This window comes from Gopherus evgoodei, chromosome 17, assembly GCF_007399415.2.
Source record: "Gopherus evgoodei ecotype Sinaloan lineage chromosome 17, rGopEvg1_v1.p, whole genome shotgun sequence".
NCBI classification, from domain to species: Eukaryota; Metazoa; Chordata; order Testudines; family Testudinidae; genus Gopherus; species Gopherus evgoodei.
In genome coordinates this window covers 23,960,065-24,099,537 of record NC_044338.1, presented here as the reverse complement: position 1 = coordinate 24,099,537, position 139,473 = coordinate 23,960,065, and the positions used below count along the sequence as shown (strand labels likewise).

At 52.4% G+C, this 139,473-nt stretch overlaps 2 protein-coding genes across 6 annotated transcripts; both read right to left on the bottom strand.

The window, feature by feature from the left end:
- Positions 1-4,147: 4,147 nt before the first annotated feature.
- On the bottom strand, positions 4,148-24,129 carry LOC115636688 (fibrinogen-like protein 1-like protein). Of its 2 annotated transcripts, none has more exons than XM_030537085.1 (4): positions 23,937-24,129; positions 9,762-9,905; positions 9,367-9,675; positions 4,148-5,347 (listed from the first exon to the last, which is right to left on the bottom strand). In XM_030537085.1, exons 1-4 carry the CDS (start codon positions 23,938-23,940, stop codon positions 4,719-4,721), a joined length of 1,086 nt encoding a protein of 361 aa, XP_030392945.1. In that variant the 5' UTR covers positions 23,941-24,129; the 3' UTR covers positions 4,148-4,718. The 2 variants fall into 2 exon arrangements, with proteins under 2 accessions (XP_030392945.1, XP_030392946.1); XM_030537086.1 differs by having other exon boundaries at positions 9,762-9,902.
- A 15,193-nt stretch (positions 24,130-39,322) lies between these two features.
- Positions 39,323-101,440, bottom strand: SEPTIN4 (septin 4). Of its 4 annotated transcripts, XM_030536950.1 has the most exons (12): positions 101,384-101,440; positions 85,329-85,646; positions 84,399-84,492; positions 83,774-83,860; positions 80,613-80,736; positions 71,140-71,274; positions 69,449-69,566; positions 67,623-67,724; positions 65,304-65,400; positions 64,706-64,868; positions 40,869-40,968; positions 39,323-40,073 (listed from the first exon to the last, which is right to left on the bottom strand). In XM_030536950.1, the coding sequence occupies exons 1-12, from the start codon at positions 101,384-101,386 to the stop codon at positions 40,014-40,016; spliced, it is 1,401 nt and encodes a 466-aa protein (XP_030392810.1). In that variant the 5' UTR covers positions 101,387-101,440; the 3' UTR covers positions 39,323-40,013. The 4 variants fall into 4 exon arrangements, with proteins under 4 accessions (XP_030392810.1, XP_030392813.1, XP_030392812.1 ...); XM_030536953.1 differs by lacking the exon at positions 85,329-85,646; XM_030536951.1 differs by lacking the exons at positions 39,323-40,073; positions 40,869-40,968 and adding an exon at positions 62,313-62,396.
- Positions 101,441-139,473: the final 38,033 nt, after the last annotated feature.

Here is a 139,473-nt window from a genome sequence, read left to right as displayed (position 1 = left end):
GGGGAGGTCCCAGATGATTGGAAAAAGGCAAATATAGTGCCCATATTTAAAAAAGAGAAGAAAGAAAACCTGGGGAACTACAGCAAAATCATGGAGCAGGTCCATGAGGAATCCATTTTGAAGCACTTGGAGGAGAGGAAGGTGATCAGGAACAGACCGCATGGATTCACCAAGGGCAAGGCATGCCTGACCAACCTGATTGCCTTCTCTGATGAGATAACTGGCTCTGTGGATATGGGGAAAGAGGTGGATGTGATGTATCTTGACTTTAGCAAAGCTTTTGATATGGTCTCCCACAATATTCTTGCCAGCAAGTTAAAAAAGTATGGGCTGGATGAATGGGCTATAAGGTGGATAGAAAGCTGGCTATATAGTCGGCCTTAATGGGTAGTGATCAATGGCTCGATGTCTAGTTGGCAGCCGATATCAAGCGGAGTGTCCCAGGGGTTGGTCCTGGGGCTGGTTTTGTTCAACATCTTTATTAATGATCTGGATGATGGGATGAATTGCAGCCTCAGCAAGTTTGCAGATGACTCTAAACTGGGGGGAGAGATAAATACGCTGGAGGGTAGGGATAGGGTCCAGAGTGACCTAGACAAATTGGAGGATTGGGCCAAAAGAAATCTGATGAGGTTCAACAAGGACAAGTGCAGAGTCCTGCACTTAGGAAGGAAGAATCCCATGCACTGCTACAAGCAGGGAACCAACTGGTTAAGCAGCAGTTCTGCAGAGAGGGACCTGGGGAATACAGTGGACAAGAAGCTGGATATGAGTCAGCAGTGTGCCCTCGTTGTCAAGAAGGCCAACGGCATATTGGGCTGCATTAATAGGAGCATTGCCAGCAGATCGAGGGAAGTGATTATTCCCCTCTATTTGGCACTGGTGAGGCCACACCTGGAGTATTGCATCCAGTTCTGGTCCCCCCACTGCAGAAGGGATGTGAACAAATTGGAAAGAGTCCAGTGGAGGGCAATGAAAAGATTAGGGGGTTGGGGTACATGACTTATGAGGAGAAACTGAGGTTATTTAGTCTGCAAAAGAGAAGAGTAAAGGGGAATTTGATAGCAACTTCAACAACCTGAAGGGAAGTTCCAAAGAGGATGGTGCTTGGCTGTACTCAGTGGTGGCAGATGACCAAACAAGGAGCAATGGTCTCAAGTTGCAGTGGGGAAGGTCTAGGTTGGATATTAGGAAACACTATTTCACTGAAAGAGTGGTGAAGCACTAGAATGGGTTCCCTAGGGAGGTGGTGGAATCTCCTTCCTTAGAGTTGTTTTAGGTCAGGCTTGACAAAGCCCTGGCTGGGATGATTTAGTTGGGGTCGGTCCTGCTTTGAGCAGGAGGTTGGACTAGATGACCTCCTGAGGTCTCTTCCAACTCTGATATTCTGTGATTCTATGATTCTATGGTCAGCTCTAATGGCACTCCATATCGTATTCCTTTCAGTTCAGTCAAATACTTTGGTAGCTGGCAACTTATTTTAACTTTCCCCAGCATTTCAGTTTTTAGCAGTTCATCAGTTTGCTCATTGTCTTCACATTCAGCTGAAAGATCCCCACGTCACAGCCTCCTATGCTTTTTTAACCCAGTCAGCTACTTCCACAGGGGTAACATCACTGAATCTTGTTTCTTTGGCAAGGGATCACAAGATAACATTTGGATGTATTTCCTTCAGCATGGTTTGTTTGGCTGGTATCATCATCATCATCGGAGTCTGCTTTGACTCTTTTGTTTTCCCTCTACCTTGTATCCATTCTCCTCTCTAACAGACTCTTCTTCAATTTTCAGAGTGACTTCATTTGGGGTTAGAAAATCCTCCATCAGCCCAGCTGGGCACCCAGCCTCAGCCCCTTTCTGCAGCCAGTTTCCTGGCTTTATAATCCACCCTGCTCCTGCCCAGCTGGGCTTCTTATTCAGTTAGGCCTTACTCTCCATCTCGGTGCCGCCAACTACCCTGACTGGCTTTTCAAAGCCTGTGGGGGGGGGGAGGGAGTGGGTTTACACACACCATCAAAATGGGGTGCAAAAGACTGTGGGGAGCAGAGGACAGACTGATGGGGTGCAGGGGAATGTGGAGGGCAAGAGACTGAGGGGGTGCAGGGGGATATGGGGGTAGGAGGAGACTGACGAGGTGTAGGAGGTTTGGGGAGTGGCAGGAGGCAGCCTGAGGGATATGTGGGAAGGGCAAGAGGGGACTGAGGGGATGAAGGGGGATGTGGGGGCAGATGGAGACTGAGGAGGCACAGGGGGTGTGGGGATGGGCAGGAGGAGACGGAGGGGATGGAGGGATATGTGGAGGGCAGGAGGAGATTGAGGGGTGCAGGGGATGTTGGGGAGAAGGTGGCTGGGACAGGAAGGGAGGCAGGATGGTGCTGGGGGGAGATGGGGCAGTACGGGAGCTCCCACGGGGAGATGTTTGTGCCATACCATGCAGGTTGAGATGCTCATGGCTCATATCCCCACGGGGTGGGCGGCTGCCCCTCCTCAGGCTCAGACACCACCAGGCACACGACAAACCTCAGGGTTTGTTATTCTCCATCATCACCGAGTTTTTAGTCAATCTCTGGATATTTTGGGTTGATTTGTGTGTTTTGAATGTTTGGGGCTGAGTTATGGCAGTCGGAGATCCTGGGCACACCTCACCCATAGCCCTGCCCAGGACCTGTCCCTGTTCCTATCCCTGTCCCAGACTGGGTTGTAGTGGCCCAGGGCACTGGTGTGTGACAGGCTGTCCCAGAGGAGGCCTCAGCTCCACAGCCCAACCAGGGATTGGGGTCGGGAGGCCCTCCATCCCAGCTAGCAGAGGGCCTGTGTGAGGAGTCTTCTGCGCCCCTCACAGAGGGTTCTTTGTGAGGGACCCACCACTGGGCGGGTGGTACCCATCCCCATACATAGGACCCCTGTGCCCCAGAGGGGCCCTTTGCTCCCGAGGAAGCTGTCCCAGTGGTCTTGAGGAAGGAGGGAGCCCCCTGCATCTGCCTGAGGAGAAGTGGCAGTGATGACTGGTTGCCAGAGGGTCACAGTGGTGGAAGAAGGTCCCCAACTCTGGGGGATGTGAAATAACAGGGTGCCCCACACAGGGTCCTACTGCCAGAAGGTCAGAGGCAGGGCCTGCTGGGGCCTCCTCCCTAGCTGCTGGGAGAGGGGAGGCCCTGGTGGCTAGGGGCAGATGGACTTAGTGTGGCCATTCCTGATTCTGAACCGCACTCTTGTCCCTTTGTGTCACTGCACTCTCACCCAAAGCAGCCCTACCTCAGCCAGGGGAGGGTCACTCCAGCCTTGGGGGGGGTCACTAGAGCTGCCGCTGTGGCTGCCACTATAGGGAATGTGGCTAGGAAAGGGGACGTATAGAAGGGCCATTGCTGGCTGGCCTAATTTAGAGTAGCAATTGAGCCCTCATCTGTGCTGAGTTCTCCTTGGCCATAGCTGAGGATCTGTCTGTAATGTAGATGGAGCTACAGGAGCTCTGCTGGCACGCAGTGTGGGCTGCAGCCCGAACAGCTGGCACTCCCTTTGCCCAAGGGAAAATGAGAATACAAGGGAGGAGCAGGCACTGTGTGTGTGCATGACACTCGGCTCTACATCTCCTCACTGAACTGTGGGCCTGGGAGAAAGCCCATGGACAGACTCTCCTCTGCCTAAATATGGTTACTCAGGAGCAGGGAGGGGCAGTGTTTGAACTAGCTTTGGGAGCACAGGCACATCAGGAATTGGAACTGAAGCAGTGAGAGATCCCCTGCCTGGCTGGTCGTACAGACATTTACACCTGTGCAAGAGGGGGATCAAATGGAAACATCATTTCACACCCAATAGAACTCACTTTGCATGGGGATAAGGGACTCCACAAGGCACAGGGCAGCGTGCAGTCAGGCCCTGCTGTAACACCAGTGAAGCCAAGAGGCCTCATTCTCCTTTTCCTTACACCAGTGTAAACGAGGAGTAACTCCACTGAAGCCAGTGGCACTATACCCATGCAAACCTGGAGTAATAATGCAGTGCTGAATAAGGAATGAGTTTCCCCGGTATGAAACTCCAGAGTTCAGCCACATCTCCTGTGCTGTGTCACAACTCAGCCAGACATGGAGCAATGACAATTAAATGCCCTGATTAGAACATTTCACCATTTCCTTTTCAATGGTGAGGAGAATGGGATGAGAACCTGAAGAGCGCAGAATGCCTGTTCCATTGTCACCTATGTTAGACTGTATGAGCACATCCGAGATGCTGCACGGGGGTATGACGCAGACGTCATTGCTAGAAATGCAATTTTATTCTAAAGCTTTAATGCCCACAAGGAAGGAGAAAAAGAAGTTTGTGGAAACCTGTCTGGGTTTGTGTCCTTCTCACCTGTGTGCGGCCACCCACTGAAGCCAAGAACTAAGTGTATGAAGAAAAGTCACTACAAGGCCATGCACATTCTCTCCCCGGAGCTGCTACATTTGGAAGCTAAAATTTTTTAAAATCATTGTTCTGATTTTTAATATAATTAAAATGACTCAACCCAGAAGGGAAAGGCCCAGCAGAGAAGAGCTCGGAAAGTCTGCAGGGAAGGAGAGGAGAAGGAAAGTGGCCCCGTTTCCTGGGTAACCTGATACTTCCTCCAGCAGGGCCTGTGAGGGCGGGCAGGAGGTTTGGCTATGACATACTCTGACCCTTTTCCATCCCTTTGTGGAGCAGAGGTTGGCCTCACTGCAGACAGAAGGGTGGGGAAGGGGTGACTAACAGTAAGAGGCTGGTTTGATGAGGATGGCAGAGGCTTGGCAGTTCCCACTACAGAAACTACCCCAAGTGATGCTCGCTTTGACGTTCAATCGAACAGAATAACAAGCCGAGTACCACCAGCCCCCACCATAGCTAGACGCACAGTTCCTGCTGTAAGTGTCCTGATCCATGTCTTTAGTGGAGAACTTCATGTTGTCATGCATGGAGTTAGGATTGTTTGCAGTCATGGCGTCCCCTGCAGTCCCCGTGTAAGAGCCCAGCCTCAGCCTGTAGCCATTGGACTCGTCTTCCAGACTGAAGAGGTTGTAGTCTGCATATTTCATGGTGCCGGATGAATCGTGGATGACAAACCTGACCTGGTAAACCTTCTGCTTGGCGATCCGATAGATGTACTCCGTCCCCAGCCAGTAGTCATCTTGCACGTTTCCAAAGCCATACTTGTAGGTGCTCCAGGACTCGGCCCAGGTGATTGGTGTGTTGTGCCGGTTCCGCTGGAGGACCGTCCAGCCCCCGGCTGTTTCGTTCATGTCACAGTACACCACGAGCTGGTGCAGTCCTGTGGGCTGGATGAGGTAGATGCCGCTGGGGCTGCCTGAGGGGATCTCACTGCAGTCCTTGGGCTTGGCTGAAGGCAGAAGAGAGAGGCTGATTTAACCAGAACCCATGAAACTAGGCACTAAAGCTTCCGATCCTCCTGCTGTGGCTACATTCAGGGCAATGCTGAGATGCTGCATGCTTGCACAGGCAAACAAAGGCCTGGAAAGGGTTAAAATGATGTTTGGGTCTCGTGTCATCTCAGGACAGAATCCAGATTGAGGGAGCCATATGTAGTCAAAGTGTGTGGAGTGGGCCAGGCCAGGCTGTTCCAGACCATTCCCAGCCGAACTGGCACAGTTGGCAGCTTTTGCCCCAGACGGGATTCATCAGGGATTCATGCCCCCTAGGGCCTGTAACATCAAAGTTCCCTCCTCTTAATACCCATGATACAAGGCCATTCTCTACCCACCCTGCTGTCCCATGCCCAATCCCCAAGCTCCATGTTCAGGTCATCTAGGATCAGTGTGAGTGGGGAGGGGTGGGGTGGTCAGTTTCATTTCCATCATGAGGAGTCTGCCTAGGAGTTATCGCTGCAGAGAAAAATGCTGGAGCAGCTTTCTATTGACATCCTTGCTGGTACGTAGTGTCAAGTCTGCAGAGCAATGGGAACAGGCTCACTGCATGTTGGGTCAGGGGCAGAGATTGATGCCCGGTTTTGTGTTTCTTACTGGGAAAATGCAGAATCTATGGGTGTGTGTCTGCCTGAATATTCCCTGGAGATGAAATGCTGCTGGATCCCTCTCTAGTCCCTCCCAGGGTATCACTTGCCAGAAGCCTGAGTAAGGTAACCAGATCCACCATAGCCCTTTGGTATCAGCAAGTCACTTGGTCTGTTCCCTCCATGTTTCCCTGATTATCAGTGCTTAATTTGTGCCAGAGCTTGCCAACGCTGAGTCCCAGCACCGCTGGACTTGGCAGTTCAGAGCCCTGGCACCTATGGGCTTGCTGCATCAGTGGCACCCCGTCACCTCTTTCATAACAAATTAAGCACTACTGATTATTGTCTGATCTGACCTGGTCATGGATGAGATCCTGATCTGGGATGCATCAGCCATGTCTGAGCAGATGATGTAGGAAACCCAATGCCAGTCCTAGTTACCAGTAGTTCCTAGTTTGCTTCCTCAGTCCCAGCAGGATAGGGAAGGTGGCAGGGCCCTATTATCCTCATCTGACATGTAACATAAACTAGGCCTCATATGAATGTGCCCACCTGATCCATGAGTCCAGGGATTGAATAAACATAGAAATGCCAGTAGAAACAGGACACCAGGTTGGGCAATCCCCAAAGGACCAGGCAGAGCTTCTGCCAGACTTGGGGAGGGACCCCCAAAGATTCACTGTCCTGGAAAACTTCACCCCCAGTGAAGACTATACACTTGGCCTGCCAGCTCAGGCCTCAGCCCTCATGGTAGCCATGGACTTCCCCCAGCTTGTCACTGGCCACATTTACAGGTCTGCACAATCACTAGGCCTCATTTTCATCCTGGCTTTAGACCTCAGCAGTGTCGGAATCACATAGTTCTCCTGGACAGGCCAACGCCTTCCTGCCACAAAGATCAAAGGGATCCAACCAGGGGTACACCAACCAATTTAGTCAAACTAATGGAGGCCAAAGGGTAAGCTCCTGATGCCAGAGAACTTCCAGGAGGCCCTGGATGGCAAACAGCCTATCTGTAGTACTGCAGGGTGAACAAGCCTTGGAAAGACTGAGGAATGCCAGTCCACCCCTTGCAAACAGACCTCTTGCACTTCATAGTTGGGGAAGGCTGGTACAGGCCACATGATGGCCAGGGTAACTTCAATCATCTCCCTCTCCTTCAAAGAGAATGAGGTACGAGCCACCCTACGAATACCAGATCGGGCCTACACCAGAAGCCTGCCCCAGTTCTGGCCAATTTTCAGTCAAGCTTCAAGTACTCTTCTGATCTCCCTGATCCCTCTGAAGGTGGGCTAGTAGATGAACAGACAGATAGAGAGAGTGCTCTCCACGGGGTAAGACTCAACATGAAGACATTCCCTGCCCCAAAGAACTTTCAATAAAAATGACAGAACTGGAGGAGACAGGATGCCCTGGGAAGCCCACAGGAAGGTGTAACTTTGAGTGATACTTTTTTTTGTGTGTGTGTAATAGTGTCTGCGTGACTGTGAGGTCACTTCTTGTGGGTGCCATGGAAGAAGCGAGGCCTAGGCCAGGTCTACAATGCAGACTTCTGCCAGCACTGCCAACTCAGTCCAGGGTTAGAGGGGATATGGTCTTGGACTGACAAAGCTGTGCTGGCAAAGCCCCTAGTGAAGACACTGCTTTACCAGCAGAACTGCACTTTGACCGCGCTGGCTTGTTTCACTCCGGATGTGTAGGGAAAGCAAAGGCCAGCTTGACTGATAGAAGCTGTGACCAGACTAGCAGGGCTTTGTCAGTACAGTACAGATACAGCTACACCAGTACCACACTCCTAATGTAAACCTGGCCTGGGATTTTCAGAGCTCCTTAAGGGAGTGAGGCACATGAATGGGATTTGGGTAACCAACTCCCTTTTGAGACGCCCAGCCTGAGTCTAACAGACACTTGACTGTTGGGAGGCTGGGGGCATGGCGTGCCAGATGGAGAAGGCGCCTCATTCACAATGCTCAGTGTGGGGAAGGGCTTTGAGCTGGGAAGGGGTGAGTGGGGGTGTGTGTGAGGAGCTGACATTGTAGGCAAAGGGGACAGGTGGCAACCAGGGAGTGAGCGATGAGATCAGAGCCATGGGCCAAGAGGGAATAAGGAGTGAAACCATGATGGGGATCTGGAGGGGGTGATGCAGTCTGATCGAGAGGAAGGGGAGATCATCTGAGCTGTTGCATGGCTGGAGGACCTGCTAATACCATGGGCCCAGAAAGCTGGAGGTTTTATGCAAATGATGCAATGCCCTAATTTGGATATGAAGTGAATACAGAAATTTCCCCACTGTCTCCTTCGTGCCTCCTCCCCAAATTCATAAACTCATCCTGTCAAACCCATTGTTTCCCTCTGGAGTTACCTGCATAGCCCCATCTCTGCTTCTCAGTGTGTCTCCCTCTGCCCCCTTCCTTTCTCAGGCTCCCCTGCATGAATTTCCCCCTTCCCTTGGTCTGGCTCCCTCCTGGCTCCCCTCTATCCATGGTGCCCCACATCCACGCCTTTGAGTTCCTCCTGCCCCCAGAGCACCCAATGTAGATCCACAACTCATCAGTCTAGCCATATTTCTATCGGGGGGTGGGGGAGTGGAGGTCCTAGAGAGCTGTAACCATGGCGACCCTACCTACAGACATGGCCTGGTCCCAGTGAGGACTAGGCCTTGGCCTCCTTCAGCTCTGCCGCTCACCCCGTCGGGAGTCTAGTAGGAGGTGCCCAAGCCGGTGGGATCCCAGGCCAGTAGTACTGGAACAATGTTTATAGTGGGGGTACTGAGAGCCATTGAACCAAACTGTAAACCCTGTATATGATGGAAACCACTTCAAGCCATAGGGGTGGGGCAGCACCTCCAGCACCCCTTGTTCCAGCACCCCTGATCCCAGGCAGACTGGCAGCCTGGGCTATGCTGGTAGCAGGACAGCAGAGCCATTCTGATGTGGGCCGGTCCACTCCCCCAATACCCAAGTAAACAGGGTAGCACCCCTGAGTCAGTGGGGTTACCCCAGTGTGACAAAGGAGAGGGTCTGTTCCCTGGTGCACCCCAGAGCTCCTCCTGAAGACCACAGGATATGGGACTAGACCACAGGCTGCACCTGTCGCTGCAGCTCACTGGCATTGGGGAAGGACTCTCCAAGCGAGGGTGAGGGGTTGGGTACAGGGGTTCGGTACCCCTGGGCGAGTGTAGGGTACAGAACTAGCCTCCTGCCCCCTCTACTCCCCTGGCAAGGGTAGGGTACAGCAAATTTGGCAATAGCCTCCCACTCCCACCCCCCGGGAGAGGGTCAGGAACAGCAAAAGTCTCCTGCCCCCAGGCGAGGGTAGGGTAAGGAAATAGCATCCCACCACCCTCTGCCCCTCTGGCAAGGGTAGGTTACGGCAGTTATCAGCATTACCTGAACACACCACACTGGCATCTTCTCCATGGTTACAGTTGTGGACTCCCCAAGGCTTTAAGGTGCACTCTGTGAGGGCAGATTCTCCTCCTCTGCAATTAACATCGTCCAGTAGGATGGGACCAGATCCTTGTCCAAAGTGAGCTGTGCCTGGTGCCGATATCCCGGCCCCACAGCCCAGCTGCCGACACACCACTGATGCATCATTTAAGTCCCAGCTGTCATCGCACACAGTGCCCCAGACATTGTTGTACAGAATTTCCACCCGCCCAGCACAGTGGCTGGGGCCATTCACCAGCCGGATTTGACCTGGGAAAATGCAAACCAATGGTTAAAGAGAAAGCAACTGGGGAATTGTGCAGGGAAACAGGAGCTACCTCTTGGGAGCTACCTACCAGCTTCAAATGCCTTTGGAGCTGTCTTTGTGATATTAGTGATGGATCTCTTGAAGACGTGCAGGTTGTGTGTGTCCAGGCTGAGAACGGAGACTGACAGGGTCACCAAACAGGTGAGGAGCAGGAGACAAAGGCGTGGGACTGCTGAGAATGTGAAGAGACAGAGTGAAGCTCCCTTCAGGAAATGGAGAATCACAATTCACCCAGCAACACAGCTGGTAATAGAGACACACAATGCTACTAGGTAGCAATAAACAGCCTCTTAGGCGAACATGAGGACTCTCCAGCTCTGGGCAGTGTCAGAAGCTAGCCGTATCCCTGGTGGCCCACATTTCTGTGCTAACTTCTTTTCATGGTTAAAACTGCAGCAAGAGTCTGTTTCCAGTTCTTTTCCCAACCCCTCTACAACTTCGATCAGCAAAATTCATTTTAACGGACCAGCACTGGAACTGTCATGTATTCACTGCACAAGCTTTTTGTTTCTTTGTTCGTTTGTTTTGTTACCAATCCTAATAAAAATGCACCCGGTTTTGAAATTGGGACTTGTGTCTGATGCTTCTGTCTGTTCGGCTCAGTAAGAACTCATAAGGAACCGCTTCTCAGACTTTCCACTTCATTAACTCTTGAGCATTCATGTAAAGAATAGAGGTTGTAATTAATCCAATTGACTAATGATTATTGTATCTAATTGTAACAGTCTTTCACCAGATAAAATGCTTGGGTACAGCTGGTGTTAAGGTTGGGCCATTGGGATTTAAGTTTTGAATACGAAAACACAAGACTAAGGCCCACATTTCAGATGCTCACATTGAGATGAATCCCCATCTCTGCAGGTACTTTTGAAACATCTGGCCTACAAGCTTAGCATTGGTGTGGGCTTGAACTTAACGCAATCCTCCCAGGACCACCTGGCTTGCCCAGCCTTTTCAATGCTGCACATATGGAAATCAAGTGGTGTTTACACACGTGCCGAGCGCAAATGCTTCCTCTAATGGGAGTGAATGATTGGGAATTTGGTTTGCCCCCACTTTGCATAAGTGTAAATGAGGACCCATGCAGCAAGGCAGGGAGAATTGGGCCTGTCACAGTTTCAAGGTAACTGCACCTGTATCCCACTCTCTGTGGTTCACTTCTGGAGTCCCCTACATATCCCTTTGGTGGAGGGACATCCTGCTGTGGTGGGTACATGGCTCTAAGGTGGGTGGACAGCCAAGAGAGAAAGAAATGAGGGATACGGTAAGCCACCTGGGTTGGTGGCCTTCCTGGAAAGGGGATGTTAAAGCTTGGCTAGCGGCATGTCTGGAGTGTGCCCGACACCAGCCAGCCACAGCTGGTCACGAGGGAAAGCTCATGGAGTGACCCTTGACTGGTCCCTGGGAAAGAATACAAATGGACCATGTGGGCCCCCATCCCATACTAAAGCTGGGTGTCGGTTCATGCTGGTAATTGTGGAGACATTCAGTAAGTGAGCAGAAGCCTTCCCTACTCCAAACCGCCAAAATCATGGCCTCACTGCTTGTTACCCAGGTCTTTGTTCGCTGGGGGGTTCCCTGAATCATGGATTCAGATCGAGGGCCAGCATTTCACAGTTCTCTATTGCAGCATCTCAGTGAACTGCTGCGGGTGGAGTGGCAACTCCATATCCCCTACCACCCTCAAGCCGCTGGGCAAGTGGAGTGCATGAATCACACCACTAGGAGGAGCTTTGGAAGGGTGCCAATCTGGGAGGCACCAATTGGGCCAAGCTCTTGCCTTTCATTTTAATGTGTATCTGAGCCCAGCCTGCCAAAGGCTTCAGTCACGAACTGCTAACAGGCAGACCAGTGCCTCAGTGGGAAATCCTGCTCTCACCCTCACCAATGGAACAGGTTGTGCAGACAAACATGGAGGACTGGATCCTCCAACTTCAGGAGCGAATCCGAATACTACACAGGGAGGCTGCCCAATCAGAGGGCAAGGCTAGGGCCAAAACCAAAGCCTGGTACCATTTCCACCCCACCCCCCGCAATCCCCTGGATCAGATACAAACAGGGATGCTGGTAATGTATAGTGCTCATAGTCCCACCCCTTTCCAGTGCCCTGGTGGGAGGATCCTTATCTGGTAGCTGACATGATTCATCCATCTCTGGTGCGCTTATCCCATGAGGATCAGCACTGTTGAGCTCATGTATCTCAGGTGAAGCGCTGTAATGCCTTCACCAAATGCCAAAAGGAATGAAGTGATTCTGTTTTTTCAGGACTACGGCCGCTCCTGTGGATACTTCTCATGGCTGCATGGGTCAGATTTAATCTGCCTCTTTATCCAGCCCTAATCTGGAGGAGATTGGAATACAGCGGTAATCGAAGGACTACACTCCAGAACAAGTCCAACAGTGGCCCTGGTATCAAAGGTGAACAATTCCCTGTTGGCAGGGAGGAAATTGTGGTTTAACAAATTGTGGTACTGCATACTATTGGGGATTTATTCCCTATACTCGTCAATGTAAATTTGGAGAGGTGGGATCAGGGTGTACAGCCTTCCCTGAAGCACCTGAAATGGTCAGCAATTTTAAACCTACAACCGTTGTGCTACCACACACCAGGGCATATAAGACAAAAACCCCATGTCAATCCACTCTCTCTTCTCCTTCTGCTAGCCCACCATCTACTGACCCTGATACCCTCAGTGACTGATGCCAAGTATACTTGCAAAATGAATATGGTCCAACCAATCATTTTGTTCAATGGTTTAATAACGGCTCCTTATAAGCCCCCAAGTATACCCACAATAGTTCAGCAAAGTGGATTTTTAAAATGGAGGGAGTAAATGGTCACTTAAATCACTTCGTACAAATTACACAGCAATTGTTTATGCAGGAGTGTGTAGCTTTTCCACCTTGTTATCCCTCTGGAGAAATGGTTCGGCTCTCTGGGGAATGTGGACATTGGATGGAAATCTCACTCTCGTCTGGATTTCCCTAAATTCTTCAGGCATGACATCCCCTTTTAATTGGACATGTTTTGCTGCCCCTTTTTGGACCAAGGGAAAATGTATCCTAATTAAATCTCTTCCACCACCCCTACTCCTCCACATCCCTCCAAATAGTCTGTGACACACCCATCTCCATGGTGGTTTACCCCAATCCAAAGACCTGTGGTTCTTAATGCATCTGGTTTACAAATCATAGACTCATACAATATCAGGGTTGGAAGGAACCTCAGGAGGTCATCTAGTCCAACCCCATTCTCAAAGCAGGAACCAATCCCCAACTATGTCCATCACTCTGTTCCCCACTGATTAGTATCTCAGTACACCTCTATCTTGATATAACGCTGTCCTCAGGAGCCAAAAAATCTTACCGCTTTATAGATGAAACCACGTTATATTGAACTTGCTTTGATCCACCGGCGTGTGCAGCTCCGCCACCCCCACCCCCTGCTTTACTGAGTTATATCTGAAGTTGTGTTATCTTGGGTCGTGTTATATCGAGGTAGAGGTGTACTACATTTGCTAACTGTTCTCAGTTTACCAAAGTAAGTGAAAGAATGCTGCTATGGACAATTTAAAACTCATTAGAAATGGTTGGATGGGAATTAAAAAAGAACATCCAAAAATGGCTAGCCTTCAGAAACTACCTCTGGGAAGGTTGGAACTCGCTGCAGGAGGCTGACTCAGAGGCTCTAATCCAACTCTTGGAACATGCCCTAGGGCTACGGGACATGTGGGAGATTATTACAGGGATCTGTGCTTGGCTCAAAGACCGTTTGTTGGGAAATGTTATTCTAACCCTTGAGAATATTACGGAATCCCTTACGAGTGAACTGGTGAACAGTGTAAAGACTATTTTGTGGGAAGAAGCATGTGGCCAGGCTCAACAAAACCTCACCAATCATCTTGTAAACCTCTTGCAGGATGCTCGCCGGGGTTTATGGCCATCTGGTTTGGAGGTGACTAATGTAGCAAATCAATTAAAGGTGTACTGGCCCTTTAGAGCCACCTGGCGACAATTTTGGGGGACTGTACACTGAGCCTATGTACACTTACTGTCAGGGGAGTGGCTAAAGGAAAATGGACCTCAGCTATCTTTTTACAGCCAGGGTTCGGGCATGGGTGCAAATGAAAAAGGTCCCAAGAAACCGTATGGCAAGTAGTTATAACAAATAACAACACACGGTTTCTAATGGGATCCGAGGTATACTACCCACACATGGGTCTCGCGTGGCTGGGACAGGGAAATACCTGGAAGGGATGGCCGCAGGAATCGTCACCCCTGCAGTATTCAGAACCTGTACCCCCTCAGCATTCGGTAGAACAGGGAAATAAAATTTGCTGGGAGGGATTGGCTGTGCTTAATGCCCAGGTTTTGGATGGTGGAAGGTGTGTAGCGTGGGTGGGATTTGGACCAGGAAACTTTTCCTTGCAACTGGGAAACTCCACTTATCAGATTCATATACCAGCTATGCATTGGCTTAATGTAACAGGACACCCAACAATACCTACTAGTTGGACTATGGTGGTACCGGAACCCACTGGGACCATATGATAGAATTACTCTGGCAGCTCCAGGTCAAGCATCGCCAAATGCAGATTTTGGAAGCCAAGGCTCTTGCAGGAATAAATGCATTCCAACTGTCTGCTGATTGTACTTGGACTGATGTTGCCTGTGCCCTTTGGACAGGCCTAATGGACACTCATTCACTTCTTGGTCGTATTACTCATGTTGTACGAACGTTATTCCTATTAAATGTAGTATTGATCATATTCATGGGGTGTTTGAAATTATGTGCTGCCTTAGCCTCTCCTTGAAAACCATATTTGTAAATTCAGTGGCTTACCCTTTTTTATGACCTGCCTTTTCTCTTTCCTTGTAGCATGATCAGTGGACCAAACATATCAGGATAGCTGGAGCCAGGGCCTCCAGCCTGAATGCCCCCATCGTTCAGTGTGCGAGAAGGAGGGACGCCTGGACCCTTCTTTGAAGAGAGTGAGGGAGTGTTGGGATATGTTAGGGTTAGGTAAAGACCTGGGAAGTTGCTGGTGTGCTTACATGGCATTAGGGGATAAAGGCATAAGCAGGCAGTACGTCTTTGTTTGTTAAATAAGATGCCATATTTCCCCTTCCCTGTTGCTTGTAAGAATTGATAAGGCCTGCAGCTGCATGAAAAATGTACTAGTCGAATGAGCACCCTTTGTGTGAAAGAAGGTAAAAGTAATGTAATCATAGAATCTCAGGGTTGGAAGGGACCTCAGGAGGTATCTAGTCCAACCCGCTGCTCAAAGCAGGACCAATCCCCAACTAAATCATCCCAGCCAGGGCTTATCTCCCCTTCCCTTCCTTTCCCAGCTACATAAACAAGCCCTGGCTCATGGCCCCTTCCTCTCTCCCCTGAGAACCTCTCGTGGCCCCTTCCTCCCTCCCCTGAGAACTGCTGATCAGGAGAATTTGTAGCAATACATTATTGCAAAGAAATGTATTTTCGAGGTGAAAATGCCTGTATAACATGTTTAATGCTGTGAACAATAAATAGGGGTCGGTATACAAATTGTATGGGTGTTTCTATTACTTAATAAGGGTTTTGGGGGTGCTGTAACAAACGAAGGCCTTTACATACTAACTACATAATAGATAAAAAGAGTGTGCTGTAACTAATCCAGGGCTTACTCAACAATTGGGTCGAGGGGAACAAGTATCACAATAAACAAGCCTGTACTCAAATCTGCCTCTGGGTCAACCTGCTCCTTTTTCCTTCTAACAGGTCCAAGCAGCTTACATGCCAGAGGCTGTGGGTGAACAGCCCAGGAGTGGGGTTCTCACAGCAGATCAGGGTAAGGCTGGCTCTCAGACCCAAGGATTGGAGTGATCTAGCAGATCACCGGTCCAGACAACACCAGGGGAATGTCACAGTGGCCAGGATCGGCTCCAATGTTTTTGCCGCCCCAAGCGGCAAAAAAAAACAAATAAAAAAAGCCGCGATTGGCAGCAGCTCTACCACCACTACTTCATTCTTTGGCGGCAATTCGGCAGCAGGTTCTATCCTCTGAGAGGGACTGAGGGGCCCGCTGCTGAATTGCCGCCAAAGAGCTGGATGTGCTGCCCCTCTCCATTGGCCGCCCCAGGCACCTGCTTGCTGCACTCGTGCCTGGAGCCGGCCCTGGCAGCGGTGCACCAAGCAGGGTGTATGTGTGGCTTGTTACTCCAAACAGAGTTCACACTTAGCACTGATATTTGTGATTTTAAGTGAGTCTTAAGTGCAGTGGCTAAGAACAGTCAGGAGGCGGTCACAGCTTTGTTATTTTCTGTTTGTTCATTTCGGGTGAGGGAACTAAGCACAAGAAAGCAGAAAAATGACCACCAGGGAGGCAGCTACAAAACTAGAGCTGGCCAGACAGGAAGTGGCAGGGAAGGAAAAGGACCGCGAGTTTCAAATGTGGCAGGCACAAATGAGGCTCAAAGAAGAGGAGGCTGCACATAGAAGGGCTATGGAAGAAAAAGAGAGAGAGAGAGAGAGAGAGAGAGAGATCAAACACCAGCTGGACCTGCTAGAGAAGTAGAACCAGAGGCCCCCAACCCCAACGACTCCCATCACTACAGAAATCCACAAGTGGAAACATTTATGTCCTGCATACAGTGAGGAGGACAATATTGCTGAATATCTGACTACCTTTGAAAGGCTGTGTGTAATACATGAGAGTTCCTACCCTGACTGCAAAATGAACTGGTAAAACTCGAAATGTATTCAGTGGAATGCCTATTGAAGATGCTTTAGACTATTATAAATTTAATGATACTCCTTTGCGAAGTCTTCAGATTACCCCTGAAACATATATAATTAAATTTAGGAATATTATGAGCGATATTGGGATGAGTAATGGGGAATATGTAAACAAATGAAAGATTTGTTGGGAAAATGGGTGAGGGGTAAAGAGGTGGCAAGTTTTGAAGGAATGTTGGATCTTCTCACTCAAGAGCATTTCCTAGGTGTATGTAAGGCTGATGTAAAGCAGTGTCTATGGGACAAAGATGTAAAGTCTATGGATGAGGTGGCTCTTTTAGCTGATGTCTTCGATCAGACTCAGGCGTCGATTGAGGGCAGGCCACAGAAAGAGGGGTTTAAAACTGGTGGGAAGGGAGGGTCCCATTTTGCCCCTGGGAAGAGAGAAAGGGCCTGGGAGCCTGAACATTCTCTTACCCCAAAACATTCGTCTGCTGGTAACTCCTATCCCAAATCTCCTGTAAAAGCAGAAGACCCCAAAAAGTGCTATCAGTGTAACTCCAGGGTGTGATCACCTGAGGAATAAACGCCTTGTGCTAGGAGGAAGCAGGCAACCAATAGCTCATCTCAGTTCTGCTGTCCTCAACACGGAAACCCCCCAGGGAATCGAAGCCTGTCATATTGGCATTGTGAGATTAGCCTCTGCAGAACCAGCCATGGAGTATGTTAAGGTTGTCAAAATTAATGGCAGGGAATACGAGGGCCCAGATCTCCCTAGTTAAGCAGCGTGTGGTCCCAAAGGCCAGCATGCTACCTGGCCAAATGGCAGATTGTGGGGGTGGGTGAAAGCTGATTCCTTGTAGCACTAGCTAGAATTCATGCGGTGAGGGAAGGTTTGGAAAGTGTTTTGACTGTGGGGGTAATGGAACACCTCCTAGTCCACCTGCTCCTTGGTAATGATTTTTCCATGTAGCCCAGGTTAAAGTATTTGCCTGCAGCAGGAGGGAGTTTTATGCTGGGACCCTGAGGGAAAGGGTAAGGTCTCAGGAACTCCTGAGAGAATGGGAGAGAGTCTCCTTGATTCTTCTGCAGCAGGGGGGATGCCACATGCTTCCAGATGGGAGGGTGGTTGAGACCAACTCCTGCACTGCAGCTGGAGGCAACACCACATCAGGAAGGGACGGGGGTGTGATGCCTGCCAGGGAGAGAACTGTCCAGCTTGTTAGCTGCTAGCAGGTCACAGATGAACCTGAGACAACTTAGCTCTAGGGAGCAGAGAGAAATGTGTCCCAGGGGATCTCACAAACCACTGAGGTGGGTGAGAATTCCTGTGACTCTGTTACACAGGGAAGCAGGGTGCTTCCAAGTATGGGAGGGGCTGAGCATAGCTCCTTTCCAGCAGAAGCAAACATGCCCTCAGGTCCAGGGGCAAGAGAGGTGTTGTCAGTGATTAAGGAAACTGCCCTAGTTGGTAGCTGGCAGAGACACTAGAATATCAGGATTATAAGGAACCTCAGGAGATCATCTAGACCAACCCGCTGCTCAAAGCAGGACTAATCCCCAAATAGATTTTTACCACAGTTCCCTAAATGGCCCCTTCAAGGACTGAACTCACAACACTGGGTTTAGTAGGCCAATGTGCAAATCACTGAACTGTCCCTCCCTCTTAGAAGATAGGTGGGTTAGCATCTGTGCACCCAGACACCCAGCCTGTGACCCAGGCTTTGAGAAGGAACTGGAACTGTGTACCTGACCTCCTGGAGGGGAGCGACAGCTGACTTCTCAGGGACAGAGAAAGGGGTGGTGGAGGGTCTCCCAATCCAGGTCCCAGTTTGTCAAGCTGCTATTTCTGATACATTTTTGGAAAGTAATTGTGTCTCTTTAAAACAAGATGCCCCTCCAAGGCCTGTGATGACAGAGGAGTTGGGACCAGGAAATTGCCAGGTGGTAGTTTGCCAGAATACAGATGACCCAATTGATGGGCTGTGCGTGCGTGTGTGCATTCCCCCAGGCTGGTGAAAGACAGGGAGCAGTTATGGGAGAGCTGCTGGGAAAAGGTGCATCTGACCAAAGGGTAAACACACCTAGCCCAGAGAGCACAGATCACAGCCCTCTAGGGGGTAGGGAAGGACTCAGTGCTGGAGGGGGAAACACAGGGTAACCCCAAAAGGGGAGCTGGGTTTCTGCATATATACAGTCCTGGGGTTAGGAGACTGCTCCCCAAAGCGCCAGCCAATGTGCAGGATCCCCCTGAGCACCTACCTTGCCAGACCCCGAGGCACCAAAATTCCAGAAACATGATTAAATTAAGAGCCCACACAGAGGGCAACACTGGAGGGAAAGAAAAGCCAGTGACTGATTACATGGGAGAGAGTCAAAGGGAACCAAGGGTAATGAACAAACTAACCTCAAATTACACTATCTGAACAGAAGATGTGGTATAAGATACTTGTAAATGTGCATCTGTGATAAACATTTTGGTATTAATGTTTAGTTTTGGGGATAAGAATTTTAACACAGACGTTAAACCTTATGATAATGCTACTTTTCAGTTAATGCTTGTAAACAGACTTAAAGCTGACCAGAGCGGAGAAACCCTAACCAACCTGGTTTGCTTTGTGAGGGGGAAACTGAGGCACGCTGCCTCATGGCCTTAATGGTTGGATGCCAAGAGAACTACAACACAAACTGCCTTCGAGATCATAGACTCATGGAATATCAGGGTTGGAAGAGAGACCTCAGGAGGTATGTAGTCCAACCCCCTGCTCAAAGCAGAACCAACCCCAACTAAATCATCCCAGCCAGGGCTTTGTCAAGCCTGATCTTAAAAACCTCTAAGGATGGAGATTCCACCACCTCCTTAGGGAACCCATTCCAGTGCTTCACCACCCTTCTAGTGAAATAGTGTTTCCTAATATCCAACCTAGACCTCCCCCACTGCAACTTGAGACCATTGCTCCTTGTTTGGTCATCTGCCACCACTGAGAACAGCCGAGCTCCATCCTCTTTGGAACCCCCCTTCTGGTAGTTGAAGGCTGCTATCAAATCCCCCCTCACTCTTCTCTTCTGCAGACTAAATAAGCCCAGTTCCCTCAGCCTCTCCTTATATGTTGTGCCCCAGCCCCCTGATCATTATCGTTGCCCTCCACAGGACTCTCTCCAATTTGTCCACTTCCTTTCTGTAGTGGGGGGCCCAAAACTGGATGCAATACTCCAGATGTGGCCTCAGTCACCAGTGCTGAATACAGGGGAATAATCACTTCCCTTGATCTGCTGGCAATGCTCCTACTAATGGAGCCCAATATGCTGTTAGCCTTCTTGGCAACAAGGGCACACTGCTGACTCATATCCAGCTTCTCATCCATTGTAATCCCCGAGTCCATTTCTGCAGAGCTGCTGCTTAGCCAGTCGGTTCCCAGCCTGTAGCATGGGATTCTTCCATCCTAAGTGCAGGATTCTACACTTGTCCTTGTTGAACCTCATCAGATTTCCTTTGGCCCAATCCTCTAATTTGTCTACGTCACCCTGGAGCCTCTACTTATGCTTCAGTGTATCTACCTCTCCCTCAGGTTAGTGTCATCCACGAACTTGCTGAGGGTGCAATCCATCCCATCATCCAGATCATTAATAAAGATGCTGAACAAAACTGGCCCCAGGCCGTCCTGGGGGCCCTAAGCAGTATCATTGAACTGATGCCCCTGTGCTCCAGTGAAGGCAGTCCCCAGCCGGCTCCACTGACCCCAGTGTGTTGAGGGGGCACAGCCACCACCCCTGCACAGGGACTCCCAGAAACCCCCCCCCCATTGCTGACACCCAACGCCGCAGACGCTGCAGCAGTGACTCAAACTGTCACATGGAGGCTGCATCTTGCCAGAGCCCATGGCCTTTCTGCAGCCCCAGCCACTCCTGGCTCACCATCAGCATTTTGACAGGAAGTACCAAGCAGTAATAACAACAACAATAATACAAATGTGTGTGTGTGCGTGACTGTGTGTGTGTGACAGAGTGTATGTGTGTGTATATGTGTGTGTGAGAGAGAGCCAGTGCGCTGAGCAAGACAGAGAGAGAGACTCTGTGTGCGTGTGTCTGTGTGTGCGTGTGTGTGTGAGACTGTGACTGAGTGTGTGTTGGGGAGTGTGAGACTGTGTCTGTGTGTGTGAGACAATCTGTTTTGGGGGACTGTGACTCATGAGAGGCAGAGTGTACGTGGGTGTGAAAGCCAGTCTGTGTGCGAGAGAGACTGTGTGTTCGGGAAGTGTGAGAGACAGTGAGTGCACTGTCACTTTAAATCCCCCCTTGAGAGTTTCACACCTCCTGTCCTGGCCCCGCCTGCCCCCCCAGGCAGGCAGGGTGTAGGGGGGAACTCCGCTCCGGGTGGCGCTGGGCTGCACCACTCTGGGCTCCCGAGGCTGGGTCGGACTCGGCAGAGCTGGAGGCTGGAGCCCTCACCGGCCAGTTGAGGAGTGAGGGAGGGTTAGGGTCGGGGAGAAGCCTGCCAGCCCAGCGCAGGGGAGGGTCCAGAGATGAGAGGTTTCCAGCGAGGGTGCTGCCCCAAATTGTCAGGTGCCCCACGCAGCCGCGTATGCTTTGTATGCCTAGGGACGGCCCTGCGGGGGATACTGGGGTTGAGGGGCAGAAGGGAGGTGCAGGGGGTAGAAGTGAAGGGAATGCAGGGACTGGGGACAGGAGTTGGGGTGCAGGAGGGAGGTGCAGGGATTGTGGTGATGGTGGCACAGTGTAGGTGTTAGGGTGCAGGAAAGGGAGCAGAGGTTGGGAGTGAAGGGGGTGTAGGGATTAGGGGCATAGGAGGGAGAGCAGGCATTGGGACAAAGGGGGCACAGGACAGAGGTTAGGGGCTCAGGAGGGAGGTGCAGGGGGTAGGAGTGAAGGGGGTGCAGGGGTTGGGGTGCAGAAGGGAGGTGCAGGGGGTAGGAGTGAAGGGAATGCAGGGATTGGGGACAGGGGTTGGGGTGCAGAAGGGAGGTGCAGGGGGTAGGTGTGAAGCGAGTGCAGGGATTGGGGACAGGGGTTGGGGTGCAGAAGGGAGGTGCTGGGATTGGAGTGAAGGGGGCACAGTGCAGACGTTAAGGGCTCAGAAGGAAGGTGCAGGGGGTAGGAGGGAAGGGGGTGCAGGGATTGGGGACAGGAGTTGGGATGCAGAAGGGAGGTGCAGGGATTGGGGTGATGGTGGCACAGTGTAGGTGTTAGGGCACAGGAAAGGGAGCAGAGGTTGGGAGTGAAGGGGGTGTAGGGATTAGGGGCATAGGAGGGGGAGCAGGCATTGGGGCGAAGGGGGCACATTGCAGAGGTTAGGGGCTCAGGAGGGAGGTGCAGGGGGTAGGAGTGAAGGGGGCACAGTGCAGACGTTAAGGGCTCAGAAGGAAGGTGCAGGGGGTAGGAGGGAAGGGGGTGCAGGGATTGGGGACAGGAGTTGGGGTGCAGAAGGGAGGTGCAGGGATTGGGGTGATGGTGGCACAGTGTAGGTGTTAGGGTGCAGGAAGGGGAGCAGAGGTTGGGAGTGAAGGGGGTGTAGGGATTAGGGGCATAGGAGGGGGAGCAGGCATTGGGACGAAGGGGGCACATTGCAGAAGTTAGGGGCTCAGGAGGGAGGTGCAGGGGGTAGGTGAAGGGGGTGCAGGGATTGGGGGCAGGGTTTGGCATGAAGGGGGCATGTACAGTGCAGGGGTTGGGGCACAAGAGGGGAATGCAGGGGTTGGGTGAAGGAGGTGCAGGGATTGGGGTGACAGTGGCACAGTGTAGGTGTTAGGGGGCAGAGGTTGGGGGTGTAGGGATTTGGGGCATAGGAGGGGGAGCATGCATTGGGGCAAAGGGGGCACAGTGCAGAGGTTGGGGGCTCAGGGAGTAGAAGTGAAGGGGGTGCAGGGATTGTGGGCACAGGAAGGTAATGCAGGGGTTGGGGTGAAAGGGGCATGCACAGTGCATGGGTTGGGGGGCAGGAGGGAGGTGCAGGTGGTAGGAGTGAAGAGGGTGCAGTGATTGGGGTGTAGGTGTTAGGGCGCAAGAAGGGGGGCAGAGGTTGGGAGTGTAGGGATTAGGGGCATGGGGGGAGGGATGGGGGCACAGTGCAGAGGTTGGGGGGAAAGGAGGGTGGGGAGCTTGGGAAGCCTGTAGGGAGCCAGGGGCAATAGGGGCAGGGGTGAAAGTAACTTACAGGACTTACTTGTACTGCTGGAGTCCTGAGGGGGCGTGGCCTCATCCAGAAGGGGCATGGCTCAACTGGAAGGGGCGGGGCCACTCAAGGTTTAAAGGTCCTGGGGCACTGGCTGTGTCTGGGAGCCCCAGGACCCCCAGGACCTTTAAATCAACCTGGGGCTCTCAGCTGCAGAGGTGGCTGGGAGCCCCCGGGGTTCAGGGGCAAATTAAAAGGCCCAGGGTTCTGTCCACTGCGGAGCTCCGGGCCCTTTAAATCCCCACCACAGCTCGGGCAGAGCGGGATTTAAAGGACCCGGAACTCCTGCCACTGTGGGGAACCAGAGCCTTGCCAGGTTGGGGTTGGGGTTTAAAGTGCCCAGAGCGCCTGCCACAGCAGGGAGCCCCAAGCCCTTTAAATCCAGCCCCAGCCCAGCCACTGGAGCCGTGGGCAGTGTTCAGAGGGCTCTCGGCTGCCCCCAGCCGCGGAAGCGCTGAGCTCTTTAAATCCCCACCTCAGAAGCCAGTGTGGTCCGGCATGGCATACTGGTACCGGATGGTACCGGCTTACTTTCACCCCTGAATGAGGGGCAGCATGCCCATGGGGGCCAGGGGCACCAAAATGCAAGTTCTCCCAGGGTACCATTTTCCCGAAGGCCAGCCCTGCCCAGCTTAGATGCAATTTTTAAACATGAATGGCTTCACCTCAGTTGTTAGATTTCCCCAACAAATAGGCTTTTTTCACCAGCTCAAAACACCTTCCATTCTGCCCCTAAAACCTCCTTGCAACATTGAATCTGGGGCAAGCTGGGGAAATTTGCTCTGGGGTTGGGTGAACGGATTGGGGGTGGATGAAGGGTTTGCTCTGGGGTTGGGTGAAGGGAAGAGAAGGAAGGTGAAGTTACTTAGGCCTCAGCCTGCCAGCCCTCTGTGGTGTGAGGGGGGAGACTCTGCTGTCACACTCCCGTGCGAGTGGGATGGGGCCACGCTAGATGTTGGTAAGTAGCGTGTCAGGACAATGCCTCAGTCCTCCATGGTGCAGGGTCATAGAGCGGGCAGGTCTTGGGTGGAGAACAGGCATGTGTGGGAAGGCCTGGGCCTGATCCTCCTGATGCTAACGAGGTGCTTAGCTATGTGTTCTTCTCTCTGGCCTCCCTTCTGCTGCTAGGTCAGATGGCTGCCCAGCAGCCCCTCATTGACACAGGATCGGGGCCCCTTGCATTCCCTCCCCCTCCGTCACTCTTTGCCTTGTCCTACCCACAGCACTCTGCCTGCATGAGGCGCTCCAGCCTCTGGCACGGAATGAAAAGTTTGAGTAGGAAAATAACTCACCCATTCTGACGGTGCTGCTGAGCAGATGGGCAAGAAAACTGAATGGTCCGTCTGCCTGCTCCTGAGCACTGAGCTGCGATTTGTCCCTTATAGCAGAGCCGGCACCTCCGTCCTCACCCAGTTTACCTCAGAATCTCAACTCCCAGCAAGGAAGATTTGCATGTGCAGAAGGAAATAGTCACTGCTTGTGAGTCTTGGGCGGTTTTATTACCCACGATAGTAGAAAATAGCCGGACAGTCCTCCCTCCTTCCTGAGAACACCAGATACGCCCACGATCACAGAGCAGTGAGCCAGGGATTTCTGTTATTGACACTGTCCCAACTCGAAGCATTTCTGAAGAACTGTCCAGGCACCTGAGCAAATAAGGAAACATATGAAAAGATCAATCCAGACAGGACGGGGGGAATCCGGGCTCTGTAGGACCTGCCAAGCAATGTCAATAACCCGAGGGGCAAGGGCAGGTCGAGAGTCGCTGCTTGTTACCACCTGTCGGCCGGTCAAGGGGAAGGGGGAATGAGTGGTTGGGCTCAGTGTGGTTGCCAGGTGCGAGCAGCACAGAACCCATCCCCTGCGCTGGCACTAGCTGAGCCCGTGGGCTGCAGTCTCTGTGCAGAGCCCACCTAGAGGTCGTCCCTCCAGCACTGATGCAGTGTGGCTGGCAGATGGGGGAGAAGGGGACTTGGTGGGTCTTTGTGTTGTTTTTCCTTTTCTACACAGGAACATGGCGCTCTGGGTTCAAACTACAGCATAGCAATTTAGCAGATTGACCTCAGGAAAAACTGCCGAGCTGTAAGAGCAGTGGGACAATGGCACAGAAGAGAGGCCTAGGGAGCTTGTGGAAACTCCTTCACTGGAGGCTTCAAAAGGAGGCTGGAGCCCTCTGTCTTGGATGGTTTAGACACAACAAATCCTGCATCTCGGCAGGGGTTAGAGTAGATGACCCTTGCAGTCCCTTCTAACCCTCTGGTTCTATGATTTTAGGACTGAAGGGACTTCTAGGTCATGGAGTCCAGCCCCCACTGTTGCAGCAGCCCCCTCGTAAATTTATCATGCTCTGGCTTGAAATTAATTAGATTGTTTGCTCCCACTGCTCCTATTGGGAGGTTGTTCCAAACCTCATTCCCAGAGCCAGGTGGGTCACACCCACGTCCTTCCACGATGTCCTCGGTGCAGGAGCATGGAGTCACGCCAACATCCTTCCACAGTGTCCCCAGTGCCAGGTTGTCCACGCTCACATCCTTTCATGGTGTCTTAAGTGCCAGACGGGTCACGTTCACGTTTTTTCACATTGTCCCCAGTGCCAGGTGGGTCATTCTCATGGGACCTGTGTCCCTCTTTGCCTTCCAAAGGGAGAAATATCCTGGAAACCTCCCATGGCTGATAAGAATGCTACAGGCTCTTTGTGCTTGGAGACATGCTGTTAGAACTGATACAGTTACATAGGCTCCCTGATGCTGCGCAGAGGGAGAGCAGGGCAGCTCACTGCCATCCTGCTCCCCTCCCTGGGATCATTGCCTGGCAGAGGTTAGCACCAGGGAGGGTGCATGGGACAGCAAAGAGTTGACAAGGGCTCTGTGATAGAAGCTATCACTGGTGAGCTGACAGGCACTACTGATAATAGGAGGATTGGTGCTCAGGTTCTCCCATGAACACTTCAGCCAACTCTTAACTACGTGTCATTCAGACACTGAATCCACAGTGCTGAGCTACTTGACTTCACAAGGTACCTTTGCTATCTTGAGCTCTGGGGTTTACATGCAGTGTGTGGGGGTGTGTGTGATGGGTTCAGACACAGAGACCCCCTTGGGACTGTCACCTGATGTGCTGAGATTACCTCTGAGCCTGTTTCCTCTGCCATTTGGGACTTCAGAATCCTGTCTTGTTGAGCCAGACACTCCAGTCTGTTGCAACACAGACCCAGGGTCTGAACCATGCCCCCAAAGCTGCAGACTTAACCAAAAACTGTTCAGCAGGTCACCTATCTCCACCACCCAGACACTCAGTTCCCAATGGGATCCAAACCCCAAATAAATCCGTTTTACTTTGTATAAAGCTTGTACAGGGTAAACTCATAAATTGTCCACCCACTGTAACACTGACAGAGAAATATGCATAGCCGTTTGCCCCCCCACAAGTATTAATCACTTATTAAGTATAAAAAGTAGGATTTAAGTGGTTCCAAGTAATAACAGACAGAACAAAATAAGTTACCAAGCAAAATAAAGCAAAACCTGCACATCTAAGCCTAATACATTAAGAAACTGAACACGGGTAAATCTCACCCTTAGAGATGTTCCAATAAGCTTCTTTCAGGGACTAGACTTCTTCCTAGTCTGGGCCCAATCGTTTCCCTGGTACAGTTCTTGTTAGCTCCAGCTCAGGTGGTAACTCCATGGATTTCTCATGACTGGCAGCCCCCTTTGTTCTGTTCCATCCCTTTATATATCTTTGGCACAAGGCGGGAATCCCTTGTCTCTCTCTGGGTTCCCACCCCTCCTTCCAAATGGAAAAGCACCAGGTTAAAGATGGATTCCAGTTCAGGTGACAGGGTCACATGTCATTGTAAGACTTCATTTCCCCCTTGCCAGCACACTATACAGGAAGGCTTACAAGTAAACAGAGTCATTTACAACCAATTGCCCTGGTTGATGGGAGCCATCAACATTCCAAGCCATCATAAATGGCCCACACTTTGCATAATTACAATAGGCCCTCAGCGTTATAGTTCACAGTTCTAGTTTCAGATACAAGAATGATACATTTATACAAATAGGATGACCAGACTCAGTAGATAACAAGCTTTGTAGTGATACCTCACAAGAGACCTTTAGCACAAAGCATATTTCAGTTACATTATATTTACACTCATTAGCATAGTTCCATGAAACATACGGAGTGCAGCATCACAGGGGGTTTCTCTGGAAAGGAAGTGAATAGCCTTTATTTACTGCATAGTATTTATTTACTGGGCTGAGGTTTCCAAAGCTATTAAGGATATGAATTCTCTGGGAAAGCCCCACCTCAGCGCTGGCTGCCACAAACCATTGCTTCACTTCTGATCCGGTATCTTTCCCCAGAACCACAGCAGCCTGTGCCTCAGGTCACCTGTCACAGTGACACAAAGCACATAAACCATGAAACCAGCAGCACAGACACCAACAGGACAAGCAGGGCTCGCTGGGAGCGGTCACAGCAATGCCCCGCCCACGGGGCAGGAGGGAGCTATAAATACTGGACCGAGCATCCCTTCACCCAGCCTGCACCTACAGCAGCTTCCAGCTCCATGTGTGTCCCTGCAGAGATGGTATGGGTGAGTCTGGGCTCTGGCAGCAGGACAGCAAATGTGCCACTCCCCTCTCTGCACTGCTGTATGCACCCGCATGTCCGAGAAAGCTGCTGTTTAACTGCCCACACTGTGCCCCTTGCCATGCATGTACACTCTGCTCCGCCCCGGGGGTGGCCCAATTTTTCAGGTGCCCCACACAGCCATGTATGCTTTGTATGCCTAGGGACGGCCCTGCTACACTTGATACCAGCTGCGAACTAGACATTGAGCTGTTGATCACTACCCATTGAGTCCCACAATCTAGCTAGATAGTCAGTGACTAACCCTCTTGCAGTAAATTAAGAGGGCAGGTGTGACACGCTATCTCGGGGGAACACCTTGTACCCCCATATTCATCCTTATAATATGCTGGTGTGTATCCAATGTAAAGTTTGTCATGTCGGGTGTCTTCGCAAGGCTCATGATGCACTACGCATTGTTCTTATAGTGATGTTATAGTAAAGTTATAGGTTGTAATTTCATGTATATAGTTATGAGGCTGAAAATGTGTCCTCATGGCTTAAAACAGGCCCAGGCTAAAACTCTCTAAGAGCAGAGGGGCAGTTCACACCTCCTCAGGGCATGTATGGGACAAACCCAGCCCAGCCTCACAGGAACAAAGGACACTGGCCTAGGCAGCAACAAAGGATTGGTTGTGAGTCACCTCCCTTCCCTTGAACAGCTTGGGAGTGCGAAGAGGTAATGCTCACATGACTCTGAAATGTGTGTGGGGGGTAGGGGCAAAGCCAAGAGGGAAGAAAGAACATGATAAAAGGGAGAGATGTTTGCCGTGCTCTTCCTCTCTCTTCCACCTCCATCTACAGACATCATCACCAAGCGACTGAAGTGCTGATCAAAGGGGAGAGCCTGACTGAAGGGCAACCAGCCAGTTTGTGGTGAGAAGCATCTAAGTTTGTAAGGGCACTGGAAGTGTTCAGATCATCTTCAAATGCATTTTGCTTTCATTTCATTTGACCAACTCCAACTTGTTGTGCTTTGACTTGTAACCACTTAAAATCTATCATTTGTAGTTAATAAATCTGTTTGTTTGTTCTACCTGAAGCAGTGCATTTGGTTTGAAGCATGTCAGAGACTCCCCTTGGGATAACAAGCCTGGTACATATCAATTTTTTTGTTAAACTGATGAACTCATATAAGCTTGCAGAGTCCAGCGGGCATAACTGGACACTGCAAGAGGGAGATTCCTAGGGTTGTGTCTGAGACCAGAGATATTGGCTAGTGTCATTCATTTGCAAGTAACTGGGAGCAGCTTACATGCCAGAGGCTGTGGGTGAACAGCCCAGGACTGGGGGTTCTCACAGCAGGGTCAGGCTGGCTCCCAGAGTCAAGGACTGGAGTGACCTAGCAGATCATCGGTCCAGATAACACAAGGGGAACATCACAGTCCAGAGAAGAACAACAAAAATGAGGAATGGTCTAGAAAACATGACCTGTGAGGGAAGATTGAAAAAATTGGGTTTGTTTAGTCTGGAGAAGAGTGTGGGGTGGGGGGACATGATACCAGTTTTCAAGCACATATGGAGGAGGGAGTAAATTTGTTTTTGTTAACCTCTCAGGATAGGACAAGAAGCAATGGGCTTAAATTGCAGAAAGGGAGGTTTAGGTTGGATATTAGGAAAAACTTCCTAATGGTCAAGGTGGATAAGCACTGGAATAAACTGCCTAGGGAGGTTGTGGAATCTCCATCACTGGAGGTTTTTAAGAGTAGGTTGGACAAACACCTGTCAGGGATGGTCTAGATAATACTTAGTCCTGCCATGAGTGCAGGGAACTGGACTAGACGACCTTTCAAGGTCCCTTCCAGCCCTACGATTCTATAGGTCATAGCAGAGGCATCTTTGTGGCAGCCTAGGGGACAGGATCCTGGTGTCCTGATTGAACCAGTACCGTTGTCATGGGTATCCACGTGTTAGTGTATCTGTATGTCCTATGGGGTGCTAGTACCAGACCTTCACAGCCATAAACCTGGCCAAGTGCTTTTGCTACTGAACTGAGCCCATAGCCTGTCTTCATGAAGAACATTGAGGTTTGCTGAATCAGCATTGCAGCGTCTCTGCAATGCTACCAGGGCCAGCTCCAGGCACCAGCTTAGCAAGCAGGTGCTTGGGGTGGCCACTCTGGAGAGCAGCGGCAGGTCCAGCTATTCGGCAGCAATTCAGTGGAGGGTCCCTCACTCCCGGTCGGAGTGAAGGACCTCCCACTGAATTGCCGCAGATTATGATCGTGGCTTTTTTTTTTCTCCAGCTACTTGGGGCAGCAAAACCCCTGGAGCTGGCCCTGAATGCACCTCCCATCCACACACCAGCCTCATCACAAGCTAAGGTAAGGGAGCCCTGGGTTAAAGTATTAGCAGTTCTTCACTGCAGAACGGTCTCCTCTCCTTAGCCTGGCATGCTCTGAAATATCTGTCAGCTGGTAAGTCCTAACAGCACCTGGTAAAATGTAGCCACCATGTGCTAATGACCAGGGTGCATGTGGATGGAGGACAGGACACTGGAGAACAATACGTGTGGCATATTCTGGGTGTGATTCACCATCTTGTTAGACCCGAGCTGAGAGAAATGGAATCGCACCCCATCCACCTGGAGTGGTCCAGTGAATAGTGCTTAACATGGGACACTGCTTAATAACACAGTATTGGCTAGGCCCCCAGCTGGTGCCCTGAAGTCAAGACTGTTATGGGGAACCCACCATGCCTTTCCTGATGGCTGTACAACCCTACACATACACCTGCCCCACCCCACACCTAATGTCTGCCTGGTTTGTGACCATGCCGGTGGTAAATGCGGAGAGGGGACATAGGTCTGGGGAGAAGTACAGTGTGGTTGACATTAGGGCTGTCAAACAATTTAAAACAGTAATCGTGTTTAATTGCATTGTGAAACAAGAACAGAATACACACAGCAAACTTTATTATATCCATTTTGGGATGTTTTTCTACATTTTCAAATATATTAATTTTAATTACAAGGCAGAATACAAAGTGTACAGTGCTCACTTTATTTTATTATTTTTGATTACAAATATTTGCCCTGTAAAAAAAGATAAATAAAATAATGTTTAGCATATCTGGCACCTAAATACCTTGCAACACCAGCTACAACAGTGAAATGTGAACTCTTGTTCTCATTTTCAGGTGACATTGTAAATAAGAAGGCGGCAGCATTATCTCCCGTAAATGTAAACAAACTTGTTGTCTTAGCAATTGGCTGAACAAGAAGTAGGACTGAGTGGACTTGTGGGCTCTAAAGTTTTACATTGTTTTGTTTTTTGAGTGCAGTTATGTACAAAAAATGTTTCTACATTCATAAGTTGCATTTTCATGGTAGATTGCACTTCAGTACTTGTAAGAGAGAAACTGAAAAATACGATTTCTTTTTTCTTTTTTATAGTGCAAATATTTGTAATAAAAAGTAATAGAAAGTGAGCACTGTACACTTTGTATTCTGTGTTGTAACTGAAATCAGTATATTTGAAAATGTAGCAAAAACATACAAAATATTTATAATAATTGTAAATTGGTATTCTGTGTAACAGCGAGATTAAAACAGCGATTAATTGCAATCAATTTTTAATCGAGTCAATTTGTTTTGAGTGAATTGCTTGACTTAACTGTGATTAATTGGTGGCCCTAACTGAAATACAAAATGTTGCTGTGCTGTATGTGGGAAGGGTTCAGGCCTGGACCCACAAAGGATCACACCGCTTCCCTGTTAGGTGCCTAGCAAATCACTGGCACTTTCTGCAATCCACGAGCCCACGGTAGGTGCCCAGGTTCCCTGTAGCCTGCCCGGGGTGAGATGGGCTCCTGAGAAAGGGAGCATGCTAGGTGGGAAGCTGTCTACGCTAGCCAATGGGAGAAGCTGCCCTGAGAAACAGCTTCAGAAGGTGGGTGCCTCTAGCAACAAGCTGGCAGGAGGGCAGAGCATGACACCCTCCCTTGTAAGACTTGGCCCAGTGCTTAGTGAACTCACCCAGCCTGCGAGTGGGCCCTGGGTCCAGTCCCTCCTGCCTGATGAGAAGGGGACTGCTCCAAGTTGGCTAAATAACGAACGCCGGGGTGGGAAGGAGCACAGGAGCACGACGCTGCAGCCTGGGGGGAGAGTGAGGACCCTGCTCCAATGACTCTCAGCATGACCACCAGATGAGGCCCAGCAGGCAAGCACCTCTCCTCCCCCCAGTGTGCTTCACTCTGGGGCTTAGCTGGGTGACAAGTGTCCAGACCCCTAGAGGGAGGAAGCAGAGCACAAGTCCAGAGGCAGAAATGGAGACACTCGGGAACTTTTACTGCAAGAACTTGGCTCCTGGGGAGCGAAGGTGCCTGCAGGGATTAGTGGGGGTGTGAAGTGCATCAGCACCTGCCTTAGGCAGCTATGTGCCAGCCCAGCGCAGCTCCATGGGCACAGGACCTGGGCGCTCACTGAGTAAAACACAGTAGCCAGGCTGTGTCGTGAGCCAGCCCTGCCCAGTGGGCACCGGGAAGACCTCTGGCCCAGAGGCCTTTGTAGCCGGGCCCATGCATGAGCCCAGCCCCAGCTGTTATTCTGAAAGCAGCGAGGCAGCTGGAACTGCCCTAGGGCTGCAGCGGTGCCGGCAGGGTCCCAGCGCCGTGTCTCTAGCAAGGCCCATTTCTGGTGGCTCGATGGGACACTATGTAGTGTAAGTTCCCCCTCCTCGCGGGTCCTAGCTCCATGCACAGCTCACACCCTTGCTGAGGGCCTGTCAGGGATTCTCACTCACCGCAGGTGGTGCCTCCTCCTGGCTGCTCTGGAGAACAGCTCGCTTCCAGATCCGACACATCCCCTTGTGGTCTCCCCTCACTGTGGCCCCTCTCCCGCGCCAGGAGCTGCAGCTTTTTCTTGATGACTCAGCCCTCTGGCCAGGTCACTACGGGGTGTCCCCTCTGGGGTACAGAGTCTCACTGGACCCGCTGTCCAGGCAGTGCCACTCTGCCAGTGGCTGATAGGGGACCTGGGCTCACCCACTACTCTGGGCCCAGGGACCCTACAAGATGCAGCCAAGGTCTGCTTGGTCCCCAATTGTGCTGCTTTCTCCCTGGGCTGCTTCCTACCTGCCTCCCACAGGCTTCCCAAGTCCACCCTTCCCCCAGGGCCAGGCCCCCAGGGGTCCTGCTCTTTTCCTGGCTTCCCTCCTTCCCTCTCTAATGCACAAGAGGATGGCTGCAGCCTTCCTCCCTGCAGCCAGTTCTGGAACCAGCTTCCAGTCTTTACCTAGCCCAGCCTGCACCAGCTCCATCACCCAGTCAGGGGTTGCATCTCCAGCCTGAGCCCCTCATGTGGGGCCATTCTCCCTAATTGGCCATTTCTCCTCCCAAAAGGCCTGATCGGAGGGGACTGGTCACACAATGGGGTTAACAACAAGGGAAGATCCATGATGGCCACAGAACTGCCTGACTCCCATTCGTTTTAATGGGATTTGGGTGTCTAAATCCCTGCGGCTATATAGAAAGTCTCAGCCATGGTTCCCAAATGCCCCAGAGGCTGGAATTCATTTGGATAAAGTATTCATCAAACAATTAAAATAAAAAAAATTAGGAAAAATCAATGTTTGTGAACAGTTTGGGCCAGTCTGAGCCCCAGGCCTGGCCCCGCTGGTGTCACTGGGGCTAGTCAAGGCGTCAGGCACTAGTCACCATGATCCAAGGATCAGAACCCAGTCTTCTGGAACCAAAGTATGGGCCAAATCCACCCACTGAGCTGTTTGTTATAAACTGGCTGCCCAGCCCAAGGCTTGCATTCTGTCATGCCAAAACCTAGAGCCAGGTAGTAACGTTTAACATGGGATCCTTCTCATTGGCACACACCTTAGCACAAACACATCTTGTGCACTCCCCCCCCCCATGATTACAAACATACACACACTCATGCCAGGTTCCTGTTACAAGAGGTAATTCACATCAGCCATATTTATTGAGAACTTTGTGGAAGGATACAAATATTTCCACTGAAGCGATACGATTTTATAAACCGATATTCTTTATATACTTTATATACTTTAATAAATGCCTCTCTGACAGTCATGCAAAGATAGGTATTTCTGTAAGAAAATAGCTAGATAAAAAAGGAAATGGAAAGCACTAATCCATCTAGTGGGGCTCTCCTGCCCTGGACAGCTGCATGGTCCCTCCCGCTTTTTGGCCTTCTCAGGAATGCAAATCACTCATGATGTGGTACAGTTTTCCCACAATGCCCTGCTTCTATCAGACTCGCCAGACCTGTCCCCTCAGAGTGTGGACTGACCTACAGACCTCTAGCCACGCACAGGAGACGTCCTAGAAAAAGCTGCTTTGACCTATACTGACTACAGCTGAGCTTACAAGGGAAAGAAACAGCTTCCTTTCCTCCTACTGCAACTCTGTCCAGCACACCTGGAGAGACAGAGTGTCATTCGCGTCTCAGAAATGCTGTGGCCAGGAGGCTGACTGGCAAGTGCCCACGGCTTTGATGTAGCCTGTAATGGGGGAGTGGAAAATGGTGTTGAACCTGAATGTGCAAAAGCAAAAGCAGCCAGAATTTGAAGACAAATACACGTCACTGAGTGAAAAGCAAATTCGCAAAAAGCAGAAGAGAAGGGAGTAGCCCAGCAGTCAGACCTGAGCTCGGATTCTGACCACCCAGCATGGGAAGGATGGGATCTGGGTGGGTGGTGAGCTTATCTGCACAAATACACACACCAGTGGCAGGAAGCTTCTCTGTTGCATCCTGCCCTGCACAGGAGGAGGAAGTCTAGCACACAGGCTGCGAGTGTCAGTGGCACCGAGACCGGGAGCAGGGACATGGCTGTTTGTGGAAAGCAGGCCACCTACTCGAACTTCCCAGCAGAACTCAGCCATTTCCTAATGGTGGCACGAAGGGGAATGAAGCCCAGTCAGGCCTAGGAAACTGTCCTGACCTCCCATGAATGATGCCTTGAAAGAACCTCAACTTGGTGTGGCAACCTGCTAAGAAGCAGACATGTAGCCATCATATTGGGGAGAAGGTTCTTGCCCTTGTTTATTAGGACCTTTATATACAAACAGGACCACTGGGGCTTAGACATCTATGGGTTGCTTCTTGTTCCCCAGATTCTTCTGTGTGTGACATCACAGTGGTTGCTATGGAGACGATCATGATGTCACACAGAGGGTTCTCACTACGTCTGGGGAATAAACACCAATGAGCCTGCTTTCATACAAACGCCCCTTGTAGGAGACAGCATAGAGGTGATTTCTAAAGCTGCCGGACTCGCAGCATGTTATTCAGAGCTCTCAGCTGGTCTGTACGGGGAAGGAATGGGCTTGCACTGCACAGCATCTGGTTGGTGCATCCGCATTTTCTATGTTCCTCACTGGCTCCTCTGCTGAGAGGGAGGAGCTAAGTGAGGTCAGCTGTGCTGGGGCAGATGCAATGACCTCAGTGGGCTCAACCTGTGAGCTACAAAACCAGAAAAGGACTCTTTTGCCACCTGGAGTCTGATTGTTCAAACCCAGGACTGCCTCTAGCTGGGGTTGCTCTGGCAGAACTCTCTCACTGGGGTAATGATACTGTGGGTAGCGTGGGAATTGCTATCGTCAGTTGTATAGGATAGCTCTTAGGACTGATGCTCACGTGGGTGGAACTTTGTTGCTGAAAATGCCGGTCTGAGCCAAGCTGCTCAGAAATCACACAGTGCTTGAGAAGAAGTTCAGGAAAGCCTTCCCCATTCGTCACTGAACGTTTGTTTCAATGGACATTTTTGATGGAGCTTTAAATCTCAGACAGCTAAAGATATCTCCATGAAGTGAGAGCTAATTAATACACCGGCATTTCAAATGAGCTGATTGCCATAGTACCTGAGCACCAGACATAAGAATCGGAAGAATTCCCCAGGTGAGGCCACATCTGGAGAATTGCATCCAGTTTTGGGCCACCCACTACAGAAGGGATGTGGCAAATTGGAGAGAGTCCAGCAGAGGGCAACGAAAATGATGAGGGGGCTGGGGCACATGACTTACAAGGAGAGGCTGAAGGAACTAGGCTCATTTAGTCTGCAGAAGAGTGAGGAGGGATTTGACAGCAGCCTTCAGCTACCCGGAGGGGATTTCCAAAGAGGATGGATCTAGACTGTTCTCAGTGGTGGCAGATGACAGAACAAAGAACAATGGTTTCAAGTTGCAGTGGGGGAGGTCTAGGTTGGATATTAGGAAAAATGATTTCACTAGGAAGTTGGTGAAGCACTCGGATGGGTTACCTAGGGAAGTGGTGGAATCTCCATTCTTAGAGGTTTTTAAGGCCTAGCTTGACAAAGCCTTGGCTGGGATGATTTAGAAGGTTTGGTTCTGCTCTGAGCAAGGGATTGGACTAGATGACCTCCTGAGGTCTCTTCCAAGGGAGGACCCTGAACTCTTTGCTAAAGGGATGCTGAACCAGAGACAGCAGCTGGTGCAGGGCCTTCACATGGAGATTGACTTGACACAGGGACACCCACAAGAATCACCCATCTTTCTCCAGATGGCACTGGTCACCATCTGACAGAGGTAGGATGCAGAGAAAGTGATGGGAACACCTCAAGGACCTGGACTGTGCCCTGAAGTGACACACCCCAAAGGGCAGAAGCTTCTCAGAATTTATCCAAACTATCTTGAACCTAGTGAGTCTGCAAAGTTGGGCTGGATGACTCACAAGAACCAGCTTCCTCAGGAGATTTCTAGTTTTCTTAGCTTTGCTGGGCTGGAGCTGCTGTCAGGACAACACTCCTCTCCATTCTTCAACACCTGTGTTTCGCGGCAGAATGCAGGCAGACAGGCAAGCATGGAAATCCCTCGAAAGGTTTGGTTCACGTTTTGGGCAAAGGTTCAAGTCAGTCTATTTTATTCAAACTGGTTTCTCCATCCGTGGTGTCCCAGAATGATAGAAATACCAACTGTCTGAATGAGGAATGCTCTCCAGGCACATCCCAAAAAATTAGTTGTATGGGGTAGAAGCTCTATGAGGACCATTGAGGCAGGTCTTTAATCTGGTTTTCCATTGTGTTTGTGAGTGATATTTAGTAGGAGACTTCATGAGACAATGCAGAAGACACTGAGAGTGGAGGTGTGGGTACGGATAGATGAAAGCTGCTTCTGTCTTTGAAATGGTTTGGCCAGTCTCCAGGCCCCACCTTGTTGCCAGAGCTGGCTGGGAGGGTGAGCTCATCCAGGTCTTCTTGGTTCCTGTTCTTTGCAGTGATGCTGAGAAATCCACTATGGACATTGTGAGTCTGTGGCCTCACCCACCAGTTTGCTACAGTCACGCTCCTTGCAAGGCAGAGTCTGGGATCAGCAAGGAGGGTTACAGGGGGCTGTCAGCTGCTGTGTCCCTGGACTGGTGTGCAGCTTCCTGAGGGATGGGAGACTGGAAATGGGGTCTTAGCCTCCAGTGTGGCCAATGGAGGCTCTTCGAACCTCTCCCAACAAGGCAAGCACACTGGCTGAAACAGGGCACAGAACGGCAACTTGCATGGCCAGGGGATTTCTGGGAGGGCCTAGCATCAGGGATCTCCTTGTGCACTGCCATGTACAACTCACATTGAAATGCTGCCTTCCTACCCCCATCACCCAGCTCACAGGAGAGAGATGGGGCCCTGCAGTGTCTGTGTGCACGTGTCAGGAGGGGGGACCTGGTGCCTGCTGTATGTGTGCATAGGCACCTGTGCCAGGCCAGGGCCCTGCAGCGTATGTGTGAGCAGTGCAGCACCAGCCCTGTGCTCGCTCGCACACACAGCGCTGCTCCCATTGCTAGGCCAGGTGTGTCTCTCACTGCCCTGCTGGGGGAGTGGCTGGTGTGGGAGATGCTGCCTGGCCACACCTGGATTAGCAGAATAGATAGGGGGGCACTGGAGGATCCTGACATCCAGTCCCTTGAGGAAGGTGAGTTCCTGAGCATATTTACCACTGGGACTGTTTCTATCATCTCTGCTCCTCTCCCACAGGTGCCACTGGGCCACACTCTTCTCTGAGTGCCACGCGTGGAGCCCACTGGCCTCACTAGCATAGCACATGTAGGAGAGAACAGAACGTGGCCCACCCACCCAGAGACCTGGGTGGGTCACTGAGAGTGGCTCTCAGCTGGTGGCTGGGGGAGGGGGCTCACAGAGGGTACAGGCACCCAGCAAGCTGTGACTGTGGTTTGGGGACCCAGACCCACACTAGTTTTACTCTAGCGAGAGTGGGTAATGAGAAGTGAAGCTAAGTGGAGTATGGACCCAGCGTCCCAGGAGGGCTTTACTTGGGTGGCAAGCCCATGTCAAAGTCTGTGCTGCCATCATTACTCACGCTAGCTAGACTGATGCTAACAGGGGCATGAAACCTCTGCTACAACCCCCTCTTTGCTTGCTGTATTGACATCCTGTACACCAGGGTCGGCAACCTTTCAGAAGGGGTGTGCTGAGTCTTCATTTATTCACTCTAATTTAAGGTTTCTGCATGCGGGTGATACATGTTAATGTTTTTTAGAAGGTCTCTATAAGTCTTTATATTATATAACTAAACTAGTGTTGTAATGTAAAATAAACAAGGTTTTCAAAATATTTAAGAAGCTTCATTTAAAATTAAATTAAAATGTTGATCTTACACCACCGGCCCGCTCAGCCCACTGCTGGTCTGGGGTTCTGGTCACCTAGGCCGGCAGTGGGCTGTGCGGGGCCGGCGGCTGGGGACCCCAGAGTGGCAGTGGGTTGAGCAGCTCAGTCCCCTGCTGCTCAGGGGTTCCATCCACCAGCTTCTGCCAGCCGGGACCCCGGCTGCCAGACCCGCTCAGCCCACTGCCAGTCTGGGGTCCCGGCACTGCCCACATACAGTGGGTATCTACCTTCTCCCTGGTTCTGGCCCATTCTCTTCCTCTCTGTACTGAGCTGAGGGTGGGAGTGAACTGAGCACAGGGCTGGGGGTGAAGGGTTTGGCCAGGAGCTAGAATGAGGGAGGGGGCTTAGGGTTGGGGAAAGAGGTTTGGGTGTGGGGCACTTACCTGGGTAGCTCCCATTTGGTGCAAGGGGTGCAGGTGGGAATGTGTGTGTTGGGGTGCAGGAGCTCCCATTTGGTGCTCAGGGTGGGGATGGGGATGTGGGGGGTGCAAGAGTCAGGATGTGGGGGGTGCATGGAGTTTGGGGGGCTGGGTATGTGGGGGGGTGCAAGAGTCAGGACAGAGGGCTGGGGGCATGTGAGGGGGGTGCAGGTGTCAGGGTAGGGGCTAGGGGGGCTGGATATATGTGGGGGTGCCAAAGGCAGGGCTGGGGTCATGGGGGGGTGAAGGAGTCAAGCAGATGGCTGGGTGTGTATGAGGGGGGTACAGGGCTCAGGGCACGGGCCTGGGGTGTGTGCAGGGCTGTGGGGCTCAGGGCAAAGGGCTGGGTGTGTGCGGGGGTGGGGTCAGGGCTCAGGGTAGAGTGTGTATGAGGGGAGGTCAGGGCAGGGGCTGGAGGGGATATGCCCCTATTCCACCCCCCCTTCCCAAGACCCTCCCCCACTTCTTCTCTGCCTCCGCCGGGAGCAGCGAGCACACTGACTCTGCTCCTTCCTGACCCCCTCCCTCGCAAAGGCCATCGGCTGATCGGCCAGCAGGGAGGGAGGGAGGGACGGAGAGCAGGAGAGGGGCAGGAACCCAGCACACCACTGGAAGAGGCAGGGGAGCTGGCAGGACCAAGCTTCTGCCCCCTGCCCCCACGGGGGAGGGCGGGGGGGGCAGAGGGCAGAGAAGAGCGGACCGGGCCGGGCTGGGCAGGGCAGGATTTTGAATGGCACTCTGCTGCCTGCCGGGACTCTGGCAGGCAGCAGCGTGCCATTAAAAATTGGCTCAGGTGCCATCTTTGGCATGCGTGCCATAGGTTGCCAACCCCTGCTGTATAACCGCTCTGCCTGGGCAGGGCGCTGGGGCAGCAGCTCATGCTTTGTCGGGAGCAGTGCGGAGCACCCTGCAGAGGGATAGCTCAGTGGTTTGAGCAGTGGCCTGCTAAAGCCAGGGTTGGGAGCTCAACCCTTGAGGGGCCAGTTAGGGATGTGGGGCAAAAATCTGTCCAGGGATTAGTCCCCCTTTGAGCAGGGGGTTGGACTAGATACCTCCCAAGGCCCCTTCCAACCCTGAGATTCTATGAGCTGCCTTGGGGACCGAGAGTTTTGCTCCAGAAACGCTGACTTCACTGGCTCCTGACACTGCTGGTGAGCACACTGGGCACACGGCCATGGCCACTGCGCTGCACCAATGAGCCACGTCCCAGGCCTGCGCCTGCAGCACGAGGTCTGCTCTGGGGCCCAGCTGTGCAGGAGCCTTGAGGGGAAAATGCGTGAAACCCGGCACGGTGCAGAGAGCGGGGGCTCTGCAGACAGACACACGGCTCTGCAGACAGACAGGCAGCTCTGGATGAGAGAGGCTGCACACATTCAACGCGAGGGAAGCAGCCCAGTGGCTGGGCCTGACTCAGTCAGACCATGGGGAAGCGCTGCAGGAGAGCCAGGCTGGGTTTGCAGGAGCCTTGCCAAGGAAGCAGGCTGAGTCCAAGCCAGGGGAGGGAGGCTGCAGAAGCTCTGGTGCAGGTCAGCCTTTATTTCCTGTAGGTCACTGAGGAAAGCTCAGCGAGGGTCCATAATAAGGCGTATCGCATCAGCTTAAGGTGCTAGGTGCATCGTTGGTACCGAGTAGCAGAGCTGGCTTTGATGGCTGGGGTTTGATGTAAACATTTCTGGTCTGAGTGGGGCGGAAGCTGGAGGGGAATGTGGTGGCTAGTGGGAGTCGTTCATCTGTCTCTGGATCTTCTGCAGCATCTCCTGCATCCTCCGCAACTGAAATGGGAGAAACACATGTGAGGGCCAGCTCCCCGCAGCTCTTTGCATTCTGCTTCAGAGACTGGGACTGCAGTGCTGTGAGCTTCCTCACGGCAGTGCCAGCTGGGACACACCGCTGAGCTTCCTTGTGCCAGCCAGTGGGAGTTCCAGCACAAAAGACCAGTCCTCTAGGCAAAGCCATGGGAATACAGAGAAAGCGGTTTCTCCTGGGAACTCCAGCAGCAGGAGTTAATGAGAGCACTGCAGCGAGGAAGGAGGGGCTAGTGAGGCGGAAGGGGTCCAGGCCAGGTCTGGCTTTAGCTCATATCTTCAGTCCTGAACTGGTCCCGGGAGTGTGGAGACGACATCAGCCTCGGGGTGTGTCAGGGCCAGCAAGGGCAGGGAAATGGGCCAGTTAGCACCATGGACAGAGCAAACTCGACCTTCAAAGGGTGCAGCTAATTCCTGTGGAGGAAAAGAACCCGAAGCCCAGTTCTGCGAGAGGGAGACCCAGGGAGGCGTAGTGGCTGCAGGGGGCCAAAGGGCACTGGACAGCTTTGCACTGTGGATGGAGCTGGACTCTGTTAGTTCTTCCAGTGGGATGGACGTGGAAATACGCCAAGCGGGGAATGTGTCAGGCCCTGCTGCAGGCTGCCTGTGCTGCCATGGAGAGCGAGGGGACCAGAGCCCAGCACAACTGCATGCAGGGGTGGGAGAGAGTGCAGCTCTCAGTTCTAGCCAGGCCTCCCACATGCGGGAGTGGCTCTGGTGCAGCCCCTGGCAGGAGACCCAGGCCCCAGCCCTGGCACTCACCTCTTTGTCCTTCTCCCGAATGAGTTTCTCCGTCTCAGAATCTGGCACTGCTGGGATAGCTGGGATGGGGAAATCTGTCCCGCTTTCCCGCGTCAGTTTGCTAGGAGGCAAAAGAGGAAGAAACATGAGTAGTTAGTACGGCCCTCAGTGTGCTGGAGAGGCCAGGCCAGCCGGGCAGGAGGCATTCAGAGTGATGGCACAAGGGCGGTGGAACCACCGGAGACTGTGCCCCACGTGCCACACCATCCAGTCCCTGTGAGACAGTGCACCAGTGGTACCAGCACCAGGGGAACTGGACTGGGCCTGAGGCTCCCGTGCCCTGTGCCTCGTGTCCGTGTTTGCACCGGCGGAAGGGGACGCGAAGGCAGAGCAGCACCATGCTGACAGGTCGGTGTGTCACCCCCAACCTGCACTAGGGAACGCGACCCCACAGACAGCGGACAAGACAGACTCAGGCTGCGGCTGGGAAGGCTCCTCAGAGTTGCTCTGGTGTCTGTGCTGCCCATGGTCATGCACTGCAGGGCAGCCCATGTGCTCACTCGCTCTCCAGCCTGAAGGGGAAATGAGCAGGGTCTGCTCCCCTCCGCAGAACCCCTGCCCCCCGCAATGGTCATGGTGCACAGGTGACTTCCCATCACAAGGGGCAGGCCCACAGCAGGATCTTGCTGGAGAAATGGCAGATCAGAGAAAATCAAAATGCACAGAGGGATGGATTTACCACAGAGCCCAGAGCCAGGGGAGGGGAGTGACAGAACAGGCCAAAGTTCCTAATTCCCCCCGGGTGGGGCCCGCACTCAACATCTCTTTGCCACTCAAAGCGTCAGGTCTTGGAGATGGGGGAGCCCATTGGTAGGGCCCCAGCACCTCCTCCCTCTCCTGTCACCTGTGGTGACCTGCAAATATGCACACTGAGTCTGTGCGCGCTGGGGCTTCTTTCTGAGAAGTCAAGCCCCAGCAAACCGCACACACAAGAGGGCCTGACACTGGGCCTATCACCTTGGTATCTGAGTGTCTTCCAGAGAGGCATTCATGACCTGACTGGCCCCGGGCCCGCTCCCGCTGCTGTGCAGTACTGGATTTCAGTTGGGGATGGCAGGCTGAAGCAGTGAACCTCAACTTGGAGCAGGACGGGGAGAGGTTTCTGGAGGTTTTCGGTCTCGGTGGAAGCGAGTTCCACAGTCCCAGTCTGGCCCCGGAGAAAGCTCTGTCCCCCTACCTCCATGCCACCGGCTGCCAGTGCTGCAGGTGACAGAGTCCTGTTTCACTCCTGCTGCTGACGGACCTGCCAGACAGGCTCTGGGACCACTGCTTGACCCCATTTGGCTGTATGGGGATGTTACATTCCCCACCCTAGAAGGCCCAGGCACACAGGCTCTGTGGTCACATCCATCTACCCAGAGAGGATGCTAACGCGTCCTCAGACCACGGTGCTCAGGAACAGTCCAGCTGGCAAGTGCAGCCTGGCCGCTTCATGGCAGACACTCTTAGTCACTAGCTTTGCATCCATTTATCTCAGGGTCAGTCAGCAGCTAGCCATAGACCCCGCGCTCTGGCCTTTACAAAGGACACACCCAGGCCCTGCTCAGTGGGACAGCTCTTCCTAATGCGCATGCTGTGTCTCATGTAGGGATCAGCCTTTTAATCCCCACAATAAGACTCATCATGAAATGTGCTGGCCCAGTACAACTTAATCCACCCAAGGCTTTGCCATGTGGCTGGACCACAGAGCATCACCCTGGGACCCAGGGACCTGTGCCTCCAGCATTCAGGAAAATTCAACAAGAGCATGAGTGCCACCTTGTGGGGCATCCAGGATTGTTAGGATGTCCCACAAGGTGTCCCTACAACCCACCGGCCCTTGCATGTCTCTGGGCACTAGGAATAGCTGACAGTCCCTGAGCATACTCCCATGGGGAAGACACGCTGGCCTCCCCTTGCCACTCTGCAGACAGAATGGGCCCATCAGCAGCCATGGTTCCTCTCTCCTGTACATGCATCTGCGGTGCTTCTGCTTCTGGTGTGTCAGGCACCCTAGCAAGGCCCTTCTCCTCCGTCAGTGGTCAGTGTCCTCTCTCAGCCACTGGCTGATGTTAGGATATAGATATTCAGGCCTGTCTGCAAAGGCCTATACTTTAAGAATGTAGGTGTATTCTTATCACTTAGCTAGTTATAGAGGTAGAAAAGAAAGAATCAAAATCACTGTCTGTGGAATGGCCTTCTCTTACTGTGACAGGCTAAGGCCTTCAGCTAAGATGTAGTTAGGCAGCCATAAGCTGGGAAGTGTGTGGTCACAACCTCACATTCCAAACTAGTCACATTGAAATAAGGTGCTATTGGGCTATTAGGAATACAATCCTGTCCTGATATTCCTATCACCTCCAGAGAAAGGGAAGAGCCTAGAAGATGTAAAAGGAAACTTAGTTTGATCGCATCCTGTCTGGCAAGAACTCACTTATCAATAGACACAGCCAGAGAACCGTTATGTCTGTATAGATGTAGTTGTGAAATCCTCACTTCTGTATTGTTTTGTATGTTTATTTGCATGGTCTCTGTCTGGTTCTGTGATTGCTTCTGTCTGCTGTATCATTAATTTTGTTGGGTGTAAACCAATGAAGGTGGTGGGATATAATTGGTTAAATAACCATGTTACAATATGCTAGGATTGGTTAGTTAAATTTCAGTAAAATGATTGGTTAAGGAATAGCTAAGCAAAACTCAGGTTTTGCTATATAGTCTGAAGTCAATCAGAAAGTAAGGGGGTGGGGAGGAATGGGAACAGGGATTGGGGATGGGGGAATTGGGATCATGTTTTGTTAAAGGGGGTATGGGAACAGGGGATGGGAACAGGAACAGGGACACAGGCAAGGCTCTGTGGTGTCAGAGCTGGGAAGGGGGACACTAAGGAAGGAAACTGGAATTGTGCTTGCTGGAAGTTCACCCCAATAAACATCGAATTGTTTGCGCCTTTGGACTTCGGGTATTGTTGCTGTCTGTTCATGCGAGAAGGACCAGGGAAGTAAGAGGGTGAAGGAATGAGCCCCTAACAGCCGACATCTGGACCCATCAGCCAGACACTGTCACACAGCTTGGGGACCTTGACACTTGCCATCAGACGATCAGTTTGTAAACAGACAAGAACAGCTGTTGAGAGAAGCCCAGGTGAATGGGGATGGTCCAGGACAAGTAGAATTCAAGACCAATGCAGGGGCAAGTGCTAGGACTAGAGCCCACCCTGCCATTTGTGCAGCAACTCACTGTACGACAGGCAGCGCTCACCACGCAAGCGTTCGCTCCAGGAGCTGCTGGATTCCAAACTCGGGTGCAAAACTTCACAATACATTTCTTTGGGAGGAAACTCAATTTGTATAAACCTGGCCAGATTGGGACGGTCCCACACTTCCCATGGGCAAGGGGCCATTTCACAGAAAGTGAGATTCCTGGGTCTAGAACAAAACAATGGTGACTCTTGTTACATGAGGCATAGCTCCTGGGGACAACTGCCTGGCTGAGCTCAGTGACAAGTGATCACCCCGGTGCAGAGGGTTACCGCACGGCCTGTGCCCTGCTTCCCTCCCACCTAAACTCATGCCATTTCAGTGCTGCCCATTCCCTGGGCTTGCCCTCTGCCCAGCAGCAAACACCACCCAACAGCAGACTGCAGACAAAAAGGCAGCATGTGTAGAGGAGCGGGAGAGCGCTGGGGGGGTGGGGTGTCGCCCCAGGTAAGAGACTAAACTGGCAGCTGGAACGGCTCATTCTGGGTGATGAATGTCTCCCATGTCTCTTCACATGTGGTGTTTTGCACTGCTCCTCGAGAACGAGTAGAGACACTGTGCTGCAGCAACTGCTCTCTGGAGTGAGCCTGTGGAGCGCTCGGCATCAGCTGACACCAGGTAGGTCTGTCTCCCAGGGACGCCAGCAGAAGGGGAGAGGCTGTGGCTCTATGGAGCACTGGACTCTCCCCACTGGGATAACCTTGGTGCTGGTTCACATCCTTCCTTTGGTGGAGCGTTGCTCTGACTTGTCACAGATCGTGACCCCCTTGGGGTGGATCTTCAGACGTGCTCAACCCTGGCCTGGTTCTGCTCTCACTCACGTCAGGAGGAGTTTTCCCACTGACTTCACGGGCACAGAGAAAGGCCAGCACCGAACACTGACCAAACTCCCACCCCAGGGATTTTGTTATTTATGATCTCACGTGTGGTCGTGCCCAACGTCCCAGCTCTGTCCAGACCCCATTGTGCTGGGTGCCATACAAACCCAGAAGATGGAGACTGCCCCTGCCCCAGTGAGCTACAATCATATCACAGCGCCTGGAGGGGCCTGCTGCTTGTCACTAGCAAAGCACTGCGGGAGACAGCCCAGGCTGGGGAGAGTTCAGAAGGCACAGTGCTCCCCCGGTCCCAGGCTGCACCCCGGGGAGCAGGATGAAATACACAGCCTGTTGTATTGAGCAAGATTTGCACTTCATACACTGGTGTAAAGATTTTACGTGTGGTGGCTAAGCAGAGTCAGGAGGAGGCTACCAGCTTATTTTCTCTTTGCTTATTTTGGGAAAGGGAAGTACGAACAGAAAAGCAGGGAAATGACTGAACGCAGTGAAGTCTTTGCAAAGTTGGAGCTTTTTAGCCTGCAGGCTGCAGAAAAAGAGAGAGAACACCAGAGACTCTTAGCACTAAAAAACTGGTCATGGAGGAGAAGGAATGAGAGTGGGAGGAAAGAGAGAGAGAGAGAAAATGTCAACTGGACCTGCTAGAAAAGCAGAACCAGAAACCACCAACCCCAACCATTCCCATCACTCCAAAAATTCACAATTGGGACCACCTATGGGCTGCATAAAACAAGACCAGCTGCTGCACTGCAGTTGGAGGCAACACCCATCAGGAAGGCATGGGGGTGTGATGCCTGCCAGGGAGAGAATAGCTGCCAGCAAGTTGCAGCTGAACCAGACGGGAGCATAGAGAAATCTGTCTCAGAGGAAAGCCCAGAGAAGGGGGGGAGGGGATCTCAAAAACCACTGAGGTGATTGAGGATTCCTGTGACTCTGTAACACAGGGAAGCAGGGTGCTGCCAAGTATGGGAGGGGCTGAGCCTAGCTCCTTTCCAGCAGAAGGCAACATGCCCTCAGGCGCAGGGGCAGGAGAGGTGTTGTCAGGGATTAAGGAAATTGCCCCAGTTGGTAGCTGGCAGGGCTTTGCGGCTGAACAAGGGATGGATCCTTTCTCAGGGAGCACAGAGAAATGTGTCTTGGAGGGGAATCCAGAGAAGAAAACTGGAGAAGGAACAGTGGGAGTGCAGGAATATCTCCTCATTGGTCACTTGGGAGAGTATGCTCAGGACCGAATGGATGAGTCAGCATCTGATCAGCCTGTGACCCAGGCTTTGAGAAGGAATTGTGTACCTGACCTACTGGAGGGGAGCAGTCACACAGCTGACTTCTCAGGTTCAGAGAAAGGGATGATGGACGGTAGCCCAATACAGGTCCCAATTTTTCAGGATGCTATTTCTGATAAGTTTCTTGAAAGTAACTGTGTCTCTTTAAAAGCAGCAAAGAATCCTGTGGCACCTTATAGACTAACAGACGTTTTGGAGCATGAGCTTTCGTGGGTGAATACCCACTTTGTCAGATGCATGTACATGTATTTACCCACGAAAGCTCATGCTCCAAAACGTCTGTTAGTCTATAAGGTGCCACAGGGTTCTTTGCTGCTTTTACAAATCCAGACTAACACGGCTACCCCTCTGATACTTTTGTCTCTTTAAATCAAGATGCAGCTCCAAGGCCTGTGATAACAGAGGAGTTGAGACTAGGAAATTGCTGGAGAATGCAAATGGCCCAACTGACAGAGAAGGAGGTGGGACACAGAAAGCAGCTGTGGAAAAGCTGCTGGGAAAAAGCGCATCTGATCAAAGGGTAAACACACCTAGCTCAGAGAGGACAGATCACAGCCCTCTAGGGGGCAGGGAAGGACTCAGTGCTGGGAGGAGGAAACACAGGGTAACCCCAGAAGGGGAGCTGGGTTTCTGCATATATACAGTCCTGGGGTTAGGAGACCACTCCCCAAAGGGCAGCCAGTATACAGGATTCCCCTAACTACCTATTTTGCCAGACCCTGAGGTACCAAAATCCCAGAAACATGATTAAAATAAGAACCCAGGGAGAGGGGAACACTGGAGGGAAAGAAAAGCCAGTGACTGATTACATTGGAGAGCGTCAAAGGACACGGTGGGTGATGAACAAACCAACCTCAAACCAGACTGTCTGAACAGAGGGCGTGGTATCATAACGATGCTTGTAAACACCCATCATGATAAAAATGCTGGTATTAATGTTAAATCTTGGGGTAAGAATTTTGATACTGATGTTAAAACTTGTGGTAATGCTAGTTCTCAGTTAATACAGGTAAACAGATTTAAAGCTTATCACAATACAGAAACCATAACAAACCTGGTTTGCTGTGTATGAGGGGGAAACTGAGGCACGCCGCCTCATGGTCTTGATGGCTGGATGCCAAGAGAACTATAACACAAACTGCCTTCAGGTTAGTCAGGGACTAACCTTCTTGTAGTAAACTAAGGGGGGGAGGGAGGTGTGACATTCTGTACCCTGTATGCCTCATTTTTATATAATTGTAATATTACATATAAAACGTGCCTTGTAAGGTATCGGGAAAGGTTACGATCTGCTGAAAGTCATTTCTCTATCCATAGATGTGTATCATTAATGCATATAAAGTTATGGGAATTGTGTTGTCTGGTTGTCACTGAAACATGCTGTAAGTTGGGGAATCAGCCAGATATCAGCTCCCCAGAAGCAACAGCAAGGAAAGTAACCAACGCCCGGGCGGGTGTCAAACAGCCATCAACAGCCACTGTCCAGCAAGGGAGCTACAATGCAATGACTCACCTGCATGAGGACACCCTAGGGGAATTGCTCAACCTTGCCTGGGGTCTCAGCAATGCCCCCAGACATGCCTGGACATGTGCTCCCCAAGGACATGGACTGAGGGTATAAAACAGAACACCGGGGGGCGCATGCTTGGACTTTCTCCTTCACCCACATACACTGCAAGCAACAAGGACACTCAGAAGCCTCCAACTGAGGGAACTGGCCCAGATTTCACCGGTGAAATCTGTGTACTATGAACTGCAATATCCAGTGGGGTGAGAAAAACTGCTTAGTCTAGTTGTTGCCCAGTCTAATAGCGTTGAGAGTTTAGACTGAGTGCTTAGAATTTTTTTTCTTTTGGTAACTAACTCTGACTTTTGCCTATCACTTAAAATCTATCTTTTGTAGTCAGTACATTTGATTTACTGTTTATCTTTACCAGTGAGTCTGTATGAAGTGTGTGGCAAATCTGCTCAGGTTTTGCAAAGGCCGGTGTCCACTTTCCACTGATCAAGTGGTGAACCAATTAATAAATTAGCATTACTCAAGACGGCATACTCCTGACGTACAGTCCTGGGAGCTCTGGTGCCTTTCTCTGTGTGACTGATGAGTGGCTCTGGGAGCGTTCATGCAATCTAGCTGGATGTGGGGCTCCACACGCTATTGTGCTGAGTGATCACAGCACCTGGAGGGGTTTGCTGCTTGTCACTAGCAAAGCATTGTGAGAGACAACCCAGCCTGGGGAGAGTTAAGGGAGCACAGTGGTCCCATAGCCCAAAACTGCACCCCAGGGAAACTGTCATAGTTCACACTCTGTACTATGGCCAAATAAAGCCTCCTCTTGCTACCCCATAGCCTACAATTGGGTAGCACAGGGCATGAAGGAAAGCTCTGGTTAGCTATGTAGACCATGTGATATTTTTTGTGTTACCAGATAGGATGACTTTTGTAACTAGTCATAACCTCAGCACGACCCCGATACCTGGTATTGACCCTCAGCCCGATTCCTGACTCCGTCCCTGACCCTTGGCTTGACTGCTGACTTGGACCTCAGCTTGTTCTTGACATGGATACAGGTTCTGACACCTTGCTTCAGTTCCTGGCTCCCAAGCTGTTGCCACTAGTCATGCCTACCTCCGCTCTGGATCCTGAGAGTTTGCCTGGACCCCCACATAACCCATGGAGAAGGTCGGCCTGGTGTGGACATGGAGGCAGCGGGACACCCCTTACCCGGTGTGACGTTGTGTGTGATGTTGTATCCCATAAGGTTTCAGGGAAATATGCTTGTGAATGTATATATGATATAACTTGAATATGTTTTACGCTACATATGCCATGTAACATATCTATGTAAAGGTTATGATCTACTGAATCTATTCAGCCAATTTGTATGCATGTGTCATTGTTGTATTCGAAGTCATGAATATCAGCTGGGTAACTGTTTGATTTCTAAGTAGTCTTAGTAAAGCATTTGGTCAGCTTCTTGAGAAAGGAATGTGCAAATTAAGTGCCCAATATTGGAAGGCTCCAATCCACATAAGAAGTCTACCTGAGGACGTTCAGGGTAGCATGTAAACAATGGCTGCTGCCTGGAAAGACTGGGTCATGCATGGACATGTGACTTGCCCATAGGACTCCAAAACTCCATGTTGGAGCTGGACTTTGCATAGGAGAGAGGAGAGGGTCTCCACCCACAAGAGAAAGTCTATTTAAGCCCGTGGGAGACCCCTCCATTTTGTCTTCAGCTGGCTCAAGAGATAGCCTCTCCACCCCCAAGGATACCTGAAAGAAACTGGAACAAAGGACAGTAACTACAGGGGGTGTGAGTGATTGCTGGACTCAGATTAGAAGGGGTCTGGTCTGTAAAAGGAAGCTTACTGGAACACCACAGACGGTGAGGTTTTATCTGTATTCAGTTTTATTACTGTATTAGGCTTAGATTTGCATGTTTAATTTTATTTTACTTGGTAATTCACTTTGTTCTGTCTGTTATTACTTGGAACCACTTAAATCCTACTTTCTGTATGTAATAAAATCACTTTTACTTATTAATTAACCCAGAGTATGTATTAATACCTGGGGGAGCAAACAGCTGTGCATATCTCTCTATCAGTGTTATAGAGGGTGAACAATTTATGCGTTTACCCTGTATAAACTTTATACAGCGTAAAATGGATTTATTTGGGGTTTGGACCCCACTGGGAGTAGAGCATCTGAGTGTTAGATATAGGAACACTTCTGTAAGTTGCTTTCAGTTAAGTCTGCAGTTCTGGGGCACGTGGTTGAGACTCTGGGTCTGTGTTGTTGAGCCAGACATGTTAGTCTGCTCCAAGATAGGGTGCTGGAATTCCAAGCTGGCAGTGAAGGCAGGGGCAGAAGTAGTCTTGGCACATCAGTTGGCAGCCCCCATGGGGTTTCTGTGATCCAACCTGTTGCACCCGGCATGTCCCACCAGGCACTAGACATTCCTGAATGGGTTGACAACCCCACAGAGGAACTTCCTCCATTGCGAACACAAATGGTGCAGCTCTCATCTGAGAAGCAGGCTCTGCAAGTGCAGATCACCCAGTTACTGCGAGAGCAGGCTGCCCAGGCTTGGGACGAGAACACTACGCTCCAAGCACGTGGTGCAGTGGTTCACCTGGACCCCAGACTGACACTCCTCCTCCCAGAGCACTTCAACAGAGACTGCCAAAACTTCAGCAGGTTCCTAAACCAATGTTATCTGCTCCACCTCCACTTCTATTCCACTGACCAGGCCACAGTAGGACTCATAACTACTCTCCTGTCGAGGGAGGTGCTGGATTGGGCTTTGCCTCTACTAGAACGACAGAGCCTGACACTGTCATACTGGAAGACTTTCCTCCAGGCCTTTCCCTCTATTTTTGATGACCCCATTGTGCTCGGCTGGCTGAGGCAGCTCTGCAAAAACTATAGCAAGGGCAGAGATCACCTGCCTCCTCGTCCACCCACTGTAGGTGGCTCCTCTCCAATACAGAGTGGAACAAAGTGGCCCACCTCTACGAATTCTGGTGAGGGCCATGTGAAAAGACCAAAGACGAGCTAGCTCAGGTGGAAATGCCGACCCGTCTGGATGACTTAGCTGGCCTCACCATATGCATTGACAAGTTGCATAAGCGAAGTGAAGAAAGGAAGGGGACTGCGTTGCCACCTAGCTGATGGTCCCGAGTACCCATCTCCAAGCTGATCCCAGAAACCAAGCAAATTGGTGCAGCTCATCATCATGTGACCCCAAAGAAGAGGGAACACCACCAAGTATTTCTACTGTAGAGAGTCCAGCCATACTCTTGCCAGCTGTCCCCTGTGGGCTCTCACACAGAAAAAGACAGTAATGACCAAACACAGGCCCGGAGATGTGTGCCTGCATGGGTGGGCCCTGGGGCTCACATCCAAGGCACAGCAAGCCCTCACCATACTTGCAAATCCAGGTTTTCATGCACATCCCAGGGAAGCCCCAAACAAATTCCCCACAGCGGCGCTTGTGGACTCCAAGGCTACAGTCACTTTTATAGATGCCGATATGGCAGAAGCCTTGGGCATTCCTCTGCAGCAAAAAACAGCCCCCAACCTCATAGAGACTATAGATGGCTCACACCTGTCCTGGCCCAGTAACACTGGAAACTGTGCCCCTGAAAGTTGTTATCCAGAACCACGAAGAAATCCTATGGTTCAGAATGATTTGCTCGCCCCACTTCCCCATAATTCTCAGCATCTTATGGCTGGCCACTCTTGACCTGCATGTCCTTTGGCATGAGCAGAAAATCAGTTTCTGCTCTGAATTCAGTCAGCAAGTTTGCCTGAGTGCACCAACAGACGAGTCCTGGCTTCAAGATACACTCCTCCAGGCCAAATCCAGATGGCTCCAGAGGTGCCCTCAGGCCCAGGGTGTGGCCCAGCTGTGTTCCATCATCCAAGCTGAATCCTGCTCTTCCTGCTAAGCACCGTGACTATGCGGATGTTTTTGAGAAGAACGCTGATGTCCTACCACCATACTGTGACCGGGATTGTCCAACTGAGCTGTAATCTGGGGCCAAGATACCTTTTGGCCATCTCTATGCCATATCGGAGCTGTAGATGGCCACCCTGTGATCCTATGTCCAGGAAAACCTAGCTCAGGGGATTATCCATCCCTCTACCTCCCCTGCTGGGGCCCCAGTGCTTTTTGAGCACAGATTACTGGGAACCTCAACCAGGTGAACCATCAGAAACCGGTATCCTCTCCCACTCATTCTGGAATTGTAGGACTGTGTATGATCATCCCAGATGTTTACCAAGCTTAGTCTGCGAGGAGCCTACAAACTGGTGCGGATCTGTGGAGGGGATGAGTGGGAAACAGTCTTGTGAACCTGGTCTGGCTGCTACAAATGCCATTTGGTCTTACAAATGCTCCAGCAACATTCCAGCACTTTGTGAACAAGGGATTTTGTGACATCCTAGATCACTGTGTCTTAGTCTATCTTGATGATCTATTTGTTTTGTCGGAGAGCCACGACTAGTATATTCAACATGTCCAGTCAGTCCTGGATTGAATCTGCTGACATGATCTATACGAACAGCACCAAGTGCACCTTCAATCAGCACTCCATGGAGTTCTTAGATTACATTTTGTCCCCTGAGGGCCTCCGAATGGATCCTGGAAAGGTGAATGTTGTTCAGTCCTGGGCAGTCCCCCAGAACATTAAGGAGCTGCAACGCTTCCTGGGTTTGCTAATTTTTGTAGGCACTTTTTCAGTCCTAGATTCTCAGACTGAAATAGCTCCATTGACAGTGCTTCTCTGCAAACACAACTCCTTCACTTGGTCTGCAGAGACTCAACAGGTGTTCAATCAACTGAAGATGGCCTTCACCAGTGCTCCAAACCTGATCCATTCCAACCAGATGTGGGCCTTTGTCCTCGAGACTGATATATCTAATGAAGCAATTGGGTCAACATCTTCACAAAGATATGGGCCCCTAGCAGCAATTGCTCCCCTGTGCCTATTGCTCCCAGAAACTCACTCTGGCAGAATAAAATCATTAGATTTTAAAAAAGGAATTTCCATCAATTAAGGCTGCCTTTGATGAATGGTGCCACTGCCTTGAAGGTGCCTGATACAGGTTTACAGAGAACATAAAAACTAAGAGAATCTGCATAGGGCAAAGGTGCTCAGTCAAAGACAGTTGTGATGGGCCCAATTCTTCAAAGGCTTTCATTTTCCAACATCTATCACCCAGGAACCCAGACCAAAGCAGCCGACATCCAGTGTTTCATATGTCTCTTTTAATGCCATACATCCCAACCCTTTGTGCATCAAACACAACTGCCTCTCCACCAGTGCAGGTCCAGGGTCATAATGAACATGTGATCCACAAAATACTGGATTCTAAAATGAAACATGACTCTTTCAGGTATCTAATTGACTGGGAACGCTATGGCCCTGAGCACTGATTCTGGGAACAAGCATCCCAGCTCCCAACCTCATGGCAGCCTTCCATGCAGACCACCCTGGCCCAGCAGGAAGCATCCATAGAGGGTGGGAGGTAATGTAAGGATCAGTGGCACTTGAAGCTGGGCCTGAAGAGCTAACTGGCAACCAACAGCCTCACATGGCCACCTGGTAGCAGCTGTAACCTGGCCACTCCCTGCGACCTGCAATCTGCAGAGATGGCATGCCACAGGAATTTCTGCCCTAAGTGATCCGACTGATAGCTGTCTTGGTGATCCCTGATTGGCTCCTTGATCCTATATAAGCCCATGAGGTGTTCCAAGAAGCATCCAGTTAACAATGTGGAAACTGACTCGCTGCCACGACTGCCCCACTTCTCTGTTCCTGAACTCTTGGTATTGACCTGAGCTCCAACTTGGATTCTGAGTCCTGATCAACCCCTGGAACGCCAGCATGGACCCCGATACCTGGTATTGACCTTCAGCCCGATTCCTGACTCCAACCCTGACCCTTGGCTTGACAGGGATACTGGCTCTGACCCCTGGTTTCAGTTCTTGGCTCCCAAGCTCCTGCCACAACTCCTGCCTGTTTCCACCCAGGATCCTGACAGCTCCTTCTAGTAATCCAACTAGCACCATCATATGCTACTGAATCGGTCTGGCTCTGGGCTTTGGGCACATGGAGACCTGAATAGGGGTGCCTCACTGAATCTGGAAATACATTCTGCAGCATGAATAGCTCCAGGTGGACAAGAAGAGGAGGATGCAGCAATCTTTGGTTCTAGACTTGAAAGGAATTTTGGCTTCTTCTGTTCACGCCCACTCCACAGTTATCTTCAGTTGTTCAGAGGAGCCAATAAAGCAACAAAGGTCTGTATGTATCTGCGGTATCAACCTTCCATCTCCAAGCAGCATTAGGTCTCCTTCAGATTTCAGGGAGGGAAGTGAGGTTGGAATGACTGTGTAGTTTTGGTCTTCTCTGGCATCTGCTCCAGACCCACCTGCCCCTGACCCTGCACCCAATTGTAGCTGGACTTCCTTCTGGTAGAAAAGATTGAGATCACCTCAGGTGTTCCAACAGCTGCTATTCTGAGAATCAAGGAAGACTCCGACAGAGATGAAACAATTCCCTCCCTTTGAGATGCTCAGGCCTAGGGTTCATGCACAGCATTGAAGGTCAGGAGACCTGGCTTTTATTGCTGGTTGGGAACAGACTCATGGCGTGACTTGAGACAAGTCACTTTAGCTCCTTTTGTCTCAGCTGCCAGTGGGGATGACAATCCCAAGTGCCGTGTTTGTACAGTCTGCCAGATCCAAGCACAGAGGATGATATACTGAGCAAGGGCAACTATTATAGTGTCAGGGCCTCTGCTGGAGTGGATCAGCATAGCTTCACTGCCTACAACAGGGTTACGCTAGTTTACACCCCCTGAGACTATGGCCCAAAATACATATAAATCACCACATGCACACACGGTCACTGACACTTTTGGGACCCCAAAGCAAACCCCTGAATCAGTACAGTCCATGTGGAATGACAGAGGCAGGCTTCTCCCTGATCACAGTATCTTGTGTGCTGGGCATGGACTTGTCATTTACGCCATGGAAGCCGGCCCAAGAACCAGTGATCCTACTTTTTACACACAAGAAACAGGAGCCACCCGCAGTGATGGGAATGGCTCACTAGCATCACCACTGTTTTACTGCTCAACGGCCTTCCCAAGTGACTGCCAAGCCTGTATCTTCCTCACAGGCAGAGCACCTCAATAGTTCGTACAAATGTATCAGTCCAGGCTGAGGGCTGAAAACAGGAGGCCCCTATCTCTTGTGGCCTGGCCATTGAGTGGGATGCTAGGACCAGAAGCTTATCACCGCATCTGTGTATCAACGGGATTGGTAATATGGCCTGTTCCAACTCCCAGGGATTTGGGTAGAGGTTGCTAGCCAAAAACACATTAGGAGCATTCACTTGTTTTAGGGGGCTGGACTCCTCTTCCACACCATAACAGAGGCTCAAATTAAACGTGTATCCCAAATTAAAAAACATAGTAAGAGGACCAAAAAAGTGCCACCGTGGCTAAACATGAAAGTAAAAGCTGGTGGATTCTCTGCAGCTTGAGGTCTTCAAACCATAATTTGAAGACTTCAATAACTCAGACATAGGTTAGGGGTTTGTTATAGAAGTGGATGGGTAGGGTTCTGTGGCCTGCTTTGTGCAGGGGGTCAGACTAGATGATCACATTGGTCCCTTCTGACCCTAGAATCTATGAATCTATGAAAAAGAGGTGGTTAGAGGCAAAAAGGCATCCTTTACAAATTGGAAGTGAAAATCCTACAGAGCAAAATAGAAAGGCACATAAACTCTGGCATTCAAGTGTAAAAGTATAATTAGGCAGGCCAAAAAAGAATTTGAAGAGCAACTAGCAAAAGACATAAAAGCTAACCGCAAATACATTTTTAAGTGCACCAGAAGCAGGAAGCCTGCCAAACAATCAGCGGGGCCCCAGGATGATCATGGTGCTAAAGGAGCACTCAGGGAAGATAAGGTTGTTGGAGAAGCTATATGAATTCTTTGCTTCACTGCAGAGGATGTGAAGGACGTTCCCACACCTGAACCATACTTTTTAGGTGACGAATATGAGCAACTGTCCCAGATTGAGGTATCAGGAGAGGAGGTTTTGGAACAAATTGATAAATTAAGCAGTGATAAGTTACCAGGACCAGATGTTATCATCCAGGAGTTCTGAAGGAACTCAAATGCAAAATTGTAGAACCACTAACTGGTATGTAACCTATCGCTTAAATCAGGCTCTTTCTCAGATGACTGGAGGATAGCTAATGTGACATCAATTTTTTAAAAAGGTTCCAGAGGTGATCCTGGCAATCACAGGCTGGTAAGCCTGACTTCAGTACCAGGTAAATTGGTTGAAACTATAGTAAAGAAGAGAATTATCAGACCCATAGATGAACACGATTTGTTGGGAAAGAGTCAACACAGGTTTTATAAAGAGAAATCATGCCTCCCCAATCTGCTAGAATTCTTTGAGGGGCTCAACACACATGGAGAAGGGTGATCCAGTGAATATAGTGTACTTGGAGTTTCAGAAAGCCTTTGACAAGTTCCCTCACCAAAGGCTTTTAAGCAAAGTAAGCAGTCATGCGATACAAGAGAAGGTCTCTCATGGATCAGTAACTGGTTAAAAGATAGAAAATAAAGGATAGGAATAAATGGACAGTTTTTAGAACAGAGAGAGGTAAACAGTGGTGTCCCCCAGGGTCTGACCAATGCTGTTTGATGCATTAGTAAATGATCTGGGAAAAGGGGTAGACAGTGAGGTGGCAAAATTTGCAGATGATACAAAATTACTCAAGATAGTAAAGTCCAAAGCAGACTGAGAAGAGCTACAAAAGGATCTCACAAAACTGGGTAACTGGGTGACAAAATGGCAGCTGAAATTCAGTGTTTACAAATGCAAAGTAATGTACATTGGAAAACATCATCCTCACTATATATCCCAAATGGTGGGATCTAAATTAGCTGTTACCCCTCAAGAAAGAGATCTTGGAGTCATCGTGGTGAGTTCTCTGAAAACATCTGCTGACTGTGCAGAGGCAGTCAAAAAAGCTAGCAGAATGTTAGGAACCATTAAGAAAGGGATAGATAATAGAACAGAAAATATCATCATGCCACTATATAAATACTGCAGCAGTTCTGTTCACCCCATGTCAAAAAAGTTATATTAAAATTAGAAAAGATACAGAGAAGGGCAACAACATTGATTAAGAGTATGGAACAGCTTCCATATGAGGTGAGATTAAAATGACTGGGACTTTTCAGCTTGGAAAAGAGACGACTAAGGGGGTCTATAAAATCATGACTAATGTGGCAAAAGTGAATAAGGAAGTGTTATTTATGCCTTCACATAACACAAGAACCAGGGGTCACTCAAGGAAACTAATAGGCAGCAGTTTTAAAACAAACATAAGGAAGCACTTCTTCACGCAACACACAGTCAGCCTATGGAATTCGTTGTTAGGTGATGTTGTGAGGGCCAAAAGTAATATTGTGTTCAAAATAGAACTAGTTAAATTCATGGAGGATAGATCCATCAATGGCTATTAGCCAAGATGGTCAGGGATGAAACCCCATGCTCTGGGTGTCCCCAGCCTCTGACTGCCAGAAGCTGGGAATGGGAGACAGGGGATGGATCACTTGATGATTACCTGTTCTGTTCATTCCCCGTGAAGCACCCGACATTGGCCATTGTCAGGATACTGGGCTAGATGGACCTTTGGTCTGACCCAGTGTGGCCATTCTCATGCTTTTACCCATGGGAAGAAACAGTAGCAATAACCATGTCAAGAGGAACCCTGTAGGTTCTAGGATGCTCCTCTGTCTTCGGGCTTTCTACAGCAACTGTCACCACTGCATCTGAGTGCTATATGGAGTCTTTAGCCTCCTCCCTTCTCTGGTTATGGTCTGAAGGCACAGACTATCCAATAAGTTCCTGGACTGCATTGCAGACAACTTTTTATTTCAGAAAGTTGAAAAAGCTACTGGGGGGAAGCTGTTCTAGACTTGATTTTAACAAATAGGGAAGAACTCGTTAAGAATTTGAAAGCAGAAGGAAGCTTGGGTGAAAGTGATCATGAAATAATAGAGTTTGCAATTCTAAGGAAGGGTAGAAGGGAGTACAGCAAAATAGAGACAATGGATTTCAGGAAGGCGGATTTTGGTAAGCTCAGAGAGCTGATAGGTAAGGTCCCATGGGAATCAAGACTGAGGGGAAAAACAACTGAGGAGAGTTGGCAGTTTTTCAAAGGGACGCTATTAAGGGTCCAAAAGCAAGCTATTCCGATGGTTAGGAAGGATAGGAAATGTGGCAAAAGACCACCTTGGCTTAACCACGAGATCTTGTGTGACCTACAAAATAAAAAGGCGTCATATAAAAAATGGAAACTAGGTCAGATTACAAAGGACGAATATAGGCAAATAACACAGGAATGCAGAGGCAAGATTAGAAAGGCAAAGGCACAAAATGAGCTCAAACTAGCTATGGGAATAAAGGGAAACAAGAAGACTTTTTATCAATACATTAGAAGCAAGAGGAAGACCAAGGACAGGGTAGGCCCACTGCTCAGTGAGGAGGGGGAAACAGTAACGGGAGACTTGGATATGGCAGAGATGCTTAATGACTTCTTTGTTTCGGTCTTCACTGAGAAGTCTGAAGGAATGTCTAATATAGTGAATGCTTACGGGAAGAGGGTAGGTTTAGAAGATAAAATAAAAAAAGAGCAAGTAAAAAATCACTTAGAAAAGTTAGATGCCTGCAAGTCACCAGGGCCTGATGAAATGCATCCTAGAATACTCAAGGAGTTAATAGAGGAGGTATCTGAGCCTCTAGCTATTATCTTTGGGAGATCATGGGAGACGGGGGAGATTCCAGAAGACTGGAAGGGGGCAAATATAGTGCCCATCTATAAAAAGGGAAATAAAAACAACCCAGGAAACTACAGACCAATTAGTTTAACTTCTGTGCCAGGGAAGATAATGGAGCAGATAATTAAAGAAATCATCTGCAAACACTTGGAAGGTGGTAAGGTGATAGGGAATAGCCAGCATGGATTTGTAAAAAAAACAAATCGCGTCAAACTAATCTGATAGCATTCTTTGATAGGATAACAAGCCTTGTGGATGAGGGAGAAGCGGTGGATGTGATATACCTAGACTTTAGCAAGGCATTTGATACGGTCTCACATGATATTCTTATAGATAAACTAGGAAAGTACAATTTAGATGGGGCTACTATAAGGTGGGTGCATAACTGGCTGGATAACCGTACTCAGAGAGTACTTATTAATGGCTCCCAATCCTGCTGGAAAGGTATAACAAGTGGGGTTCCGCAGGGGTCTGTTTTGGGACCGGCTCTGTTCAATATCTTCATCAACGATTTAGATGTTGGCATAGAAAGTATGCTTATTAAGTTTGCAGACGATACCAAACTGGGAGGGATTGCAATTGCTTTGGAGGACAGGGTCAAAATTCAAAATGATCTGGACAAATTGGAGAAATGGTCTGAGGTAAACAGGATGAAGTTCAATAAAGATAAATGCAAAGTGCTCCACTTAGGAAGGAACAATCAGTTTCACACATACAGAATGGGAGGAGACTGTCTAGGAGGGAGTATGGCAGAAAGAGATCTAGGGGTCATAGTGGACCACAAGCTTAATATGAGTCAACAGTGTGATACTGTTGCAAAAAAAGCAAATGTGATTCTGGGCTGCATTAACAGGTGTGTTGTAAACAAGACACGAGAAGTCATTCTTCCACTTTACTCTGCGCTGGTTAGGCCTCAACTGGAGTTTTGTGTCCAGTTCTGGGCACCGCATTTCAAGAAAGATGTGGAGAAACTGGAGAGGGTCCAGAGAAGAGCAATGAGAATGATTAAAGGTCTTGAGAACATGACCTATGAAGGAAGGCTGAAGGAATTGGGTTTGTTTAGTTTGGAAAAGAGAAGACTGAGAGGGGACATGATAGCAGTTTTCAGGTATCTAAAAGGGTGTCATCAGGAGGAGGGAGAAAACTTGTTCACCTTAGCCTCCAATGATAGAACAAGAAGCAATGGGCTTAAACTGCAGCAAGGGAGATTTAGGTTGGACATTAGGAAAAAGTTCCTAACTGTCAGGGTAGTTAAACACTGGAATAGATTGCCTAGGGAAGTTGTGGAATCTCCATCTCTGGAGATATTTAAGAGTAGGCTAGATAAATGTCTATTAGGGATGGTCTAGACAGTATTTGATCCTGCCATGAGGGCAGGGGACTGGACTCGATGACCTCTCGAGGTCCCTTCCAGTCCTAGAGTCTATGGTGATGAAGTGTTAGCCAGCTGCTAGTGGAAATGTGGCACAGAGACAGGCACATGTCACGACCCACCATGAAGGCTGGACAAATGCATTGTCCTTGCTGGAGGGTGAGGATTGACTAACAGGCTCCTCGATCCTTCAAGAATGTGTGCGAGAGAGAGAGCACCTCAGATCCATCAGGCTCATCGTGCATGAGCCCTGTCGTACCCCACCAGCTGCTGCAGAGGGAACGTGGCTGCCCAGACTGAATTTGCTACAATTGAGTGGAGAAGGAGCTTGTCCTTTTTCAGTCTGATGTTAACTGATACTTTCACTGTGGCAGTGTATGGCAGCCACACTCCCCGAACTCTTCTTATCTCTTTCCTCCCTAAGAGCCTGAACAGCTAATCTGTCCAAAAGCTGCAGGCCTTTACTACCCGGGCCCCAGGGCTGATGCACTTGAAACAGCCCCTCTTGGCTCACTGCTTGAGTGTGTCCTACGACCATATCACTTCACATTCAGATATGGTAGGGCTCCACCCATACGTACAAACTAAACTCCCTGGTCGTATGCTGCTGTTGGATTCTCTCAAGGCAGCAGCTCCCTATTATAATCCTAGAACGAAAGGCCATTGAATGTTGGCTCAGATTCTCAAGTGTAGTTAAGCGCCTAATGCCCATTGATTTCAAGGGGAGTTAGCTGATTAACCCCAATGAAATCAGTTAGGCATCTAAATATCACTGAGGATCTGAGCCACTGGGACTGAATTCTAATCCCTACTCTGGCGTCTGACCATCAGGCCTTTGCTGTATTCCATCTTTAAGCACAGAACTTGGGTATGGCCTGAATTTCCTGCTCTGTCAGTTGTCTGAAGGCTAGAAATTGTTCCCACGGCTCAGTAATGCAGGAGGCTTAGCTCAGGAGAGGCAGCACCATGCTGGGCTCAGCAGGGTAAGTGCCTGTGTCTGCCTTTGGTGGAATGGTCCATCTCCTGGCCACTGTTTAAGGAAGTGGTTCCCCTAAACGCATCCTGTGTCCACTTCACCCAGATCCGGGGCTCTGGCCAAGCCGTCTCCAGAGCCACTACAGGGATGAAGTGGGACTGTTCTTAATGTTTCCTCTGAATAGTGTGTGGGCGCCTCAGTTTCCCCTATGCATTTCTTAAGTCTCCAGTGTGCATAACTGGCTGAAAATCTGTCTCCTAGCAACAAATGGCCAGGGCCCTTCCCCCCTTGCAAGGGGATAGCTAAAGATGAACAAAGGGATCAGATGACCTCCTGGCCTGGGAAAGAGACAAAGGCTAGAAAGGATGGGCTGGAGGGGGTGTCAGTTTGGGGCTGGCTGGGGATGGGAAATGAGGGCAGGCGGGATGGTCTGCCTCGCTGGGCCCCAGAATGGACCCGGCTGAGGGATCCCATTCTCTGTACCTACAAGCTCTGTTTTAGACCGTGTTCCTGTCATCTAATAAACCTCTGTTTTACTGGCTGGCTGAGAGTCATGTCTGACTAAGGAGTGGGGGTGCAGGACCCTCTGGCTTCCCCGGGACCCCGCCTGGGCGGACTCGCTGTGGGAACCACACAGAGGGGCAGAGGATGCTGAATGCTCCAAGGAGAGACCCAGGAGATGAAGCCTTGTGAGCTTCTTGCCCTGAAGACAGCCTGCTCCGAGGGAGAGGAGGCTTCCCAAAGTCCTGACTGGCTTTGTGGGGAGCAGTCCCAGAGCATCAGGGGTGCTCACAGACTGTGCATGCTTTAGTAATACTAGGGCTGCACAAGAAGGAACGCCTTCCGAACAGCACTGGTTACTGAGTCCCACTCACAATGCCAGCCCGTTAGACTATTGCATGCCCATTGGTGATTCTGGCTGCAGAACCTACATGATTGATGATGATGCACAAGAAAGGAAGATACCAACTTGATTCTCAGATTCCAAGCAGAGTCTGAAAGAGACAGTCAAAGTAACTGAGTCCTGCTGGCCTGGAAATGACTGGGGCACAAAACCCCATGGGCCTAGCATGCCATTTCACACGGTCACATTCCGGAGTAGATACGGACAAGACCAAGACAGCATTTGATACAACAAAATACATTTTATGAACTAACACAGGTAGAACAGATACACAGGGCCAGCTGCAGCCTGTGACAGCAGCTCAGAGCCACCCTCCACCGAAGGACAGCCATGAACCAGCGCAAGGGAAGGGACCAGGGGGAGTTCAGCACTCCAGAGAGCTCCCAGCCTGCTGGTGTCCTGGGGAGACAGCACTGCCTGGTGTCATCTGATGCCGGGGATCAGTGGGGTCACTCCATAGAGCAGTCGCTGCAGCACAGTCCCAAGGTGGAGGACTCTCGCCTTCTTCCCCAGGGGGATGCCGCAAAACAACATACACGAAGAGGCGAGCTGAGATTCATCACTATGAATGAGCCATTAGAGCTGCCAGTTTGGCCTGCTACCTGGGTGTCACCATCCACTCAAGCTATGGGCAGACAGCTCCTTACGGGCCCGACCTGCCCTCTGCGCTGTTGGCCTAACTCAGGAGTAGCTCTGCTGAAGCCACTGGAGTTACACCAGGGTGAGAGGAGAAGCAGCAGTAGGGGCCAGAGCCACAGCTGCTGTAAACGGCAGCCAATCTCTGATTGCAACCCGGTACGGAGCTTTTCCCCAGCGGAGGTTCTGGCCCTACAGCTCAGTGCATACGTGAGGGCACTGCAGATAGCGAGCAGCAGATACATGGGCAGAGGGCCTGGCTCTCCCCTGCCCTGCGCCCTAGGCCAGCACCTACACCTGGGCAAAACGTGACCGGAGAAGCCAGAGCACTGTGCACAGCAGCAAGTGACTCCACAGGGAGCTCTCCCTCCCTCCCGGAGTGCTACCGGAGAGACCTGTGCTCCCAGCCCTGTGCTGGCCACGGAGCTGCCCCTTGCTTTCCGGCTGTGCACGTGGGGGAGGAATTCACTCTGGCACCGCAGCCGTGTCATGCCAGCTACACACGGCGTTGTATGTCCCGCCCAGGCAGTACTGCTGGCACAGGCACCTTCCGGGCTCGCTCGGAGCTAACTGACCTGGTGCCAGGGGTAGCCTGGGGCAAAGGGGCTTGTCGGGGTGGGAAGTGGCATGGCTGGGATGTTCCAATGATCTGGCCGGTGCCTGGCTGCTGCAAGGTCCATCTGGCAGGATGATCTAACCAGCCCCCATCAGCCACAGGAGTGGGTGCTTCAGGACCACCCTACCCCCGGGGCTCTGCTCTGCGCAGAGATGAATGTGACCCCTGTTTTTTCTGCACAGCACCTGTCATTGTGGTTTGGTGTGCAGGGAAGGGCGGCCTCACCCTGCAGCCCTGCTGCCTGCACTCTGGTATCATGCCACATTCCTTCCCCAGCAAGGGAACCAGCCCAGCCTTGGGCTAACCCCCAAAGGGGAGAGGCTGTCCAGGGTAGACGGTCTCCTCTAGCTCTCGTCCCTGACCTGCCTCTCCCAGGCCCATTCCGAGATGCAGGCACCATGGCTCTGCTCCCCTGGACTTCCCCGTGCAGAGGTCAGTGCAGAGGCTGACAGACGCTGTCGCTGCAGGCTGAAGACCCTGCTCATGACTCCCAAGGTTCTCAGCAGGGTGGGCACTTGTGCCTGGCTCTGTCCTACTGCTCCTGTGCCCGCTCCCCCCGTGCCCCCACAGACCCTGAGCCCGCTCCCTCCATTCAACCCCAGGCCCTGGGCCTGCTCCCCCCCATATTCCCCACAGGCCCTGTGTCTGCTCCCTCCATACCACCACAGGCCCTGTGCCCGTTTCCCCCTATGCCCCCACAGGTGCTAAGCCCGCTTCCCCCCATACCCCCACAGGCCCTGTGCCCGCTCCCTCCATTCACCCCCAGGCCCTGTGTCTGCTCCCTCCATACCACCACAGGCCCTGAGCCCGCTCCCCCCATACCCCCATAAGCCCTGTGCCTGCTCCCCCCATACTCCCCCAGGCCCTGTGCCCGCTCCCCCCATACCCCCACAAGCCCTGTGCCCGCTCCCCCCATACCCCCACAGGCCCTGTGCCCGCTCCCCCCATACCCCCACAGGCCCTGTGCCTGCTCCCCCCATATCCCCCACAGGCCGTGTCTGCTCCCTTCATACCCCCACAGGCCCTAAACTCGCTCCCCCCATACCCCCATAAGCCCTCTGCCTGCTCCCCCCATACTCCCCTAGGCCCTGTGCCCGTTTCCCCCTATGCCCCCACAGGTGCTAAGCCCGCTTCCCCCTATGCCCCCACAGGCCCCGTGCCCGCTCCCTCCGTACCCCTACAGGCCCTGAGCTCATGTCCCCCTATGCCCGCACAGGCCCTGTGACTATTCCCTCCATACCCCACAGGCCCTGTGCCCGCTCCCCCCTATGCCCCCACAGGCCCTGAGCCTGCTCCCCCCATACCCCCACAGGCCCTGAGCCCGCTCCCTCCATACCCCCACAGGCCCTGTGCCTGCTCCCCCCATACCCCCACAGGCCCTGTGCCTGCTCCCCCCATACCCCCACAGACCCTGTGCCCGTTCCCTCCATACCCCACAGGCCCTGAGCCCGCTCCCCCTATGCCCCCACAGACCCTGTGCCCGTTCCCTCCATACCTCACAGGCCCTGAGCCCGCTCCCCCCATGCCCCCACAGGCCCTGAGCCCGCTTCCCCCGTACTTGCGGTTTCTCTCCTTCACCACCATGCGGGTCATGCTTTGGATGCACTGTGCCCGGTAGTTCTCGTAGTGAGTCTCTCGTGTCACATCCTTGAGGTCCTGCATGTGGGTCTTCACCAGCATGGTGCGCAGCTTCACAAAGTCACAATGTGCTGGGTTCTCCACTGCAGGGGAGGGGCCTGGCTTAGACGGGCAGATTTCGGGGCCACCCGGCAGAGCAGGGCCTCCCCCAGGTGGGTGGGGGAGCTGAGGGCTGAGAGAACAAATGGCCCGGGACTGCAGAAAGGCAGAGCACTGCTTTGAATTGGCCTGGCTGCACAAAGGGATAATGAGGGCTAAACAGGGCCCTGCAGCAGGCCGGGGACCTCGCCCTGGCATCCCCCATCATATGGAGGCGGGGCAGCACCTTTGTGCCCCCGAGCACCTCCACTGAGATCGCTGGCCAGGGTCTGTCTGGTGTGAGTGCCACAGCCCTGCCTGCTGAGACCGGCAGCAGTCCCCATCCGTGAGCACCACTGCCCTGGGGGTGGGGGTGGGTGCAGGAACATGGAGGAGACATGGTCCCTGAGCCTCTGAGCTATAAGTCAAACCCGCCTTACCTTCCACAATGCCCCAGGGATACAGTCGCCCACGGACTCGCCTTCCTTTGGCCTCCACAACCATGTTGCTGCCGATCACAGCAAAAGGGATGCTCTCCTGGAACAGAGCCATGGGGTTATTCCTGGGCATGGCCTCCCCAAGCCCTGGTGCTCTGGGACCCCAGGGTCCATCTGCACGAGTGGGCACTGTCATTCCCCATGGGGGCAGACACACCCGCACCAGCTTGCTCATTACTCTGGTGTAGCTCTGGCTGCCCTGAGAACAATCCCATCGGAGCTCCTATGCAGGTACTCGGATGGCCTGTGCAGCTGCGGCGACGCTGCTATTTTTTGCACGTGACCCTGACCCAGCTAGCGTGGGTGAGTTCACCTGAGTGGAAGTTACACGGCCAGCTCCAGTGTAGACGCACCCTCTGTTTGCTCTGCAGTCCTGCTAATGCATTCACTGGGATTGCACTAGCCACCACCTAGCACAGAGTTGCCCAAACTACAACTGGAAGGACACACTGTGTCTGAGCCCTTGCTAAATCCAGCCCTTGGCATGGGAGTGCAAGTAGCTTTCCACTGTTGGTGCTCCTTCCCCTTGAGATCAGCACTCAGGGAAGGAGTGGGGCCAGTGGGAGAGAAAGTGGAGCAGTGAGAGAGGAGATGGGCTGGAAGAGAGAAGCCAGCTGCAAAGGGTCACACAGGGTTGGCAGTACCAAATATGTCCCGCTGAACAGGAGCCAGAGCACCTCAGAGCAAAGGCTGGAAAGGACCTGGAGAGCTGCTGCTGGCTAGCAGCGGAAGAGCCATGTAAACTGACAGTTCAACGGGAGCTGGAGCAGGGCCCGAGTCTGGCCAGACGCTGATCTAGCAGCCCAGCAACAGTGGACTCGTGACACATCACCGTTGTGTTCATCCTGTTGCAATTCCTACCAGCTGGGCTGGGAAACAGCATCTTACTGGCCCTCCTGGTCCTTTCTGCAAGCCCATCACTCAGAAGCTCACCTCCCACACTCTCAGTAGCCAGCAGAGATCACTGGCGGATCCCCTACTAGTCCAGAGAACCAACTGGATGGCTGCCCCTCCCTCTGCTCCATACAGCACAGTGTGATGCTGGGGTCCACCATCCGGGCCTGACGTGCCATGCTACAGGCTAGGGCAGCTCGGTACCTCGTGCTGGGCCACCAACCTGATTCTGTGCCCCCCGAGCTCAGAATGACAGCAACATGACAGTGACGCTGCTGGCTGGGCAGGGGGAGCCCAGGGCGGAGGCTGGGAGATGCCACTGCAGGCATCAGAGGGGTAGCCATGCATCTGACGAAGTGGGTATTCACCCATGAAAGCTCATGCTCCAATATGTCTTTTAGTCTATAAGGTGCCACAGGACTCTTTGTTGCCATTGCAGGAATGATCCTGCCCATGCTGGACTCAGTGGCAGGTTTGCTGTCGACGCCAGCGGGAGCGGGAGCAGGCCCAGGGTGCTTTACAGGCCACTCTGGCAAAGGAGCTGTGAACTCAGCTGACACGCTCAGCAGTTTCTGTCCAGCTCTCCTCACTGCCAGCAGCTGTCAGCAGCTAGTAACACCAAGTCCCTGTGACCACAGTCTATATTCTTTCCTTCAGGTTTCTTTTAAAAGAGTTATTGTCAAAGGCAGCTGTCACTCTGCTGGCTCTGTAACCTCCCTAACCTTCATTTACACCTGGGCACTGTCTCTCTCTGGTGCTTCCCCCCAGGGTTCTTCTAATGCTCACACTTTTGAAGACCTTGCTGCCTTTGTCCTTCGGTACATGTCCACTCATTCCTTTATCTGCCACTGGTCGCTCTCCCTCCAAAGCCCCGGCTGGTTCGAACACGGACTGGTCTGGTTGCTTCCTCCACACGTTGTATTTTCAGGGTGTCAGATCTCTGAGCAACCCCTCCTGCAGCCACACTGGCTGATTCGTGCTCCTTGCCTCTTTCCTTTTCAGAAGATCTAGCCTTTGGGGATCCCCCACCCTTCTCCCATGCCTGTGGATTTTAACCCTCCCTCCCACCCTCCCATTGCTCCTTACTCACTAGGTCAGGTGATTCCCCAGAACTGGCTAATGCCCTTATGGGGTCTGATTCCATTATCTCCTGTTCTTGGTCACAGCCTCCCTCCCAGTAAACAGATGAGCCAGGAAGGTTTCCCTTCTGGCTGGACTATAAAGCTGCCCTTCTCAGAGTGTAGAAGCCACTGGGCTGAGGCATGCCTGGCTGCATTTGTCACACAAGATATACCTGGGGCTTAGCAGGTGACTCTGACCCTGTTCCTTGAACTGCATTCAGAGGGACAGCTGCTCTCATCTGCTCACCTTCAATGCCTGATCCTGCAGCTTGAAATCCTCATCTTCATCGGAGTCACACTCGGGGAACTGGTAGATCCGGATTCCGTAACGTTCGATTTCTTCTCGAATCTGAACAAAGAAACAAGCCCGCTGACTGACGGCTCTGGCGCTCAGCCCTGTCTTACGGCACCCTCATTTTAAGGGCATCCCAGGAGAGAGGGGACTACGTTCTGCTCACCTACATGCCAACTACTGTCTGTTCTTCCATCTCACACTGAACAGTAGAATCCAGACACCAGTGCTTCATTTCCTATGGTTTCCAAACAGGCCAGGTCCCCGACATGGTACATGGGCCACTTTCTCCCCAGGGCCAGTTCTGACCATTGTCTTGTGCCCCAGGGACCCTCTGGCACACAGGGTGTGGCAGCTGCACTCTTTGCACCCTGACCTGTACCTCTCTCCCTCTTCTCACCAATCCTCAGACTCCGTGAGGCCACAGGGACCAGCTCTTGTCTCTTACATCCTACATTTCAAAGGGGTTGCACCCTGCTGTCCCTTCCCTTAGTATCCTGTAGGACTCTGCAGCTCCCTCTTTGTCCTGTCCTCTCCCAGTCCTGGGATACTGAGGGGGGCACTCAGGTAATCTGAGAGGAACCCTATAGAAATGCCTGTTTAAAACAGGCCTTGGCAACAGTGCCAGGGGCGTAGCCAGGTTTTCAGTGTAGGGGGAGCAAACATAAAAAAGATGCCCCCTTAACTCCTCCTCTGGCCATGCCCTTCCTTGGCCCCTCCTCTTGCCATGCCCCTCTTGGCTCCTCCTCTGGCCACACCTCCTTGGCTCCTCCCATTTCCCCCCCCAGACTAACCCCGGGGCTGGCTCAGGACTCCTGTGGGCTTCCCGGGGGTGCGGATACCTCCCCGTCCCCAGGAGAGTCTCTCCCGCTCGGCCCCACCCATGGGGTCTCATCCCCCTCACCCCAGGCTACAGCTCCTGCACCGCGCCAGGGCCCCCCATCCAGACAGCACAGCCTGTGCCCCTATCCTGCGGGCCCAACCTGGGGAGCCCCTCGCCCAGACCCCCAGTGCAAGGCACCGGACCCCCGCCGTCCGTCCTGCGCCGCTGCTTGTCCCCGGCCTGCTCCTGGTGCTCGGTGCGCTCCACGCAGGGCTTGCCAGCCAGGCGGCCTTAAAGGAGCAGGGGCCCGTTCGCCTCCCCCGCCCACCGCATTAGCAAGGGGAGGGGAGCGCTTGGCTGCTGACCCCTGAGCCGCCGCCGCAGAAGGTGGCTGCGGCGATGTTGGGGCCACTCTGAGCGTGGGGCACGATGGCCGAGGAGCCGGCCTCCTCACTCCTCTGGCCGTGCCTGCTGCCCCCCCCATGGCTCCTCCGGCCGTGCTGCCGCCAGCACCGGCCCAACAGGCACCGCTTCCGCCCCTGCCGCCCCCCCCACCCCATGGCTCCTTCAGCCGGGCTGGCGCTGCTTTTTGAAAAACATGCTAAGTGGAAGCGGCTGCTTCCCCTGAACCCCGCTAGCTACGCTGGATGGAATACCCTGAGGTGCAGCAGCACCCAGGCAGTGATGGTGGAGGCTGGGGTGTAGACAGGCTCATTGTACCAGGCCAGGGCCAGACGTGTGAAGGACACACTGACTGAGTCCCAGGAAAAACACAACTGCTCCCCTGGCTGTCAATGGTTAACGGAACTGGTGGGGAATTGTGGCTCCCATTTTCCCAGTACAGATGCATTGCCAGAGTGAAAGACCCTAGTGTCAGCCGGGGCGGGGGCGAGAGGAGCAGTCCATTACTTGGGCTGGGGGGAGGGAGGAATTCAGAGGCAGCCGGGCCTCCTCTCACCTTGCTTTTCTTGCGCTCCACCTCTGAGGGCGTCAGGGTGTCAGCTTTTGCCAGGATGGGCACAATGTTCACCCGCTGATGGAGAGCTCTCATGAATTCCACATCCAGGGGACGAAGGCTGCAAACAGAGAGCGGAGTTAGCCCTGTAAATTGGGGCTGGATGGTCTCGTAGCTACAGGACTCTGGCAGTGCGAGCATCCGCGAAGCATTGCCCTGGCAGTGCCAGCTGGGGACTCCACAGTGTGAGCTTCCCCAGAGTAGTGCCCTGGCAGTGCCGAGCCAGGACTCCAGCAGAGCACGCATCCCCCTGGCAGTGCCAGTTGGAGACTCCACACTGTGAGCTTCCCCAGAGCAGTACCCAGCCAGGACTCCAGCAGAGCGTGCATCCCCCGGGAGTGCCAGCTGGAGACTCCATAGTGTGAGCTTCCCCTGAGCAGTGCCCTGGCAGTGCCAAGACAGGACTCTGGCAGTGCAAGCATCCACCAAGCATTGCCCTGGCAGTGCCAGCTGGGGACTCCACAGTGTAAGCTTCCCCAGAGCAGTGCCCAGCCAGGACTCCAGCAGAGCGTGCATCCCCCTGGCAGTGCCAGCTGGGGACTCCACAGTGTAGGCTTCCCCAGAGCAGTGCCCTGGCAGTGCCCAGATAGGACTCCAGCAGAGCACACATCCCCCTGGCAGTGCCAACTGGAGACTCCACACTGTGAGCTTCCCCAGAGCAGTGCCCTGGCAGTGCCAAGACAGGACTCTGGCAGTGCGAGCATCTGCCAGACATTGCCCTGGCAGTGCCAGCTGGGGACTCCACAGTGTAAGTTTCCCCAGAGCAGTGCCCTGGCAGTGCCCAGCCAGGACTCCAGCAGAGCGTGCATCCCCCTGGCAGTGCCAGCTGGGGACTCCACAGTGTGAGCTTCCCCAGAGCAGTGCCCTGGCAGTGCCCAGCCAGGACTCCAGCAGAGCGTGCATCCCCCTGGCAGTGCCAGCTGGGGACTCCACAGTGTGAGCTTCCCCAGAGCAGTGCCCTGGCAGTGCCCAGATAGGACTCCAGCAGAGCACACATCCCCCTGGCAGTGCCAACTGGAGACTCCACAGTGTGAGCTTCCCCAGAGCAGTCCCCTGGCAGTGCCAAGACAGGCCTCTGGCAGTGCGAGCATCTGCCAGACATTGCCCTGGCAGTGCCAGCTGGGGACTCCACAGTGTAAGTTTCCCCAGAGCAGTGCCCTGGCAGTGCCCAGCCAGGACTCCAGCAGAGCGTGCATCCCCCTGGCAGTGCCAGCTGGGGACTCCACAGTGTGAGCTTCCCCAGAGCAGTGCCCTGGCAGTGCCCAGCCAGGACTCCAGCAGAGCGTGCATCCCCCTGGCAGTGCCAGCTGCGGACTCCACAGTGTGAGCTTCCCCAGAGCAGTGCCCTGGCAGTGCCCAGCCAGGACTCCGGCAGTGTGAGCATCATGCAGTCATTGCCTCCCCACTGCCTGCTGAGCCCCCTGCAATGCAAGCGTTCCCACAGCAGCCCTCAGTCAAGACTCCTGCAGCAGAGCTGTCAGCGCATCACAGTGTGGGCCCACCCAGGGCCAGCACCCATTGACTGAGCAGCAAGTCCAGCTCACTAGCAGCTGTGTCTCGGACTTGTGGGTAAGGTGGTTTTGAGCATTCTCAGGGAAGGAGGGAGGGATCGGCTGTGGCTGGATTTCCCATACCCATGTCCAAAGGGTGAGATGAAGTAGAGGCAGCAGTGCACGCGGTTGTCCTGGATGTTCTTCCGGTTCAGGCCACTCTCATCCCGGAAATATTGCTCAAATTGCTGATCTATGTAATCAGCCACAGGTTTCCAGCTGGGAAGAGAGGGGACAGGGTGGAGAGAGCCAAGTGAGCCCAGTTCCCGGTGCGCCAGCCAGCACGTTAAAAGAACTCCCTGCACTAGGAAGTGTAAGACCATCAGCTCGGAATTAGCCTGCTTCCATTGTCCTGCGGGAGCTGCTGCGCCTCTCCAGCCGGGAGCCAGATGTGAGAAGCTACGAGCTTCACTAGGCTGAAACACAGGGATGGCTGCACCAGAACCCAGGCTGTCATAAACAGATAGCTAAGGGTTAATGTCTCTTTCACCTGAAACACCTGACCAGAGAACCAATCAGGAAACCGGATTTTTTCAACTTTGGGTGGAGGGAAGTTTGTGTAAGAGGTCTTTTGTCTGTCTGCCTGTTTCCTCTGAGCTTTGGAGAAGTAGTTCTATTTTCTAGTCTTCTGTTTCTAAGTGTAAGGACAAAGAGATCAGATAGTAAGTTCTATGGTTTCTTTTCTTTGGTATTTGCATGAATATCAGTGCTGGGTGCTTTGATTTGTATTCTTTTTGAATAAGGCTGTTTATTCAATATTCTTTTAAGCAATTGACCCTGTGTTGTATCATCTTAATACAGAGAGAACATTTGTATTTTTTCTTTCTTTTTTATATAAAGTTTTCTTTTAAGACCTGTTGGAGTTTTTCTTTACTTCAGGGAAATTAAGTCTGTACTCACCAGGGAATTGGTGGGAGGAAGAAATCAGGGGAAAGCTGTGTGTTGGATTGCTAGCCTGATTTTGCATTTCCTCTGGGTGAAGAGGAAAGTGCTTTTGTTCCAGGATTGGGAACGGAGAGGGGGACTCACTCTGCGTAGTTTCACAGAGCTTGTGTCTGTGTATCTCTCCAGGAGCACCTGGAGGGGGGAAGGGAATCAGGATTATTTCCCTTTGTTGTGAGACTCAAGGGATTTGGGTCTTGTGGTCCCCAGGGAAAGTTTTTCAGGGGGACCAGAGTGCCCCAAAACACTCTAATTTTTTGGGTGGTGGCAGCAGTACCAGGTCCAAGCTGGTAACTAAGCTTGGAGGTTTTCATGCTAACCCCCAAATTTTGGACGCTAAGGTCCAGAATCTGGGAATAAGGTTATAACATGGTGGCAGCGGTGGGATATAGACAGAATCCAGAAGCCAGTAGGAATATTATATTTTTCTTTGCTAAGGGCTTTTTAGCAGAGAGAAACAGTTTGGTTTTAAAAGGGAACCAGAGAGAATTTTTTTTTCTGCTCTCTCTAGCAGTTTGTGGTTTGCATATTAAGCGAGAAGACTGTTAAGGGTCTTTTGTCATGCAATAGCCCTCCCATTAGGTGGCAAGTACCAGCACTTATATGCATGCAAATTAAGTGGTTTTTCTGGTTTCCTTTAATTGAACATTAGCTAGAGAGAGAAAAGGAAAAAAGCACTGTTGCTAGGCAGACTTCAGGAGGCAACAGAGAGCCTGCAGTTCAGAAGATAAACACCGGAGGGCACCCCAACACAAGAAAACAGGAACCATGACTTCTAAGGCAAGGATTGACGCCGAAGAACAAATCAAAGACGCTGAACACAGGCGACAGATGGAGATGAAAGAAAAGGAAGAAAGCCTCAAACTGGCAGCCTTCCAAAGAGAACAGGCAGCCCAAGAGGCAGCACACAAAAGAAAACTAGAAGAAGAAGAGGTGGCCCACCGCCGAGAAATGGAAAAACAACAAAAAGAACTGGAAAAACAACAAAAAGAGAATGAAGAGAAGGAAAAACAGAGAAAACATGAACTGGAGATGGCAAAAGCTGGGCTCCATGTGCCAGCCAACCCTAACAACCCGGCGCCAATTATTGCTCCACAGCACAGGAAATTTCCCACCTACAAGGCAGGTGATGACACCGAGGCCTTCTTGGAAAATTTTGAAAGAGCCTGTCTTGGGTACAGCATCCCCGAAGACCAGTACATGGTAGAATTAAGGCCACACCTCAGTGGACCTTTAGCAGAGGTGGCAGCTGAAATGCCCAAGCCGCAAATGAATGACTATAAACTTTTTCAAACCAAGGCCAGATACAGGATGGGGATAACCCCAGATCATGCCCGTCGGCGCTTCAGAACCCAAAAATGGAAACCAGAGGTGTCATTTCCCAAACACGCCTACTACATTGCAAAAAACTATGAGGCCTGGTTAACAGGAAACAACATTCAAACCTTGGAAGAAGTGAACCTCCTCATACAAATGGAGCAGTTCTTGGATGGTGTTCCTGAAGACATCACACGGTACATACAAGATAGAAATCCCAAAACTATCGCTGAGGCGGGGGAGATTGGAGCCAAATGGATGGAACTGGCAGAAAGCAAAAAAGCTACTGTCAAGGGGAACTATTACCCCAGGGGGCACACAGACCATAAACCCTACAACCGAGGACAGCCAAAGACCCTACATACCACCCAAGTAAAGCCACAGATACCCTACTCTTCAACCTCACCAGTCTCCAGTAACTCACCTCGGCCCAGTGACCCATCAGATGGAAGATGCTTTAAGTGTAATGAACTGGGACATATCAAGGCCAACTGTCCCAAGAACACCATGCGAGTGCAATTCATTACACCACCATCACACCAAAGATCCCCAGGCCCGGATGCCTCTCAAATACCCTTGGAGCGAAGGGAAAATTTGAGAGTGGGCGGAAAGAAGGTTACTGCGTGGAGAGACACGGGGGCACAAGTGTCAGCTATCCACCAATCCTTCGTTGACCCCAAATTCATCAACCCAAAGGCCAAAGTTACAATTTACCCCTTCATGTCACAAGCTGTAGACTTGCCTACAGCTCAACTGCCTGTCCAGTACAAAGGCTGGTCAGGAATGTGGACTTTTGCAGTCTATGACAATTATCCTATCCCCATGCTACTGGGGGAAGACTTGGCCAACCAGGTGAGGCGGGCCAAGAGAGTGGGAATGGTTACCCGTAGCCAAACCAGGCAAGCTTCCAGACCCATTCCTGTTCCTGAGCCGTCCACAGAAGCCCCGTCTGTGTTACCAGAGACCCAGACAGAGGCAGTGGACCCGGATTCCATGCCTACCACTGAAACAGCCACAGCATCTCCAGTCCCAGGCCCGGAACTGGAACAGCAACCAGCACCAGCAAGTGCAACCACATCTTCAAACTCAACGCCAGAGGGCGCCAGCAAGCCAGAACTGGCAGAAGCAAAAGACAGCCATACCCAAAAGGCTCAGCCAGAGCCTGAAATACCCTCAGGTGCACCAGCGGAGAGCGGTTCACCAGCAACGGAAACAACCCCATCACCTACATTGCTTCCAGAGGGACCAAGCCCAAGTCCACAGTCTGAGGAAAAACTGGTGACCCCAGCCTCAAGGGAACAGTTCCAGGCTGAGCAGGAAGCAGATGACAGCCTTCAGAAAGCGTGGGCGGCGGCACGGAGCACCCCACCGCCTCTCAGCTCTTCAAATCGATCCCGGTTTGTTATAGACCAAGGACTTTTATACAAGGAAATTCTTTCTGGTGGACACCGGGAAGAATGGCAGCCGCAAAAACAGTTGGTGGTCCCAACTAAGTACCGGGAGAAGCTCTTAAGCTTAGCCCATGATCATCCCAGTGGCCATGCTGGGGTGAACCGAACCAAGGACCGGTTGGGGAAGTCCTTCCACTGGGAGGGGATGGGCAAGGATGTTGCCAAGTATGTCCGGTCTTGTGAGGTATGCCAAAGAGTAGGTAAGCCTCAAGACCAGGTCAAGGCCCCTCTCCAGCCACTCCCCATAATTGAGGTCCCATTTCAGCGAGTAGCTGTGGATATTCTGGGCCCTTTCCCAAAAAAGACGCCCAGAGGAAAGCAGTATGTACTGACTTTAGTGGACTTTGCTACCCGATGGCCAGAAGCAGTAGCTCTAGGCAACACCAGGGCTAACACTGTATGCCTGGCCCTAACAGACATCTTTGCCAGGGTAGGTTGGCCCTCCGACATCCTTACAGATTCAGGGTCTAATTTCCTGGCAGGGACCATGGAAAAACTGTGGGAAACTCATGGGGTGAATCACTTGGTTGCCACCCCGTACCACCATCAAACCAATGGCCTGGTGGAAAGGTTCAATGGAACTTTGGGGGCCATGATAAGAAAATTCATCAACGAATTCTCCAATAATTGGGACCTAGTGTTGCAGCAGTTGCTGTTTGCCTACAGGGCTGTACCACATCCCAGTTTAGGGTTTTCACCATTTGAACTTGTGTATGGTCACGAGGTTAAGGGGCCATTACAGTTGGTGAAGCAGCAATGGGAGGGGTTTACGCCTTCTCCAGGAACTAACATTCTGGACTTTGTAAGCAACCTACAAAGCACCCTCCGACACTCTTTAGCCCTTGCTAGAGAGAACCTAAAGGATGCTCAAGAAGAGCAAAAGGCCTGGTATAACAGACATGCCAGAGAACGTTCCTTCAAGGTAGGAGACCAGGTTATGGTCTTGAAGGCGCAACAGGCCCATAAGATGGAAGCATCATGGGAAGGGCCATTCACGGTCCAAGAGCGCCTGGGAGCTGTAAACTACCTCATAGCATTTCCCAATTCCTCACTAAAGCCTAAAGTGTACCATGTTAATTCTCTCAAGCCTTTCTATTCCAGAGACTTACAGGTTTGTCAGTTTACAGTCCAGGGAGATGATGCTGAGTGGCCTGACGGTGTCTACTACGACGGGAAAAAAGACGGTGGCGTGGAAGAGGTGAACCTCTCAACCACCCTGGAACGTCTGCAGCGGCAACAAATCAAGGAGCTGTGCACTAGCTTCGCCCCATTGTTCTCAGCCACCCCAGGACGGACTGAACGGGCATACCACTCCATTGATACAGGTAATGCTCACCCAATCAGAACCCCACCCTACCGGGTGTCTCCTCATGCCCAAGCTGCTATAGAACGGGAGATCCAGAACATGCTACAGATGGGTATAATCCGCCCATCTACCAGTGCATGGGCATCTCCAGTGGTTCTGGTACCCAAACCAGATGGGGAAATACGCTTTTGCGTGGACTACCGTAAGCTAAATGCTGTAACTCGTCCGGACAACTATCCAATGCCACGTACCGATGAGCTATTGGAAAAGTTGGGACGTGCCCAGTTCATCTCTACAATAGACTTAACCAAGGGGTACTGGCAAGTACCGCTAGATGAACCTGCCAAGGAAAGGTCAGCATTCGTCACCCATGCGGGGGTGTATGAATTCAATGTCCTTCCTTTCGGCCTTCGAAATGCACCCGCCACCTTCCAGAGGCTGGTAGATGGTCTACTAGCTGGACTGGGAGAATTCGCAGTTGCCTACCTCGATGATGTGGCCATTTTTTCAGACTCCTGGCCCGAACACCTACTACACCTAAAAAAGGTCTTTGAGCGCATCAGGCAGGCAGGACTAACTGTTAAGGCCAAAAAGTGTCAAATAGGCCAAAACAGAGTGACTTACCTGGGGCACCAGGTGGGTCGAGGAACCATAAACCCCCTACAGGCCAAGGGGGATGCTATCCAAAAGTGGCCTGTCCCAAGGTCAAAGAAACAGGTCCAATCCTTCTTAGGCTTGGCCGGATACTACAGGCGATTTGTACCACACTACAGCCAAATCGCTGCCCCATTGACCGACCTAACCAAAAAGACCCAGCCAAATGCCGTTAAGTGGACTAATGAGTGTCAAAAAGCCTTTACCCAGCTTAAGGCAACGCTCATGTCTGACCCTGTACTCAGGGCCCCGGATTTTGACAAACCATTCCTAGTAACCACAGATGCATCTGAGCGTGGTATAGGAGCAGTGCTCATGCAGGAAGCAACAGATCACAACTTCCATCCTGTCGTGTTTCTCAGCAAGAAACTGTCTGAGAGGGAAAGTCACTGGTCAGTCAGTGAAAAGGAATGCTATGCCATTGTGTACGCCCTGGAAAAGCTACGCCCATATGTTTGGGGACGGCGGTTCCAACTACAAACTGACCATGCTGCACTAAAGTGGCTTCATACTGCCAAGGGGAACAACAAGAAACTTCTTCGTTGGAGTTTAGCTCTCCAAGATTTTGATTTTGAAATTCAACACATCACAGGAGCTTCTAACAAAGTTGCTGATGCACTCTCCCGTGAAAGTTTCCCAGAATCCAGTAGTTAAAAAGTGTTCTTAAAATCTAAAGTCTGTTAGTTATATACTTAGTAGTATATGTAAAGGTGCATGTGTTGTATTAATCTGTTTATTTTCAAGTTCTAGAAGAAATTGCCGCCAGTGAGCTTCCCCACTGTCTGCAATTTGGGGGGCGTGTCATAAACAGATAGCTAAGGGTTAATGTCTCTTTCACCTGAAACACCTGACCAGAGAACCAATCAGGAAACCGGATTTTTTCAACTTTGGGTGGAGGGAAGTTTGTGTAAGAGGTCTTTTGTCTGTCTGCCTGTTTCCTCTGAGCTTTGGAGAAGTAGTTCTATTTTCTAGTCTTCTGTTTCTAAGTGTAAGGACAAAGAGATCAGATAGTAAGTTCTATGGTTTCTTTTCTTTGGTATTTGCATGAATATCAGTGCTGGGTGCTTTGATTTGTATTCTTTTTGAATAAGGCTGTTTATTCAATATTCTTTTAAGCAATTGACCCTGTGTTGTATCATCTTAATACAGAGAGAACATTTGTATTTTTTCTTTCTTTTTTATATAAAGTTTTCTTTTAAGACCTGTTGGAGTTTTTCTTTACTTCAGGGAAATTAAGTCTGTACTCACCAGGGAATTGGTGGGAGGAAGAAATCAGGGGAAAGCTGTGTGTTGGATTGCTAGCCTGATTTTGCATTTCCTCTGGGTGAAGAGGAAAGTGCTTTTGTTCCAGGATTGGGAACGGAGAGGGGGACTCACTCTGCGTAGTTTCACAGAGCTTGTGTCTGTGTATCTCTCCAGGAGCACCTGGAGGGGGGAAGGGAATCAGGATTATTTCCCTTTGTTGTGAGACTCAAGGGATTTGGGTCTTGTGGTCCCCAGGGAAAGTTTTTCAGGGGGACCAGAGTGCCCCAAAACACTCTAATTTTTTGGGTGGTGGCAGCAGTACCAGGTCCAAGCTGGTAACTAAGCTTGGAGGTTTTCATGCTAACCCCCAAATTTTGGACGCTAAGGTCCAGAATCTGGGAATAAGGTTATAACACAGGCCAGCATCTGATCTCTGACAGTGCAAATGAAGGCGGGCAATTGGGAAATTCTCATCCTCTGTCAGCCTCGCATGCCGAATTAACCTCGCAGGCCTGGGGAAAGGTCCTTCATCCAGGCCTCAGCTAAGACAACGGAGCATTGCAAGAGCACATCATAAAGTGCTGAAAACGTAACAGAGCCACCCCTCACCTGACAGTAGTGATGTGCCAAACCAAGTGCTTCTGTACCCCACTAGCACAGTGTGGCTCTGTATCACTTGCTAGTAATTACACCTCAGCTAGAGATCTGGGACTCTGCTATTAGACCCATGTCATGTTAGCTGCCTCTTTAGCTCAAGCAGTAAAAGCTCATGTCTCCCCCACCCAATGGTGCCAGACTCAGTGCCCCCAACGACCCACACACGGGCACTGCACTATGAGCACTAGCTCGCAATCTGCTCCCACAGGCAGGAAGACAAACCACAGATCCCGCTGCCCCATGTTCTGCTGCTGTCTCACAAACACTTGTGTAGCCCAATGGAGAGGGGAGAGTTGTGTCCTCCTGCACAGGTCAGCCCACAGAGAACAGCAGCTAACATAGAAGAGGTCTGAGCTATGGAACTAAAGATGGAGGGTTCACACCCAGCTGCTAAGCTAGGGGAGCAGTAAATACAGACACGTTAGCTGCTAGTGTGACTGTTAGCAAGGGTCTAGCCTGGAAGCTGTGCTCTGAGAAGTCAATGGGGACACTATGCTAACATTCGTTCTGCTGGTGCAGTTTATTATTTATTGGGTTAATGGGAGCTGGCTGTTTGCAGCGGCCTGAGACCAAGAGCAGTTGTTGGGGTGGGATTTTGCCTGTGTCCAGGGCAGGAGAGCCTGGTCCTGAACTTGATTTAAAAAAGCAACCTCGCTCTCTTTCGCACCTGTTACAGCTGGGGGAGGAGGAGAGAGGGTGCTGGGTATCTGTCACTAGTTTGATTCCTGCCCAGTGTAGCTCCCACACATGTCTGGGGCCTCTGCTCCATTTCCAGCTCCCACAGCCCCACTGCATTACACTGAAAGCTCTTCAGGGTAGGGCTGTCTCTGACGTGTGTTCAGACAGAGCTTAGCACCATTGGTGCCAAGCCCAGCATATCCCTCTGTGCAGCAGGAACCACAGCTGCCTCCCTGGCCATGTGGCAGAGCTGGTCCTGCTGTGACTGGCACAGAGACATGGGATGCAGATCAAATAAATAGAGAAAAAGCCACTCATCTTTTCTGGTAAATCTCTGGGTTGCTGGGCCAGTCTCATCATCTGTTGGGGTCCGGGTCAGGATTGTTGGACTTTTAAGGTTTGTCTGATCTAAAGCTGTGTCTGGGGAAAGGCAGTGTTTCCCAGTGGGTAGAACACTGGACTGGACTGGGACTCTGGAGACCTGGGTTCTAGTCCCAGCTCTGCCACTGGCGGGCTGGTGACGTTGGGCAAGTCACTGCCCTGTGCCTCAGTTTCCCCATCTGTAAAATGAAGATAAAGACCCTACCCTCTGGAGTGCTGTTTAAGAGCTAGGTGGCATTATTTCCTTTGGTGCAAACTTAAGCTAGACTTCCTGGCAGAAATGAATCCAGAACAACGGGGTTTCTTAATGGGCAAACCTCACACCACAGATGGGGTCAGGGCCTGCATGCACACTTCCCTAGCTCTGGAGCTTTGGCAGATGTAAGAGCTGGAGTGTGCCAGGCTGGCTTTCCAAAGTCATTTTACTGGCTGAGTCCCTGCATGCATTGTGCAGATAAATCACAGGAGCAACAAACAGCCGGTCCAGAGCAGACATTTACCCCACAAGGCAGCCTGGGAAGCCAGGAATTCTGTGCCAGCCATGAACATTGCCACTTGTTCAGCTCCCTCTCCGGGGTATTGCCAAGCACCAACACCAGGGCTGCCCTCCGGGACTGCCCCCTTTGCACCCGATGGCTGTTACTGCTGCTTTTATGTTCCTCTCTCCAGACTGCTGAGCACCAGGCTTCCAGGTCAGCAGCAGAAAGCCTGATCTGCACCCCGAGCCTCCTCCCGTCTCTGCTGCCCCACCCCAGGAGGATGTGAGCAGTTCAGTGAGGCAGGGCTGCTTTGTGTGCAGTGGCCTGCACTCATCTAGTACTTGGTGTCATTTCTGTTCTCTCCAGGAGCCATGGCTGCCCGGGCTCCTGCTCATCCTGCCAGGTGAACTGCAGAGCCATGGCCCCTTCCTCTCCTGTGGGACGTACCATTCCGTGTTGTTCACGGCCTCGCCGAATCCTGGGGTGTCCACGATGGTCAGGCGCAGTTTGACCCCCTTCTCCTCTATGTCCACCACATGTTTGGTGATCTCCACTGTCTGAGTAATGCGCTCTGGAACGGCAACAGCAGCAGTCAATGGGCTGATCCGGCAGGGGCCAGAGGGAGCAATGGACCCCAGAGCCAAGCTGTGCATGAGCAGGGAGGAATGGGCACAGTGCACCACCACGGAGGCAGCAGAGCCCCCAATTCCTGTGGGATGGGGGAGAGCTATATACAGAGTCCCCTCTGTGCATGGCTGAGGGGTACAGTGCTGCCCCCACTTCCCCAGTACCAAGGACCTGACCATGCACACAGGACTCTGCCCTGGCCGCCGGGGCATCTCTCCTGTTCTTTTGGTCGTTTGATTTCCTGTGGAAAGTTTGTAACCACCTGGACTCCAGTAGTCCCCGAGGAGGGGAGCGTGACGTCGCACTCCATATGCTGCATGACAGTATGTTCATGAATGTAAATATGATGTATTTGGAATATGCTTTATGCAAAAGGTCTTTTGTAAGGTATCATTACAAAGCTTAGAACCTCCTGAGTGTGTCCATCCTATCTGTATAAATGTATCATTCTTGTATCTGAAGCTAGTGCAACTCTGAGGTCCTATTGTAATTATGCAAAGGGTGGGCCATTAATGGTATTTAGAATCTTGATGATTCCCATTGACTAGGACAATTGGTTGTAGATGATTTATTTACCTGCAAGCCTTCCTGTGTACTGTGGGCCAGCCCATGGGTAATGAAGAATGAGGTCTCACAGGATACTGGAATCCATCTTAAATCTGGTACTTTTCCATTTAGAAGGAGAGGTGGGAACCAGAGAGACAAAAGATTCCCGCCTTGTGACAAAGCTATAAAAGGGGGTGGAACAGGACAAAGGGGGCTACCAGTCTTGAGAAGACCTCTAGTTTCCACCTAAGATGTCTGCTGGAACTAACAAGGACTGTACCAGGGGAAAGGATTGGGCCCAGACTAGGAAGGATTCTAGCTTGTGAAAGAGGCTTATTGGACCATCTCTGAGGGTTAGATATTACCTGTAATCAGTTTTTTAATGTATTAGGCTTAGACTTGCGTGTTTTTGTCTTACTTTGCTTGGTGACTTACTTTGTTCTGCCTGTTATTACTTGAAACCACATGTGGCAAAGTACTTTCTTCTCCTCCACAGACTCAGTCCTTTTTAGCCTTGGAGACACAGGCTTGGGCAAAGCAAACCTTCTAGGTAGCACAGGGTCTGGCTAATCCTTCCCTCAGTCAGTCCCTTATGCTGGTTTTCTCCCCTTCTGGGGACAGCACACAGCCTTCCTTGCTGGAAGGGTTCAGAGCCTTATTGCACCTAACCTGGCAGCTTCCCTGCTTCTCTCACTCTCCCCCCTGCTTCCACGCCAGGGAGGGTTTAAAAAAGGTCTCCAGCAGTTGGGGCCAGCTGAACCTAATTAGTTCCCTGGTAACCCCTTTTCCAGCTGAACCTTATTTCCCCCGGTTATCTCCCCTCAGTGGATAAGAAGAGGCCTTTTAACGCCCTGGGACTAATTACTACCCCTCCCTTTGTAGCCATTTGTCCTGAGTTTTCCACACCACTTAAATCCTACTTTTTATACTTAATAAAATCATTTTTGTTTAATAATTAACCCAGAGTAGGAGATTAATATCTGGGGGAAAAAACAGCTGTGCATATCTCTCTATCAGAGAAGAGAAGAGTGAGGGGGGATTTGATAGCAGCCTTCAACTACCCGAAGGGGGGTTCCAAAGAGGATGGAGCTAGGCTGTTCTCAGTGGTGGCAGGTGACAGAACAAGGAGCAATGGTCTCAAGTTGCAGTGGGGGAGGTCTAGGTTGGATATTAGGAAATACGATTTCACTCAGAGAGTGGTGAAGCACTGGAATGGGTTCCCTAGGGAGGTGGTGGAATCTCCATCCTTAGAGGTTTTTAAGGCCCAGCTTGAGAAAGCCCTGGCTGGGATGATTTAGCTGGGGTTGGTCCTGCTTTGAGCAGGGGACTGGACTAGATGAGCTCCTGAGGTCTCTTCCAACCCTGATATTCTATGATCAATGTTATAGAGGAGAGACAATTTGTGAGTGTATCCTGTATAAGCTTTACAGAGAGTAAAACGGATTTATTTGGGGTTTGGATTCCATTGGGAACTGGGTGTCTGGGTGCTGGTGATGGGTGACCTGCTGAGCAGTTTTTGGTTGAAATCTGCAGCTTTGGAGTTGTGGACCAGACCTGGGTCTGTGTTGCAGTAGGCTAGTGTGTTTGGCTGAACAAGGCAGGGTTCTGGAGTCCCAAGCTGGCAGTGAAAACAGGCTCAGAGGTAATTTCAGCACATCAGGTGACAGTCCCAAGGGGGTCGCTGTGACTGAACCCATCATAGGGGGCTTTGAATGGGAGCTGGGATCAGAGGGAGAGCCTGGAAAGGGCACGGAGCATAGCAGTGACACACTGCCTGCAGTTCCCCCATCTGCTGGGTGACAGGCAAGCAGAAGTGACAAAGGGGGCTGCAGTTTGGCTGGATCTCAGGTGTTAGGCCATCTCCTGAGAGGAACAGGATTGGGCATAGGAGGGGAGAGCTCTCCTGGCCCCTGATCTTCTCCTGGGCTCCAGAATCGGGAACAAGCCTAATTAGAGTTACTCACTCCATGGCGTCTCTTTTTCTGCCAGTCACAGGGTAACTGCTGAACGCCAGAGCTGATACTAAAAGATACGATAGTATCCTTGCCAGCAAGTTAAAAAAGTATGGATTGGATAAATGGACTATAAGGTGGATAGAAAGTTGGCTAGATCGTGTTCTCTGAAGCTTCGTCTAAGGAGCAGACGCTTTCGAGCAGCTCCAGGGCGCTGATTTCCACCAGCCGGGGATCTTGCCCACTCGCCTGTTTCACTTCACTCCTAAGGCCCTGGCATAAGAACGTCCTCAAGAGAGCAGGAAACCTGACCGAAGATCCCTCCCTCTCACCTTCCAGGCAGGAGCATGGGGCCGGCAGCCTCTCCCAAAAGCTGCCTCCTACCAGGCACCGAGCTCTAGCAAGCCAGGCTGCTCCCTCCCTGCCGATTCCCTGGCTGCTCCCAGCTGGCTGGGACCGGGAGGTTTTGATCTCTCCTCTTACCTTCTGCATTGAGGAGTTTGCGATCCCTGTACATGTCAGTGAGGAAGAGGCTGTTCACCAGGGTGGATTTCCCCAGGCCAGACTCTCCTGGGGAAGCAGAAAGACAACAGTTCATGGAGGTCAGAAGCAAGGCAAGAGCTTTGGGTTCCTTTGGCCCCTCTTAGGGTCCCAGGGCACGTGCCAAAGAGACAGGAGCAGGAGCTGCTGCTCCAGAAAAGAAGGCACCGCAACCCAGGAAGTGTGACCCCAACCCCCAGACCCCGTGTGTCTGGAATCCTCTGGGATTTCTGCCTCCTCCCCAAAGCAGCAGCAGGGCCATGGCTGGAGCCCAGGCACTCCCAGGGGAGAGGAATGGAAGACACGCATCTCTTCCACTGTGCTCTGCAGCTGAGTTCCCGGGACATGCGAGCTCCTGAACACGGGAGTGTGAATCCACCTGCCCAGCTCCCGCAGTCTACACAGCTGGGGTCTCTTCTTCCTTCCTTCTCTGCCCATTTTCACCCAGCGTGCAGGTCAGCTCTGCTCCCGCAGCAGGACGCACATTCCCCCACAGCCTGTCCCAGCACACCTGTGCCTGGGGGCCCCTTTGAAGGGCTACTGGGTGAGGCCTCGGGGGCGCCCCTACCTGCCACCATCAGTGTGAAGTCAAACCCCTTCTTCACCGATTTCCGATGGACCTGATTAGGGAGCGTCGCAAACCCCACGTACTCCTTATCGTCCTGCAGGGCAGAGGAGGGAGGCATGTGAATCTGGAGTGCCACCCTCATCTCACTCCCCCCTTGCCGCCGGGGCATACCCGCCGCTGGGATGGAGAGCAGTCAGCCAGCCCAATTCTGTGCCCTGGCCCTTGTCGCCAAAGCCCTAAGCAGGCTAGGACTCCCTCTGACCTCTGCACTTGGCAGGGATGCTCCGGCTGAAGGAGTCTAGCGCTCACGATGAGCAGGGGAAGAGCCTCCGCTGATGACTACAGAGCCCATCTGCTGGGATTGAGGCCGTGTCTGAATTCCCCAGCATTGAGGCTTGCCCTGCTCAGGCTGGCCAGCTGTGTACAGGATGCCTGCACCGCTCTCACAGGCCTGAGCAGGCAGACATCGTCTGAGACCGGGGCAGGCGAGGCCGCCCTCCACAGGGGTGAGGGCCAGCACCTGCATTTCACAGGGTACCTGGCTGCTGCAGCAGTGCACAGCATCGTCCTCGCCACCTAGCAAGGAGAGGTCAGGAGGCAGGGACAGGCCTTCCCTTTGCACAGGGGCTTGGGACACTTAGGAGCCAATCCTGGCACAAGTCGAGTACCCTCAGCTCCAGGGAAGTCCATGCGAGATCTAGGAGCGCTTGGCCCCGCGCAGGCCCAGGCTGTCAGGCACAATGGATTTAGGAGCCCATGCGAGCCCTAGCCCCGGTGTGTAGGTGTCCTTGATCCCTAGCGTCTCGCACAGCGAACGGGCAGTTCCTTCAGCAGATCAGAGCTGTACAAGCCACCTAGCTCCCTGCCCCCCGTGACCCACAGGCTGGAGCTCCTCGTCGACTGAGAGGCCTGCCCTGGGATGCACCGTACCTCAGAAGAGTCGTATGGATCAAGCTTGCCCCATGGGCTCCTAGGCCGCGAGGGGCTCAGTGGTGCTGGAGCTGCGATGTGCTGCTGAAAGTCCAGGGGCCGAGGCCGGGAGAAGGGCCTCAGTTCCTTCTCGTCTAGCAGCTCATCAGCAATGGGCTGGGCTATGCTGGAGAACACGCCGGGATCTACGGGCCCCTGGCCAGGGGCCCTCTTGCCCTCCTCCAGCTCCACCTTCCTAAAGCTCTCGCCTGAAGGGAACTCCTTCAGGAACTGGGCCAGCTCTGCCTCCTCCGAGTCTTCTTTCAGGAAGCGCTTTATCTGCAGAGAAGGGAGCGCCGGGGAGGGAGGGTGGCGGGGGAGATCAGGGGCAGCCAGGGGGAGCGGGGCAGAGAGAGCAGGGTGCTGGTTTATGGAGAGTTACACATGATGGAGCGAGGGCAGGTGGAATGAGCCCATGCGCTCCGCCCACTAGTCCCGTCGCAGGGCTTGTTACCACCGTTTGCAGGTTACTTTCAGCTCAGGTGGAACTTTACAGGATGGGAGCTCAGCAGCTGTTGTAGATATCTAGTGCCACCAGCCCCAGCCTCACACCCCACCGAATGAGTCGTTAATGCAGGCGTGCAAGGAATCTGCTATGAATAATCACATGCACCAAGAGGGGGGCTGGGAGAGCATGGGGAAGAATCAGGGAAGTGGTAGGATCTCCCTCACACCCGAAGGGTTCAGGGCTCCCGGAGGTCAGGGCTGGGGATCCATTGGGGAGGGGTGTGGGGATGGCCCAGGCTGGAGGGACATTCCCATGCACCTCTAGATACAGTTCAGACTCTTACTGCTTGCTCCCCGTGCGTCTCAGCCAGCTCCTCAGCATGCTCTGGGAGGCAGGGGCTGGCCCTTTCCCCAGGGACGGCCTGCTCCATTGCACAGGGCTGGGTCTCTTCAGGGTCTCCAGGAGCAGCCAGGCCCCCCTCACACTCTGCTGCCTGATTGCAGCATGTGAGGGGTGAGAGAGTGTGGGGTGGATGGAGAAAAGGAATCAAAGACAGAAAAGATTAAAGGCAGGGAGAGAAGGCAGCTGGCTGGGGAAACCCACTGGGACTCGAGCCAGAACTGCACAGCTCCCTGCAGAGAGCACAGCCGGGCGTGTCTGCGAGCCCTGCACGAGCTCTGTACGGCCATTGCCAGAGATCAATGGAGAGGCTACATTACCAAAGGAGACCATCAGGGGCCACAAGTAACTCTGGGTGCTGGGAACAGCTCGGCATTTGCTGCATTTTCAACACAGCACAACCCGTGCACCCTGCAGCCTCCCCCATGTGTGCCGAGGCGATGGACACTGCAAGCGGTGCTAGCCAGCGCCTCCTGCCCCAACTCCTGTTGCCATAACTATAAAAAACCAACTGCCCAACCCAAGAAAGTGGTTAGAAGCAGAAGCGAAAAAGGCTGGCCTCACCCTCTGCAGGGTTCTCCAGCTTAGCTTTGTCCCATTTCGCTGAGAAGGCCCAAATAATCCCCCCCTCCACCCTGCAAAAGGCCTTTCAGCTCCTCTGGGAGATGGCTCTGCAGCCTGACCTAGGTCAGTCAGGCTCATATTGGATTGTGTGGCTGCATGTGCGGGGAGCGTGTGGCTCCGTGTGTCTGGCTGCACATGCAAGCCCCTGTGTGTATCTCCCGTGTTCACGCATTCACCGGCACGTGACAGAGCTGCATTACGGACTGTGAACGTCACGGCCAGACCAAGAGTTGGTTCCAGTTTTTGCTCAGTTTGGGGACCACTCACAGACTTTCACAGGTCAGGCCCAGGCCCAGGCCTCTCCCCTGCAGTGGTGAAGGTCCCTCTCCTGTGCTGGGAGGCTGGGACCACAGCAGCTGAGTGGGCTGGGGCAGCTGGCAGTTTCTGCTCACCATTTCAGGCACACTGCTCACAGCACAGGGACCAGGGAGAGCAGCCCGAGGGGCTGGCTCATGTCCTCGCTCCCGCCTTCCCCAGCAGAGAACAAGTCCTGTTTGCAGGCGGGCAGTGATGGAGAGCCTGCTGTCCTGTAATGGGGAGCACTAGGAATAGCTGCCATGGCAGAGTGGCTCAGGAAAGGATTAGGTGCTGCTCTTCCCATCCCTAAACGGCTCCCCGGGGCTTAGAGCCTGGGAGGAAAGGTTAAGCAGGGGCCTGGCCTGCATGCCTCAGGCACCCACAGGTCCCTAAATGCACCTCAGCAGGAGCCAGTGCCTGCAAATACCACAGGAGCCAGCCCTGCCTGAGAACAGGGCCTAGCCAGGACCAGGCCGCAGATGGCACAGCAAGGAGCAGCTATGTCACTTCCTCCCATTCCTGTGCTAGCAGATTTGTCTTTCGCCCTGGAGAGCACAGGCTGTCGCCGCTGCAGGTGAAATCCCTGTGGGACTGGAGAATTACCGTCCTCCCTCGCTGGAGTCCCAGCCCACTGGGTCAGGGTGGCAGGGGGCACTCCCATTTCATGAGAGTCTTTCTACCCACCATGAAACAGAGAATCATAGAATCTCAAGGTTGGAAGGGATCTCAGGAAGTATCTAGTCCAACTCCCTGCTCAAAGAAGGACCAACCCCAACTAAATCATCCCAGCCAGGGCTTTGTCAAGCCTGACCGTAAAACCTCTACGGAAGGAGATTCCACCATCTCCCTAGGGAACCCAGTCCAGTGCTTCACCAGTGTTATCTTGGCCATGGCCGAGAACAACGGGAGTCCCCTCAGCTGTGGGAAGCCTCTACAGACATGCCCGGGGCCCTCCCCAGCCCTCTGGCATGCTGCACTGCTCAGTCACTGCCCTAACGTCCAGGGCTCCTCCCTCCAATCCACGCTCCCCAGGAGCTTGCTGCTAACACTTCTCCAGCAGGGAGACTGCCTGGGCCAGGCCAGGGCATCCTGTTCAGTGAGAGCCGAGTGCTAGGCTCTGCACCCACAGTCTGCCCCTGATGGCAGGTTGGGCTCCAGTCTCTACCCAGCCTGGGCATGCAGCTCCCTCTGACACCGGGAGCAGAGAGACAGACAGCTTGGGAGCGGGGAGGAGCTGGCCAGAGAGGAACACTGCACACACCTGAGCTGTCGCAGGTCAGCAGGCTATGGAACTCTCCACAGCCTGTTTACAAGGCATCACGAGCAAGAAGCGATTCCCTGGAGGGCCACCAAGGGAGGCTCTGAGAACAGAGACCTCCAACCTGGGGGCAACAGCCCTGAACTCAGAGCAAAGTAGCTCTGCAGCACCCAAGAGCCCTCCAAAGCATGCAGGAGCCCCCTACCCCTCTCTGCTGCCCACAGGAGACCTGAAGAGGGGCCTCAGGCCAGACTGGAAATCCCTCCCGACCTCCACAATACTTGGGAGCTGGGCAGTGGAGACATATAGGTTCTCTCCCCCTCCCAGCCTGGAGGGTCACTTCCTATTGCTATGTCAGATAGATCATTTTGCCGGGCCAGCCATGGCAGGGCTAGCAGAGCTCAGGCTGGATGAGTCAGGGTAAGGCACAGAGGGGCCAGCCATGCTGAGAGCTGGTGTAGAGCAGCTTGTAAGCAAGGGGGGAGGGATAGCTCAGTGGTTTGAGCATTGGCCTGCTAAACCCAGGGTTGTGAGCTCAATCCTTGAGGGGCCCACTTAGGGATCTGGGGCAAAATCAGTACTTGGTTTTGCTAGTGAAGGCAGGGGGCTGGATTCAATGACCCTTTGGGGTCCTTTCCAGTTCTAGGAGACAGGCATATCTCCAAGACTCAGGTCTGAACCCCACAACCTGGAAGAGACACTCAGCTTAGTTCTCCTTCTTTGGACCCCAGCTCTGGCCAGATAAGTATGAGCCAGAACCATTCCCCCACATGATGAGTTCAGAGATCTCAACTGCCAAACCTGACCAAGCAGCTTTTGCCCCAGCAAAGCCAGTGTGGGTATGGGCTGTCTCTGCCCAACTGGCTTTGCCCCAAACTGCTGCACCTGTCCTCGGGGGGGGGGGTCTGTGTACCCCCAAACCAACTGAGACACAAACATTTCCCACAGCCCTCCCTGCACTTGCTCTTTACTGGGATGGAAAGCCCCGTAAACGTGCAGCACTCTTGTAGGCCATTTTCCCCAGGTCCCAGATGGGATCCTGGCCTGGATGCATGCAGTCATGCTGGCTGTAGCCCCAGGCTCACCAGCAAGCTCCTCCACATGGCAGCTGTCCTTTCACAGCCTGGTGTTTCTAAGGGCCAGGGAGTGCTCCCAGCTGCCCTTTGGACTCCTGCCCTATGAGAGACAATGAGATTGACAGCAGCTGCAGCTGGAGGCAATATGTAACTCAAACAATTAACTGGCTGGGCTGCACCAAAACCAAGGTCATGCTGCTTCCCGGGCTCCCTTGCCTTGCTCAGCTGCCTCTCCTGCACCATCTTCCCCTGCAGGGTTCTCAGCACCTCACACCCAACCTGCTGCTCCCATTTCCTCTGCTAAGTCACCTGAATACCTCTCTCCCCGCCTCCTACAGGCAGCAAGGAGCCATCTCCACAGTGGGCTGGAAGAGGCTGGAATTGGGGTCGCTGTGGGTCCCCTCCCCCAGCACTCCGCCATATAGAGTAGAGTTTGCTATTACAAATCAATGCTGTTCATTATGTTTGTGGAACTGCAGCATTTCCCCCACCCCTGCCGCCGGCCTCGCTCCCTCTCCACCCTTGTAGAGGTCACCACGCAAGACAACAGAGCTTCGCAGCAGCGCACACACACTGCCTCAATGCTCCAGCACTGCTGCTCTGTCTGTCCCACAGGTGCTCAGCACAGGAACCCCCACTGCCACGCTGCCGGCTCACATCCTGGAAGGGTGAGTGAGCAGCCCTGGACAGCAGGCCAGTCTGTGTCAGGCTGGTGCAGCTCACAATAGCCCATCTGGGTGCTAGCGCTGCTAGCTGGGCTGGGCTCTCTGGAAGTCTACACTGCAACAGAAGACCCACGGCCCAGCCACCGCTGGTCTGAGTCAGCTGACTCGGGCTGGGGCTGCAGAGCTGGAAAATTGACCGTTAGATGTTTGGGCTTGGGCTGGAGCCTGGGCTCTCAGACCCTATGGGGGGCAGGAGTGGAGGGTCCAGCCCAAGCCCAAATGGCTATTGTGAGCCCCCCAGGCCAAGCCTGAGCCAGCTCACCGGGCTCTGAGACTCAGTGCCGGGGGTTACTGCAGAGTAGACGTACCTTCAGTGGTCACACTCAGCAACTCTAACCCCTGCTAGGGCTCCCCTGGCTGGGTTTCTGGCTGGCCATCGGAACGAGCCCACAAAGTAAACCCCCAGACAGACACGGCAGGTCCCAGCAGGCTGTGCCGAGGGGGCAGACCCTGCCTGAGCAGGGGCAGGCTAGGAAGGAGGGTGCAGCATGAGAGAGGAACAGGACCAAGCCCCTCAAGGTGGGAGTGGGGAGAGAATGCAGGGAGAAGTGTCTCTGCGCACAGCATAGCGAATGCCCTGCACAGAGGGCCCCGGTGTGGGGTCAGCCCCCAGACCAGCGTTTGGGGCAGCCTGAGCCATGCACATGACACCCTCCCCCCCTCCCAGAGGACGTGGCTGAATACTCTACCTGCAGCTCGCGCTTCGGCTGGGCGCCGGAGGTCATGTCTGACCCTGGCGATGTCCAAGGGTGAACGAGGATGCGAATGGGGACGCGGTGCTGCTGGGGCTCATTAATAGGGGCCGGGGATGGCCCTGGCAGAGCTCCGCCCTCCCAGGGAAGCTGAGCCCTATGGCTACAGAGCAGAGCTCAGGGAGCTGCCACTCCAGAGAGGCGCTCACAGTGTCGAGTGCTGGAGATGCCTGCACATGGCTCTGCCATGGCAGTTGCTGGTGCATGGGGAGGGCAGCTGGCCTGTGGCTCCCAGTGTGGCCACCGTGGCTCAGCCACACGCTGCCTGGCTCACGGGCAGGAAGACAGGAGCAACTTGCCATACAGTAACGCACGTCCAGGGCCTCCCAGCCATTCCAGGGAGCCACAGACACTGCTGGGGAGGCGGAGGGTTCTGAACAGAGCCAGGGACAGGGACAAGAAGATAGTCTTATCCCCAGTTCAAGATGCAGAGATCACGACAGGCAGCCCCAGCCCCAGCCCAGGAGAGGGGCAGTCCTGCGGGAAGGCTGAGAAGCGGCAGGGGATGGCGCTGAGCTAACCTGAGGGCGCTGGGAGAGAACAATCTGGGAGAGTCAATGGAGGCCTGGGCTGGAACATGCAGAGCTTTTACCCAGGCTGCACAAAGGTTAATGGCTGAAAAGTCAAAGCCCAGGAGGCAAAGCAGAAAACTGGCTGGGGAGCGGGAGCCAAAGGCTGAAAGCGCTGGCTGAGGGGCTCCCAGGCCCTGGTGCTGGGAGCTGCCCCCAGGCTTGCACACGAACCCCCTGCCTTCACAGATCATTATTCAGGTAGTGGCGTCATGCACAGGGAAGTCAGGAAACGCCAGAATTATGGTTTCCTGGGTGACCCTAATTCAGCCGCCTCGTGTCTGCGCTCTGAGGCAGCCTTCGTCGCATGCCCATGCTCGATTCTTCCCACAGGATCCGGCCTCCCTCCCTGCCAGGACGGACGGTGCGGAGAGAACGAGCAGCTTGTGATTCTTTGCCCTCGTCATTCAGTGCATGGCCCCGGCCGTACCAGCCCCCAACCTAGAGCCTGCCCTGAACACTGAAATACCTGTTTCCTTGTGGGCTCTCCCACGGGTGCTCGCTCAGCACCGGAGTATCAAGTGTGTCACGGCCCTGGTGACACTGGGAGAGGAGAGTCCAGCGTCACTCCAACTCACAGCCGGGAAAGAGACAAAGGGAGCAGCCCACGCAGGGAACCAGTGACAGAGCTGGGATTCGCACTCGGGACCTGTCCCTCCAGAGAGCGCTGAGGGATATTGAGTGCTCCCAGTTCCCACCAACGGCAACTGCAGCTGGTAGAGTCAGCAGCCCTGCAAAGCTGAGACCAGCTCACTCAAGAGGCACACAGATAAGTGAGCCTCCCCTTCCCAATCGGTGGCTACACCCTTTATGCAGGTGGAAGGGAGGTGGCGGCATAGGAGCCCCCCTCCACTGTACGCCCCTGGGAATCCCAAGGGACCAGTTATGGTGGTTTTCTGGCTGCTTAATGCAAAGTGCAGGGCAGCCATAGGCTTGGGCTGAGCTAGCTCTGATTGACAGCAGTGGGAGAGAGGAGAATCAGGCTGGTTTTACAGGACTCTCAAACTGGAGACAGAAAATAGTGATGAAAATGCAACCAAGCTCCAAAGAATCCGGCTGGTGAGCTGGCAGATAACACAGTGGGGAGCCCTTGGGATTCAACAGGGACTGTGGGCTGAAGGGCCCCAGGAGAACTTCTCAGCGAGTAGGGTTTGGGGCCTGCCAGGAGGCTCTAAAACCACTTGCTTGCTGCCAGAGAGAGCCTGGCTGTAATGCCCATGGGCACCATACAAAGGCGAACGGCTGAACCTGGTTCTGCAGAGGGGACTTGGGGGACATGGTGGGGTTGGTGTCCCTACCTCTGTTTGCCAGAAGCTGGGAATGGGTGACAGGGGAAGGATCACTGGATAATTGCCCTGTTCTGTTCATTCCCTCTGGGGCACCTGGCACTGGCCACTGTCGGAAGACAGGACACTGAGCTAGATGGACCTGTGGTCTGACCCAGTAGGGCCGTTCTTATGTTCTTATAACATCCAGCGCCCAGAAGGAGCAGTGAGAACCAGTGGCATTGCCCAGTGTGAACAGAGGCAGCGCACCTGCGTGTACAGCCAGGCGCTTCCCACCAGACGACATGATAGACTCCAGGGGTAGCAGAGATGCAGATAACTCGGCTCTGTGTCTTGTCGTCATGAGGACTTTACCTAGTGGGAGTTACTCCAGCTTTTCCCAGAGTGTCTGAGTTATGGGGGCTCCAGTTGGGAAAGAAGGGGGACTTTGAGGTGACAGCAGGGGAGGGAAATGGTTCACTCTAGTGAGGAAACCAGGGGACATACAAACCCCTTCAGGCAAAGAACTCATCCCTAGGGAGAGATCAGTCACGCTCTACTGGCATGACAGCTGGGACGAATGTGGCCCCGTAGCCATGTGCAGCAAGTTACTTGGGAAAATGACTGAAGCAGAATCCAGGGGAGTTAGATGGACTCTTTCTGGAAAGGATTGAGAGACCTGGCGCAATAGCTTTTCCCTTCTCTGAAATAGCCTTCTGTTCACACAGCCCCATGCCCTCCCAGAGCTGACACGCACTCAGGAACACATGTGTATGGTCCCTACCCACATGCAAAGGCAGGCCTCTCTACTAATTATACATCCAGCACCACTGAAATGCAGCCACTTCTGGGGTGGAGGGTGGACAGAACAAAGCACAACAGTAGGGGCATGCTGGCCTAGAGTGCCAGGTCACTCCCTGCTCTAACAAACAGGGTGATGGCATCTTCAATGTCCATGCATGGTGGAAGGCACCTGAGGAAAGCTGAGCGGATGTCTCCCCCTGGGGTGGCAGGGTGGGGAGTGGAGCACTCCCTCTTACACAGGAAAAGCAATCACAGAATATCAGGGTTGGAAGGGACCTCAGCAGGTTATCTAGTCCAAGCCCCTGTTCAAAGCAGGGCCAATTCCCAGACAGACTTTTGCCCCAGATCCCTTAGAGGACCCCTCAAGGATTGAACTCACAACCCGGGGTTTAGCAAGCCAATGCTAAAACTACTGAGCTATCTCTCCAATCAAATCACAGCTCTGAGCACTTCCACAATCCCTTCACACAGGGAGCTGACAATACCTTACAAATATTCACCTGCTAAGCCCCCTTCCCTGCGTGGGGCAGGATCACCATCCTCATTGCACAAATGGAGAAACCGAGGCACAGAGTGGGGCAGTGACTCGCTCAAGGTCTCCAAGGAATCAGTGGCAGAGCTGGGTCTAGGAGGAACAGTGTCCTGACTCCCAGTCCGGTGCTCTGACCTCAAGACCATGCTGCCTTTATGAGCCCCATCAGCACAGCAAGGGGTGGGGGTGGGGGCGGGCAGAGCCACGGTCCCAGGCAGCCTGCAGCAGCTGTTTGTAGCGATACCAGAAGCGCCTGCAGTCCCAGCTTCTGAGCTTGCTCTATTCCCAGAGCATATTAACCCCCCCATCCCCGGCCCTCGGAGCTCCCCTGTGAGGGTTCAGGCCTGCAGCAGAGCAAGCAGCTGGAATGTCTCTGCCCAGCCGGCCTTGCCAGCAGGAGACTGGGAGCAAGAGCCACCCTGAAATGTACACCCGTCCCTGCAGAGCCAGACCTTTCACCAGCACATGGGCAGCCACCAGAGAACTCCTCAGGCTCGCCAACGGGAGCTCATCTGCAGCCACTCAGCACCGAGAACACACACAGCAGGTGGAAAGAAAGCCCATAGTCACTCAGATATGACAGTCGCACTGTGCCCAGAGAAAGCAGCTAACGCCAGAGTCTACCTGCTTCTGCTGACCCGCTGCCTCCAGGGTCTCTTAGCACCAGGGCTGTGTCCTAAGGGCAGGGCAGCCCCTGGCTAATGCCGAGGAGTTCCTGCCTCTCGCTGTCTGGGCTTCTGTGCTCGCACTGGGTGGAGGGGCAGAGCAGATTGGAGACAGCTACCCCTGCTGGCCAGTCCAGCTGGGGCTCTTTCAGAGGGGGATGTCTCCAAACGGTCACTAATAACAACAGCACCATCAAGGGACCCAGCTCTTCTCATCCCAAAGCAATTTACCCCCCCACACAAATGTAGCAAATTGATACACAAACTCTGTACAGATCACGTACAACAGAGGAATGCAGCTACCTCGAGGGTGGAATGCAGCAGCAGTTCAACAGTGCACAGCACCACTATCCATAGGCCCGAGTAGACATTGAAGAGTAAGACCCAAAGGAAATGGCAGGGGGTATTTTTGTTGGTAGTATGTAACCCTCCAGGCTGGTATTTTCATGACAGCAAGGGAAACACCTCTCCTGTTGGGAAGTGTGCCATGGGGTCTCTTGTGCCCATCAGCGGGCAGAGCCTTAGTGTCAGACCCTGTTCAAAAGCTGGCACTATCATCTCAGAATCAGACTGACAGCTAACGAGGAGAGATGGAGTTCTTTGCCCCCCATGCCCTGGGTCTGGAGGCTCAGATATCCCAGTAAATTTCATCCCCTGGGGTAAGCTGGATTTTGTCTCTATTTTGTTAGCAAAGAGCATGGGTGGGGCTGGCTCATCAACAAAAGCGCACACTCACTAATTACTGTTATTACAGCCCCAGCATCTTAGGATTCTCATACTGCCTCCCATCTCGCTCGGCATGAGGTTTGAATGACAGGGTGTCCCTAGCACACGCACTATCCAGACGTGAATCCAGTGGCATGACAGCCACTGCTGGCTGGAACTACAACTGCTCTACGTCATGACTCAAGACAGCTATTTGTTCCAGAGGAACATGAGCAGGGAGAGCGTCTCGCTGCCCTGGCCTCCTGGGAGTACAGGGGCTCCCGGCCCCATGACTCCATCATTTCCCATCTCTCGGTCTCTGCCACGTGGGGGTCCTTTTGCAATGGCCAGCTAAGCCTGTTTGAAACACCAGATGTTGTCTCCCCGACCTGGGCACACCTGGAGGGACACAGGCATACAAGGACAGAGAGGCTCCCTTAGTCCAGTATCTTGCCTGACAGGGATCAATACTGATTGCTTCCCTGGAAAGTCCAACTCCCTGCCACGTGCAGTACTAGAGCACGGGAGGATATTACTGCCTGCCCCCAGTAACGCCCTGAGCATTTTATCATAGTTAGGGTCACTGCAGATGCTTTTCTTCTCCACGTGACAGCTGAGCCTGTACTAGACCTCACTAGTGACTTGCCTCAACAGCGTCCCGCCGCAGTGTTTCACCAGTTAGTTACGCGCCACGCTGAAAGCATTTTCTTCCATTGCCTTTTACACTGTCGCCTTTTAGTCTGAAGGGCTTCCTTTATCTCACACATTGTCAGGGGTGGCCAGCGTGTGGTTCTGGAGCCACATGCCGCTCTTCAGAAGTTAATATGCGGCTCCTCGTACAGGCATCGACTCCGGGGCTGGAGCTATAGGCGCCAACTTTCCAATGTGCCGGGGGTGCTCACTGCTCTGCCACAGGCCCTGCCCCCACTCCACCCCTTCCTGCCCCCTGCCCTGAGCCTGCAGTGCCCCTGCTCTTCCCCCTCCGCCCACCAAGAGCCTCCTGCACGCCACCAAACAGCTGACTGGGAGGTGTGGGGAGGGAGGGGGAGGCGTTGATCGGTGGGGCTGCCGGTGGGTGGGTGGTGCTGGGAGCGAGGATGGGGTTTGATAAGGGGCTGCTGATGTATTACTGCAGCTCTTTGGCAATGTACGTTGGTACATTCTGGCTCCTTGGGCTCAGGTTGGCCACCCCTGCACTATGTGATGGGACACACAGAAGCAATTGCCTGGCCTCCACTATGCCAGGCCAAAAGGGCTAATGTGACCCTGGGATGCATGAACAGGGGAATCTCGAGCAGGAGCAGAGAGGTTATGTTACCTCTGTATTTGGCACTGGTGCGACTGCTGCTGGAATCTGTGTCTAGCTTAATAAAGGGAAGGTTAAGGGGTGACTTGATGGCAGCCTGTAAGTACATCCACGGGGAACAGAAATGTGATACTAGAGGGCTTCTCAGCCTAGCAGAGAGAGGTCTAACAGGATCCAGTGGTTGAAAGTTGAAGCTAGACAAATTCGGACTGGAAATGAGATGTGCATTTTTAATGGTTGAGAGTAATTACCCACTGGAACAACTTACTACGGGTCGTGGTGGATTCTCCATCACTGGGCAGTTTTAAATCAAGACTGGCTGGTTTTCTGAAAGCTCTGCTCTAGTTCAACTAGGAATTAATTCAGGGCAGGTCTCTGTCCTGTGCAATGCAGGGGTCAGACTAGATGATCACAATGGTCCCTTCTGGTCTTAGAATGTATGAATCATTGTATTTCACACTTAACCCATTTCTCTTACTCTTCCTGTTCCCCTGGGCTCACTAATCTCCTTGCCTGATAGCCCCAGCCCTAACACACACTCAGCCATGTTCAGTGTTCATCTCCGGGTCTCCAATTTCATCCGCATCTTTTCTGAGATAAGATGACTCTATCCCCACAATGATGTTCCCTCAATTCAGATGGCATTCTAATCTTTTCTACATTAACCTCTATTCCTTTTTAATACAACCTGCCATCACGCACACCCCTGACAGCATCCAGCTCCTCTGGGCCGGCTAGGCAGGGCTAAGCAAGGAAACACAGTTTTGAATTCACATCTGTCATAAACAGATAGCTAAGGGTTAATGTCTCTTACACCTGGAAAGAAGTACCTGAAACACCTGACCAGAGGACCAATCAGGAAACCAGACTTTTTCAGATCTGGGTGGAGGGAAGTTTGTGTCTGAGTTCTTTGTCTTCTGCCTGTACTCTCTCAGCTATGAGAAGTGATTTTTTCTGCCTCCTGCCTTTCTAATCTTCTGTTTCCCAGTTGTAAGTACAAAAGATCAGATAGTGATTTATATGGTTTTTTTGTATTTACATGTGTGTAGTTGCTGGAATGTGTTAAATTGTATTCTTTTGAATAAGGCTGTTTATTCATATTTCTTTTAAGAAATTGACCCTGTATTTGTCACCTTAATACAGAGAGACCATTTTTATGTATTTTTCTTTCTTTTTACATAAAGCTTTCCTTTTAAGACCCGTTGGAGTTTTTCTTTAGTGGGGAACTCCAGGGAATTGAGTCTGTGCTCACCAGGGAATTGGTGGGAGGAAGAAGTCAGGGGGAAATCTGTGTGTGTTAGATTTACTAGCCTGACTTTGCATTCCCTCTGGATGAGGGGGGAAGAGAGATTAGCTCTCGGTACTTCTGTTTTCCAAGGCTGGGAACGGGGAGGGTGGAATCCCTCTGTTTAGATTCACGGAGCTTGCTTCTGTGTGCCTCTCCAGGAACACCTGGAGGGGGGAAGGGAAAAGGTTTATTTCCCTTTGTTGTGAGACTCAAGGGATTTGGGTCTTGGGGTCCCCAGGGAAGGTTTTTGGGGGGACCAGAGTGCCCCAAAACACTCTAATTTTTTGGGTGGTGGCAGCTTTACCAGGTCCAAGCTGGCAACTAAGCTTGGAGGTTTTCATGCTAACCCCCATATTTTGGATGCTAAGGTCCAAATCTGGGACTAGGTTTATGATAACATCAGAAAGCATCTTTTTACACAGATCCTTTTCAGAGCACACTTGCCCTCCAGTTGCCCCTTAGGAGAAACATGCTCACAATTTTATAAATTAGATTCACCAATTTGATTTTAAGTCTTTTAGAAAGTGTGACGGGTTCCTAACCTGTACAGCACAGCCTTAGAGAAGCCAAGCCGATTACAACACATTCCTCTAGCAGCTTTTTATCCTCTTTAGTGACTTCACTATTTGTCCTGGTATTTAAACATGGCTCCCTGGCCCCTAAATCCTGCACTTTACCTTTGATCCATTGCAGAGACGTCAACAGTGCTATCTGCCTGGCAGCCACGCAGTTATCTAATGCTACATTGCATATTTCTGAAGGGCAGGTCAGACAGTTCTTCCACAGAGCCCCTGGGCTGTAATCCCTTTGGGGCAGGGACTCCAGGTTCTGCAAAGTGAATGCTGTATTTCAGGGCAACTCTCTGGTCTGTGGTATGTAGGAGGTCAGGCTATATGATCACAGTGGTCCCTTCTGGCTTTGGAAGGGACTCAAAGAATCTATATACAGTACATGGTTATTAACAATGATGCCACCAAGCCCTGTTGAGTGCTGTGTAATTTTGTGAGCTACCTATTCTCCTGTCTCTCATCTCTGCCTGTGGGGAGTAATGCCAGGCTGGTATTTCACCTGACACTCTATGTGGTGAAGGCCAGTGGAAAGAGAGGATTTCACTTTCCTGAAGTCCCCTTAACCTCTCCGACCTGCCACCTGCCACAGCCTTCCAAATTGTGATATCCATCAAAAGTTTATTAGAATTTTACAGTTTTGCCTAGTTGTTCTGCAAGTTTCCTTAGTTTCCACTTTATGTTTTACCAGGGAAACAGGATGTGCTCTCAGACAGTCCTCATTTGGGCTGGGTTTCTATGTTTAAAATGCATTTGCAGTAAACCACAGTAATCCCTTCTAGCCATACACATCTGCATGAGGCGGAAAGCCAGCTCTGTTCATTTTACCTTTATTACAGAACTACGAAAGCACAAGCTGGATGCAATTCTGCCTCTCCCTACAGTCAGACAAGTTCCAACAGCAGAACCTTTTGCCTGGTACCAGTGTGCATGGCAGAAACCACCAGTTCGGACCCCACACTGAGCGCCAGGCGCTGATGCTTTGCAACACCAACTTTCGATTTGCAAACTGCATCGATTTGCTCTGAAACTCTTTGAGAATAAACACCGGCCCTACGGGACCTGTTCTGCACTGATTTCTCTAATTGCAGCAGCACACTAACACACTATACCCTGGCCCATATATACTCTTGTATAAGTTGCATTCGTCTCTGGCCCTATGCCTTGTCCTGGGCTGGAGGTGCCCTCTCCTGGCCTGGCAGATCAGCTGCCTCCTACCCAGCCCAGTGTCACTTTGGTCTCAGCGGCTGAAGGGGCAGCAGTTAAACTCTCCAGGAAACAAACCTCACTTGGAGCCCATCTCCCAGAACAGACCTTCCTCCTTCCAAGAAATGGGTAAACAACTTCCCAATGACAGAATGGGGGACACAAACTGACAGAACTCAACCTCCACTGGTGCCCACTGCCAGCTGGTGCGCATGGTCATGGCTGAAGGAAGCAGGGTCACCTTTTGCTGTCAGGTTCCCGGCTTGGGTGACTTTGAGTCACAACCAGAATGTTAATGAGCACAAGTCACATGACCCAGAAGGACAATGTGTTTCCAGCTCTGGTAACTGCAGAGCAGATCCTATACTGGGATTTACCCTGAGGCTGTCCCCAGCTCATATTCCTCCGCCTGAAGCTAGTCAAGCCCTTTATCAGCTGCATAGATCCTTACAGCTGCCCCAATCCCTATGCTATGCTACGTGTTGGACACTCCAGGGCCTTCCATGCCTGGGGCAATACATTAATAAAGGCAGGGCACTTCCAGAAGGCTGTCATCGCTTTCTGTGCACTCCCTCCCCTTTTCTGGTCCCTCAGTGTGCCTGGATGGAAGGTGGCGCTGCTCTGAATGTTAGGAACGCACCCCAGGGAATGTTTATAGTTTGAACTATAGCTTTGAACTGTATTTCTCCTTTAAGGGCTCCCATGCAAGCACGGAGGCTACATGTAGGTGCCCAGGCACCATGGTGATGGGCACAATATGAGACGCTAGCTGGATCGCTTTGCAAGGTTGCACTGATCTGTGTGTGGTCTCTTCCTGGGGTCCCATCCCCAGGTTGGCATGGTTTCTGACAGCTCTGACTGCTGTGCTTGTGTTTCGCTCCCCAAGTGGAAGGAACCACCTGTGTCTCTCTCCTCCTGCGGTTCATCACGGGGCGAAGGGGTGGGGGTGGTTTCACGTCCTGCCCCGTGGGGCTGATCTCTGTGACTGTTTCTCTCACATGGGCCCTCTCCCCGGAGGGTTTCGGATGAGGACAGATGTGTGTGTGCCATGAGCCTCATCACAAGGCAGGGGCGGGAGTGGCACTGACCTCGGGGTGGGGGTCCCATCCCTGCACTCAGCACCTCTCTCTCCCTGCTCGCTGGGCTGGGCCCAGCTACAGCGTCCATTGCATGGAGCTAGTGCTGCTCTGTCCCTGCGGCCCAGGGTCCCAGCAGGTGACGGGGGGGCTCTGACCTGCACATCGCTGCGGCGGGAGTCCTGACAGGGGAGAAACTGCCCGCGGGGCGGGGGCAGAGCAGGGACCTCGCTCTGCTTCGCCTCCAACTTCTGCAAGCCCAGCCCGGCGCCGGGCGGACCCGCACTCACTGGCCGTGCCCCCGCCCGGCTCCCCCAGCCGGGATTCCCCGGGACCCACCTGCGCGGTGCCAGGGCGGCGAGCCAGCGCCTGGCTCCCCCCGGGCACGGGGCGGGTCTGACGGCAGGTGGGGCCCCCGCGCCCCCAGCCCCCCGCGGCCGAGAACCCAGGCTCACCATGGCGCAGCTCCGGCGGCTCCCGGGGACCGCGCACAGGCTGCTCCGGCGGGCTCGGAGCGCAGCGCAGCGCAGCGCAGCGCGGGGGGGACCTTGGCGTGGCTGGCTGCAGTCAGTGGGTCACGTGGCGCGCGGGGGGGCCGCAGCGGGCCCGGCTCTCGCCTTGCGGAGGCTCGGAGGGAGGGGGCGAGCTGGTCACCCGCACGCCGCGCCCCCACCTGCCTCCTCCCGAGCGCCCCTGGCTCCCCATCGCCGCGCCCGGCCTGCTGCCCAGAGGTCCGGGGACGCGCCAGACTCTGCCCCCGCTTCGGGGGCTCCAGGCAGCCGGGGCAGCCGCTCCATCTCCCGTCCGAGCCTCCAGCGGGATTTTTCAGAAGCACCTGAGTGGTTTAGGAGCAGTTGGCCTGTGATTCATGCCCTTGGGCGCCTAAACCCCAGTGACAACCAGTGCCGCGCGCACTCCTGAAACTGGCCTTAGCCCCCCCGTCAGGCAGGCGCTTGGAAATGTTACCCCTCGTCTGCCAGCCCCCGCCCAGATTGCTCCAGAGGACCAGCAGTAACGGGGCAGCGCTGTGGGAGGGCATCACAGGGCCCATTTGGGCCATGCATGACAAGGGCCGAGGTGAGATTTTGGAGACAGTCCTCCTGAGCACTTGGGAAATCTCCCAATTAACAATTGTTTAGCAGAGCCCTGACTGTACCTGGCACATGGCAAAGCAGGGAGAGCTTCCCCTGGAGAGAAACCAGCCAAGAGGATGCAGGACAAAGGTTGCTGAGTCAGGTCTCATCTGGTGGTTCTTGAATGTCTCTATTCCACCACAAGAGAGGTCTGTCTACACTCAGGGTCTGGGCTCTCTGACTGCACCCTCTGAGCCCAGCCTGAGGCAGCGGCTTTCCCAAAGATCCCTCCGATCACCAGGCTTGGCAGTCCCTGCTTGGGAAAAGAGGTGGTCAGGCCCTCTCCACACAGGAGGATGAAATCGTTGTTGGAGTGCACTAGCCTAGGTAACATGCTCTGCATTCATGGGTGTTGGCATGTATTGCAGAAGAAGGGTGGTCCAGTGGTTAGCACACTAGACCCAGATTCAATTCCCGGCTCTGCCACAAACATCCTGTGTGACCTTGGGCTAGGTACTTAGTTTATCTGTGCCTCAGTTTCACATCTGTACAATAATGATAAGAGCCCTCACCTACCTCCCAGAGGGCTGTGAGGCTAAATATAGCAGAGATTGGCACTCAGGTGGGAGTACTTAAGTGCTTAAGATAGCTACAAAATCGCAAGGTGACTAAGGCAGGCTCCTGCAGTGGAAACCTCCTGCTCTGTAGCCTTTGGGATTTCCAGAGGGATTCCTCCTGTGGAACAAGATTGGTTTGCTGTGACCAAGATGCCCTCAGCATTCTCTGATTCCCAGAGGTGGCAGCCATGCCCACGATACCTTTGTGACCTAGGAAGCAGAGCAGCATTGCTCAGGATCTGGTGGAGCAGGCCCTGGGATGGGGCACTCATATCTGTCAGGAATGGCGTGGGGAGAGAAGGCTAAGATGAGCACAGCTAGTTATCTTGGTCTGGCCTGGGGTCATTTCAGGAAGAAGAGGTGGCAGGCTCACACACTTTGCCTGGTCCTGTGTCATGGAAATCTGGCTGGATGATTCAGCTGGGCCAGTGCTGACCTGCTTGCATCCAGCCAAGAAATCATGCACCATAAAGGGTGGGCAGGTAGGAATGGGATAGGAGGCAGTTGCAGTTGTGCTTCTATGCAGCTGGTCCCACCCCAGAGACAGTGCTGTGACTGTGTTGACCTCGTCCATTAGTCCTCACATGGAAAGAGCTCAGGGATTCTAGGACTGCCCACACCTATGCTCCTGACTTCGAGCCCTACATGGCTGATCTCTCTTCAGATTTGGCTTTGGAGTTGCCCAGGTTAAATGCCCTGAGTTATTTCAACGCTCACTTATGTGAACTCAGGATTTCATGAGTTCCATGGCAGCTCTGGGGCTGCCCCACATAGGCGGGTGTGCTCTGGCTTTGAGCTGTGGTGTGGGACTGGAGACTTGGCATTTGGACATTCCTTTCCTGGGCATTGCCCCCTGTGGGCTACTGCTGTGCAGATGGCAGGTGGGACACAAAATGGCAGGAGAGACAGGAATGATGATGGCTGTCATTCGCTCTCAGTCTGACTCACTGAAGCAGGGGCATTTTTATATTCCTGTGCCAGGGAAGTGGTAGAAGCACAAATGTCATATCTGCCAAGACGAGGCCAGCAGAACCACTCCTGGAGTGGCCATTGTGGGAAAGCCTGTGCTCAGTCAGAGAGTCAAGTGTTTCTAACACTCAGGAAGTTTCTGTCCACTCCACCAACAATCAGGTGGCTCTGGACTGATTTCGCCAAGGTAGCAGAGCCGGAGTGTGAGGAGAGAAAACATACGGCCATCTCTGGTTGAGTTTAATGCAATTTCATCAGTGGAGATGCTGGAGATGCTGGGAGAGTGACAGAATCCAGCACAGAGCTTCCGAGCGCCTGGTGGGTGGGAATTGTTAATACCTCCCTTCAGGAGCGCAAACTATGCTCCAGGATGCAGTGCTGGAGCTTTGCTCAGAAAGCTGCCTCTTCTCTAGTTGGAACTTTTGGGTGTTGGGGAGGAGTAGGCCATAGCTATGTCCACAAGAACCAGTGTTTCTCCACCTTTTTGATACCAGGGACCAGCTTGCTGCCTTCCTAAACTGTCGAGGAGATCTCAGGGACCGGTGCTGGGCCATGGACTGGTCATTGAGAAACACTGCGCTAGCCCACGTGTAATGTAGCCCTTCTGTTCCTCGGTTTCCCCATCCGTAAAAGGAGGACAATGCTATTTGCCATAAGTGAAAGGTGGAGCTAACTGCATGGTAGAGGAGTGGATGAAGAATGGGCTTGTTCTGGTAATGACTTGAAATGAGGTGAAGGTTTCTACCCATCAGAGGAGTGAAGCTCTGGAACAGCCTTTCAGGAGGAGCAGTGGAGACAAAATACCGAACGGCCTTCAAGAGTGAGCTTGGTCAGTTTATGGAGGGGATGGCACGATAGGACTGACTACAATGGCATGTGGCCCATTGGCGACCATCAGTAGCAAATATCCCCAGTGCCAGCGATGGGATGCTAGTTAGGGAGGGCTCTGGGTTACTAGAGAATGCTTTTCCAGGTGTCGTCCTCCTGGGTCTTGCCCACATGCTCAGGGCTAACTGATTACTGTATTTGGGGTTCAGGAAGGAATTTTCCCCCAGGTCAGATTGGCAGAGACCCTGGAGATTTTTCACCTTCCTTGCAGCATGGGCACGGATCACTTGCAGGTTTAAATTAGTGTAAATGGTGGATTCTCTGTAACTTGAAGTCTTTAAACCATGATTTGAGAACTTCAGTAACACAGCCAGAGGTTCGTGGTCTATCACAGGAGTGGGCGGGTGAGGTTCTGTGGCCCGCAATGTGCAGGAGGTCAGACTAGATGATCACGATGGTCCCTCCTGGCCTTAAAGTCTAGTGTGTGTGACAGACTGGCTGAGTGGCCTTGGACAAAGCTCATAGCCTCTTTGAGCTTCAGTTTCCCCTCTGTAAAACGGAGATGATGATATTTCTCTACTTCCTAGCATTTGCCAAGTGCTAGCTATGTGCCTAGTGGTCTCAGGGCCAGGGCAGAGGGGGGCACAGAGTTCTGACTTCCACACTCACTCCTCTAGCCTGTGTGGCTAATTCAGGGCATTATTCTTTCTGTCTTTCTTTGCAACCATCCACACAGACCAAATATTGTGCATCCCATTTGTGATAAATGAAGTGCGGGGGAAAGGAGGGGGGAAGAGCCCTCTTTTATGGACACCCAGCCAGCCAGTTAACTGCAAAATCCCTCTTGGTGGCTGTTCTCTGCTTGCTTTACCTGTAAAGAGTTAAAAAGTCCCCCAGGTAAAGGAAGTGGGCACCTGACCAAAAGAGCCAGTGGAAAGGTAGAACTTTTTAAAATTGGGAAAGAAACTTTCCCTTTGTCTGTTGTTCTCTCTGGGTTGCAGGGACACGGAGCAGCAATGCTATAAGCAGGGATGCTGTGTAAAGTTTGAACCAGGCATGAAAAATTATCTTCCATACCTAGAAGGAATCATTGGGATGGAATGTTTAGATAGACGCAATCAGGTTTATTTCGTTATTTTGGCTTGTGGATCTCATCTGTGCTAATCGCAGATGCTTTTGTTTGCTTGTAACCTTTAAGCTGAACCCCCAAGAAAGCTATTTTGGGTGCTTAATTTTTGGAATTGCTATTTTAAAATCTAGCAAAAGCCTTAAATTTCAGATGTATTTTCTTCCTTTTTGTTTTTAATAAAATTTCCTTTTATTAAGAACAGGTTTGGATTTTTGCTCTCCTAAGAGGTTTGTGCATGTTGTTTAATTAACTGGTGATAACAGCTAATTTCCTTTGTTTTCTTTCTCAGCTCTTCCCCAGAGTGGGGTGAAAGGGCTTGAGGGTACCCCACAGGGAGGAATTCCCAAGTCCTCCTTCCTGGGTCCAAGGGGTTTTTTTGCATTTGGGTGGTGGCAGCGTTTACCAAGCCAAGGTCAGAGAAAAGCTGTAACCTTGGGAGTTTAGTACAAGCCTGGAGTGGCCACTATTAATTTTTAAAATTCTTGCGAGCCCCCACTTTCTGCACTCGAAGTGCCAGAGTGGGGATTCAGCCTTGACATCATTTGATCAGAAAACAGAAACGTTTAAGAAAATAGCTGTAGTTCAGGGACACTTACACTCACTGGAAACAGGCAGATTTGCTTGGAGAGGATGTTTGCATTGATATTTGCCCAGCTTCTGCCCCAGTTGAGGCTATGGCATGGGCAGGGCCTCCCCGTCTGCAGTGTTGGAGTCTGAGATCTCTGTATGCCCCGCTGCTCACAGCACCCCTCTAGGGTGAGGGATAAACTTCATTCCACTCTCTGTGCTGCCAGCCCCACCTTGCTTGGCCCCGGAGGAATCATATTCTTGAACTCAAGGCTCTGACTGTATCCTTCCAGTGGGAGTTCTCAAGACACAGATGGCTCTTGCCCTTCACGCAGAGAAGCTCACTAACAAAGAGTGATGAGATGAAGCCCGTCCCTTGCCTGGATCTCATGCACGTGCACAGGCTGCAGAGGCAGTGCTCACACGTACGCAGGCTCTGGGGTTAGGAGAAGCTGGGAGAGGGAGGAGACTGTAGATGTCTAAATCTCTAATCCCCCCAGCGAATGCTTTCCTCCAAGATGCGGCATTACTGAGGATTACCCTCTTAAACTCTTCAGGAGATCATATGCATCTCTCTGTGCCCTTCAGGGGCCAGCAACGCTGCAGTCAGGGCCGGCTCCAGCTTTTTTACCACCCCAAGCGGCAAAAAAACAAACAAAGAAAAAAACCCTGATTGAGCTTCCGCTGAAGTGCTGCTGAAGAAGAAGAGACGGAGTGAAAGACCCGCTGCCAAATTGCCGCCGAGGACTAACGCGGAGCACTTGATCAGCCACCAAAGCGCCGCTGAAGACCTGGACGTGCTGCCCCGATACCGGACGGAGTGCAGCCCCCTTCTATTGGCCGCCCCAGGCACCTGCTTCCTTCGCCAGTGCCTGGAGCCAGCCCTGGCTGCAGTGCTGGATTAATGTTCACATGCCCCTTGGGAGGAGAGGGAAATCTGCTCCTGAGATGAGCTTAGCAGCCTCGGCTCAGCGGGGGAAAGAGATGGGGCCACAAATTCCCATGCAGAAGCACCAAGCAACTAACAATAAGCCAGCCGGTCGGGGCCCTGTGTAAATTGCAAGGTCTGAGGCAGATCATGGCTGGATGCAGCTGCTTGGGGTAAGATAGGTGAGATGCGGCAGTGGAGCTGCTGCATGATCTTTAAATAAGGCATTAAAATCCCAAGGGGATCAAAGGCCCAGTGTAGGAGGGTGAGACAGAAAGGAGGAAGATGCTTCCAACCAGGAGCAGGTTTCTGCACTCACTCTGCCCTGGCCTATGCAAGAAGCTAAACGGGACTGGGCTGGGCCCATCTGTGGATCGGAGACTTGCTTCTCCCCTGAGTTGTAAACAAAGTGATGCTCAGTGGAGTGGTAGGGGTGCCATGCTGCTGCAGGTGCCAGCTTTCTTCTGAGACTGCTTCTAAGTATGAAAGATCCCCAAGAGGCAGGCACTGACTCTATCATCCGGTCAATTCCAATCGGAGTAATTACATCCTGACTAATCCCCGCAGGCTCACATGCTGCCCTGCAGCCTTTTATTGTTAAACAGCAGCTGTATTTCACCCCAGAGGTGGCTGCACTTCAGTGGTGGATGGGGTCATTCCTGTGTTTAAAAGTATTTTAGGATAAAAGGAAGAATATATTATGAAAGATCCTCAAATGCAGGCGTCAGGCAGACGCTGATGGGCGCCTGCACTGCTTGGCGCATTTGAGCATTCAGGAAGCTAATTCTGGGCATTCCAGGGGGAGATGGGCTGGGAACTTGCGATCACACTGAATGGTTCCCTTGGGCAAGGAAGGAGCAGAAACAACTATTCCTTTTCCCTTAGGTCCCCAGCCAGAACTGTTCCGGGGGAAGCACTTCCAGCTGGTGAGCCCTCCCCAGAGAGCCCCACCAGAACCCCGGATTGGTTTCCTTCGGTCACAGCTTCCAGGGAATGCAGCCTGTCTGGCTGTTCCCTGGAGGAGAGTAGCTCAGTGAGACTGTCCAAGTCAGGCAGAGTGCAGCACGGTTCCCAGCGCCTCCCTGGGGCTCTGTGAGAAGACGGGACTGCTGACCCTGGAGAGTGCTGGCCTGGGCCTCTGGGGGCTGCAGGAATGTATTTCCTTTGGCCAGGCCCATTGCAGAGGAACAGATTCTTGTGCCTGCTCTCTCAGCCCCAGGATGGCGAGGCCCTGGGAAGCACCACCCCACATGCAGAAGGTGTGGGCAGAGGTGCCCAGCTGGACCACTGGAAGGGAGCTCCTGCTGCTGGGGTGTAGTGGATGAGACCTGACTGATCAGTTCAGCCTTCCTAGTAGAGGCAGAAGTGGTTGCTTCAATGGCTAGGGGAAGCCCAGTGCCCTGACCCGTTAGGCAGATGCTACTATATCCAGCTGGCATTTCCTCTGCAGAGTCCCTCCCTAGCAAATAAGAACCAGAGAGAGTGCTGCCTGCCACTCAGAGCCAAGGGCAGGCACGGGGCATGCTCTGTGGGCTCTCCCGAGGTGAGGGGCATTGTGGTGGCAGGATGCAGAGAAGATGGGCAGAGACTGGCAGAGTTTTTAGCAGACTTGCTGATGAAGGGACCTTCCCTTCTCCAGCTGGGGTGCAGTGACTGAGCTCCCCCATGCCTGGGCCTGGCCCATAGCAAAGGGGTTAGTGAGGACACGGCAGGGAGAATTCTCATGCCGTGTCCTGGGAAGCGGCACTTCAGCCAGCAGCTAATGGGCTAGAGAGCTATAATTATCTTTGGAGGCTGAGTTATTTTGGGAAGAGGCCATGCTGCTGCCAAGGTTTTTATTCTCCAAACCAAAACAAGATGGAAAGAACCCAGCCCAGAATGTCCTATCCGGAGTGCAAGGGATGATTAACCCCGCGCCTGACAGTGTGCAGCAGGGTCCTGCATAGATTGCTGCATTCCAGGCGGCCATTGTCTCGCTCTGTAATGCCCAGAGCAGACTAGCTCACTGGCTCTGCCATCGGAGATTGTGGCACACCAAGGTCTGGACAACTCAAACACGGGTCACGCTGCCCAGGGTCACAGCGTGTTCTGCAGCACCGCATCTGATGCTAAGCGCCTCCTCATGCCCACACCCATCAGCAGGGGCCACCAACACTCTCCTGTGGTTCAGAATCAGTTGTCAATGTTTCCATGTGGACACAGGATGTGTTTAAAACACCAAACACGTCTGTTTCCTTAACCCACAGGGTCCTAGCAAATCGCTGAGGCCAAGATAGTCAAAAGTGCCCAGTGCTTTTGCTCAGACTCCCTGGAACCCAAGCACCCACATCAGTGGTTGCTTTGAGTCCATGGCTCACTGTGAGAGTTAGACCATGAGAACCAATGTGTCTGAGAGGAAGCCACAGGGGCGAGGTGCAGGAGGAAAGGTTTCCCCCAGGGGAGCCAGGACTTCTGGGCCAGGTTGGCCCTTGGCCGAGACTGTAGCTGAGACTGCACCTGCTGGTGCTTCCTCCTCCATCCTGCTCCCCATGTGCTCTGCCTTTCTCCCACGTGCCCCTTTCCACATGCCACCCCCACCACACCGGCTCCTCCCAGGGGACGTTCCTAGGTCGCAGGTCTGAGGTTTAGCGGAGAGGCTGTTTGCAGATTGGAGCTGGAATGGTCTGTCTGTTGATGTCCATTCCAAACACACTCAGCAATGACTTGATGGACAAGCTCTGGGTTTGTATGCAGAGCTGTCCAGTGCACGGGACTTTGTGAACTGTTCCATGCAGGAGCTAAGGCTGGCTGCCTTTCCCCGGCCATGGCAGAGTGACAAAGCCCCCCCAAATGCCTGGGCAAAGGCCATTGGATATCCCTGCCAGCCAGGAAGCCAGGCACTTTACTCCCACCTCTACTGACAGCTGGTTATATTTCTGTGCACCTCAGATCCCAGCCTTCCAAGTCAGTCACAGCAATCATCATCTTACAAAGGAGTGAATGAGACTTGGCTCAAAGTCACTGCAGGCAGAACTGAGAAGAGAAGCCAGCTCACTGATACGGCCTACTCTAGTCTCATGCTCATGTGCACTGCCTTATAGTAGCTTGGCAATGCCAGATTTATGTGCTTCAGCTAGACTACGTCTAACCACTCTACGCCACTCCCCAGCCAGACCTGAGGATGGAATCCAGGATTCCTGAGCTCCAATATTCTACTGCTGTCTTGTGTAACGCACTAGAAGGGGGTGTGTAACATCCCCCACTAGTGGTTGATCCACACGGGGAAGAACAATTTCTCCTGGAGACCCAATGGTTGAGCTCTGTGGTGGGGATCTGCAGGTTCAGGGTCTAACACCTGATGAGCCGTGTGCACAGTTCCTTACCTGGCTGCATGGGATAACATTGGTTGTCTAGTTTCCTTGGTTTTTTAAAGTGGTTTATTTAACCCACACCTTGAGAAGAGATCCTGAGACTCAGGTTTGATAAGCCTCGCCCCTCTAGTCCTTATGGCGTGACAGGCGACAGGTGTTTCACAGCTGGCCCCGTGCCATGTACTGGCAGTGCTGATGTCACACCTGGGCGGCTGCGAGGTCTGCTTGCTTTGCCTTTGGGAGGGGTGCTATTTTTGGAGATTTCAGTTATTAGAGGCTGTAGTTTTGGTGTCTCTCTTTTCTGCAAGCTCTGAGTGATCAGAGGAACGTTACCATCATCCACGTGAAGGCTTAGGGTTGAAAGGAGGTTCCCAGCCTTCTCCCAGATAAAGAGCCTTCCTAAGCCAGTTGGTATAAGGAACGGGGCCAAGTACTGGCATGAGGGGGAGATGGGTAGTGAACTGGGACTGCATATATAGAGACACCCTGGCCATTTCGGGGGTTGAATCTGGGCCCTTGGGGTGAGCAGAGAAATCACACTAGTATTTGTACAAAACAGCAGGCTCTTCCCTTGCCTGGAGCCTGTCGCTCAACACACCCCCTCCCAACCCAGGAATTCCACCCCCCCCCCCCCCCAGACAAAGGTCCACCTGAGCATCTGAAGTTCACAGGAATCCAGTTACACCTGCGGAGCCATTTTATAATTTCCAGACTAGCCCAGCCCATCCCCCAGCACCAGGAGCCTGAGCCCCGTGCCCTCCCCACCCCTCTAGTTCTGTATGTCCAGTGCTCACCTGTCCTGCCCCACGTGAGCAGGCCAAGCCTCACCCCAGGGCTGCCCTGCCCTCAGAGGAGTTTACATCATTAAAGGGACGTTCAGCTGCCTTACTGCCTAGGGGACCAGCACTGGGGTGGAGCTACTAGGGCTGCAGCCCAGACAGCAGCTCCGAACCACTTCAGGACACAGCCTGGGTGGAGCAGCAGCCTAGACGGAAACATGGTCACTCCCCTGGCCATGCTGCCACACTCCTTTGTGCGAGCTGCAGAGAAAGGGCCTCGTCCCCAGCAGCGATGGGACAGCATCATGTAGCCAGCGAGGGAGCTGATACTTGGTTCTTGCGCTCAGCTTCCTGGAGGGCCCCTGGGAGCAGGCTTCTGAGGTATCACAGGGCATTCTGCCCATTCCAGCCCATCCACATGGCCCAAATCTCATCCCACTCCCTGAGCTCTGTCTCCTGGGGGCCCCAAAGCCAGCTGGGGGCTGACAAATATGGGACCCTCCAAGATGCAGCCTAAGGAATGTTCAGAGATAACTAGATGGAAAAGACCTTAATTAGGTCTCATTGAGTCCGTTTTCCAACTGGCCTCAGGCAGAGCAGAACCAGGCCCAGAGCCACATGTTTACTGGAAACACTCAGCAGAGAGAGGAATGAGGAGGGGTCATGAGGATGGTAGGACAGACAGCAGGCCTGGGAGTGTGTGACAGCGTGATAGTAGACAGTGTCTCCTGCATTGCACCCTGTAGTGCATGACAGTGCACCCTGCAGTGTGTGACAGCGCACCCTGTAGTGTGACAGCATGCCCTGCAGTGTGTGACAGTGCACTCTGTAGTGTGACAGTGCACCCTATAGTGTGTGACAGCGCGCCCTATAGTGTGTGACAGCATGCCCTGCAGTGTGACAGAGCACCCTGCAGTGTGACAGCGCCCCCTGATAGCGCGCCCTGCAGTGTGTGACAGTGCACCCTGCAGTGTGACAGCATGCTCTGTAATGTGACAGTGTGCCCTGCAGTGTGTGACAGCGCACTCTGTAGTGTGACACTGTGCCCTGCAGTGTGTGACAGCACTCCCTGTAGTATGACAGCGTGCCCTGCAGTGTGTGAGTGCACCCTGCAGTGTGACAGCACGCCCTGCAGTGTGTGACAGTGCACTCTGCAGTGTGACAGCATGCCCTGACAGCACGCCCTGCAATGTGACAGTGTGCCCTGCAGTGTGTGACAGCGCGCCCTGTATCGCGCCCTGTAGAGGGGAAGCACATCTCCGATTAAAGGTGGAAATACAATGAAGGCAGCCAGATGGTGACAGTCACGTTCACTAACTCATTCTAAGTGTGCAGGCCTGTACCTATTGGGTTCCGGGAAGTGGGCGGGCAGAAGCCTGCCCACTGCTAAAGGATTCCACCCCCCAGCCTAAGGGGAGGATCTACAGGACCTCAGAACCCCACTGATTTTGGGGGACAACTAATAAAAGAACAGGGACAGGAGAGCGGTCCGAGGGTCAAAAGAAGGGAGCCTGATGGGGACACCGAGCAGAAAACCCCAAACAGCGCCCAGGTGTCAAGGGAGCCAGTGGACACAGCCCAGAGGAACTCTGCCCGGATACATGAATGGAGAGAGGATTGGACACAAGCCCCACAGTCACAGGAGTCTCCATAAGCCAACCTCTTCTCCCTGGTTGTGTAGATAGATGGCCATTTTAGCCAGGGTGAGGAGGAGGTTAACCAGGAGGTCCCGCGACTTTGTGGGGCCACGGATAGGGAGTGCATAGAGAAGGAGGTGAGGGGAAAAGTGCAGCCAGAAACGCAAGAGGATATTGGTGAGGAGCCGGTATAGGGGCTGCAACCTGGCGCACTCTAAGTAAATGTGTGCAAGGGTCTCCCTCACGCCGCAGAAGGGGCAGGTGTCTCGGACAGGGGTAAACTGCGTATGCAGGCCTGTATCTATTGGGTTTCCGGGAAGTGGGCGGGTGGAAGCCCGCCCACTGCTAAAGGATCCCCCCCTCCAGCCTAAGGGGAGGACCCACAGGACCTCAGAACCCCACTGATTTCAGGGGACAACTAATAAAAGAACAGGGACAGGAGTGCGGTCAAAGGGTCATAAGAAGGGAACCTGACGGGGACACCGAGCAGAGAACCCCGGACAGTGCCCACTGCTCCTCGAAGGCATCAAGGGAGCCAGTGGATGCCGCCCAGAGGAACTCTGCCCGGATACGTGAACGGACAATGGATCGGAAACAAGCCACACAGTCACCGGAGTCTCCATCGGCCAACCTGGTTGTGTAGATGGCCATTTTAGCCAGGGCGAGGAGGAGGTTGACCAGGAGGTTCCGCGACTTTGTGGAGCCACGGATAGGGAGTGCATAGAGAAGGAGGTGAGGGGAAAAGTGCAGCCAGAAACGCAAGAGGATAGTGGTGAGGAGCCGGTATAGGGGCTGCAACCTGGCGCACTCTAAGTAAATGTGCGCCAGGGTCTCCCTCACGCTGCAGAAGGGGCAGGTGTCTGGGACAGGGGTAAACCGCTTATGCAGGCCTGTAGCGGGGTGGTTCCCCGCTCCTGCCCTGAGGGGTTTAAAACAGCCCTGGAGGAGGGCTGTGGAAGGGCAAGATGCCTAGGCTCAGCTGGGGCCATGCCCCAATCAGGGCCCAGCTAACCCTATAAAGGCTTCAGCCAGACGCTCAAACAGAGAGTCTGTCTCTGTGTTCATAGAGAGAAGGGCCCGGCTGCAAGGAGGTTAACCAGGTATCTGGAGTGGAGCAGGGCTGGGGAAAGGCCAGGGGAGCTGGGGAGCTCTGGCCTAGGAAAGCCCCAGGCTGCAGGTGCAGCCCATGGGTAGCCAGAGGCAGCAGGTCCAAACCCCTTTCCCTGTGATGAGTGGCTGATACTTGAGCCTGCCTCAGTGAACGGGTGCTAGATGGAGACTGGCAGTAGCCAAGACTGAGGTGAAGTAGGGTAGTGGGTGGGTGTTCCCCTGGGAGGGGGAGACCCAGAGCTGTGAGGGGTTACTGCCAGGGGGCAGCACCCCAGACAACAGGGCACCAGGTCTGGGAGGGACATGGGGGGCCAAGCGATAGCAGGACATCAGCCTGCAGAGGGCTCTCCAACAGCTGGAGAGCTAATTCCTGGAGACGACCAGCAGGAGGCACCGCAGGGGTGAGCCTGCGCCCGCTTACAAGGCCTCACAGCAAAGTCTGTGCTTAAACTCCCTGAATTCCCCCTGAGCCCCTTCTCCCAGAATCTGTTCCCTGCAGAATTAGCTAACATTCACTGTCTATGTTTTTGCTGACCTGCTATCGATGTTCCTGAGTCAGTGTAAGAGTGTGCGTGTTTGTGTTTCTCTGCACATGTGATAACCAGACAGCTGGGTTCTCCCCTCACTCTGTGGAAGGGGAGTGCTGGTGAAACATGCCAGCTGGCAGCCTGTCACGGAGTGAGGGAGAGTCCGACCCTGCACCCCTCTTCCTGGGACCCACAGTGACTCTCAGCCAGCCAGTAAAACAGAAGGTTTATTGGACAACAGAAATGCAGGTTACAGCAGAGCTTCCAGGCACAATCAGGACCCCTCAGTCGAGTCCTTCTGGAGTTTCAGGGTGCTTGGGTCCAGCATACGATCCCCTGAATTCCCCTCATCCAGCCCAAAACCGAAACTGAACTGCCCCTCCTCCAGCCGGCCGATTCCTTTGTCCAGCTTCCCAGGCCAAGGTGCTAACCCTCTCCCCCCTACCTGGCTCAGGTTATAGGATTAAAGATCCTGTCCCTCACCTAAAGACATCCCTGGCTCTCCCATCCCCCATGCAGACAGCCCCTACTCCATCATACAGCCTTAGCATCTAAGCCAACTATGCAAAGGCTGAGCAAGTTTCCTCCATGCTGCCCCAGCAGCCTGCCCCAGTCCTGAACTAGAGCCCCACGTCCAGTGAGATGAGAGAACTGTGACCCATTAACTACGGTCTCTACTGAGACTGGTGACCAGGGTCAACTAGGACCAATGGTCATGGTGCATTCTGAGATGTGGGCACCTGTTCTATCCCCAGCTCTCCATGCAGTTAGTGACAGGAGGCCATGAAGCCTTGTTGCAAATTATATCCAGCTCCAAGGATGACAGCTTTGCAAACCGTATCTATGCGCTCCTTTAAAAATCCTCTGTAACAAAAGTGTGTCCCAGCATTGGCCCTCAGGGCAGATCTTAGAAAGAGCAAATAATTAAAAAGCTAATTAGTCGATAGTTTTGTGAATAACAATGAGGAGCCAAGTGGCATCCTTATTCGTTATTCCTGAGCATTTGGACAACCCCAGGGATTACTAAAAAAGCTTGTGAACACTGGAACTGTCACAGATTCACACACATGGTTCGTAGGGAAATCTGCACCAGAAAGTGCACTGTTCGGTGTTCTCCTATTGAAAATGTTTTGTTCACCCAAACAGGAAGCAGAAACAGACCAAGTCACTGAGCTGACCAACCACCCAACGCGAAAAGCCAGCACCCATTGGGCTGGAAATTATCTGCCTAAGCTATTCAGCAAATCTTGCCAAATGGCAAACCTGCCCGAGGCTCAGCCTCAGACCACAAAGGCTGGGCTGCACTTGTGCTGGCCGCTTTCCAGAGTGGCTGATGTTCCAGCTCACCATTAGACCGGGAACCGCTCTCGCTGCCCAGGGGCTTTGGGGCAGCAGCAGATCACGTTCTCACACCGTGTGAAAGGCCTCGCGCTGCCAGGCAATAGGCTCCCCTCCCCGTCCTGGCCACATGCAGCAGTGTCCTCTCTTTCCCATGCAATCGCAGCCCAGCTCTACCAGGTTGTGTAACCCCCACCATGCACATCGCACAGCACACCTCCTGGGCAGCTGCTCTCCCCCACTGAAGCCCCTCCCCTTATGCAGTCCTTCCAGCCCCTAGGATCCTCTGCCCCAGTGAGCAACCCCCTGCTTAGCTGCACCTGTGCGAGATGCACACCTGCTGTAGCCAGCCAGTGTCTGGGCTATTGGCACTCAACACTGGCATCTGCTGAGCCAATGCGTTGTTACACAGATGACATGCCTGCATAGCCCAGAGCACAGAACCCTTCACGGGCCAGGGCAGCCCTTCAGAGGAGACTCCCCGCTGTTATCAGGGTGATTTAGAGCCTGCCCCCCCCACCCCAACCTAGGGCAGGAAACAGGCTGCCAATGTAGGGTTTCCAGCCCGTAACAAACCCTGAAAGCCATCGAGTTGTGTGTGCCTTTGAGCTCGGGCAGAAAAGATTCATCCCGCTCTCATTTCCAGTGCCTTGGCAGGGGCCCTGCAGGCCCTGTGCTGTGCATGCCCCTCTGACGAACTGGGAATGTTCTTAATGTTTTCTCTGAATACTGTGTGGGTGCCTCAGTTTCCCCTATGCAGTTCCTAAGTATCTAAGTGGTGGGATAAGGGTGTATGGTTGCTACAGAGCAAAGGTCCAGTGCACATAAATGCCTGAAACTCTGTCTCCTAGCAACTGATGGCCTGGGCCCCTCTGCAAAAGGTGCCAACTGAAGGTGTTGTAGACAAAGAGGTCAGGTGACCTCCTGGCCCGGGAAAGAGACAAAGGCCAGAAAGGAGGGGCTGGAGAGTTTCAGTTTGGGGCTGGTGGGGGACGAGGAGTGAGGGCAGACGTGGGGGTCTGCCTCGCTGGGCCCCAGAATGGACCTGGCTGAGGGGTCTGGTTCTCTGTACCTACAAGCCCTGTTTTAGACCATGTTCCTGTCATTGAATAAACCTCTGTTTTACTGGCTGGCTGAGAGTCACGTCTGACTGCAAGCAAAGTGGGGGTGCAGGACCTGGTGGCTTCCCCAGGACCCCGCCTGGGCAGACTCACTGTGGAAAATGCATGAAGGGTGCTAAATGCTCCAAGGAAAAACCTAAGAGGTGAAGCCATGTGAGCTTCTTGTCCTGAAGACAGTCTGCTCCAAGGGAAAAGAGGCTTCCCAAAATCCTCACTGGCTTTCTGGGGAGCGGGGCCAAAGCATCACCTGGGGGCTCTGTGATATCCCCCCATTGTGGGGGATCCAGGGCAATGGTTTCCCTTCCTCAGTCAGAAGGGTGAATTCAGCGAAGCCCAGAAAGTGCCCAGACCCCAAGGTACATCTTCCAGGTGCCCAGGCCAGTGAGCACACATGGCAGCACTGGCGAAACAGGGCACTAGCTCTGAGTTTGACAGGGCAGTTTGCTTGTGCTGGGAGAGCCTCGGGCCAAGCCAACCCGGATTACGGAATGAGCCCACCTGAGAGGAACCAGGCCATTGCCCACAAGGAGCAGAAGGTGGCTGCCATCAGGGAGGAAGCTCAGGAAACTGCAGTGAGGGAGGGAGGTTCCGGCAGGGAAGACCCTGAGCCCAGGGGAATTGCTCCGGCTAGGAAGGGCTGGGGAATAGCCTGCTAAGGCAGGAAGGATGCTGACCAGACTACGGGAGCTTGGGCTGTACCAGGCTGGAAGGAAGATTTCTGTGTTGAGCTCTGAACTTTCATTTAATGTGTCAGACCCTAAGGAGGGCTGTCAGGATGGGACTGGAAAAACCCTGTGTGGTGTTTATTTGGGGTGCCAAGAAGGGAAACTCCGGTGAGGGGCTGTGTGCAGGGCTGCTCAGAGGCCAGCAGGGGGCACTGTGAGGTGACAGGGTATGCTGGAGGCCTGAGCCATGGAGCTGACAGCACCTGCCCAGATGCCCTGCTCCTTGCCAGGGTGGGTAAATGGGAACAGTGCTGTCCAGGAGAGCTGAGAGGGTACAGGAACCCACCTGCCCAGCTCTGGTCTCTCAACGAGGGGAGACCCTGGAGAAGTGGGGCCAGACCAGACAAGGGGCTACAAGCAGGAGAGAAGTGTCATGCCAAGGGATCTCTTACCTCTTCGTCTGGTGACACGGGAGTTTGGCAGAGGAGCCACATGCAGGGAGGAGTACGAGGATTTGGAAGCAGGTGGAGAAAAAACAGGAGGGAAGGAGAGAAACAAATACAGGTTACTTCACTACTCAGCGACATGCACTCCAAAAACACCCAGGCAGCTGCTGACGGATCAAACAGACAACCAAGGGAAAGCTGTGGGGAAGATGCTATCTGCTGTCACAGCAGGGCAGCCATCCTCCATTGTCTGAAAGCTCAGCAGACTGGCGGTGTATTGCTGGGTTTAGACACCAGCCAAAATTCACTTGCTGGCTTTTGTTGTAGAAATTTCAGCTTCAGAAGCACCTGATCACACCCTCCATCCCTTGGCTGCAGATGCCTCATAGATGGAGAAAGATGCCCCAGGGAAGAACCCCAAAAAGATCACAGGCCACAAAAGCTTAAAATCCATCTTTAATGCAGTCTGTGATTCAGGGTTTAGCCATGCATAAGCAAAACACTGTGTTTGTGTAGGTTCTACAAAAATAGCAACTTGGGATTCTGGTTGCAATTTCTTGGTGAGATGATATCGTGTGGGGCAAGGGAGCCTTAGAGAAAGGGAAATCAACAACCAGGGAGGGAGAGATGTGAGCTCTAACCATTAAAACAGAGCAAACCCTGTATGTAAGACTGTACGAAACGAGGTCAGACACCAACCTCTCAGCCACCACAGGATGTCCGTGTACATTTCATCGGTGAGATCTGCAAAGGAGAGAGCGAGAGAGGATGAACTGAATCCTGGCTGTGATGCCATGGAAAGCCCTGCGCTGACAAGAGTTCAGTGCTGTCCCGGAGCTCAATGATGGGCAAGACACAAGCACACACAATCCCTGCTCCACCTTCCCTCTTTCCTGCTCAGATTAACTGCTGCAGTGAGTGGCCAGGCTAAAGAATTGGTAAGGGCCCCAAAATCTCCCACTCCTGGGTCCGCTGGCTGCTAGATGATGTATCCCAAACTCGGCAAAGTTCCTGCCCTTCCCTTATACTACACTGGCTTCTGTCCGGGGGCTGTCTCAGCAGCAGGTAACAACACATCCTCTTGCTATGTGAAGGGTCGGCAAGCTGCCCCGAGCTGGCGGCAGGGCTTTTGGAGCAGCTGCCATGTCACCTTCGGTAAGGGTAGTCTGGTGGTTGAACCACACCCTTACAGAAGGATCCTATGGAGTTTAAAGCACATGAATGCCTTTCTGCAGGTGCATTGAGCCAGCCTATACTCATGAACAGACTGGACGGCTGGAGAATTCTGCAGGCTGGTTCCAAAATCTATGGCTGTGATCACATTTTCTATTTAATGTTACAGATATTTAGAGTAATTTCTGTAAAGACCTGTCAAATATCTACCACGCCCTAACACTTTCTTCCCTGCTGACTGTGACAGGACTTTTCTGTGAGGGCTCTAGGTGGCTATGACTCACCCCCATCCTGCTGATAACAACAATACCTTCCATTTATCTAGAATCTTTTACTTGTGGATCTCAAAGTGTTTTAAACACATTCATGAATTACACTTCGTAACAACCCTGTGACAGAGGGGGAACCCAGGGCACAGAGTTTAAGCAAGTTAGGAGGAGAAGCTATGTCTCTTGACTCTAGTCTCCTCTCCTCATCCACTGCTGACCACAGAAATGTGTTCCAGGATCTCAGCTTTGAAGCATATACACTTTGTAGCCATATGTGGCTGTGTGAACCCCCCTGGCGCCTGCCCGTCTTGCTTCTAGCCCTCACAACCATGAAGAGAACTTCAAAAATGTGAATCAGAAACTGGTGCAGTAGTCACTGCCTCAGTACTGAGCTGAAGGAAAATCTCTGTTCTCTGTCAGCAATATGGAGCCTGTGACACACCAGAGCAATTCTGAGTCTCATTGGAGGGCAGAGGTGCATACACACGCACATGCACGCATGACAGCTCACTACTATATATTTTGAAGGACTGATAGAAACAGCCCCAGTAAAACAGCGAAGTAGGGTGGTAAAGTCTTTGGCAAACAGATCTGACAAATCAATGAATGGTGGAGATTAAGAATCAGTTTCCCCCCTAAGCTTTATAAATCCAGGCTACTCCTGATTACTGGCTGTCACTGGAGTCTTCAACAACAGCAGGGATCACTGTTATTCCCTGACTGCAAACAGCCTCTGTGACGAAGTGGGACAGTTCTTAATGTGTCCTCTGACTACTGTGTGGGTGCCTCAGTTTCCCCTATGCATTTCTTAAGTCTCCAGTGTGCATAAATGGCCGACAATCTGTCTCCTAGCAACAAGTGGCCAGGGCCCTTCCCCTCTTGCAAGAGGATAGCTTAAAGGTGAACAAAGAGATCAGGTGACCTCCTGGCCCAGGAAAGAGACAAAGGCCAGAAAGGATGGGCAGGAGGGGGTTTCAGTTTGGAGCTGGCTGAGGATGGGAAGTGAGGGCAGAGGGGGTTGTCTGGCTTGCTGGGCCCCAGAATGGACCCAGCTGAGGGATCCTGTTCTCTGTACCTACAAGCTCTGTTTTAGACCCTGTTCCTGTCATCTACTAAGCCTCTGTTTTACTGGCTGGCTAAAAGTCACGTCTGACTGCAAAGCAAAGTGGGGGTGCATGCAGGATCCTGTGGCTTCCCCAGGACCCCGCCTGGGCGGACTCACTATGGAAAGCGCGCGAAGGGGTATATGCTAAATGCTCCAAGGAAAAACCCAGGAGGTGAAGCTGTGTGAGCTTCTTGCCCTGAAGGCAGTCTACTCCAAGAGAGAGGAGGCTCCCGAAGGTCCTGCCTGGCTTTGTGGGGAGCAATTCCAGAGCATCGCCCGGGGACTCCGTGACAGCTGGTGGCAGAGGTGGGATGTACTGCTCTCTGTGAATGGCGTTGCTTGCAGTAAGTGACTGGGGAGCAGTAAAACAAAGGAGGGATAATGAGGACCAGGTGTGCTGAGGGCTCAGAGTGGGACGGTTTCAGGGAGCAGTTAACCTCTGGGAGAGTGTGACCAGCGAGAAGGACTGTTGGAGTAACGGGGTCCCCTTGAGGACTGCAGCAAGCAGTCCCGGGGCAGAGAAGTCTGCCGTGCGACCCTGGCAGAGAGATGGTGACCTCGAGAAGGGCTGGCGCACAAGAGGTCTCCCTGGAAACTGTGGAGCAGTGAGCACCCAGGCCTGTGAGTGGTCAGCAGGAAGATGTATGCCAAGCAGCTTAAGAGTGACCTGGTGGAGCTGTGCAAACAGAGAAGGCTGCGCAGTGGGAGGCTCACCAAAGACCAGCTGATTGCCCAGCTGGAGGAGGGAGACCACTTGAATTAACTGATCCCTGTCTCTGAGGGAAGCAGCCTGGCAGATGCAGCGCAGGCACCAGTGTCTGTCCCAGCTGGGAGTGGTCAGCCAGCTGCTGAGGTCTTCCTGAGACCCCCCTTCCTATGCCTAGGGGAAGGGCGGGGAGGAGCCCAGCAAATACCGAGGGCACCATGACACCCCCGGCCAGCAGGGGATCCTCCTGGAGACTCTCGGCATCCATGGAGCGGAAGTGGCTGAAATGGGAGAGAGCTAAAAATGAGAGAGTTGGAGGATCATGAAAAACAGAGGCAGCATTAAGAGAGACAGAGGCAGCATGAGCTGGAGTTGGTGAGGCTGAGGGGCAGTGAGCCCCCGGCTGCAGTGAGTGAGGGGGGACCCAGGATTGCGCAGAGCTTTGATAAGTGCATCCTGGCCCAGCGTAAGGAGAGGGAGGAAATGGATGACTTCCTGGAGGCCTTTGAGATGGCCTGTGAGTTGCACCAGGTTGATCCTGTGGACAGGTTCCGGGTTCTCACCCCCTTACTGGATCCCAAAGCCATGGCATTGTACCACCAACTGGAAGGGGCAGAGAAAGGGAACTATGAACTATTCAAAAAGGTCCTGCTACGCAAGTTTGGGCTGGTTCCTGAGATGTACCGGGAAAGGTTCTGGAGGCAGCATAAAACCCCTGAGGTCTCATATCTGCAACTAGCCATCTGCATGGAGGGATACGCCAGAAAGTGGGCAGATGGAGCCCAGATGAAGGGGGACCTGGTTAAACTGCTGGTACTGGAGCAACTGCATGAGCAGTGCCCATCCGACCTGAGGCTGTGGTTGAGGGACCAAAGCAAGAGAACCCGCGACATGCAGGGCAGCTGACTGATGAGTTTGTGAAGAGCTGGTCAGGGGGTGGTAGGGAGGAATCCCAAAGGAACAGGCCTGCCACGATGCAGAGAGAGAGTCACCCTGGGACCTCCCAAAGGGGGAATAGAGAGAACCGCCTCCCAAGGGGACCACCCAGTGGGACATGGGTTGCTATTACCGTGGCCAGAGAGGCCACATATGGTCCCAGTGTCCCAAACTCAAGGACAGACTGAGCAGACCAAACCCACAGTGGGTTAACTGAGTAGAGACCCAGACGGACGAGGGGTAGGCTTCCCAGGCAAGGGGGGCTGGCAGCTTATCAACTGCTCAGGAGGGAGGAGGGCTCCAGGCGAGCTTCTCTGGGGGGTTGGATGCCCCGAACTCAAAGTTCTCCGTTTACAGGGTGGGCACAGGGCTGTCCCTGCGGAGTGAGTGCCTTGTTCCCCTGGAGGTGGATGGGAGGAAGGTCAATGGATACTGGGACATGTGTGCAGAGGTGATTCTGGCCCAGCCCCAGGTGGTAGCTCCAGATCGGGTGATGCCCAACACCTACCTGACCCTGATGGGGGTGGGCGGGACCCCATTCAAAGTGCCCATGGCGAGGGTACACCTGAAATGGGGGGCCAAGGAGGGCCCCAAAGAAGTGGAGGTGCATCACCATTTGCCCACTGAGGTGTTAATGGCGGGGGAACCTGGAGGATTGGCCAAGCAACCCCCAGGGTGCCCTGGTCGTGAGCCGTAGCCAGAGCCGGTGAGGGGCACTACACCCTGACCTCGGGGGTGGGGGGTACCTTGCCTGAGGAAGTGCCCAGCAACATGGCTCAGGGTGGCTGCAGCTTTAGATCCAGCCAGCGAGAGGGAGCCGGTCCCCATCCCCTTGCCAGCTGCTGAGTTTCAGGCTGAGTTGCAGAAAGATCCCTCCTTGCGGAAGCTAAGGGACCTGGCGACCTCAGTGTGGTACATACCATGGGGAGAGGTTGCCAGGAGAGGTTCCTGTGGGAGAAGGGTTTCCTGTACTGAGAATGGGCTCCCCCAGGGAAAATGGAGTCATGAGGGAGCAGGAGGCAGCTGGTGGTCCCCTAGAAGTTTCTCCACAAGCTACTGTACCTGGCCAATGACATCCCTCTCGCAGGGCACCAGGGAATCCGGCGCACCAGGCAGAGGCTGCTACAGAACCTTTACTGGCCTGGGGTCTTTATTACTGTCCAACAGTATTGCCGATCTTGTGACCCCTGTCAGAGGGTGGGGAAGGCCCGGGACAACGGGAAAGCGGCTTTGAGACGCCTTTCCAGAAGGCATAGAGAAGCCTTTCCAGAAGGTGACCATGGAAATAGTGGGACCTCTCAGTAAGACAACCTGGTCAGGGAAAAAATACATTTTAGTGGTGCTAGATTTCACCACCCCCTACCCCGAGGTAGTGCCCTTAGCTTCCATTGAAGCAGACACTGTGGCGGATGCGCTGCTGACCATTTTCAGCCAAGTGGGGTTGCCCAAGGAAGGCTTGACCAACCAAGTGTCCAACTTCATGTTGGCCCTGCTCTGGTCCTTGTGGGAGAAATGTGGGGTCTGGCACAACTGGGCCTCAGCATACCACCCCCAGTCCAACGGGATGGTGGAGAAGTTCAACGGGACACTAAAGATGATGCTGAAAACCTTTATGAACCAGCACCTGCAGGACTAGGACAAGTACTTACCTCACCTGCTGTTTGCATACAGGGCAGTACCTCAGGAGTCTACTGGGTTTTCGCCTTTCGAACTGTTATAGGGCAGGTGGGTAAGGGAACCCCTAGATGTGATGAGAGATGAATGGGAGGGGAAGGCCACTCCCGATGGAGAGTCGGTGGTGGAGTATGTCCCCACCTTCTGAGAAAGATTGGCTGAGCTCATGGGCCTGGCCAGGGAGAATTTGGCCAGAGCCCAGAGGAAGCAGAAAGTCTGGTATGACCGCACGGCATGGGCCCACGCCTACGCCACCAGGGATCAGGTGATGGTTCTCATCCCCATGAGGAAAAACAAACTACAGGCTGCCTCGGAGGGTCCCTTCAAGATTGTCAAGCAGCTAAATGAGGTAAACTATGTGGTGGAGCTGTCTAACCAGGCAAATCACCGCCCGGTTTACCATGTCAATATGATGAAGCCATACTATGACAGGGGGAATGTGGTGTTGGCCGTGTGTGGACATTGGGAGGAGCAGGGAGATGACCCTTTTGTAGATCTATTCCCTGGGATGAGAGCTGGTTCCCCCCTGGAAACAATTCTCCTTTCTGATCGGCTAACCCCTGTCCAGCAAGCTGAGATCAGAGGAGTGCTGCATCTGTACCAACAGCTGTCTTCCAACCAGACTGGACGCACTAATTTGACTGTCCACCGGATGGAGACTGAATCACATCCTCCTATAAGATGCTCCCCTTCTGCGTCACAGGAAAAACTGCTCGGGACTTGGAAAGAGAGGTCAGGGAGATGCTGGCTTTGGGGGTGATCCAGCCATCTTCCAGCCCTTGGGCCTTGCCGGTGGTGCTGGTCCCCAAAAAGTACGGGTCTATTCGGTTCTGTGTGGACTATCGAAAGCTCAATGCCATCACCGTATCCAATGCCTACCCTATGCCCAGGCCTGACGAGCTCCTAGAGAAGCTGGGAGGTGCTCGGTACCTCACCACCATGGATCTTACCAAAGGCTACTGGCAAGTGCCGCTGGACGCAGATGCCAGGCTGAAATCGGCCTTCATCACCCCTCTGGGGCTCTATGAGTTTCTGACCTTGCCTTTCAGCCTCAAGGGAGCACCAGCCACCTTCCAGCACCTGGTGGATGAGCTACTGAAGGGGATGGAGAGTTTTGCCGTGACGTATATTGACAACATCTGCGTCTTCAGCCAGACCTGGGAGGACCACGTGTCCCAGGTTAAACAAGTGTTGGACCGACTCCAGGAGGCAGGACTGACTGCAAAAGCTGAGAAGTGCAAGGTGGGGATGGCTGAAGTATCTTACCTGGACCATCCGGTGGGGAGTGGCTGCCTAAAGCTGGAACCAGCTAAAGTGGAGGTTATCAGAGACTGGCCCGCTCCACAAACCAAAAAGCAGGTCCAGGCCTTTATTGGGATGGCGGGGTACTATCGAAGGTTTGTGCCCCACTTTAGCACCACAGCTGCCCCCATCACTGGGCTATGCAAGAAGGGGAAGCCAGAAAAGGTGGTCTGGACCGAGCACTGCCAGGATGCTCTCTGGGCGCTGAAGGAGGCTTTGGTTAGTGGCCCAGTTCTGGAAAACCCGGACTTTGACAAGCCCTTTATGGTGTTCATTGGTGCCTCAGACACGGGACTGGGGGCGGTGTTAATGCAGAAGGATGTAAAGGGGGAGAGACACCCCATCGTGTACCTGAGCAAAAAGTTGCTACCCTGGAGCAAAACTACGCGGCCGTAGAGAAGCGATGCCTAGCCATGGTGTGGGCAGAGTGGACAGGGAGCTGCAGACAGGGGAGTCTGAGAGGGAGAGCAAGAGATCCCGCTGCTGAACAGGCTACCAGGTGAGAGTACTAGCTGTTGGTGTGAGTGAGTGTGCTCAACTGTTTGAATTTTAATTGTGATTTCGGGTGACTTCAGGTTCAGTCACAGTTGCTGTGGGAGTTGGGACTGAGTGCCTGACCTTGTTCCCTTAATTGCCTTTGACTGGTCTTCCCCAGTGTGACTCACGAGGGGGAGGGACTGACCTAGGCAAGCAGGCTTTAAAAGCCAGAGGCAGAAGGATCAGGGGAGCAGAGCAGACAGGGAGCTGCAGACAGGGGAGTTTGACAGCGGGAGGCTTATGATGGTTAGGAAAACCCGCAACACCTGTGTCAGCACTGCTTCTGTCTCCTCCACCTGTTCCTGTAGCCAGACAGAGCATCTGAGCATGGATGCTTGTACCCAGATCCTGGTGTGGTTTTGCAGGATTGTATTTTGCAATTTCCACTTACTGATATCCAGGCTGAGGGGGGGAGGCATCCAATGTGAAAAGTGCTTACTGGTGGAATCTCACAGGCAGCAGGTGGCAGAGGTACTGGAGGAGGTGGCTAGGTTGAGGAGTATCCGAATCCACGAGCAATTCCTGGACAGTGTCCATGTGGAGACAGCTGAGGTAGCTGTCCCAGTACACAGGACTGCTGACACACCACTGGTGGAGGAGGAAATGGCTCAGGGTGGACACTGGCAGCTGGTTACTTCTGGCAGCAGGCAGTGCTCCACCCCTGCTCTGAATCCTCCCACCATGGTAATAGGTAACCGTTATGCTCTTCTTGATACAGGAGAGAAGGAATCACCCTCTACGGTAAAAGAGGAGAAGCCTCGTACCCCTAAGGCTAGGAGGTCTGCTGCCACCACTGCGAATAGGAAACATAAGATAGTGGTGGTCGGAGACTCTCTGCTGAGGGGGACGGAGGCGCCCATCTGTCACCCTGACATTTCATCCCGGGAGGTATGCTGCCTGCCAGGGGCCCGCATCCGAGATGTTACAGAGGCATTGTCGAGGATTATCCAGCCCTCTGATTACTACCCCATGCTACTCATCCATGTGGGCACAAATGATACTGCGAGGTGTGACACTGAGCAGATCAAGAGCGACTACAGGGCTCTGGGGTACGGGTTAAGGAGTTTGGAGCGCAGGTGGTATTCTCTTCGATTCTTCCTGTCAAAAGTAGGGGCCCGGGCAGAAGCAGATGCATCATGGAGATGAATGCCTGGCTGCGAAGATGGTGTCACCAGGAGGGCTTCGGCTTCCTCGACCACGGGATGCTATTCGAGGAAGGACTGCTAGGCAGAGATGGCGTTCACCTTTCGAGGAGGAGAAAGACCCTATTTGCACACAGACTGGCTAACCTAGTGAGGAGGGCTTGAAACTAGGTTCGACAGGGACAGGTGAGCAAAGCCCACAGGTAAGTGGAGAACATGGAGACCTGGGAGATGGGTTGGAAACAAGAGGGAGTGTGGGCTATAATGGCAGAGAGAAAGGAGGGTCAGGGCAAAACTGGGAGGCAAGATCAAATCAGTATCTTAGATGCCTATATACAAATGCGAGAAGTAACTGCTAATAAATAAATACAACTATGACATTGTTGGCATCACTGAAACTTGGTGGGATAATACACATGATTGGAATGTTGGTGTGGATGGGAACAGCTTGCTCAGGAAGGATAGACAGGGGAAAAAGGGAGGAGGTGTTGTCTTATATATTAATAATGTACACACTTGGACTGAGGTGGAGATGGACATAGGAGATGGAAGTGTTGAGAGTCTCTGGGTTAGGCTAAAAGGGGTAAAAAACAAGGGTGATGTCATGCTACAAGTCTACTACAGGCCACCTAACCAGGTGGAAGAGGTGGATGAGACTTTTTTTAAACAACTAACAAAATCATCCAAAGCCCGAGATTTGGTGGTGATGAGGGACTTCAGCTATCCAGATATATATTGGGAAAATAACACCGCGGGGCACAGACTATCCAATAAGTTCTTGGACTGCATTGCAAACAACTTTTTATTTCAGAAGGCTGAAAAAGCTACTGGGGGGAAGCTGTTCTAGATTTGATTTTAACAAATAGGGAGGAACTCGTTGAGAATTTGAAAGTAGAAGGAAGCTTGGGTGAAAGTGATCATGAAATCATAGAGTTCACAATTCTAAAGAAGGGTAGAAGGGAATACAGCAAAACAGAGACAACGGATTTCAGGAAGGTGGATTTTGGTAAGCTCAGAGAGCTGATAGGTAAAGTCCCATGGGAATCAAGTCTGAGGGGAAAAACAACTGAGGAGAGTTGGCAGTTTTTCAAAGGGACACTGTTAAGGGCCCAAAAGCAAGCTATTCCGTTGGGTAGGAAAGATAGAAAATGTGGCAGAAGACCAGCTTGGCTTAACCACGAGATCTTGTATAATCTAAAAAATAAAAAGGAGTCATATAAAAAATGGAAGCTAGGACAGATTACAAAAGATGAATATAGGCAAACAGCACAGGAATGCAGGGGCAAGATTAGAAAGGCAAAGGCACAAAATGAGCTCAAACTAGCTACAGGAATAAAGGGAAACAAGAAGACTTTTTATCAATACATTAGGAGCAAGAGGAAGACCAAGGACAGGGTAGGCCCACTGCTCAGTGAGGAGGGAGAAACAGTACCAGGAAACTTGGAAATGGCAGAGATGCTTAATGACTTTTTTGTTTCGGTCGTCACCGAGAAGTCTGAAGGAATGCCTAACAAAGTGAATGCTAATGGGAAGGGGGTAGGTTTAGAAGATAAAATAAAAAAAGAACAAGTTAAAAATCACTTAGAAAAGTTAGATGCCTGCAAGTTTCCAGGGCTTGATGAAATGCATCCTAGAATACTCAAGGAGCTAATAGAGGAGGTATCTGAGCCTCTAGCTATTATCTTTGGAAAATCATGGGAGACGGGAGAGATTCCAGAAGACTGGAAAAGTGCAGATATAGTGCCCATCTATAAAAAGGGAAATAAAAACAACCCAGGAAACCATAGACCAGTTAGCTTAACTTCTGTGCCAGGGAAGATAATGGAGCAAGTAATTAAGGAAATCCTCTGCGAACACTTGGAAGGTGTTAAGGTGATAGGGAATAGCCAGCAAGGATTTGTAAAGAACAAATTGTGTCAAACCATTCTGATAGCTTTCTTTGATAGGATAACGAGTCTTGCGGATAAGGGAGAAGTGGTGGATGTGGTATACCTATACTTTAGTAAGGCATTTGATATGGTCTCGCATGATATTCTTATTGGTAAACCGGGCAAATACAATTTAGATGGGGCTACTATAAGGTGGGTGCATAACTGGCTGGATAACCGTACTCAGAGAGTAGTTATTAATGGTTCCCAATCCTGCTGGAAAGGCATAACAAGTGGGGCTCCACAGGGGTCTGTTTTGGGACCGGTTCTGTTCAATATCTTCATCAACGACTTAGATGTTGGCATAGAAAGTACACTTATTAAGTTTGCAGATGATACCAAACTGGGAGGGATTGCAACTGCTTTGGAGGACAGGGTCATAATTCAAAATGATCTGGACAAATTGGAGAAATGGTCTGAGGTAAACCGGATGAAGTTTAATAAAGACAAATGCAAAGTGCTCCACTTAGGAAGGAACAATCAGTTTCACACATACAGAATGGGAAGAGACTGTCTAGGAAGGAGTACGGCAGAAAGAGATCTAGAGGTTATAGTGGACCACAAGCTAAATATGAGTCAACAGTGTGATGCTGTTGCAAAAAAAGTAAACGTGATTCTGGGATGCATTAACAGATGTGTTGTGAGAAAGACACGAGAAGTCATTCTTCCGCTTTACTCTGCGCTGGTTAGGCCTCAACTGGAGTATTGTGTCCAGTTCTGGGCGGCGCATTTCAAGAAAGGTGTGGAGAAATTGGAGAGGGTCCAGAGAAGAGCAACAAGAATGATTAAAAGTCTTGAGAACATAACCTATGAAGGAAGACTGCAAGAATTGGGTTTGTTTAGTTTGGAAAAGAGAAGAATGAGAGGGGACATGATAGCAGTTTTCAGATATCTAAAAGGGTGTCATAAGGAGGAGGGAGAAAACTTGTTCACCTTAGCCTCTAAGGATAGAACAAGATACAATGGGCTTAAACTGCAGCAAGGGAGGTTTAGGTTGGACATTAGGAAAAAGTTGCTAACTGTCAGGGTGGTTAAACACTGGAATAAATTGCCTAGGGAGGTTGTGGAATCTACATCTCTGGAGATATTTAAGAGTAGGATAGATAAATGTCTATCAGGGATGGTCTAGACAGTATTTGGTCCTGCCATGAGGGCAGGGGACTGGACTTGATGACCTCTCAAGGTCCCTTTCAGTCCTAGAGTCTATGAATCTATAACTAGAGCCATATCTGTTTCAGCGACACTTCACTGTGTACACCGACCACTCTCCCCTGACTTGGCTACACCAGATGAAAGGAGCCAATGCCAAGTTCCTGAAGTGGAGCTAGGGTGACCAGACAGCAAGTGTGAAAAGTCAGGACGGGGGTTGGGAGTAATAGGCTTCTATATAAGAAAAAGCCTCAAATATTGGGACTGTCCCTATAAAATCGGGACATCTGGTCACCCTACGTGGGGCCTGCTTGTGCAAGATTGTGACATGGACATGGTCCATGTGAAGGAAAGTGCCAACATGATAGCAGATGCGTTGTCCTGGAGAGGGGGCCCTGAACTTCCCCAGGTCACCAGGCAGAGTGACCCTGCTTAGTTTAGTCTCAAAGAGAGGAGAGATGTGACACAGTAGGAAGTGGGGTGGATTGACCTAGGAATGTTGTTTAGTTTTACTGGGACTGTCTGCATGGGGCATGGGAGAGCAGGGGGTGACTTTAGATGAGGGACGGTACCTGAGCCAGGAGCGGGGTGGGATGAGTCGACACCTTTGCCCAGGAAACTGGACAGAGGGAGAGAGCCTGCTGGAGGGGTTTTTGGTTTCAGTTTTGGGCTGGCTGGGAGGAGGCAGGGAACCCCAAGTCTGGGGTCTAAGCTCCTTGCACCCCAGAGGGACCTGGCTGGAGGGTCCTGGTTGTACCTACAAGCCCTGCTTGGGACTGTGTCCCTGTTGTCTAATAAGCCTTCTGGTCTACTGGCTGGCTGAGAGTCACGGTGAATCACAGGAAGTGGGGGGTGCAGAGCCCTGACTCTCCCACACTCCATGACAATGCCTTATAAACCTCTAAGGAAGGAGATTCCACCACCTCCCTAGGGAACCCATTCCAGTGCTTCACCGCCCTCCTAGTGAAATAGTTTCCTAATATCCAACCTAGACCTCCCCCACTGCAACTTGAGACCATTGCTCCTTGTTCTGTCATCTGAGAACTGAGAACAGCCGAGCTTCATCCTTTGGAACCCCCTTTCAGGTAGTTGAAAGCAGCTATCAAATCCCCCCTCATTCTTCTCCTCTGCAGACTAAACAAGCTCAGTTCCCTCAGCCTCTCCTCATAAGTCATGTGCCCGAGCCCTGTAATCATTTTTATTGCCATCTGCTGGACTCTGATTTTTCCACATTCTTCTTGTAGTGTGTGTGTGGGGGGGCAAAACTGGACGCAATACTCCAGATGTGGCCTCACCAGTGCCAAATAGAGGGGAATGATCACGTCCCTCGATCTGCTGGCAACGCTCCTATTAATGCAGCCCAATATGCCATTGGCCTTCTTGGAAACAAGGGCACACTGCTGACTCATATCCAGCTTCTCATCCACTGTAATCCCCAGGTCCTTTTCTGCAGCTGGTGTTAAGCCATGTAGCCCACTGAATTCAGCCCAGATCCATTGACTTCAATACAATGTCACAGATTTACACCAGCTGATGATCTGGCTCTAGATCAGTGGATCTCAAACTGTGGGTTGGGACCCCAAATGGGGTCGAGCCATCAGCAGATGGGATCATTGCAATCCCTAGTGTGTGGAGAATGCCATTTTGCTCCACTCGGTGTGACCTTGTGTGCACAGTGTGTTCGAGGTCAAAAATGCATGGAGGATGCCATCCCTCATGTGGCCTGACCCCGCATGCACCATACGTGTGAGGTCACACTGTGCCGAGGACATAAAATGCCATCCTCCATGCTGTCTGGGGTCCTGGGAGGAAATAATTTATTAAAATGGGGTCATGCTGTCAAAAAGATTGGGAACCACTGCCCTAGATTTTGCAGAATGCAGCAAAACACTGCCCTGTCTGAGACCCCACATGAATTGCCTGCGATTCTGATCCCTATCGCCCTTATGTGTGCCCTGGGAAGGTGCTGCACCCAGGACTGTCTGCTTGGCATGGAACTCGAAGTTAACAGGAAGTTCCAAACCTGTCCTTCTTGCTTTCCTGAACACTCTGTGTCTCCTTTCATTTGACTTCCCCTCCACATATTTCCATATACTGGTGGGTTCCTCCTTGAGAGCCTCTGCACCAAAGTAACCCTTAGTGATAGCTCCCTCCATGGGAGCTCTGCTCCCCTGATGTTTGGATGCATAGTCTCCCCCGATGCTCTGGAGGGTCTGCAAAAGCTCTGCAGAACTTTCCAAGGACTGTGTATTCCTTCTGCTCCATCCCTGTGAAGCCTCTTTCAGGCTCATATTTGGGGTGGGGGGATGTGTGGCTATAAGCAGCAGTGGAGACCCTGCTTCCAGTATGAGGCCCTGGACTGAACATACCTAAGGTTGTTTCTTACAGCAAGCCAAGAGCTTTGCACTCAATCCCATCCAGCCTCAGCGTGAAGCAGTCACAGTGACAGCTGAGTACAGCCCTGAAGTGCTCATAGCGGAATGACAGGACACTAGTCCCAGCCAGCAATGTACACTGTGAGAGGCCCCTGTAAATTCATGGTCCAAGATTGTTTATACATACCCACAAAGAAAGCACTAAACCTGGGAATTGTTCTTTCTCTAGCTGGCTTGATCATGTCTACTGCTTCATAGCTGGGCCCAGCATGCTCTGGCTCATCCTTATGCGATGGGACACCAACGAGTTGCTTGTCTGGTAACACTGGCATGGCCAAGTCTTTGCATGGGATACCTGTGCCTTCACATATACAATCTGAGACCATGTCTGTCTCCATAGGCAAAGTTCCGGCAGAGAGTGGCTCAGCCGCTGACACTGACGACCCTGGCCACGCGGGAGCCTGGCTATCTGGCTGTCCGGTGTCTGGCTGGAGTAAGGACCACCACGTTGATTCAGGTCCAAACTTGACTAAGGCCCTAGGAGGTAAATCCCTGGGGATTAATGTAGTCTGTGGCAGGCGCGAGCCCCTGTGGGTGGCTGCACTCGCAGCCTGGGATGAGCCCTTGCAGGTTGAGTCAGTCTCTGAGTGGAGTGGGACCCTAAGGAAGGGTTCAGTCTGTGTGGATGCATCCTTTGGGATAGATAAAGAGCTGCTAGTGCATCTGGTCTGTGGGTGGAATGAGGTCCTGGGAGTCACTTTGGACTCTGGATGGAGTGAGCCCCTGCGAATCGACTCCATCTCATGGTGCAGTGCGCACCGGTAGCTTGACTCACTCTCTGGATGGATAGAGCCCCTGTGGGTCACTTCGGTGTCGGGATGGGGAGAGCCCCTACGGGTCACTTCAGTGTCAAGATGGGGAGAGCCCCTGTGGATCCCTTCAGTGTTGGGAGAGGGAGAGCCCCTGCGGATCCCTTCGGCGTCAGGATGGGGAGATCCTCTGCGGGTCCCTTCAGTGTTGGGAGGGGGAGATCCCCTGCGGGTCCCTTCGGCGTCGGGATGGGGAGAGCCCCTGCAGGTCCCTCCAGTGTCGGGATGGGGAGAGCCCCTGCGGGTCCCTTTGGTGTCGGGATGGGGAGAGCCCCTGTGGGTCACTTCGGTGTCGGGATGGGGAGAGCCCCTGCGGGTCCCATCAGTCCTTGGCAGAAAGGAGACTGCATAGATGGGTTCAGTCTGGGTCGATTGGTCCTTTGGGTTGAGGATGGTTCTGCGAGCACGTTTGGTCTGTGGCTGAGGAGTCTCGTTGCTGGCTGAAGCCGCCTCTGGCTGTGGTGAGCTCCTGGGGATTGATCCTGTCTGCAAGGATTCGCTCTTTGGGAGAGCAGGAGGCCTGTGAACGTGTCTGCCATCTGGTGTCGATGTTCCATGGTTCCGTTCAGTCTCTGGCAGGTGGCTAGCTCTCTGGCGTGGTTCCACCCTCTGGGCACTGAGACCCTGCTGCACAGTTAGCAGCAAGTGGCTAGCTGTCACCGACAACTTCCCTGGCTGGACCGAACATTTGCCACTTCTCAGTTCCATTACTGTTTGTGGGGAGGCGCTTTGGGGGATCTCGCTCCCTCGCTGCGGTGAGGCACTTTGTGGGAAGACACTACGCAAGAGCTCACTCTCTCGCTGAGGTGCGGCGGTTCGGGGGGGAGCACTCCCCCTTCGGAGCAGGATGCCCTGGCAGAGCTCATTCCCTCGCTGGGATGGAGCACTTAGGGGAGGCTCACTCTCTCGTCGGAGCAGGATGCCTTGGGAGAGTTCTGCTCGCTGGGGCGAGGCGCTTCGCGGGATCTCACTGCCCCGCTGGGGCAAGGTGCCTCGGGGCATCTCGCTGCCCCGCTGGGGCGAGGCGCTTCGAGGAATCTCGCTGCCCCGCTGGGGCGAGGCGCTTCGAGGAATCTCGCTGCCCCGCTGGGGCGAGGTGCTTCGGGGGATCTCGCTGCCCCGCTGGGGTGAGGCGCTTCGGGGGATCTCGCTGCCCCGCTGGGGCGAGGCGCCTCGAGGAATCTCGCTGCCCCGCTGGGGTGAGGCGCTTCGGGGGATCTCGCTGCCCCGCTGGGGTGAGGCGCCTCGGGGGATCTCGCTGCCCCGCTGGGGTGAGGCGCTTCGGGGGATCTCGCTGCCCCGCTGGGGTGAGGCGTTTCGGGGGATCTCGCTGCCCTGCTGGGGTGAGGCGCTTCGGGGGGGTGCACTTGCTTGTCGAAGCACGATGCCTTGGCAGCGCTCGCTTCCCTGCGGAAGTGAGGTGGTTCGGGGGGGCGCACTCCCTTGTTGGAGCAGGACCCCTTGGAGGAGCTCTCCCCCTTGCTGGGGTGAGGAGCTCCTGGGGAATTTTGTTGCTGGCTGACCTGAACTATACCCTTTCTGAGTAGAATCCATAATCTGTTGCCTTGAAGGCTGGCTGGCCTGCAGGCTGAACAAACACCATGTGTTAAGAAATTCGCATTTTTGACTTCCACAAAAAACTTCTTTTGCTGGGAGCTGTTCAATCATCAGTTCCCTTAGCTATGAGCCAGCCTAGTAAAGTCATAAAGAAGTGATGTAATCAGTTTCTCTATGACATCACTCCAGTTGCAGGTCACATCGGCAGCCATCTTTTTTTCTTTTTTTCCTGCTTACTTTTTATTAATTTTTAAAAACTATATATAGAAAAACAAACATTATAAAATATACATAAACTTGTTATAATACATCAACTTCTTCTCATATATTAACCATCTGCTGCCTAATCTTAGCTATACTTCAAACATTTAATTACATATAAGATGAATGGTTAAAATATAAATCAATTATTTGTATTATACAACTTACAAACAAACAAACATTGTTTAAAAAAATCCGATTAGTTAAAGAAAAATTATTTAAAAAGATAAAGACTAGAAGCAAAATTCAGAAGAGGGGGATCCAGATGGAAAGGGAAGGAAATGGGTAGAGAAGAGAATGAGGTGAGGGGGAACCATGGATTTCATAGGATCATTCAGATATTTCTAGAAAAGAATCCCATATCTCCAGAGGTGAAAGTAAGCAGGTCCGGTCCGGTCCGGCATACCAGCAAGAGCCAGTATACTGTGCCGGACTGGACCGGCTTCCGCAGCAGTGATTTAAAGGGCCCAGGGCTCCAGCCGCTGCGGGGAGCCCCGGGCCCTTTAAAGCCCTGCCAGGGCTCCGGCAGCCGTGCATGGGTGGGGATTTAAAGGGCCTGGGGCTCCCCTCAGCGGCCAGAACCCCAGGCCCTTCAATTTGCCCCTGAGCAAATAATATGCACACAACTTGCCCCCCCCCATGGAGTTTCCCAGACACTCCAATTTAAACACACTGGATTATGTCAAAAACAAAAACCCAAGTTTATTAACTACAAAGAGATAGATTTTAAATGAGTACATAAGAACATAAGAACAGACATACTGGGTCAGACCAATGGTTCATCTAGGCCAGTATCCTGTCTTCCAACGGTGGCCAATGCCAGGTGCCCCAGAGGGAATGAACAGAACAGGGAATCATCAAGTTATCCATCCCCTGTTGCCCATTCCCCGCTTCTGGCAAACAGAGGTAGGGACACCATCCCTGTCCATCCTGGCTAATAGCCATTGTTGGACCTGTCCTCCATGAACTTATCTAGTTCTTTTCTGAATCCCGTTATAGTCTTGGTCTTCATAACATCCTCTGACAAGGAGTTCCACAGATTGACTGTGAAGAAATACTTTCTTTTGTTTGTTTGAAATATGCTGCCTATTAATTTCATTTGGTGACCCCTAGTCCTTCCATTATGAAGAGTAAATAACACTTCCTTCTTTACTTTATCCACATCAGTCATGATTTTATAGACCTGTGTCATATCCCCCCTTAGTCATCTCTTTTCTAAGCTGAAAACTCCCAGTTTTATTAATCTCTCCTCATATGGAAGCTGTTCCATACCCCTAATCATTTTTGTTGCCCTTTTCTGTAACTTTTCCAATTCCAATATATCTTTTCTGAGATGAGGCGACCACATCTGCACACAATATTCAAGATGTGGGCGTAACATAGATTTATATAGAGGCATTATGATATTTTCTGTCTTATTATCTATCCCTTTCTTAATGATTCCCAGCATTGTTAGCTTTTTTGACTGCTGCTGCACATTGAGTAGATGTTTTCAGAGGACTATCTACAGTGACTCCAAGATCTCTTTCTTGAGTGGTAACAGCCAATTTAGACCCCATCATTTTATATGTATACCTGGGATTATGTTTTCCAATGTGCGTTACTTTGCATTTATCTACATTGATTTTCATCTGCCATTTTGTAGCCCAGTCACCCAGTTTTGTGAGATCTCTTTGTAACTCTTCGCAGTCTGCTTTGGACTTAAATATCTTGAGTAGTTTTGTATCATCTGCAAATTTTGCCACCTCACAGTTTACCTCCTTTTCCAGATCATTTATGAATAAGTTGAACAGTGCTGGTCCCAGTACAGACCCGTGGGGGCACCACTATTTTCCTCTCTCCATTGTGAAAGCTGACCATTTATTCAGACCTGTTAGAGGGTTTCCCTTCACCCTCTCCCCTGGTTCTTGTCACGCAGACAGAGAGCAAAAGACCAGAAGTCCAAAGTGTAGACAATGCGATGTAGTGGGGTATTGTTCAAACCAGCTTGATGATGTGGTATGGAATTTGATAGTATGCACTGGTTCGATTGGTCACAGCAATGATTTCCACAGATCCATTTGTGCACCAAATATGTGTAATTGTGCTAGATGCAGCTGCACTTACATTCCCAAGTGTTATATTGCGGAATTGTGTTCATTCCCGGCAGAACACCCCATATTCCATGTACATCACACCTAATCATCCACCACTGGCAACATGCCATTGAGTCTGCTCTTCCCTGGCCATTGGGGAGGGGCAAACAATAACTTAACTGAATTATTGTCCAATTTGCACCATTCCATACTCCCCATCTATCACCCAGTGGTTCCCAGCAAGGGCTTCCCTTTCTCGGTATTCCCATAGGGCTCATGGGGACCACCTTAGTTGCTGTCCAGTCTCAAGGCACCGCGGTAATATTACACAGTTGTCACGGAGTGTGGGGGGTCACAAAGCCCTCCACCCACGGCTTCCTGCGATTTACCGTGACTCTCAGCCAGTCAGTAACACAGGTTTATTTAGATGCCAGGAACACAGTCCAAGACAGGTCTTTCTGGTACAGCCAACAGGACCCCCTTTAGTTAGGCTCATCTGGGGGCCCCAGGGAGGCCACAGCCCCGTTGGGGAGCCCAAGCCCCGTTGGGGCATCCTCTCTATTTTCCAGCCAGCTTCCAAAACTGCCAAATCCCCTCCAGCCCTTCCTCTCTGGGCTGTCCCTCTTCCCCCGGGCCAGTCTTGTCTCCAACACCTTCAGTTGGCACCTTTGCAGAGGAGGGGTCCCAGGCCATCGGTTGCTAGGAGACAGAGTGTCAGGCATTTAGGTGCACTGGCCCTTTGCTCTGCAGCAACCATACACCCTTATTCCACCACCTAGATACTTAAGAACTGCATATGGGACACTGAGGCACCAACACCGTATTCGGACAAAACATTAAGAACATTCCCAGTTCGTCACACGTCTCCCCCCTTCGAGATCGAACTGAGCAGGGTCACTTTAGCCAGTGACGTGGGGAAGTTCAAACCTACCTACATTCCCATGGATGCCCCAGCATCCCGCCCCGCCACTTCCTGGGGGAGAATTACACCAGGCCCTTCCAGTTTCATGCCCCCCTTTTGGTGAGGTGTGTTCGAGGGCACTCGTAGTCTGCAGATGGGAAGGCTTATGTGTCCCGTGCCCTTTTTCCATCCCAATACCCCTGGGGTTTAAACTGGGATGGGGTCTTGAGGGCTATGATTCGGGCCCTCTTGGTTCAGAGCCCCCCTTTTGACCTTGGCCATCCTCTGGAAAGGCTCCTCTGTGCTGGGCAAGGGTCCTAAAGCCATTTTCCCTGTGTCCCAGGCCTTCTTCACCCTCTGGCAGGGGTCACAAGATCAGCAGTACTGCCGGACATTAGTAAAGACCCCAGGCCAGAAAAAGTTCTGTAGCAGCCTCTGCTGGGTACGTCAGATTCCCTGGTGCCCTGAGAGGGGGATGTCATGGGCCCAGCACAGCAGCTGGCGGCGATACTTCTGGGGTACCACCAGCTGCCTCCTGATCCCCCCTGACTCCATTTCCCCTGGGTAAGCCCATTCTCGGCACAGGAACCCCTTCTCCCATAGAAACCTTTTCCGGCAACCTCCCCCTATGGTCTGTACCACACTGAGGTCAGCCAGGTCCCTTATCTTCCGCAAGGAGGGATCTTTCTGTAACTCGGCCTGGAACTCAGCAGATGGGTCAGGGATGGACACCTGCTCTCTCTCACCAGCTGAGTCTGAAGCTGCAGCCTCCTTGAGCTGTGTCTCTGGGCGTTCCTTCCCCACCAGGTTAGGGTCCTGCGCCTTGGGCGAGGTACCCTTCCCGAGGTGAGGGCACAGTGTCCCTTACAGGCTTGGACTACGGGTCACGACCAGGGCACCTGGGGGTTGCTTGGCCAGTTCTCCATGTCTCCTCCCATTAACACCTCAGTGGGCAAATGGGGGTGCACCCCCACTTCCTTGGGGCCCTCCTTGTCCCCCCATTTCAAGTGTACCCTCACCACAGGCACCCTCGTCAGGGTCAGATAGGTGTTCGGCATCACCTGATCCGGAGCCACCACCTTGGGCTGGGCCAGTGTCACCTCAGCGCCCGTGTCCCAGTATCCATAGACTTTCCTCCCATCCAGCTCCAGGGGAACAAGGCACTTGCTCTGCAGGGACAGCCCCGCACCCACCGTGTAAACGGAAAACCTGATGTCCGGAGCATTCAGCTCTGCGGAGGAGTTGGCCTGTGGCCCTCCTCCCTCCTGAGCAGTTGATAAGCTGCCAGCCCCCCTTGCCTGGGACCTCTGCCCCTCGTCCAGCTGGGCCGCCACCCAGTTAACCCTCTGTGGGTCTGGTCTGCTCGGTCTATCCCTGAGCCTGGAGCACTGGGTCAGTATGTGGCCTCTTTGGCCACAGTAATAGCAGCCCATGTCCCATTGGTCCCCCTGAGCTGGTCAGTTGGCCCTGAGGCTGGATGTTTCCCTTGGGTGGGGGTTCTC

Bases quoted from the DNA above. Each gene is read 5' to 3' on its own strand.
- SEPTIN4 (XM_030536950.1), bottom strand. The intron at 84,493-85,328 runs GTACGGTGCATC...TCTGCCCTGCAG, and splicing joins ATCCATACGACTCTTCTGAG to GACGATAAGGAGTACGTGGG. The intron at 65,401-67,622 runs GTGAGCAGATGA...GCTCTGTTCCAG, and splicing joins TGCAGGATCAGGCATTGAAG to GAGAGCATCCCTTTTGCTGT.
- LOC115636688 (XM_030537085.1), bottom strand. The intron at 9,676-9,761 runs GTAGGTAGCTCC...GCATTTTCCCAG, and splicing joins TCCAAAGGCATTTGAAGCTG to GTCAAATCCGGCTGGTGAAT. The intron at 5,348-9,366 runs GTAATGCTGATA...TTCTGCCTTCAG, and splicing joins TGCCAGTGTGGTGTGTTCAG to CCAAGCCCAAGGACTGCAGT.